This window comes from Microchirus variegatus, assembly GCF_963457635.1.
Source record: "Microchirus variegatus genome assembly, chromosome: 13".
Taxonomy (NCBI): domain Eukaryota; kingdom Metazoa; phylum Chordata; class Actinopteri; order Pleuronectiformes; family Soleidae; genus Microchirus; species Microchirus variegatus.
The window spans coordinates 11,729,025-11,873,203 of record NC_139814.1 but is presented as its reverse complement, the minus strand read 5'-3'; the positions used below and the strand labels follow the sequence as shown (position 1 = coordinate 11,873,203).

The 144,179-nt window shown below is 38.9% G+C and overlaps 8 protein-coding genes across 10 annotated transcripts in view; 4 read left to right on the top strand and 4 right to left on the bottom strand.

Moving 5' to 3' along the window:
- The window catches only part of ash1l (ash1 (absent, small, or homeotic)-like), a 26,947-nt gene extending 10,485 nt beyond the window's left edge, over nucleotides 1-16,462 (top strand). The window contains exons 5-27 of one of the 2 annotated variants that reach the window (XM_083900106.1): nucleotides 1,818-2,490; nucleotides 2,642-2,815; nucleotides 2,937-3,031; nucleotides 3,341-3,414; nucleotides 3,562-3,607; nucleotides 4,406-4,514; nucleotides 4,688-4,894; nucleotides 5,022-5,168; nucleotides 7,042-7,150; nucleotides 7,257-7,406; nucleotides 7,892-7,959; nucleotides 8,379-8,545; nucleotides 9,242-9,394; nucleotides 9,498-9,552; nucleotides 9,873-10,005; nucleotides 11,198-11,464; nucleotides 11,863-11,949; nucleotides 12,048-12,138; nucleotides 12,388-12,526; nucleotides 12,833-13,005; nucleotides 13,799-13,965; nucleotides 14,578-15,043; nucleotides 15,843-16,462. In XM_083900106.1, coding sequence (XP_083756232.1) covers nucleotides 1,818-2,490; nucleotides 2,642-2,815; nucleotides 2,937-3,031; nucleotides 3,341-3,414; nucleotides 3,562-3,607; nucleotides 4,406-4,514; nucleotides 4,688-4,894; nucleotides 5,022-5,168; nucleotides 7,042-7,150; nucleotides 7,257-7,406; nucleotides 7,892-7,959; nucleotides 8,379-8,545; nucleotides 9,242-9,394; nucleotides 9,498-9,552; nucleotides 9,873-10,005; nucleotides 11,198-11,464; nucleotides 11,863-11,949; nucleotides 12,048-12,138; nucleotides 12,388-12,526; nucleotides 12,833-13,005; nucleotides 13,799-13,965; nucleotides 14,578-15,043; nucleotides 15,843-15,934 — 3,842 coding nt within the window. In that variant the 3' untranslated portion in view covers nucleotides 15,935-16,462. Of the gene's footprint in view, nucleotides 1-1,817; nucleotides 2,491-2,641; nucleotides 2,816-2,936; nucleotides 3,032-3,340; nucleotides 3,415-3,561; nucleotides 3,608-4,405; nucleotides 4,515-4,687; nucleotides 4,895-5,021; nucleotides 5,169-7,041; nucleotides 7,151-7,256; nucleotides 7,407-7,891; nucleotides 7,960-8,378; nucleotides 8,546-9,241; nucleotides 9,395-9,497; nucleotides 9,553-9,872; nucleotides 10,006-11,197; nucleotides 11,465-11,862; nucleotides 11,950-12,047; nucleotides 12,139-12,387; nucleotides 12,527-12,832; nucleotides 13,006-13,798; nucleotides 13,966-14,577; nucleotides 15,071-15,842 lie in introns of both variants that reach the window. The other variant, XM_083900105.1, reaches the window with a different exon arrangement.
- An 11,358-nt stretch (nucleotides 16,463-27,820) lies between these two features.
- rps27.1 (ribosomal protein S27 isoform 1) lies at nucleotides 27,821-30,283 on the top strand. The gene is made up of 4 exons (XM_083900121.1): nucleotides 27,821-27,860; nucleotides 28,482-28,590; nucleotides 28,701-28,811; nucleotides 30,053-30,283. The coding sequence occupies exons 1-4, from the start codon at nucleotides 27,855-27,857 to the stop codon at nucleotides 30,079-30,081; spliced, it is 255 nt and encodes an 84-aa protein (XP_083756247.1). The 5' UTR covers nucleotides 27,821-27,854; the 3' UTR covers nucleotides 30,082-30,283.
- A 31,160-nt stretch (nucleotides 30,284-61,443) lies between these two features.
- LOC310935438 (small conductance calcium-activated potassium channel protein 2-like) lies at nucleotides 61,444-68,720 on the bottom strand (the record flags this gene model as incomplete). Its single annotated transcript, XM_083899336.1, has 9 exons — nucleotides 61,444-61,674; nucleotides 61,804-61,882; nucleotides 62,537-62,664; nucleotides 62,965-63,075; nucleotides 63,163-63,304; nucleotides 64,987-65,108; nucleotides 66,055-66,348; nucleotides 67,343-67,438; nucleotides 67,893-68,720. The coding sequence occupies 9 exons, from the start codon at nucleotides 68,718-68,720 to the stop codon at nucleotides 61,444-61,446; spliced, it is 2,031 nt and encodes a 676-aa protein (XP_083755462.1).
- A 5,320-nt stretch (nucleotides 68,721-74,040) lies between these two features.
- On the top strand, nucleotides 74,041-89,984 carry chrna11 (cholinergic receptor, nicotinic, alpha 11; the record flags this gene model as incomplete). Its single annotated transcript, XM_083899724.1, has 10 exons — nucleotides 74,041-74,184; nucleotides 76,945-77,084; nucleotides 77,180-77,224; nucleotides 77,326-77,435; nucleotides 77,879-77,958; nucleotides 80,540-80,707; nucleotides 80,800-80,994; nucleotides 83,977-84,063; nucleotides 86,316-86,425; nucleotides 89,247-89,984. The coding sequence occupies exons 1-10, from the start codon at nucleotides 74,133-74,135 to the stop codon at nucleotides 89,982-89,984; spliced, it is 1,725 nt and encodes a 574-aa protein (XP_083755850.1). The 5' UTR covers nucleotides 74,041-74,132.
- Nucleotides 89,985-97,174: 7,190 nt separating this feature from the next.
- On the bottom strand, nucleotides 97,175-110,655 carry snx27a (sorting nexin 27a). Of its 2 annotated transcripts, XM_083899347.1 has the most exons (13): nucleotides 110,295-110,655; nucleotides 107,593-107,818; nucleotides 107,195-107,387; nucleotides 106,713-106,777; nucleotides 106,463-106,567; nucleotides 106,164-106,242; nucleotides 105,737-105,900; nucleotides 104,280-104,369; nucleotides 102,986-103,135; nucleotides 102,324-102,452; nucleotides 102,035-102,094; nucleotides 101,861-101,909; nucleotides 97,175-101,051 (listed from the first exon to the last, which is right to left on the bottom strand). In XM_083899347.1, exons 1-13 carry the CDS (start codon nucleotides 110,603-110,605, stop codon nucleotides 100,981-100,983), a joined length of 1,692 nt encoding a protein of 563 aa, XP_083755473.1. In that variant the 5' UTR covers nucleotides 110,606-110,655; the 3' UTR covers nucleotides 97,175-100,980. The 2 variants fall into 2 exon arrangements, with proteins under 2 accessions (XP_083755473.1, XP_083755474.1); XM_083899348.1 differs by lacking the exons at nucleotides 97,175-101,051; nucleotides 101,861-101,909; nucleotides 102,035-102,094; nucleotides 102,324-102,452 and adding an exon at nucleotides 102,565-102,656.
- A 1,302-nt stretch (nucleotides 110,656-111,957) lies between these two features.
- On the bottom strand, nucleotides 111,958-113,823 carry LOC310935405 (ictacalcin-like). Its single transcript, XM_083899295.1, has 3 exons — nucleotides 113,794-113,823; nucleotides 112,456-112,601; nucleotides 111,958-112,253 (listed from the first exon to the last, which is right to left on the bottom strand). The coding sequence occupies exons 2-3, from the start codon at nucleotides 112,591-112,593 to the stop codon at nucleotides 112,110-112,112; spliced, it is 282 nt and encodes a 93-aa protein (XP_083755421.1). The 5' UTR covers nucleotides 112,594-112,601; nucleotides 113,794-113,823; the 3' UTR covers nucleotides 111,958-112,109.
- A 3,724-nt stretch (nucleotides 113,824-117,547) lies between these two features.
- On the bottom strand, nucleotides 117,548-118,994 carry s100a10a (S100 calcium binding protein A10a). The gene is made up of 3 exons (XM_083900044.1): nucleotides 118,945-118,994; nucleotides 117,909-118,072; nucleotides 117,548-117,795 (listed from the first exon to the last, which is right to left on the bottom strand). Exons 2-3 carry the CDS (start codon nucleotides 118,047-118,049, stop codon nucleotides 117,631-117,633), a joined length of 306 nt encoding a protein of 101 aa, XP_083756170.1. The 5' UTR covers nucleotides 118,050-118,072; nucleotides 118,945-118,994; the 3' UTR covers nucleotides 117,548-117,630.
- Nucleotides 118,995-122,863: 3,869 nt separating this feature from the next.
- trim46b (tripartite motif containing 46b) lies at nucleotides 122,864-136,463 on the top strand (the record flags this gene model as incomplete). The annotated part of the gene is made up of 12 exons (XM_083899427.1): nucleotides 122,864-122,887; nucleotides 124,984-125,245; nucleotides 125,366-125,555; nucleotides 126,603-126,801; nucleotides 127,206-127,352; nucleotides 127,685-127,780; nucleotides 128,068-128,321; nucleotides 129,780-129,901; nucleotides 130,180-130,518; nucleotides 133,901-134,130; nucleotides 135,665-135,732; nucleotides 136,001-136,463. 12 exons carry the CDS (start codon nucleotides 122,864-122,866, stop codon nucleotides 136,461-136,463), a joined length of 2,394 nt encoding a protein of 797 aa, XP_083755553.1.
- Nucleotides 136,464-144,179: the final 7,716 nt, after the last annotated feature.

Here is a 144,179-nt window from a genome sequence, read left to right as displayed (position 1 = left end):
GGACGGGGGGCTTTGATTTGACACACTTGTTTAGACTCGTGAAACAAAACTCTGTTTCACATTTTTTGTGAAAATAGTATGTCTTTGACCTCTTGCTTGTATGAGCAGTTGTTGTTGTCATTGTAGTTGCCTAGCTCACAGCACCACTCACTCATCGAGCTAAACTAATTGGCAAATAATCATTTAGCATTAAAAGGGGGTGGAACACCTCTGAGTTTTATGGCATAAAATTGTAAGCATGTTTGTTTGATTATTGAAACCTTTGGTGAACTAAATGGACAGGGACTGAGAGCTACTGTTGACTTGCGAGCTACACGTTGGAAACCCCCTGACTTAAATCCACCCCTGATTCAAGGAATATGCATTAGAGCAAAAACGCTTGCCCATCAGATGACACAATAGCACAACAGAAATAGTGTAGAGGTAACCACTGAAACCATCCATACCTCAGTTGTGGTTGGAACAACACTGGAAAATTATCAGATCTGCCTCTGTAGTCGTTGTGGCTTTTTTAACCATTTGAACATAGAAAGTAGTAAGTGGTATTTTAGTGAAAAGTAGTCTCTTTGAACAACACTGTGGCATCCCATGCACACACTATTTGACATTTGGTAGCTCTTACTAGTGGTAACAGGCCTTGCAAGAAAAAGGAAAAGAAAGAAAAACATGCATAGTGACTAAGGAAGGCCACAGCAGGCCACAGCTGATATAGCATTTCTGCCAGAGCTCATCTCATCTTACTGCATGTGTTTTGTTAACATGCTATATTTAGTAGACATTTACCTAAAAGGTCCACAATGTGAGGGCTCGCTCTAACCTCAAGTATAACCAGCACCTAAGTTGAGCTGTTGTCGCTGTACCTCAATGGTTTTGCCATCAGCTACACATGAGCACTAAAACTTGAATGTTTGTGTGTCTATATGTATGAGCATTTTCAAGAGTGTCACTTTATATTTATGTGCATCCCATTAAGGGAGATGGGAAGTAGTAAGATGCCATATGAGGCAGTTTAAAGGAAGACCGTGTAATCCTGGATTAGAGTTCAGAACCTGTGGTCAGCCAGCAGTCACATGCATAAAAATGGAGTTGGCTAAATGTGGGATGGGATACAGGGCATGTGGGTAATATTGGAGGTAAATGAGTGCATATTAAAGCAGAGGAAGAACAGCGAGGGATATAGGGTAAATGGACTATCAGGGAGGTCAAGGATAACATTTAGCATAAAGAGATGGTTTAAATAGGTAATTTCTAAGTCAACAAAAGAAAACGCAATGTGTTTCTGTCAGTGGCTGATACATTGGTCATGTGAAACCATGAACTGTGTGAATAGAATAGTGTAGTCATGTAAGATAACCAGTGCGGAAGAATAGGTAGCTGATATTGTTACAGCACAGAATTAGATGTGGTGTACTTGCAGAAATAAAACAAATCATAGTTTTCAAAGGCTAGACGGGGGAGGATGCAGGAGAACTATTTTAATGATGGAAAGATTAAGAGCAACGACAACCATAATAGATAGAAAATGGAAAGGGAACAATGGAAGGCAATAATTAATTATGAGTTTATGTTTATGAGAATAATGTAAATGAGGGAAAAATAGATATCTGAGATGTTTGAGAATTAAATGGTATGAGGGAAGTTAAATAGATAATCCAAGTACGGATATAATGGTATTTTGTTGATTGTGATGAAAATATATCTTACTGTTGACTCCAGGTGGCTTGATTGAGAAATAGTCAAGGGACCGAATTACAGTTTTCTGAGTGTCTCGGCTGTTGCTATGTAGCTATGTATTAATTTGTTGTGTCTTTGTCCAGGGTCATCAAGTATTAAGTCAAGAGGTGTTGCCCTCCCGACCCCTGAAACATCTGAAGGATCCTTGCACCACCGGCAGCAGCACCATCACCAGCCTTCTCTCTTTCACTCCCATGGCTCTGCCTCCTCGTCCTGCCTCTCTCCCTCTCAGGACTGTTGCCTGGATGCCTCCCTGCCTCACCACTCCCATCGGGCACAGCCATCCAAACACAGCCTGCACCACGTCAACAAAATCTTACGTGCCAAGAAACTGCAGAGACAGGCCCGTACAGGAAACAATGTGGTGAAGAAGAGGGGCCCCGGGCGTCCCAGGAAACACCCCTTACCCTCCCCACCGCCATCACCACCTCCTGTCGTTGAGTTGAATCCGACCTGGCACAAGGACAGAGGGGTGGATCGGCCTGCAGGGGTCACGGGGTGGGAGGGAGATACTGTGACAGATGCTATTGAGTCAGTTGTCCAGGGACAGCATAGAAAAGACCAGAAGAGGAAGGACTGGGAGAGAGATGGGGATGAGGAAGAGGAAGAAGGAGAAGGAGAAGAGGACAGGGATGTAGAGCAGCCTGTGGAGCAACTGCCAGAAAGAGAGGAGAACCTGGGCAACCTGGTGGCAAGGTCCAGAACCGGTACAGGGAGAAGCTGGCTTACTCAGGAGGAGCTCCAGCACTTTCGCGGGTAAGCAAATCATCACTGTTGCATGATAATCTTTATAGCCCAAAAGTCTCAGCTGTGGGGTAGAGCTAATGCTAGGATTCAGTGCTGTATACCTAGGAACTTTTATTAAATCCAAACATCACTAGAAACCAAGTCATGTTTCTATTTTTAGCTCACTGGAAAGCAAGCCAGATGGCCACTGCTCCCCAGAACGCCCAAGCACTGTCTCCAGGGAACAAGCTCCACCCATTCCCATAACCAGCCAACGGGAGAAAAGAGCAGCCAGGCCCCCAAAAAAGAAGTTCCAGAAGGCGGGGCTATACTCAGATGTGTACAAGACTGAAGAGTAAGTCCCAAAAAATATTTGAAAACAGCAATCTGTGATTCTTGTTTTGATTAAGATACAAACGCATCATGTACATTTTGTCACAAAAGCTCACAATTTACTCTTTCTCCTCACCATGTAGTCCCAGGAGTCAGCTTCTGCAGCTAAAGAAAGAGAAGCTAGAATACATACCTGGGGAACACGACTATGGGTTGTTTCCAGCTCCTATACATGTTGGTGAGTGTCTACTGTATAACCATTATTTGCACTACATGTAATGACTATCATTTATACACCAGCCTTTTTTTTCAGTCAGCTGAATAAACTTTTGAGTGAGTAAAACCAGGAAATATCTTTTTTACTAGTTGATTAGATTAGATTTGATTAGATTAGACTTTATTGATCCCATACTGGGGAAATGCACTGGCAATGGCAGTGAGGAGCCAACATTTTTTGTCATAAGACCACACTTCTTATTTACATACACACTGTGAATATAGAAGTCAAATATAAGAGTCAAAAATAACTTTTTTCTTTATTTTACAGGGAAGTACCTGAGAATGAAGCGCATTGATTTCCAGTTGCCTTACGACATCTTATGGCTGTGGAAACATGATCAGGTGAATAATTGCAATGAGCAATAAATGGTTTGAGGGTTTTTGCATTATCACAAAAGACTGATGGGTAGTTTAAATAGTTACAACCTACATTCAGTATTTTTTCTGTCATCAAGCCATTTTGTATTCACTCTTCTGTTATTGTTTCAGCTTCACAAGAGGCCTGATGTCCCCCTTTATAAAAAGATCAGATCAAGTGAGTATCTGGTGTTGGTCTAATAGTCTTGCCAATATGTAACTGGTAGTCTGATTATTTAAATTAGCAACTAAAATGTGAGTATGTTAATATATGAGACCCAGGTATATTTGCTTCACTGGTTGCCATGGTTACTTTTACTGTTGTTTGTATAATTAATTACTAGGGCTGTCACCTTTGATTCAAAATTCAATATTACTTGAAACCTGGGGTGTAAGGTTCACGGTTGAGCTGTAAAGACCTATTTGAAATTCACGCTGCAATATTGTCGATCATTTGAAGTAGTACCTTTTGGATCCAGCAGTGGGCACTCCTGAAGGTTTCCGGTCATAAGACAGTGTCTGTGCACAAGAGGCACCTGTTCAAACCAAGTGACTTTGGCAAAGGTAGCTTCAGCAGCGATAGCATCTTGGACATGCAAGCCTACATGAAGGAGATTTCTCTCTCTGTGGACAGAAGCTGAGTCTGGTGTGCAGCAAGTAACTACAGCTCTCTGTAAGCTGGCTCATAAATATCTGTGTGTGCCAGGGACATCTGTGCACACTGGGTGCATGTTCTCCTTTGTGGATAAGATTGTAAATACAAAGAAAGCCAAACTCAAACCTGATCAGGTTGTCTTGTATTGAGTCAGGTCATGACTGTCAATTCTAGAACCAATGTAACATTTTTTAGTTTTAAAAAAAGCTGTTGGAGCTTTCTCCTGTTGTCATTGATGTCCTTTTCAGGTAGTGTTTATTCCATCCTACTCTGTCACTGGGTCTTAAAATGTGGCACAACAATCCGCTATTTGTGTCGCAGATGTCTATGTGGATGTGAAGCCTCTCTCTGGTTATGAAACGACGACATGCAGCTGCAGACCTTCTGAGGGCTCACCTGAAAAGGGCTGTCTTGATGATTGCCTAAACAGGTAAGGGCACATTATTGCCCATTGTTTCAGAAAACTGGCACTCGGATTCAATCTTATTTATTATGATATAATGATGCTGTAAAGTTGTTTAGTCATCAAAAAAGCACAAGGATTTGTAGGGGTTTAAAATAGTGTCACAAAAATTTTGACTAAAAGCGTCCCTTTTTTCCCAGGATGAGCTATGCCGAGTGCTCTCCCAGCACCTGTCCATGTACTGATAAGTGTGACAACCAACATATCCAGAGACATGAGTGGGTGCAGTGCCTGGAGCGATTCCGTACTGAGGGTAAAGGCTGGGGAATCCGCACCAAGGAAACTCTCCGCTCTGGACAGTTTATCATCGAATACCTGGGAGAGGTTGTAAGCGAGCAGGAGTTCAGGTGAGATATGTCAGAAAGATTCTTGTTGAATGGTAGACATGCCCTTAAAAAGTATGAGGATTTCAACATATCATCACACTCAAACCTGTTTTTAATCTTCCAATACTTTGTTCCTACTTCGATTTAGGAGCCGTATGATGGAGCAGTACTTCTCCCACAGTGGCCAGTATTGTCTGAACTTGGATAGTGGCATGGTGATTGACAGCTATCGAATGGGCAATGAAGCACGCTTCATAAACCACAGCTGTGAACCCAACTGTGAAATGCAGAAGTGGTGGGTGTTATTTCAGCAAATGTGCTTGTTGTTACTTATGGATAATTGTCTAACTTTGATCACAAATAAAAACATGCTGCATTCACTTACAATATGTACTGTAAATAAAAAAATGGTAACTTCAATTAAAAGTTCTCTTAGAATAGGGTTTACCACAGGACTGACAGGTACATCAGTGCTCAAAGACACAGAAACCTGAGATTATTGCTGGATTGTTGTGAGATGAGAGAGGGAGAAGCTTCACTGGAAAAAGATCCAGCTTGATTATTCTCTATTTCGTTTTTTAAAGCTTCTGTCGCTTAAGGTTAACGGAGTGGAAAATAAACTCGCCAATTACGCAAATAGTTTCACTTAATTGCTTTCTGTTTGTGCTTGATGATTTGGATGAGATGGGTAATTTCTGTCTCCTTGCGTATGAGGTAGTTGAAAATACCACAACATACCAGAAGGATATTCACCATTGGAATAATATGTTTGCTGTGGAATGGTCCATATTAAACCCAAATAGGCCATCCATGATTTTCTCATTGTAATGTGAAGAAAGATTTTCCTTTTATCACGGCTAAACCACTTTATCCTAGGATACAGTTAAGTAGTCACAGTGGATGCTAGAAAATATTTCGTCCTAGTTTTGGTGTCTTACACACACAATAAGGGACACATGCAGCAGGTGCACTTCATTGTAAATGAAAGAGCATTGGCAGGAAACCCTAACTTTATTAATAAGGTTTTGTGGCGGTAATCTGATGAGATCACATAAGTCACAATGCCCTTGCTCAGAAACCTAAATGGCCTTGCACCATGCCAATTCACTGGTTTCCTGGTGGATTGCTCTCACAGCATGGCTTAATCCATGGCAATCAGAGACTTTGCCAAAGACTAGGCTTCTCTGAGCCGGAATTAACCATGTGAAAACTGCTTGGTTTCTCGTGTGTGTGTGGGGGGATCTGCACCTTGTTTCTCTATAGCGGATTTGATTATGGACTGCTGAAGGCTAACCTTGAGCGAGTTAGCTATCAAACTGTATGCTCTGCCCTCTAGCATAGACCAGCGCATAATCTAGGGCACTAGTCTGTGCATGTGTCTGGGTGTTTATAATGTACAGTGGCTGGGCTGAAATAAAAAACACTCCACAAGGACGGAGGAGATTTTCAGCACAAAGCTTGACGAGTCATCCATCTTGCCACAGAAGAGAGATTACATGCAGCCGGGTCTTAGATACAGCTGTAGTGCCTGAAGACAATGCGCTGAACCAGCTTTCTATCCCTATAGAAAGAATAAATTATGAAGTGGCTGACAGAGAGTGGTGCACTTTATTCCTAGAAGAATACCCAGAGCACTACTTTGTTTAGGAAGGAGAAACAGAGATTACAACATGTTGATTGCCAATTCGAGCAAACAAAATCAGGACAGTCCATTCCTCCTTAAGTTAAATTGTCTTTCTAACGGCAATATTTCAACATTAAGTTTGACTTAATGAAATGTATGTCACTAACATGCTCCTTTTATGCAAGGCTCTTCAGTCTGTTTTAAGATACAGGCACTGGGAGTGAATGACTTCTTATCCCAAGCTCAGGTTCAAAACCCATCAGTGTAAAGTTGAAATATAATCTTTACAGAAGCTTTTGAGACCTCAGTTGATCATTGTCAACATCTTTCACTGCTGACCTGAAATGGACACTCTCAGCTGAGTGTAAGAAATCATATCTCGCCAAACATTAGAGGTTGTATCAATATTGTCCAACTTAAGGTTGCCTATGATCTGCCCTTTGCCTTCTGCTGTAAGCGTCGGTCTCTAGAATACTAAGAGAGTCAACGACTACTGTTTGTATACAAGCATTCACTCATTCTGTTGTTCTTTAACTCCTCTTAGGTCGGTTAATGGGGTGTACAGAATTGGTCTCTTTGCTCTCAAGGACATCAACAGCAGCATTGAGCTCACCTATGACTACAACTTCCATTCCTTCAACACAGAGGAGCAGGTGATGCATGTCATTTTAACGTCTTTTGTTGAATAACAGTTTGTTCAAAGCCATTTTCTCGCTACAACTCATCACTTTCCATTGTATTTTTTTTTCTACCTTTTAGCAAGTGTGCAAGTGTGGCTCAGAGAGCTGCCGGGGCATCATCGGAGGTAAAAGCCAGCGTATTAACGGCATGCCTCCAAAGACGGGAGGGACTCGGCGACTGGGTCGACTTAAGGAGAAGAGGAAGTCCAAACACCAGCTCAAAAAAAGAGTGAGTAATGAATGTTCACATTAAACTGAGAACCTGTGTTTTGTAATTAAGATTGTGTAGACTTGTGTAAAAGAAAAACAGTCCCTCTGGAGAAAATACACTTGAGAAAAAGAGAGGTTAATCATTTGATGTAAACGTGTTTAGATACTGTTACATAAAAATAATACAACACAGCTCCTTTTTTTTATTAATCTGGTGTGTCCAAGCCTGGCAATCCAGTGCAGTGTCTATGTAGGCCATGAATATGTCTGTGTCTCAGAGGTACTTCAGAGGGCCCATGGCACCTAAAAATGTAACTCAGACACCTAAGGGTTTACTTTTGAAATAGGGCTGAATTTCATGACCTAAAATGTATATCATGCTCTATTTTAAATACAGGCACTCAGTATGGTTGCAGTAGGAAGGAAGTTGTAAAAGAAAACAGGAGTAACATGTTTTTGAATTGATAAGCAAAGATATTTCAGTAAAACCATTTTCATTTTCAGGAGGAAGAGTCGAGTGACACCAACAAGTTTTACCCTCATCTCATGAAGCCCATGTCCAACAGAGAAAGGTAAACACACACACTGACACAAAAGAGAGATGAACATTCATGATTATAATATTATGATGGTAATAAGATTTCATGACTTTTGGAAGTTTTTAAATTTAAAAAAATAACTTTTCACTGAAGGTAGTGAGTTTGATTTCATATCTTTGCATTTCTAATCAGAAAACATACTTTGACTTGTTTGTGGTATATTTCAGTTTAAAACGGCAATTGATTAAATATCTAAAATTATAGTGGGTAAAACTTCATGAATGGAGTTTTTGTTTTCAGTGTCAGTATTTCCTTTAATAAAATGGTTGAATGTAGCAAGCACCCTAAAGCAAGCTGATTTGCTAAATTAAGTAGGAAACATGAACAGATGTTGACACACTTTTACTCGCAGTCTTTCGTCACGCTCCTGTCTTCTCTCCTTCAATCGGCAGGAACTTTGTGCTGAAGCACCGAGTGTTTCTCCTGAGGAACTGGGAGAAAATGAGGGAAAAACAGGAGCTCCTGAAGAGAGAGGGTGAACGAGAGCGGGACACGAATAACCTGTCCATATACACACGCTGGGGAGGAGTCATCCGTGACGATGGCAACATTAAGTCAGGTGAGTGTCCAAGTTCAAAGAGTGTGTGAGCAGTATGTGACAGGGATTTGAGAAAGCAAGAAAACTTGACAGCATGTGAAAAAAACATTTTAGTGGCTGACTAAAAAAAAATGAGAGAAGACAAAAAAAAACAGATGCATGTATTATTATTGTGGTTTCATTTTGGCCATTCAATCTAAGCAGGCATTACACTGATGCTGCTCTCAGTGGGGGTCGGTCTTGCCAACACTGGACCCGTGCAACTGCAGTGGCTTGTGTAGCTAATTACAAATACAAAGTCAAGCCTTACAAAGAGTATAGATTTTTTTTGAAAAGATTGAAAGCACTGGAATTATATCAGAACAAACTGACAATACAGAAACAGTTCAAAATCACCCTCTTCTTTTAAAATGTTATGGGTCTTGAGCATTTAAATAGTGTAGATTTAAGTCTTCTTACTACTTTAATGCTGTATTAGAGAACAGAAGGTCTGTTGGGCTAAGTGCATGTACACACATAAACTTTTGGGAAGCAACTGCACAGCAGTAAAATGGGGCCTCTCTTAAATTGTGGTTTGGCACATAGATGTCTAGTGAATATAATTTGACCTGAAACAAAATGTCTTGTTTTTTTTTTTTGCTTTAATCCCTGATAATATCTGAATTGACATAAAATGATGTAGAAAGCTGATGTGCAACAATCATCCCTGTTTTCCAGATGTGTTCCTGACGCAGTACTCGGCCCTGCAGACGTCACGGTCAGTGCGTACGCGGAGACTTGCCGCCGCAGAGGAAAACACAGAGGTCACACGTACCGCTCGCCTTGCACACATCTTCAAAGAGATCTGTGACATGATCACCAGCTACAAGGGTTAGTTTCTTTGTGGAGAAATGCCCATTGTCGACATACTATACATTGGACTTAACAATTGAAAAACTGAAAACATAAATGTTATTGATTTGCTTTACCTCAGATTCAGCTGGTCAGACTCTTGCTGCTCCGCTGGTGAACCTTCCCTCTCGGAAGAGGTAAGAAAGCAAACCAGCATGACGATGGTTCATTCATAATGTTTTACTGTTTTCCAGGCCAGGTGTGCAGCACCCACATAGTGTAACACTTTATCAGTTGGCCACACGTTTTGATCCATGACAGGCTGTGCTTTGATTCTTCTCCAGTGTTGATGTTATCACTCCTGTGTCAAAACAATAACAGCACTAACACAGTCATGGTTGGAAAATAGATTTTTGTTTCACTGGGCTGCTCTTAGCATAAGTGGAAATGATTACTAGTTTCTGTATTGAAATGTCAGATTTTCAGGGACTTTCCTTGTTTTTTCATGTGTCATCAGGAACAGCCAGTACTATGAGAAGGTGTCCGACCCTCTGGACCTGAGCACCATTGAGAAGCAAATCCTCACAGGCCACTACAAGACCGTTGAAGCGTTTGACACAGACATGCTCAAAGTTTTCCGCAATGCTGAGGTAGGCAGATGTTTTTACCATTACCAGTCTCATGCACTTTACAGTAAGCACTACAAAAAGCATTTGTCTCTGCATGCTTACATAATTTAATAGTAATTTTATTTCTCCTACTTAGTTGTCTCATTTGCAATTTGGTTTTGCTGCAGCATGTGTATTTGACCAGTGACATTAAGCATCGCAAGCATCATTTTGATAGTTTGTAAATATCACAATAGAACAACACAGGTTCAGAGATGGGCCACAGGGGTTAGCACTCTCGCCTTTTCAGCAAGAACGCCTTTCTGCATGGAGTTTGTATGTTTTCCCTATGTGTGCGTGGGTTTTCTCTAGATTCTCTGCCTTTCTCCCACAGTCCAAAAACATGCAATATGGGGATTAGGTCAATTGGACACTCTAAATTGACAGTGAGAGTGAATGGTTGTTTGTCTCTATGTGGCCCTGCGATGGTCTGGCGAACTGTCCTGGGTGTTGCCTATGTCAACTGAGATTAACACAGCACCCCAGCGACCCTCCTGTGGAGGATAAAGTGGTAGGAAATGGATGGATGGAGGTTCAGACACCAGTTCTTCTATCAGACATTAAAACCTCCCTCCCTAAATGGATATAACCACACAACTCCCGATCTGCTGTGGAAGTGTTGTAGATCATTTTGATTTGCATCTGTATAGCATAGCACTTGAAACAAGTGCCACTTGAAACCTCTCAGGGACACTTACTTTCCCAGTCAGAGAAGTTTGAAGTGCATGTCTGAATTAGATTGACCCCTTGGTCCCAAGGCCCTTTTTTGGCAGGCTGAAAAAACGTATGAGTGGAATGTAGTTTATTGTTGAATTGAGAGCTGTGGGGTGTTGCCTTGTCGGTGAAATTTTGGCAGCAGCAGCAAGGTAATGCATCATTTTGAGTCAACGACCTTTGTGCTGCAGCAAATTGTCCCTAGCTTTGCAGACGGATCACCTTAAAGTCTTGTTTGAGTGGTTGAATAATGAGGGTGTAATACTTGTGGTCAAATGTGCATTCGTCTGCCTCCTTACATGATTTATATCATGTCTTTATGCTGTCTGTGAGGTCCTGTTGTCCTTGTGCCATGTTTCAGAAAATGCTGTCAGTAACACATTTATAAAGATGATTTCCTGAAAATGTATTGTATTTGGCAAATGCAGCTGCCTTTATGACTGTCTTGTTTTCCCACCAGAAATATTACGGCAGGAAGTCCTCAGTCGGCAGGGACGTGTGTCGGTTGCGGAAAGCTTACTACAGCGCTCGCCATGAAGCAGCCGTCCAGATTGATGAGATTGTGGGTGAGACTGCCAGCGAGGCCGACAGCTCGGATTCACTGGAGCGGGATCATGGCCACCACGCAGGAGGGCTGGGGTCTCACGACAAGGACGATGACATCATACGTTGCATCTGTGGAATGTACAAGGACGAAGGCCTCATGATCCAGTGTGAGAAGTGCATGGTAAGGCCGGGTGTCCAAAGAAATCAGTGAAAAATAGGTATTTCACTTGAATTTACCATCATAGAGGATGTGTTAAAGAATGTGCTGCTCTTGAGACTTTACCCAACTACTTACTACATACTTTGTCAACTTTGTCAAGGACATTTTCCGCAGGCGTGTGCAGTCAGTCGATGGTTACAAATAGTGTATATATTCAAATGTGTTTTACAGGATTTGTGACGGTTGCCGTTCTATTCTGTTATACAGGTTGTTCAGGATAGATGGGTATAGGATACCTACCCTGTTATAAAGGATAGATACAGATGTTTACACTTATAAGAATGATAATAACAGTTGGGGAGTAATCAAGTCAACCACAATGTCATGTTTTATAACACAATCAATTTTGGTCGTTGTAGGTCTGGCAGCACTTTGACTGTATGCGGTTGGAGTCTGAGGTGGAGCACTACCTGTGCGAGCTGTGTGACCCTCGGGGTATAGACAGAGTACGTTTATCCTGCCAAAAACAGCCGTGAGGCTCAAATGTATCTTTACCATTTCTGGATGTGTCAAAAACCCTAATCTCACTCAAATGTCACTATAGGAAGTTCCCATGGTACCCCAGCCCAGCTATGCCCAGACTGGCTCTATTTACTACATCTGCCTCCTGAGAGACGATCTGCTGCTACATCAAGGTACAGAGCAAACAGAAATCAACAGTAATGAGCTTACTAATGTTTAGAAAAACTTGCTTGTTATAGCAGTGATAAAGTCATTAAAACAGTGTATTTGACTCCCAGTGGTTTAAAATATCATCACATCTCGCCAAATCTGTGACCAACAGAGTCTCTCAAGTGACTTTGGTGTAGAGCAGTCAGTTTCATGTGAATTTTATTATTGTAGACATTCCGCAAATCAGTGTGTGTGTTGTGTGTTGTGTGCAGGTGATTGTGTGTACCTGATGAGAGACAGCAGACGCTCACCTGAGGGCCAGCCTGTCAGACAGTCCTACCGTCTCCTGTCCCATGTCAACCGAGACAAACTTGACATCTTCCGGATAGAGAAACTCTGGAAAAATGAAAAGTAAGTAATTATTTGCTGAACATTTTAGGCAGTAAGTAAAGTTGTCAAAAAATGTTGATCAGTGTTTCCCAAGACTTGAAATGTTGATGTTCTCCTCAAACCCAAATGATTAATTGTTGTTAATTGTTGTTGTATTGTTGTTATGGATTTAAAAACAAAACAATTATTCAGTTATCACAACAATTTTGTTATCGGTTGTTAATCGATGAATCGTTGCAGCTCCTATTCTAGTTGCAGTTGTTATTGTCTGCTGATTGTTGTGTCACAGTGTGTAATACGCTGTTCCTATCCACTCTAACTCTAAAGGGGTGAGAGGTTTGCCTTTGGCCACCACTACTTCCGTCCTCACGAGACACATCATTCTCCATCACGCCGCTTCTACCAGAATGAGTTGTTCCGCATGCCGCTCTATGAGATCATCCCACTGGAGGCAGTGGTGGGAAACTGCTGTGTCCTTGATCTCTACACTTACTGCAAGGGTGAGGAAAAACACACATACCCACATATGGTACTTTTCCATGATACAGTTCCAGCACTACTTGGCTCTATTCTACTTGGTTTGGTATCAGGTACGTCGTATTCCATTGCTTCATAGTACCTCCTGGGCGGGGTCATCATAGCACGGAAACTGATGTGCCGTCTATACATGACATACAAACACAAAGTAATTATTTTCAGTGATGATCATCAGCTTTCAGCAGTGCTGTCGCTAAATACACCAGACTCCTCTGTTGAATATCGCAATTTTTGTTTCTTTACTAAATGTTAGAGTTTGACGCATTTCGGGTCTATTTAACTGATCTATAGTTCAGCATTGTTCGGTTTTATCCTTGTGCTGGACGTGCTTGGAACCTCGCCAGAGCAGGTACCACCAAAAAGCACCAGGTACTATCACTAATGGAAAAGCAAAAAAAAAACGAGTCAAGCCAAGTCGAGGTGAATAGTGCTAGAACTGCACATCAGACTAGACTGAATCTCATCTTGGATTTTTTTCCCTCCTTTTCAATTGAGTAATTCTTTCAATAACTACTCCTGAGGTTGATTGGGGATGCTTGATTAAAGCTTGTTACTGGCTTACTGTGAGACTGTGTAATAATTAATAAGAAACTGTGCGGATAAATGAAGATTAACAACCCCCTAATGGTTTAGCTCTCAGCCTCGACAGGCTTTAAACAACACACAGCAGAAAGAAAATCACACTGGCGTTTGCTCCCTATTTTATGACTATATAAACTGTTGTGTAGCTAACACAAAACGCTTGTCTTCATACAGGACGGCCAAAGGGTGTAAAAGAACAGGACGTGTACATCTGTGATTACCGCTTGGACAAGTCGGCTCACCTTTTCTACAAGATCCATCGTAACCGATACCCAGTCTGCACCAAGCCATATGCCTTTAACCATTTCCCCAAGCGGCTTGCACCCAAAAGAGACTTCTCGGTGAGAGTAATGGGGGGTCCTGACAGGGTGGGGACTGCTGTGCTGCCACCTGCTTAAATATTTGAAGTGTAAACTGATGATAGAACAGCACCACAGTCGGTATGTTTCTATGGTGTGAGAAAATTTTTATTTATTGTTGTAGTCCCACTAAAACTGGACTTTTAAATTCATGTAAATACTTGTACATGTAGGTAGATAGTTAAGTTAGTTAGTTACACTGAGATAATGCTGTTGAGAACCGCCTAACTGCATACTTTCAATTGGACCCAACCCATAAGCTGGTACACAGAAGACAACAAATCCAGTCTGGTGCTACTTAGCTTAGAGAAGTCAGACACTTTTCATTCAATGAGTCCATTCCCTGCTAGAGCTTGTACACTGGGACAAGGACAATAGTCTATTTAAATGGCATAATCCAAGTTACTGTGCATGGAAACATTCCTGAGAGTTGAGTGTTGAAGCTGCCTGCAGCAAAATCATAGGTGAAGAAGAGGGTAAAACACATGGATTGATTTATTTCTTCTTTCTCAAACCACATCTCTAATCTGAAATTTAGCTATCCAAAACCCAGAAAAGTAATATAACCCAGATATGATTTTGACATTTTTGCAGCCTCATTACGTTCCCGACAATTACAAGAGGAACGGAGGCCGCTCAGCCTGGAAGAGCGAACGACCAAAGGGAGCCGGGGGCTGCGAGGACGACGGCTCTTCCTGCGACAGAGGTGACGACTTCCCACCTGAAGCGGAAGAAGGCAGAGGAGTGGAGGACGACATGGACGTGGCTCCACCGGATCCTGAACTTCTTTCAGTGAAGCCCAAAACAGCAGAGCGGGAAGGGAACGGAGACGAGGATGATGATGATGAAGAGGAGGAGGAGGAGGAAGAAGGACAAGATGTGGAGCAACGCAAGGAGCTGGAAGACATTTCCACTGAGAGGATTGGGGAGATGCTTGAACTCCCATCGTCCTCGGCGTCCTCGCCGTCACACCACCCAGCGCTGGGCAGGAGGGAGGCCCAGAGGGAACGTCTTAACAAAATTCTGCTCGATCTGCTGCACAGAACTCCCAACAAGAATGGTGAGGGATCGGGAACAAAGCAGGGGGGTAGGTCAACAAATAAATGAGGGTTTAAGTTTCAGATTCCTGTGACACATCATATTTTATTTTACATTTTGTACTGATTTTGTACAATTGATGTTGGTGTAAGGAACAGTTTGTCAAAATCTACAGCTTAGATTTGACCCTGCTGTTTGCTGTGATGCATTGTTTTAGTCTGTTTTCATCTGTATCATCCAAAAACCTTTCAACATCAACTCTAATCTCAGCGTTGACAGAAAAAGTCCAGCGATGTGCTGTTTAAATATAGAACTCCTCAATTAATTGATGTCACTAAGGCACTGAGGACTGTTTCCCCTCATTATGAGAACAGGATCTCTTTTTCAAGGTGTCATATCAGTAGTAATTAATTTGGTATCTTGTCAGCAGTGCCTATGTGCATGAAGCAAGCGCACTGTTTTCTTTATTTTTTTATTTGGAAAAATTGAAAGAGGAAGAAAAAAGAATAAAACTTGGAATCGTGTGTCTTAAGAAAGAAAAGAAGAGAATTTGCTGATCAGCCTGTGCAGAGTGACACCTCAGCAATTCTGTTTAAAGTTAGAAAGGTGGTTTTAAAGAGTCGAAATATTCTCAGAGACAGTTGTCTTGGCTTCGTGTTAGGAAGCAGGTTACTGACATTTTTTAAGCTCTTAAAAGCCTAAAGCATATGTAGCAGTAGAGATACCTTTGCTGTTGCTTTGATATAACATGCTGTGTCAGCTGTTATTACTGAAACCCTAATCCCCCTCTCTCTCTCCCTCTCTCTCTGTTTTTCCAACAGCCATAGATGCCACTTATCTCCTGGAGGTGGGCGCAGGGCGGCGGCTACGGCGACGGACTCTCGGTTTCGGTGATTTTGTGGGGAGGAAATAACATTGCTATGTGCCTGTCAAGCACACTGTTTTTCACTTTGTGAGCAAGTGTGGAAATAGGAGAGGGGGGGAAAAGAGCATTGTTGGTTGTCTGACCATTAAGGACCACAGTGCGTCCCCCGAGGGCCTCTTCCCATTTACCTCTTCCAAGACTGTCATCTCAACTCTGAGACGGTGGAGGGGTTTAGGAATCGCTGACTCTGAGGCAATTTCAGCTTTCCAAAAGTTCTCAAGGAGCACGAAGAGAGAGGGGACCCAGACTTATTGCTTATTTAAGAAGTTTGATGCAAAGCCTTTTTTTTTGTTTTTTGATTTTTTTTTCCTCATAAACATAGGAGAAATAACCCATGCACTTAAATGCATTGAACATGACAAACATGGGTATATGAATTCCACTAGCAAGCATCAGAAACGACACAAGTGGTACTGAACAGGAGTGGATAGAACGAAGGATGGGTTAGTCCTTTTAATTCAGTGAGGGTGCGCATGCTGGATAATGAGGTTTCCTTGTGGGATCTTGCTGCAATGACAAAATGTAAGAGCAGATCAGCATCAGGACTGTTGGGGGGGAGGGGGGGCATAGTAGAAGTTAGTAAGTTGAGCAGTGTGCTCAGATGCTGCTCATGAGAAAGAGAACAAGGGTGGTGAACTGCACTTTTGGTACCATGGATATTGTGAAGCTCCGTGTAATGTATCTATAATGAAAACACACTAACACTCACAGTATTGGATGATGCAGTCTGAAAAAAAGCGAGTTAAAAAGTCTATTATCTTTACCCTGTTATACTGTAATTACTCATTTAGGAACAGAAGAGGCTGGGGGTGCATTTATTAACGGGAGGGGGAGGTAAGGTTGAGTGTACGCTTTTAGTCGGTCAAAGTGTCTTGTCGAGGTTTCGATTTTTTTATTTTCTCGTGAGGCAGTCAGCTTCGCCCCTCTTTTTTTGTTTTGAAGTAACATGATTCACCAGCTCAACTAAAAAAGGCGCGCGCGGGGGGACACTGGCTTTAACAGTAACGCCTTACACAGCTGTGCTCCCTGCCCGCCTTGTGTGCAAATGTGTGCGTGCACACTTATCGTGTGTCTGTACTCTGCCAGATTTCTTGAAAATATACCTTTTTAAGAAAAACGAAAAAAAAAATAGAAAAAAAAAATTTAAGGGCTCGATGGCAATTAACAGTTTTAAGAAAACTATGGAAAACAATACTTAACATGAAATGTATCGTGATGGTCATATTTTCTTATATCCTGTGAGATGGGTGGGGCAGTGTATACTGGATATTGGGAGGGGACGGGATGGGACTAAGGATCCTTTTTTGTCTTTAAACTATGTTCCTGGTTGCCATGGAGAATGTTTAAAAGGAAATTGTGATATTTGATGAGATTTCTTCTTCTTCTTCCCCCCAAATGCCTCTGCTAAAAAGGGACATCCTGCGATATCCCTGTGCGGTAAACTGACAGAGACGTGACAAGACTGAGACACTGACAGAGGGAGGGAAAGAGGGGAACGGGAAGCTGTACAGTGCCAAGTTATGTAAATATATACACTTTACATTGAGGAGTGTCTCCAAAAGCAATATCTTGAAAAAGGATTTTGTTTATTATTGTACTGTACAGGACTCAGCCCTAAATGTATTATGATTATTATAATAATGATAATATTATAATTTCTTCCGTTTGTATTACTATAATGAAGACACTTAAGCTTGGAGGAAAATGATTTTTCTTTTTTTGATTATTATTTTTTAATGTCCAGAAAATCTCACAGTAACTGTCCTGACGACATAAAAACTAAAAACGGTTTTTAGTTGCCTATAAATTAAATTCATCTATGTACTGCATGAACGAGAAGAATGTCAAACGGACACAGAAGGCATCGGGACATAACAGTGACTCAGCGATGACACTTTTGTCATTGAATATTGTTAATAATATTACTTTTAAGGAGAAATGTACTCCTTGTTTTTTGCTGCAAAGTGTTGAACACTAAAAAAACAAATCAACATAAAAATGTTAATGATATTTTTAAACAGTGACGGACACAAAAGTACAGCTGTCGGCTCAATATCATATTGTTTTTTGTTTTCTCCTTTCAAATAGGAAACGGCTCCGTTTTGTGATAGCGGTCATTGTATGATGCTTGTACTTGTATTTGTGTGTTTTGTGTGATTTGTTTAGTCCTTTTTAGACAATCACAAAATAAGATGCAAGCATTGTAAATGGCAGACTGGCGGACATTTTGTGATGTGTACAGTTTGTCAAAAAAAAATTCTTCCACTCGTTAAAAGTTTGTAATTATGATTCTTAAGTCATGAAAATGCTGTTGGTTTTTACTTTTTGTTTTATATTTGTTTTTTTTTGTTTGTTTTGTTTTGTTTGTTTTTTAATAAAAAGCACTACATTATTGTGAATATACTCCATGTTGTTGTGCTTTGAATACTTGAATCTCACATAGTTTTGGCATGTACCAATCATTGCAGTCAGTAGAGTCTCAGCTACCGAGCAACCACGGGTTGCCAGTTACATCGGAAAACGAAACCTAAAAGACCTCGGTATTTTGAATTTGAATGTAGTAACCGTTTTTGGCCACATTCTTCCATATGGCGCCTTTAACTCCACAGACAATCCATATTATCCCTTAGGGATGGTTGGGTGCATTTTAGGTGCTGTGTTCATGCATATGGCATGGGTTTTGGCAAGATATTGTATTTTTATTTGATCTTGTTATTTCCAGCTCAGCTCAACACATACTTTAAAGAGCAAAAAATGTGCGGTTGAAATGAAACGAATGATGATAGCTTTGAAACTGGACCTGGATCCTGCAGCCTGCAAGATGAGGACGAAGGAAAGACAAACTATGGAGAGAAAGAACAAGGTATATATATCTGGAGTGTCATTCTGGGCTTTTTGCCCTGTAAGTGTACACATACTATTTCCACTAGATGGCACTGTCACAACCCCCCCACACCTCTCATTGCCATATCCCAGGCTGTAATAATTAGCACAAACAGTTACTTTGCAGGTAGTATAATAAAAGTTATAAATTTTTTCCGTTTTCGAAAAACATGGTGGCATCATGACAAAAACCTGCCATTTAAAGTGTTAAAATCGTTATAAAAAATTAATTAGTATTTGATATCAATAATTAGGCCAGCTGTAGATGAAAAGAAATGGGCTCAAGTAAAGTAGAATTTATAATAATGTTTAATCTTTTTTATATCTTGCTGTTAAAAAACACATTTATTTTACTCAGTGATAAATCTTTTTATTTTGCCATCTTAGATATTCCCGCTACTATTTCCCATTAATTTGTTTTTGTTGCTATTTTTCACCTAAATTCACCAGATCAAAGACATCTCTGGTGGCTCGTGCACGCCTCAAAGGCAATGTCATGCATTTGGAGATTTTATTTTTATTTTCATTTTTTAAGGACAACGACTGAGGGGAAAACGTAGCTGTTCCAAGTCTCGCGTTGAACTCTGGGGCTCTTCGTTGCCATGGTGACGCCACAACGACGCTCACAGCGGGTCGATCCTCTCAGCGCTCGACACAACGGGCGAACTCTGACCTGACGAGCAAACGCCTCACAGTGGAGTCGCAGCGATGTCGCGAAAGAGACAAGTGAAGGAGAAAGTGGAGAAGACTCTGAGTGCAGACGAAGACAAACACGCAGGTTAGACTCACTGGAGCTCGGTTAGCGACACGTTCACGAGGGAAGCTCGTGGTGAGGTGTTGGACGTGTCCTGTGTTGTTGAATTCCCGTTCGAATGTAACAAGAGAACATTATTATTCAACCCACTGCTAACGCATAATAATAAGTTAATAACACATGAAGTATAATTTAGAAACATGTCATTTCAACAGCTTCTGTGTCAGAGTCACAGAGACTGTGTGGAACCACAGAGAGGTCAGTGACGTCATATGAGGTTTTTTTAAGGTCACCAAATATATATTTATATTTATTTATTTGCAATAAATTAGCTTAAACTTTTTCATCCTTGTACCTATTATTATTATCATCCTTATTATTATTGATTACATTTATGTGTTTATGTTTTAAATAACTTAAAGGTGCCATATGTAAGAATGTGGCCAAAAACGGTTACTATATTCAAAATACCGGTTTCGTCTTAGGTTTTCTAACCTGGCAACCCTTAGTTGCTCGGCAGCTGAGACTCTACTGACTGCAATGATTGGTAGACGGCGGTAGGTGGCGCCACATGCCAAAACATTATTTCAAAACATAAACATGATTTGCAGTCTGCAAAATATTTTTTTTAATGCAAATATTTTGTCTGTACTGTTGTTGTTGGTGAGTTCAGTTTGTTATATGAACATTATTCCTGAGTCTCTGTGACATATTAGGAGGATTTTATGGCCAGTTGCTTTAGATTTATTACATAATGCACCTTTAAATATCACTGCTATTCATATACGAAACTTGCATCTCTTGAAAATGGCTGGTTTATCTATTCATGGTGATATCATATGTCACATAAATGCCAGTAAAACAGACACATTCAATTCAATTTGTATAGCGCCGAATCACAGCAGACATTATCTCAAGGTCACTGTACATAGACAACATCATCGAGAGCAGAGAAACCCAACAATTCACACAATGAGCACTTTTAACAGAAGAAGAAATCTCTGACAGAACCAGACTCAGAGATATGTGGCCATCTGCCTCGGCCGGTTGGGGTGAAAGGAAAAATGGGGGACAGAGGAGAGGTGGGGGACAGAAAGGACAGAGGGGAGGTGAGGTAGAGACAGAAGAAAGAGACCAGGAGCAGAAATACAGCAATTGTATCAAGTTATAAGTTTAGACAAAACGTTCATGAGTCAGTGACTACAGTGTCATTTATACACACAGCAGCAGAGATTGTTGATAAAGAATATATATACTGATATCAACATTAAAGGTGCATTATGTAATAAATCTAAAGCAACTGGCCCTAAAATCCTCCTAATATGTCACAGAGACTCATGAATAATGTTCATATAACAAACTGAACTCACCAACAAAAACAGTACAGACAAAATATTTGCATTAAAAAAAAAATATATATATATTTTGCAGACTGCAAATCATGTTTATGTTTTGAAATCATGTTTTGGCATGTGGCGCCACCTACCGCCGTCTACCAATCATTGCAGTCAGTAGAGTCTCAGCTGCCGAGCAACCACGGGTTGCCAGTTACGTCAGAAAACGAAACCTAAAAGACCTTGGTGTTTTGAATTTGAATGTAGTAACTGTTTTTGGCCACATTCTTACATATGGCACCTTTAATTATATAGCATAATAATAATGATGATAATATGATATGGATGGTAATAATACTAGCTTTGGATCTGGATCCTGCAGCCTGCAAGATGAGGACACAGAGAGAGATATTTGTCCTTAATTGTCATGACTATGTTGTGAATTTGGGAGTTTGTCATCTTTAAAACGTAGCTCCTCATATGAAGGTTGGGTAAATGGAACGTATCGTGTGTATTTCTGGATCTGATGGCTTCTTATATTTTTAAATGGAAGTGAATATTACTTATTTGAGAATTGACACTGGATACTAGGCCAGCTTTGTTTTATTCCTTATATTTGTATTTCTTAATTTAAATTCAAACATGGCAAGTTAAAAACAGATTTATATTTGCAATACTGTCATGGCGGCCCACACTTTGGGAATAGAGAACATAGAGAATGTGTCCTGTTTGTCCTTATTCCATATCTGTGATTTAATTTAGAGGAAGCTGTTTGAATATTAATATTCCCTGAGTGAATGCCCTGCGTGGTTTCTGTCAAATAGTCAGGTAACTTTCCTGAGGTTATGTCAGTGCAGGAGTTTATTCTAGTCTAGTTCCTTGCAGCTGTTTTTTCTGCCCAAGTGAGATGAATTATCAACAGGTATATAAATGTGAGCTTTTATGTGTTTTTCAGACGAGACTACAAGTCAAAAGGCCGAGACGATAGGTAAGTAACATAATCACGCTGTCTTTGAGGATGTTGAGCCGTAGCTTAATGCCATAAACCCATCGTCCCACAGATGGATATCACTGTACAGACAATGTGGAGATAGACTTTCCTGGACTTTGTGCTCTTCATAACACAAAGCAGGTCCCTCGGTTTATGCACCAGGCAACCAACACACAGTACATTTGCACCAGAGGATGTTAGAAAACCAGGATTTGGTGAACATATAATTCATGAAGTTAGTTTTTTTAAGAGGTGAATGAACAATATTGATATTCTGAGTCATCATAATTGTACCTGGAGAAGACAAACAGTTTTGGCTTAATTGCAGCGTCTTTCTTGTCCATGCGGTGGCTCAAATTGGAGCGGGAGTACAACGACCCCTTCAGTGTCAGGAGCATAAAGATATATGGTGAGACGCAAACACCAGAGAATTTTCACAACAACAATTCAAGTTATTTTTTTATAACGTCTCTTTCAAACATGCACAGGTCGGAGAGTAAACGAGCAGGCGGCCAGTGTGCTGCAGAAGACACTTCCCTTGTTGCACCAGCTGCAGAGGCTGCAGTGAGTGTCCTTATATCGCATTAAGCAGGGTGACAGTGTTTTGTTTACACTCTTATTCTTGTTTATTTGTGTAAATCACTGTGTTGCAGGTTTTGGCATGCAGGGCTGACGGACGGCATGGTAATCTCCCTCATGAGCCCAGTATCACTGAGCAACAGCCTCAGGTGTGTGGACACGCTGAGAGTCTTTGTGTTTGTGGCTCGCTGCATCACAGTGGGCATAAATGAATTGGGACTGAAGAATTTAAAACAAAGCGGTATTGAACATGGACGCCATAGTGGTCCAGGTGCTTCACAGCAAGAAGGTTTTCGGTTTTAATCCCACTGTGACCGAGGCCTATTTGTGTGGACTTTGAATGTTTTCGCTATCTTAACTGTACTAAGATTTTCAGTTCTCTCCTCAATCAGATCAGTCACTCAAGTTCTCACACTTTTTATACCAAGTATCACCTGGGAAAATATTGAGCTCTCAAAGTAACACCATTAGTCATTGAAAAGTGCTTGAATCTGATGTCAACCAAGGTGGTAGATTTGCAAACTTGCAAAAAAAAATCTTTCAATTAATATTTGGCAAAATCAGCAACTCCCCCTACTGGCGACACAGAGAATCAATACATAAAACCAAACGGTTTATAAATAAAATATTAAGATAATAAGGTCTGAAAATCTAAAAATGTGAACAATCTTTGGGGATTCAAAATACGCTCCTGTAATACAAAGATTTGACTTTTATATGTAAAAAACACAGCATTAAATAAAATCAATGAAAACTATGTTAAAACTGTGAAAAAGCTTTGGTAAAAACGGGGAGAAAAATTCTAAATAAACTACAGCAATCCATACATTTATTCTTTATTTTTTGCCTTTGGGGGCCCTCTAGTGGTCACGGGGCCCTAAGCAGCGGCTTAGTTCGCTTATGCCTTGGGCCGGCCCTGTTGTTGTCAATAAATGTTGAACCAAGTCAGGACATAATGTGTTTATCTGTGTCATTGTTTCCGAACCAAGTCACAATTTTATATTAAGTGAATATTTAAATATTGCTCTCATTTTTTAAAACTGTAAGTGTGTGATTGTGAGCATAGATTACTGTTAATCTGGGCCCTGGAAAGAACAGAAATGACAGACCTGTTCTCCTGACAGCCCTCCAGGATAAAGAGTATATAGATAATGGATGGATGTACTGAACATTGTCATTCAGATACTGAGCTTTACTGATCCATCTCCTTCTTTCTTGGTCTCTACCAGGGTTGTGATATTAGAGGGAAACCCTCTTCCAGAGGAGAGCTTCCACTGTATTCTGTCCGAAGGCAACACGTGAGTCACCATATCTCACATACAGTCGTCGTAGAGACCTGCACCAAATTCACTCGTGTGCGTCTCTTTGTTCAAGCCTCACTCACTTGTCCCTGAGAAACAATCGAATAGGAGATGACTGCGCTCGCCTGATTGGGTCTGCTCTCTCAACAACCAAATCTGCTAACAAGGTTCTCACGTCACTCTGCCTGTCATTCAACCACATTGGTGATGCAGGCGCTGCTCATATAGCACAGGTATGACTTTAAATAAACTGGCTCCATATTCCACCTGTTCTGATCGTGATCACTGAGTGTTCTTCTCCTCTCTTTTTCCCTCTAAGGGCCTACGCTTGAATCACGCTTTGCTCTTTCTCTCACTGGCCAACAATTGGATTGGAGACTCAGGAGCTGCTAGTCTGGCTGAGGTGTGATTTTGATTTTTTTTTTAAAGTTACGTTAACACACCTAGACCATCAATATGTGCTCATAAAATTTCAAGCTATAGAAAATTGTATATATTAGACTACATCATATATTATTAATAACATACATATAACATTTTTTAGCCCTTAAATTGCCATGTTTTTGCTTCAATAGCAAAAACACATTTTTGTGCGTAAGTGTGTTAGTGTGAGTATTTTAGTTCACAATGGACTGAAAATGAAAAATGCATGAAAACAAATTTAGAACACTCAAAAATGCACAACCGTGCATACATTTTTAACAATACACATGGAAAAAGGATAAAATATTCTAGAAATTAAAAGCCCAGAACACAAACATGTGTCTTTAATGGTTTTAACATCATGAATTAAGTTGTTAAATTATATTCTGCTTTTTTGTATTAATAAAATGCATCTCAATTTTCTTTTCTTTTTTTTCCAGAATTTGTGCAACTTTGCTCTAACTCATGAAGAAATTGTGGAGAGGAGGAAGTTGCTTCTGGAGAGACTAGAGTCAGGAAGTATGGTAATGTTTTACATTCATAACAAATTCACCTACAAATGAATCCTTCATGGCAAAAATGTCCAATATTGAGAGCCTCAAACTGATTCTACTCATGAAGTCTGTAGTTTAAACCAAAACAGTTGTAAATCACTTTACCTCCTATGTACAGTACTAGGAGACACTTCAAAGACCTTTGTTTGTGCATTAAATGCTGATAATGGGTGAGAAATCACTGAAGTCACTGTTTTTTTGTATTTTCTCCAGACCACTTGCAGTTCTCTTTAACGCTTCCTATTTGCAGAACTCTCTCGGAACTGATTCTGCCCTAACAAATGCGGATGAACTTCTCAAAACACCCAGCAGCACCTCACTGAACGCCAGCAAAGGGGAGAAAAAAGGCTCCAAAAAAAGGGTAACGTGCAAACACTGGTTTCATTCCAACCTGTTTGGTTCGCTATGTTCTGAATATCATGCGCTGTGGATTCTTGTGCACGCGCCCTTAAACTACAGGCATCACGAAAAGATGAAAAATCTGCAGCCAAAGAGAAGCTGAGGTCGGGCAGGAAAGGTAATGGCTTCTGTCACAGGTAAATATTTGCAGCGTTATTCTCTGACAGCAGAGAGTTTTTATCCGTTCATGTTCGTCTCTTTGAATCTCTCTCCCAGCCTCAGGTGTAAAGGCACAGAGTAAAAGCAGGAAGACAGTGGATAAAGAAAAGCAACAAACTGTATCGGAGGTATTAGACGTGTGCTTTTCATGAGCATATCATACAAATATGAAGTGCAGCTTTTAGTAATTCCATTTATTTCCTGCAGGTTCAATCGTGTATATCCCTGGCTGAGGTTTGTCTGATGAAATCCTGTTTTGAACTTCAAATGTGTCTGATTTGAATCAACTTATAAAATGTTGTCATTCACTCCTTTCCTCCAGCGCCACCAAGGAGAGTCGGTGGAGTCAGAGAACCCTCTGCTGGATCCAGCACTACAGTACAGGGGTGCACAGCTCTTTCTGCCCGGAAACACGACTCTGATGTCTCTCAACCTGGCGGGTAAGTAAGTGACCGCGATGAGTAACTCAACTCAGCTTCAAACCAAGTCATTAGTCAGTGTTTAATCATAGGAGTATTTTCATCTGTGATAATTAATGAGTTGCAGTGAATTCCTCTCAATCAAGTTGTTTCCTATTTCTTTATAGGGATTTTTTAGGGCTCTGCAGAAAATCCATAATGAACATTCACACAGGCCTTTTTATGACTGAAATAAAGAGCTTAATGCTTTGTGTTTGTGTAGGAAACAGAATCACAGAGAAGGCACTGCCAGTGTTCCACACTTCACTGAAGATGCAAAAGGAGGCAGGACTTCTGCGTCTCTGTCTGCAGGTGTGTTCACCCTGACTCACATTAACACTGTCCTTACAGTAACATTATTACCTTAAAAGTGTAAATTTATGCCAGGATTATTTTATTCAGAAAATATCATCTGTAGCTGTCCAATGTGCTTCTGTCATAATTTATCAGCTTTTTGATGCAGTCTGTACAGGTGGTAGCTGTGGAGAAGTATAAATAAAATGTTGTCATGATTTCTCCTTCTCTCTTAGAGAAACAGCTTCTCAGAAAAGTGTGAGTCCTACGTGAAGATACAGCAAATGTTGACAAAGAGACTTGAGAGAAAGCCACACGAGTGAGAGGGTGCAAATTGACACTGCTGTCACTGTATATCTTCATTTTTTAAAAATATATTAACACGTATTGTCTCGGAAACACGGTGAGGTTTTAACTGAAACAGTCTCGTGACACATAAAAGGGCAGACGATGTGGCTCATTAAGATCCAGATGCCTGTGTACAGATCTGGTTTACTGCTTTGTTTTGCTCACAGTCCTGATTTACACCAAGGACAAATACTGACTGAGCAAAGTGCTGGAAATAAGCCAACAATAAAAACTTTTGTTATGACTCAGTCTGTATTTGTTTCTTCAAGTATCTATCTATCTATCTATCTATCTATCTATCTATCTATCTATCTATCTATCTATCTATCTATCTATCTATCTATCTATCTATCTATCTATCTATCTATCTATCTATCTATCTATCTATCTATCTATCTATCTATCTATCTATCTATCTATCTACACATAATGTTTAAATATTATATTTTTTATCACAATTTTCTCATGAAATGATGTAACTGAGAGTGTATTTCCTGTTGCCAGTAGGTGGCACAATGACAGGCTTGGCATGTTATCATATCAGTGTGGACAGACTGACCCTAAAAATATGATGAAAAACAATAGAGACGGGCCAGAAGCCTGCTGCGTGCTATTCTGGCAAACATACTTTTGGTTGCCACGGTCACCACAGCGGATCATATGCCTCCATCTTGTCCTCTCCCTTGTGTCCTATTCTGTCACGCCTACTGTCCTCACGTCCTCCATCACAACATCCATGAACCTTCTCTGTTGTCTTCCTCTTTTCCTCCTGCCTTTTCATTCTGTGTCCAGTATCATCACTATCTCTCCTCTGCACGTGTCCACACCATCTCAACCTTGCCTCTTACTTTATTTCCAAACCAATCAACCTGAGCTGTCCCAGGAATATGTTCAATGTGAAAAAGTGTGTTTTTAGTTATAACTTGTGCAGTACCTGCATCTTGGGCTTCAGCATCACATGCATGGGCTGTAACCATTTGTAGATTTATTCTGAATGACATCATCTATTACTTTGAACTCTTTTGTATTGCTTTTATTTCATAAAGACCAATACAAAACACAAAAAGGAGTGTTTGTAATCAACCATATTCACTTATCCAAATTTATGAAGGCACTATTTTCAGTTGAAATCCAAAATGCTGTAATAACTAGATTTGTACTCCCATTTCAATATTTTATTATTATTATTTTTTTTAATACATTTGAGTCCCAGTGTAAACTGTGTATTGCGTTTATCTGCCTACTTATGATTCTGTTAATGTGTCAATCTTTAATTTTAAAAAATAAAATAAAACTACTTGACCTCACAAATATGGCAGCCGTGTGTTGTAACAGTCGTCACATCCGGCCTGTGCTCAAAGGAACAAACCGATATGAAGCCCTCGCTTCCGGTTAAGCCTCCTTTTCGGCAACGGCAATTTCCTCGCCAACATGCCAGTGAGTATTCTCAGGCTGCTGAACCATACAAATTTGACCGTTTAATTGTGTGTTGCGAGGCTACCGCACGACTTATTGTTCACGTAAAACACTAGCGACCAATTCGAAGTCATTTTTAGTGGCTTTGGTTGGGTTTTAGTCGTAGTTTTTTAGAGAATTGTCGTCCACATTGTGAGCGCATTGTGACACAAGATGGCCGCGCGCACATCGCAAACATGGAGCCAGTCTAGCGGAGGATATGGACGGTGTGGTAAACTTCACGTTAACAGTTAGCGTTAGCGGTTAATTTAATGTTGTCAGGTTATGTCTCAATTATTTTACTTTACAACAACTCCATTTTTGAAGAGTCGACCTCGTGGTGTGAAAATGCGCGGCCTGCGTTATCTAACCCAAGTGTAGGCCATGCGAGAAGCCTTCACGTTTCGTATTACAAGACGGTATTAACAGAACACTTAACTTGCGTGTTTTACAGCTACCGTATACACTTAAACCACCACTTTTCAGTCTTTTATTTATAATTTCCTTTAGCATAACTAGTATGTGATTTCTGACCAGAGAAGCCCAGTCTAATCAGATTTATATACGTTTCGATTAATTTCGTTCATTTGTTGTCTTGTTTAGCTCGCAAAAGACTTGTTGCACCCATCCCCTGAGGAGGAGAAGAGGAGGCACAAGAAGAAGCGTCTTGTCCAGAGTCCTAACTCTTACTTTATGGATGTGAAATGTCCAGGTATAAAACTTATCCCTCTTCACACAAATGCATAAATTATTATTATTTTTTAAAGATTCCTTTGCTTCCATGGAAGATGCAAACCACCTCTGTTTTTTTCTCTTTACCAGGATGCTACAAGATCACGACGGTGTTCAGTCACGCTCAGACAGTTGTGCTGTGTGTTGGTTGTTCCACAGTCCTGTGTCAGCCCACTGGAGGCAAAGCACGTCTCACAGAGGGTCAGTATTGTCCTACAGTAATACATGTTGTTAGGGGTTGCTTGTGTACTTGACGTTAGGTCATTTTCTCATTTCTGACCTAATCACACAACTATTTATGTGAATCTCAGTTTATCAGTATGTGTGATGTCTGCATTTGAGCATACCATCTTAAATCACCACAGCCTCAAATTGTTCTCACAAAATTCCACCAATTAGTAACGGATGTCTTCGCATCTTCACTCAGTATTTACCGTCAAAGGGCTGGAATGGTTTGAATAAGCAAAAGCCTGATAGTGACCCAGTCATTTGATTCTGGTGTGTTGGAGCAGGGCCACATGCAGGACAGCTATTGGAAAAACCCTAGTGTAGAAACTTTGTTGGTTATTCCAGAGCCTCACACTTGAGATAAAGTGGATAAAAAGGGTCAGGGGGAAACATAGGACATTAAATCCAGACACTAACATGGTGAATGAAAGCCAGTGGATGAAATAGTTTTATTTTTGCTGGTTTGACAGACATTTCAAACAGTTGGTGTGTATGTTGTGTCATTGGCCGCACTGCTAAGTGACTGGACTTCCTCTGCCGTGGTCTTCCAATCTCATTCCAGTGCCAGATTAACCTCAGTTTGCAGAAGGGTTGAGCTACATAATGGCTTCCCCCTTTCGAAGACTGAGAACATTTTCTGCATCATAACTGTGTTCAGGTCTCATAAGGGCTAAGTGATTTCGGTAAAATATCTAATTGTGACTTTCTACTAGATGTTTCAATATGATTTGTGATATCATTTCACTGTGGTAGTAGATTTAAGAGGTTAAGCATTACTACATGTCCATATACTCTGTATTTTATTACAAGGATGAGAACATTGATACAAATGCACATTCCTCAATTTGCACAAAATAATCCAAAAGAAAAAAAAGAAAACGCAGCATTTGCAATGTACTATTACATAGTTTCAAGTTATGATTTTGATTTGAAAATAATTCATTGTTCATGTATAGGTTTGATGCTGCTGGAGAAATGAGCACCAACACTTTTTAAATCTCCTTAGTGGTGTTGTGTAATTTTGTTGTTGCATTAGCAACTCTTCTTTCCACGCTTAGTAACCATGAAATTTGTCATGCATCGGAAGCGATGTTTACTTTCTGTTTGGCTCAGCATTGAGTGACACAATAGCAGTGAGTTTAGTGTTCCTATACTGTACAGCCGCCCTTTTGTTGGCAGCTGACTGACTGTCCCGTCACTGTCTCCTCTGGTAGGGTGCTCATTCAGGAGGAAGCAGCACTAGCTGTTCTCCCAGGAGCTTTGAAGGGGAGAGGAGGGGATGGACCGGTTGATGTCAGCTTCTGGACCCATCGGTCTGCTCACAGAGAGAGACCTGAAGGCAGCAGATGAATTTCCACTGTTTATGCTGACAGATCCGTTGATGCTGTAACTCCACCCTCCAACCCTGTCTCTCTTTAATAAAAATTGTTTTGGCTAAATGTGAAGCTTGTGTGTTTACTAAACTGTTAACTGGGTAAGAGCCTGATTTGACACATGATACAAAGACTGTTCTTGGTGTCTTAACTAGAAAACACAAGTACAGAATCTGGAAACATTTTTTTTTTTTTTACGGAAGACTACAAACTAAGTAACTGCCCCTTGGTTGGTAACTAAGGGGCATGAGGAGAAAATGAAAAGTTTCTTATGAACCTCACAAATGTTTTTCTACTTCTAACTTTAAAATGTATTCTATACGGATTTCATCTTGTTTATCTGTTCACCTCTGGGGAGTATTAAATTCAGTCACTACTGCAAAGCCTCCATGTTCCTTTTACAATAGTGATCAGTATTAAATGGTACATTATCATGAATATATAAATACTGATTTATAACATGGGCAAGTACACTACCAAAAAAATTAGTCTTGTTTTTACACATTTGAGTTCAGAAATATCATTTACTAATGTTACTGTAATTGAGTAGGTTTTTTCTGTTTATAGTTCCATTTGCTATTTCATGCACCAGAAACTTTGGCAGTGGAAGATGAGAAAAGGTCCCTTCAGAGTGACATTTGTAACCTTTGAACCATTTTGACTGTTATATTATGTTTTGATTTTGATTTGCCAAGGTTTAAAAATAATCCGTTATCTGTTAAGTCAAAGCCGAGATCAACACACAGTTCAGGGTCAGTGCTCACACACTGTACTTGCTCGCTGCCAAATTGACTGATTTCATGTACGGCTGAAAGATTTATCCTCGGCTGCTTTGCGACTACTAGATGGGATAGTATGTCAGGGTGACATTTTGGGTTCAGTATTAACTGTTACTGGAGTTATTACCTAAGTCCCGAGAGTTTTGACGAGCTTGCATAGCAGCACAAGCATCTATTGTTATTGTTCTGCGTTTATTCTTCTTAGATATTCCTCTAAGACTTTTAAGCCAAATTTTGAACGACATGCAAACCTATGACTTTTTTTTGGTCAAATTTTAGACAACATACTAAACTATGACTTTTTTGTATGACAACTTTGGACAAAAAAAATTTCAACAAAAAATTTCAAAACACAAACTATATACCATGATTTTTTTTTTTTTTTGTCAAATTTTGGAACAAAATGTTTTTTTTTTTTAAATTGTCATTTTTTGGACGAGATAGTAGTATGGCTTTTTTTTGACAAATTTTGGACGACATGATGTTTTTTTCAAATTTTGTTAAATTTAATGCGACATAGTATAGTTATGACGTTTTAGTCAAATTTTAGACCAAAACTTTTTTTTTCAAATAATTGACAGATTTTGGACTAAATAGTGTAGTATGACATTGAGATTAACATACTATAGTATGACGTTTTGGTCACATTTTGGACAAAACATTTTTTTTTGCAAAAAATTGTCCAGTTTTGGACCACATAGTATAGTTTGACGTTTTTGTCGAATTTTGGACCAAATTTGTTTATTCGAAAAAATTGTCAGATTTTGGAAGAAATAGTGTAGTAAGTCATTGAGGTCGACGACATAGTATAGTATGACGTTTTAGTCACATTTTGGGCTAAAAAGAAAATTTCCAAAATGTTTCCCAATTTTGGACGACATAGTATAGTATGACGTATTTGTCAGATTTTGGAACAAATTTTTTATTTTTATTTTTTAAATTGACAGATTTTCTACTAAATAGTGTAATATGACATTGTGATCAACGACATCACGTTTTGGTCACATTTTGGGCTAAAAAAATGATTTCTAAATTTTTCCCAATTTTGGACGACATAGTATAGTATGACGTTTTTGTCAAATTTTGGACCAAATTAGTTTTTTCAAAAATATGGTCAGATTTTGGACGAAATAGTGTAGTAAGACATTGAGGTCGACGACATAGTATAGTATGATGTTTTGGTCACATTTTGGGCTTAAAAAATGATTTCCTAAATTTTTCCCAATTTTGGACGACATATGACGTTTTTGTCAAATTTTGGAGCAAATTAGTTTTTTCAAAAATATGGTCAGATTTTGGACGTAATAGTGTAGTAAGACATTGAGGTCGACGACATAGTATAGTATGATGTTTTGGTCACATTTTGGGCTAAAAAAATATTTTCGAAAATTTTGCCTAATTTCGGACGACATAGTATAGTATGACTTTTTTGTCAAATTTTGGACCAAATTAGTTTTTTCAAAAAAATGGACAGATTTTCGACTAAATAGTGTAGTGTGACATTGAGATCAACGACATAGTATAGTATGACGTTTTGGTGACATTTTGGGCTAAAAAGATGTTTTCCAAATTTTTCCCAATTTTGGACGACATAGTATAGTATGACTTTTTTGTCAAATTTTGGACCAAATTAGTTTTTTCAAAAATATGGTCAGATTTTGGACGTAATAGTGTAGTAAGACATTGAGGTCGACGGCATAGTATAGTATGATGTTTTGGTCACATTTTGGGCTAAAAAAATATTTTCGAAAATTTTGCCTAATTTTGGACGACATAGTATAGTATGACTTTTTTGTCAAATTTTGGACCAAATTAGTTTTTTCAAAAATATGGTCAGATTTTGGACGTAATAGTGTAGTAAGACATTGAGGTCGACGACATAGTATAGTGTTTGAAGTTTTGGTCACATTTTGGGCCAAAACATTTTTTTTCCAAAAAATTGTCAAATTTTGAACGACATAGTATCGTATGATGTTTTGGTCACATTTTGGGCCAAAACATTTTTTTTCCAAAAAATTGTCAAATTTTGAACGACATAGTATCGTATGATGTTTTGGTCACATTTTGGGCTAAAAAAATGTTTTCCAAAATGTTTCCCAATTTTGGACGACAGAGTATAGTATGACGTTTTTGTCAATTTTTGGACCACATTTTTTATTTCAAAAAAATGGACAGATTTTTAACTAAATAGTGTAGTATGACATTGTGATCAAAGACATAGTATAGCAAGACGTTTTGGTCACATTTTGGGCTAAAAAGATGTTTTCCAAATTTTTCCCAATTTTGGACGACATAGTATAGTATGACGTTTTTGTCAAATTTTGGAGCAAATTAGTTTTTTCAAAAATATGGTCAGATTTTGGACGTAATAGTGTAGTAAGACATTGAGGTCGACGACATAGTATAGTATGATGTTTTGGTCACATTTTGGGCTAAAAAAATGATTTCCTAAATTTTTCCCAATTTTGGACAACATAGTATAGTATGACGTTTTTGTCAAATTTTGGACCAAATTAGTTTTTTCAAAAATATGGTCAGATTTTGGATGTAATAGTGTAGTAAGACATTGAGGTCGACGACATAGTATAGTATGATGTTTTGGTCACATTTTGGGCTAAAAAAATATTTTCGAAAATGTTGCCTAATTTCGGACGACATAGTATAGTATGACTTTTTTGTCAAATTTTGGACCAAATTAGTTTTTTCAAAAAAAAGGTCAGATTTCAGACTAAATAGTCTAGTGTGACATTGAGATCAACGACATAGTATAGTATGACGTTTTGGTCACATTTTGGGCTAAAAAGATGTTTTCCAAATTTTTCCCAATTTTGGACGACATAGTATAGTATGACTTTTTTGTCAAATTTTGGACCAAATTAGTTTTTTCAAAAATATGGTCAGATTTTGGACGTAATAGTGTAGTAAGACATTGAGGTCGACGACATAGTATAGTGTTTGAAGTTTTGGTCACATTTTGGGCCAAAACATTTTTTTTCCAAAAAATTGTCAAATTTTGAACGACATAGTATCGTATGATGTTTTGGTCACATTTTGGGCCAAAACATTTTTTTTCCAAAAAATTGTCAAATTTTGAACGACATAGTATCGTATGATGTTTTGGTCACATTTTGGGCTAAAAAAATGTTTTCCAAAATGTTTCCCAATTTTGGACGACAAAGTATAGTATGACGTTTTTGTCAATTTTTGGACCACATTTTTTATTTAAAAAAAATGGACAGATTTTTAACTAAATAGTGTAGTATGACATTGTGATCAAAGACATAGTATAGCAAGACGTTTTGGTCACATTTTGGGCTAAAAAGATGTTTTCCAAATTTTTCCCAATTTTGGACGACATAGTATAGTATGACGTTTTTGTCAAATTTTGGAGCAAATTAGTTTTTTCAAAAATATGGTCAGATTTTGGACGTAATAGTGTAGTAAGACATTGAGGTCGACGACATAGTATAGTATGATGTTTTGGTCACATTTTGGGCTAAAAAAATGATTTCCTAAATTTTTCCCAATTTTGGACAACATAGTATAGTATGACGTTTTTGTCAAATTTTGGACCAAATTAGTTTTTTCAAAAATATGGTCAGATTTTGGATGTAATAGTGTAGTAAGACATTGAGGTCGACGACATAGTATAGTATGATGTTTTGGTCACATTTTGGGCTAAAAAAATATTTTCGAAAATGTTGCCTAATTTCGGACGACATAGTATAGTATGACTTTTTTGTCAAATTTTGGACCAAATTAGTTTTTTCAAAAAAAAGGTCAGATTTCAGACTAAATAGTCTAGTGTGACATTGAGATCAACGACATAGTATAGTATGACGTTTTGGTAACATTTTGGGCTAAAAAGATGTTTTCCAAATTTTTCCCAATTTTGGACGACATAGTATAGTATGACTTTTTTGTCAAATTTTGGACCAAATTAGTTTTTTCAAAAATATGGTCAGATTTTGGACGTAATAGTGTAGTAAGACATTGAGGTCGACGACATAGTATAGTATGATGTTTTGGTCACATTTTGGGCTAAAAAAATATTTTCGAAAATGTTGCCTAATTTCGGACGACATAGTATAGTATGACTTTTTTGTCAAATTTTGGACCAAATTAGTTTTTTCAAAAATATGGTCAGATTTTGGACGAAATAGTGTAGTGTGACATTGAGATCAACGACATAGTATAGTATGACGTTTTGGTCACATTTTGGGCTAAAAAGATGTTTTCCAAATTTTTCCCAATTTTGGACGACATAGTATAGTATGACGTTTTTGTCAAATTTTGGACCAAATTAGTTTTTTCAAAAATATGGTCAGATTTTGGACGAAATAGTGTAGTAAGACATTGAGGTCGACGACATAGTATAGTATGATGTTTTGGTCACATTTTGGGCTAAAAAAAGTATTTTCCAAATTTTTTCCTAATTTCGGACGACATAGTATAGTATGACTTTTTTGTCAAATTTTGGACCAAATTAGTTTTTTCAAAAATATGGTCAGATTTTGGACGTAATAGTGTAGTAAGACATTGAGGTCGACGACATCGTATAGTATGACGTTTTGGTCACATTTTGGGCTAAAAAGATGTTTTCCAAATTTTTCCCAATTTTGGACGACATAGTATAGTATGACGTTTTTGTCAAATTTTGGACCAAATTAGTTTTTTCAAAAATATGGTCAGATTTTGGACGAAATAGTGTAGTAAGACATTGAGGTCGACGACATAGTATAGTATGACGTTTTGGTCACATGTTGGGCTAAAAAAATGATTTCCAAAATTTTCCCCAATTTTGGACGACATAGTATAGTATGACGTTTTTGTCAAATTTTGGACCAAATTTGTTTTTTTCAAAAAAATTGACAGATTTTCAACTAAACAGTGTAGTATGACATTGTGATCAACGACATAGTATAGTATGATATTTTTGTCAAATTTTGGACAACATAGTATAGTATGATGTTTTTGTCACATTTTGGAGACATAGTATAGTATGACGTACTACATAGTATTGTATGACGTTTTTGTCAAGTTTTGGACCAAAAAAAACGTTTTTCAAAAAAATTGTCAGATTATGGACGACATAGTATAGTATGTCGTTTTTGTCAAATTTTGGACCAAATTTTTTTTCTCCAAAAATGGTCACATTTTGGAGACATAGTATAGTATGACGTACTACATAGTATAGTATTACGTTTTTGTCAAGTTTTGGACCAAAAAAAAGTTTTTCAAAAAAATTGTCAGATTTTGGACGACATAGTATAGTATGTCGTTTTTGTCAAATTTTGGACCAAATTTTTTTCCTCCAAAAATGGTCACATTTTGGAGACATAGTATAGTATGACGTACTACATAGTACAGTATTACGTCTTTGTCAAGTTTTGGACCAAAAAAAGTTTTTCACAAAAATTTGTCAGATTTTGGACGACATAGTATAGCATGGCGTTTTTGTCAAATTTTGGACCAAATTTTTTTTCTCCATAAATGGCCACATTTTGGAGACATAGTATAGTATGACGTACTACATAGTATAGTATTACGTTTTTGTCAAGTTTTGGACCAAAAAAAACGTTTTTCAAAAGAATTGTCAGATTTTGGACGACATAGTATAGTGTCGTTTTTGTCAAATTTTGGACCAAATTTTTTTTCTCCAAAAATGGTCACATTTTGGAGACATAGTATAGTATGACGTACTACATAGTATAGCATTACGGTTTTGTCAAGTTTTGGACCAAAAAAACGTTTTTCACAAAAATGTGTCAGATTTTGGACGACATAGTATAGCATGGCGTTTTTGTCAAATTTTGGACTAAATTTTTTTTCTCCAAAAATGGTCACATTTTGGAGACATAGTGTAGTATGACGTACTACATAGTATAGTATTACGTTTTTGTCAAGTTTTGGACCAAAAAAAACGTTTTTCAAAAAAATTGTCAGATTTTGGACAACATAGTATAGTATGTCGTTTTTGCCAATTTTTGGGCCATATTTTTTTTCTCCAAAAATTGTCACATTTTGGAGACATAGTATAGTATGACGTACTACATAGTATAGTATGACGTCTTTGTCAAGTTTTGGACCAAAAAAACGTTTTTCACAAAAATTTGTCCGATTTTGGACGACATAGTATAGTATGACGTTTTTGTCTTTTGGACCAAAATGTTTTTTTCTTCAAAAAAATTGTCAGATTTTGGACAAAATAGTGTTGTATGACATTGAGGTCGACCACATAGTATAGTATGATGTTTGGGTCACATTTTGAACAAAAAAAATATTTTCAAAAAAATAAGATTTTGACGACATAGTATAGTATGACGTACTACATAGTATTGTATGACGTTTTTGTCAAGTTTTGGACCAAAAAAACGTTTTTCAAAAAAATTGTCAGATTTTGGACGACATAGTATAGTATGTCGTTTTTGTCAAAATTTGGACCAAATTTTTTTTCTCTAAAAATGGTCACATTTTGGAGACATAGTATAGTATGACATACTCTATAGTAAAGTACGACTATTTTCTCAAGTTTTGGACCAAAAAAAGTTTTTCAAAAAATGTGTCAGATTTTGGACGACATAGTATAGTATGTCGTTTTTGTCAAATTTTGAACCAAATTTTTTTTTTCCAAAAATGGCCACATTTTGGAGACATAGTATAGTATGACGTACTCCATAGTATTGTATGACGTTTTTGTCAAGTTTTGGACCAAAAAAACGTTTTTCACAAAAATTTGTCAGATGTTGGACGGCATAGTATAGCATGGCGTTTTTGTCAAATTTTGGACCAAATTTTTTTTCTCCATAAATGGCCACATTTTGGAGACATAGTATAGTATGACGTACTACATAGTATAGTATTACGTTTTTGTCAAGTTTTGGACCAAAAAAAATGTTTTTCAAAAAAATTGTCAGATTTTGGACGACATAGTATAGTATGTCGTTTTTGTCAAATTTTGGACCAAATTTTTTTTCTCCAAAAATGGTCACATTTTGGAGACATAGTATAGTATGACGTACTACATAGTATAGTATTACGTTTTTGTCAAGTTTTGGACCAAAAAAAACGTTTTTCAAAAAAATTGTCAGATTTTGGACGACTTATTATAGTATGTCGTTTTTGTCAAATTTTGGACCAAATTTTTTTTCTCCAAAAATGGTCACATTTTGGAGACATAGTATAGTATGACGTACTACATAGTATAGTTTTACGTTTTTGTCAAGTTTTGGACCAAAAAAAACGTTTTTCAAAAAAATTGTCAGATTTTGGACGACATAGTATAGTATGTTGTTTTTGTCAAATTTTGGACCAAATTTTTTTTCTCCAAAAATGGTCACATTTTGGAGACATAGTATAGTATGACGTACTACATAGTATAGTATGACGTCTTTGTCAAGTTTTGGACCAAAAAACGTTTTTCAAAAAAATTGTCAGATTTTGGACGACAGTATAGTATGTCGTTTTTGTCAAATTTTGGACCAAATTTTTTTTCTCCAAAAATGGTCACATTTTGGAGACATAGTATAGTATGACGTACTACATAGTATAGTATGACGTCTTTGTCAAGTTTTGGACCAAAAAACGTTTTTCACAAAAATTTGTCAGATTTTGGACGACATAGGCATGGCGTTTTTGTCAAATTTTGGACCAAATTTTTTTTCTCCATAAATGGCCACATTTTGGAGACATAGTATAGTATGACGTACTACATAGTATAGTATTACGTTTTTGTCAAGTTTTGGACCAAAAAAAACGTTTTTCAAAAAAATTGTCAGATTTTGGACGACATAGTATAGTATGTCGTTTTTGTCAAATTTTGGACCAAATTTTTTTTCTCCAAAAATGGTCACATTTTGGAGACATAGTATAGTATGACGTACTGCATAGTATAGTATGACGTCTTTGTCAAGTTTTGGACCAAAAAAACGTTTTTCACAAAAATTTGTCAGATTTTGGGCGACATAGTATAGCATGGTGTTTTTGTCAAATTTTGGACCAAATTTTTTTTCTCCATAAATGGTCACATTTTGGAGACATAGTATAGTATGACGTACTACATAGTATAGTTTTACGTTTTTGTCAAGTTTTGGACCAAAAAAAACGTTTTTCAAAAAAATTGTCAGATTTTGGACGACATAGTATAGTATGTCGTTTTTGTCAAATTTTGGACCAAATTTTTTTTCTCCAAAAATGGTCACATTTTGGAGACATAGTATAGTAAGACGTACTACATAGTATAGTATGACGTCTTTGTCAAGTTTTGGACCAAAAAACGTTTTTCAAAAAAATTGTCAGATTTTGGACGACATAGTGGCATAGTAGTAAGACATTGAGGTCGACGACATAGTATAGTATGACGTTTTGGTCACATGTTGGGCTAAAAAAATGATTTCCAAAATTTTCCCCAATTTTGGACGACATAGTATAGTATGACGTTTTTGTCAAATTTTGGACCAAATTTGTTTTTTTCAAAAAAATTGACAGATTTTCAACTAAACAGTGTAGTATGACATTGTGATCAACGACATAGTATAGTATGATATTTTTGTCAAATTTTGGACAACATAGTATAGTATGATGTTTTTGTCACATTTTGGAGACATAGTATAGTATGACGTACTACATAGTATAGTATGACGTTTTTGTCAAGTTTTGGACCAAAAAAAACGTTTTTCAAAAAAATTGTCAGATTATGGACGACATAGTATAGTATGTCGTTTTTGTCAAATTTTGGACCAAATTTTTTTTCTCCAAAAATGGTCACATTTTGGAGACATAGTATAGTAAGACGTACTACATAGTATAGTATGACGTCTTTGTCAAGTTTTGGACCAAAAAACGTTTTTCAAAAAAATTGTCAGATTTTGGACGACATAGTGTAGTAAGACATTGAGGTCGACGACATAGTATAGTATGACGTTTTTGTCAAGTTTTGGACCAAAAAAAAGTTTTTCAAAAAAATTGTCAGATTTTGGACGACATAGTATAGTATGTCGTTTTTGTCAAATTTTGGACCAAATTTTTTTTCTCCAAAAATGGTCACATTTTGGAGACATAGTATAGTATGACGTACTACATAGTATAGTATTACGTTTTTGTCAAGTTTTGGACCAAAAAACGTTTTTCAAAAAAATTGTCAGATTTTGGACGACATAGTATAGTATGTCGTTTTTGTCAAATTTTGGACCAAATTTTTTTCTCTCCAAAAATGGTCACATTTTGGAGACATAGTATAGTATGACGTACTACATAGTATAGTATGACGTCTTTGTCAAGTTTTGGACCAAAAAACGTTTTTCACAAAAATTTGTCAGATTTTGGACGACATAGTATAGCATGGCGTTTTTATCAAATTTTGGACCAAATTTTTTTCTCTCCAAAAATGGTCACATTTTGGAGACATAGTATAGTATGACGTACTACATAGTATAGTATGACGTCTTTGTCAAGTTTTGGACCAAAAAACGTTTTCAACAAAAATTTGTCAGATTTTGGACGACATAGTATAGCATGGCGTTTTTGTCAAATTTTGGACCAAATTTTTTTTTCTCCATAAATGGCCACATTTTGGAGACATAGTATAGTATGACGTACTACATAGTATAGTATTACGTTTTTGTCAAGTTTTGGACCAAAAAAAACGTTTTTCAAAAAAATTGTCAGATTTTGGACGACATAGTATAGTATGTCGTTTTTGTCAAATTTTGGACCAAATTTTTTTTCTCCAAAAATGGTCACATTTTGGAGACATAGTATAGTATGACGTACTACATAGTATAGTATGACGTCTTTGTCAAGTTTTGGACCAAAAAAACGTTTTTCACAAAAATTTGTCAGATTTTGGACGACATAGTATAGCATGGTGTTTTTGTCAAATTTTGGACCAAATTTTTTTTCTCCATAAATGGCCACATTTTGGAGACATAGTATAGTATGACGTACTACATAGTATAATATTACGTTTTTGTCAAGTTTTGGACCAAAAAAAACGTTTTTCAAAAGAATTGTCAGATTTTGGACGACAGTATAGTGTCGTTTTTGTCAAATTTTGGACCAAATTTTTTTTCTCCAAAAATGGTCACATTTTGGAGACATAGTATAGTATGACGTACTACATAGTATAGCATTACGGTTTTGTCAAGTTTTGGACCAAAAAAACGTTTTTCACAAAAATGTGTCAGATTTTGGACGACATAGTATAGCATGGCGTTTTTGTCAAATTTTGGACCAAATTTTTTTTCTCCAAAAATGGTCACATTTTGGAGACATAGTATAGTATGACGTACTACATAGTATAGTATTACGTTTTTGTCAAGTTTTGGACCAAAAAAAACGTTTTTCAAAAAAATTGTCAGATTTTGGACGACATAGTATATAGTATGTCGTTTTTGTCAATTTTTGGGCCATATTTTTTTTCTCCAAAAATTGTCACATTTTGGAGACATAGTATAGTATGACGTACTACATAGTATAGTATGACGTCTTTGTCAAGTTTTGGACCAAAAAAACGTTTTTCACAAAAATTTGTCAGATTTTGGACGACATAGTATAGTATGACGTTTTTGTCTTTTGGACCAAAATGTTTTTTTCTTCAAAAAAATTGTCAGATTTTGGACAAAATAGTGTTGTATGACATTGAGGTCGACCACATAGTATAGTATGATGTTTGGGTCACATTTTGAACAAAAAAAATATTTTCAAAAAAATAAGATTTTGACGACATAGTATAGTATGACGTACTACATAGTATTGTATGACGTTTTTGTCAAGTTTTGGACCAAAAAAACGTTTTTCAAAAAAATTGTCAGATTTTGGACGACATAGTATAGTATGTCGTTTTTGTCAAATTTTGGACCAAATTTTTTTTCTCTAAAAATGGTCACATTTTGGAGACATAGTATAGTATGACATACTCTATAGTAAAGTACGACTATTTTGTCAAGTTTTGGACCAAAAAAACGTTTTTCAAAAAATGTGTCAGATTTTGGACGACATAGTATAGTATGTCGTTTTTGTCAAATTTTGAACCAAATTTTTTTTTTCCAAAAATGGCCACATTTTGGAGACATAGTATAGTATGACGTACTACATAGTATTGGATGACGTTTTTGTCAAGTTTTGGACCAAAAAAACGTTTTTCACAAATATTTGTCAGATGTTGGACGACATAGTATAGCATGGCGTTTTTGTCAAATTTTGGACCAAATTTTTTTTCTCCATAAATGGCCACATTTTGGAGACATAGTATAGTATGACGTACTACATAGTATTGGATGACGTTTTTGTCAAGTTTTGGACCAAAAAAACGTTTTTCACAAAAATTTGTCAGATGTTGGACGACATAGTATAGCATGGCGTTTTTGTCAAATTTTGGACCAAATTTTTTTTCTCCATAAATGGCCACATTTTGGAGACATAGTATAGTATGACGTACTACATAGTATAGTATTACGTTTTTGTCAAGTTTTGGACCAAAAAAAATGTTTTTCAAAAAAATTGTCAGATTTTGGACGACATAGTATAGTATGTCGTTTTTGTCAAATTTTGGACCAAATTTTTTTTCTCCAAAAATGGTCACATTTTGGAGACATAGTATAGTATGACGTACTACATAGTATAGTATTACGTTTTTGTCAAGTTTTGGACCAAAAAAAACGTTTTTCAAAAAAATTGTCAGATTTTGGACGACATAGTATAGTATGTCGTTTTTGTCAAATTTTGGACCAAATTTTTTTTCTCTAAAAATGGTCACATTTTGGAGACATAGTATAGTATGACATACTCTATAGTAAAGTACGACTATTTTGTCAAGTTTTGGACCAAAAAAACGTTTTTCAAAAAATGTGTCAGATTTTGGACGACATAGTATAGTATGTCGTTTTTGTCAAATTTTGAACCAAATTTTTTTTTTCCAAAAATGGCCACATTTTGGAGACATAGTATAGTTTGACGTACTACATAGTATTGGATGACGTTTTTGTCAAGTTTTGGACCAAAAAAACGTTTTTCACAAATATTTGTCAGATGTTGGACGACATAGTATAGCATGGCGTTTTTGTCAAATTTTGGACCAAATTTTTTTTCTCCATAAATGGCCACATTTTGGAGACATAGTATAGTATGACGTACTACATAGTATTGGATGACGTTTTTGTCAAGTTTTGGACCAAAAAAACGTTTTTCACAAAAATTTGTCAGATGTTGGACGACATAGTATAGCATGGCGTTTTTGTCAAATTTTGGACCAAATTTTTTTTCTCCATAAATGGCCACATTTTGGAGACATAGTATAGTATGACGTACTACATAGTATAGTATTACGTTTTTGTCAAGTTTTGGACCAAAAAAAATGTTTTTCAAAAAAATTGTCAGATTTTGGACGACATAGTATAGTATGTCGTTTTTGTCAAATTTTGGACCAAATTTTTTTTCTCCAAAAATGGTCACATTTTGGAGACATAGTATAGTATGACGTACTACATAGTATAGTATTACGTTTTTGTCAAGTTTTGGACCAAAAAAAACGTTTTTCAAAAAAATTGTCAGATTTTGGACGACGTATTATAGTATGTCGTTTTTGTCAAATTTTGGACCAAATTTTTTTTCATAGTATAGTATAGTATGACGTACTACATAGTATAGTTTTACGTTTTTGTCAAGTTTTGGACCAAAAAAAACGTTTTTCAAAAAAATTGTCAGATTTTGGACGACATAGTGTAGTATGTCGTTTTTGTCAAATTTTGGACCAAATTTTTTTTCTCCAAAAATGGTCACATTTTGGAGACATAGTATAGTATGACGTACTACATAGTATAGTATGACGTCTTTGTCAAGTTTTGGACCAAAAAACGTTTTTCAAAAAAATTGTCAGATTTTGGACGACATAGTATAGTATGTCGTTTTTGTCAAATTTTGGACCAAATTTTTTTCTCTCCAAAAATGGTCACATTTTGGAGACATAGTATAGTATGACGTACTACATAGTATAGTATGACGTCTTTGTCAAGTTTTGGACCAAAAAACGTTTTTCACAAAAATTTGTCAGATTTTGGACGACATAGTATAGCATGGCGTTTTTATCAAATTTTGGACCAAATTTTTTTTCTCCATAAATGGCCACATTTTGGAGACATAGTATAGTATGACGTACTACATAGTATAGTATTACGTTTTTGTCAAGTTTTGGACCAAAAAAACGTTTTTCACAAAAATTTGTCAGATTTTGGACGACATAGTATAGCATGGCGTTTTTGTCAAATTTTGGACCAAAAAAAAACGTTTTTCAAAAAAATTGTCAGATTTTGGACGACATAGTATATTATGTCGTTTTTGTCAAATTTTGGACCAAATTTTTTTTCTCCAAAAATGGTCACATTTTGGAGACATAGTATAGTATGACGTACTACATAGTATAGTATTACGTTTTTGTCAAGTTTTGGACCAAAAAAAACGTTTTTCAAAAAAATTGTCAGATTTTGGACGACATAGTATAGTATGTCGTTTTTGTCAAATTTTGGACCAAATTTTTTTTCTCCAAAAATGGTCACATTTTGGAGACATAGTATAGTATGACGTACTGCATAGTATAGTATGACGTCTTTGTCAAGTTTTGGACCAAAAAAACGTTTTTCACAAAAATTTGTCAGATTTTGGGCGACATAGTATAGCATGGTGTTTTTGTCAAATTTTGGACCAAATTTTTTTTCTCCATAAATGGCCACATTTTGGAGACATAGTATAGTATGACGTACTACATAGTATAGTATTACGTTTTTGTCAAGTTTTGGACCAAAAAAAACGTTTTTCAAAAAAATTGTCAGATTTTGGACGACGTATTATAGTATGTCGTTTTTGTCAAATTTTGGACCAAATTTTTTTCTCTCCAAAAATGGTCACATTTTGGAGACATAGTATAGTATGACGTACTACATAGTATAGTATGACGTCTTTGTCAAGTTTTGGACCAAAAAACGTTTTTCACAAAAATTTGTCAGATTTTGGACGACATAGTATAGCATGGCGTTTTTGTCAAATTTTGGACCAAATTTTTTTTCTCCATAAATGGCCACATTTTGGAGACATAGTATAGTATGACGTACTACATAGTATAGTCTTACGTTTTTGTCAAGTTTTGGACCAAAAAAAACGTTTTTCAAAAAAATTGTCAGATTTTGGACGACATAGTATAGTATGTCGTTTTTGTCAAATTTTGGACCAAATTTTTTTTCTCCAAAAATGGTCACATTTTGGAGACATAGTATAGTATGACGTACTACATAGTATAGTATTACGTTTTTGTCAAGTTTTGGACCAAAAAAAACGTTTTTCAAAAAAATTGTCAGATTTTGGACGACGTATTATAGTATGTCGTTTTTGTCAAATTTTGGACCAAATTTTTTTTCTCCAAAAATGGTCACATTTTGGAGACATAGTATAGTATGACGTACTACATAGTATAGTTTTACGTTTTTGTCAAGTTTTGGACCAAAAAAAACGTTTTTCAAAAAAATTGTCAGATTTTGGACGACATAGTATAGTATGTCGTTTTTGTCAAATTTTGGACCAAATTTTTTTTCTCCAAAAATGGTCACATTTTGGAGACATAGTATAGTAAGACGTACTACATAGTATAGTATGACGTCTTTGTCAAGTTTTGGACCAAAAAACGTTTTTCAAAAAAATTGTCAGATTTTGGACGACATAGTGTAGTAAGACATTGAGGTCGACGACATAGTATAGTATGACGTTTTGGTCACATGTTGGGCTAAAAAAATGATTTCCAAAATTTTCCCCAATTTTGGACGACATAGTATAGTATGACGTTTTTGTCAAATTTTGGACCAAATTTGTTTTTTTCAAAAAAATTGACAGATTTTCAACTAAACAGTGTAGTATGACATTGTGATCAACGACATAGTATAGTATGATATTTTTGTCAAATTTTGGACAACATAGTATAGTATGATGTTTTTGTCACATTTTGGAGACATAGTATAGTATGACGTACTACATAGTATAGTATGACGTTTTTGTCAAGTTTTGGACCAAAAAAAACGTTTTTCAAAAAAATTGTCAGATTATGGACGACATAGTATAGTATGTCGTTTTTGTCAAATTTTGGACCAAATTTTTTTTCTCCAAAAATGGTCACATTTTGGAGACATAGTATAGTAAGACGTACTACATAGTATAGTATGACGTCTTTGTCAAGTTTTGGACCAAAAAACGTTTTTCAAAAAAATTGTCAGATTTTGGACGACATAGTGTAGTAAGACATTGAGGTCGACGACATAGTATAGTATGACGTTTTTGTCAAGTTTTGGACCAAAAAAAAGTTTTTCAAAAAAATTGTCAGATTTTGGACGACATAGTATAGTATGTCGTTTTTGTCAAATTTTGGACCAAATTTTTTTTCTCCAAAAATGGTCACATTTTGGAGACATAGTATAGTATGACGTACTACATAGTATAGTATTACGTTTTTGTCAAGTTTTGGACCAAAAAACGTTTTTCAAAAAAATTGTCAGATTTTGGACGACATAGTATAGTATGTCGTTTTTGTCAAATTTTGGACCAAATTTTTTTCTCTCCAAAAATGGTCACATTTTGGAGACATAGTATAGTATGACGTACTACATAGTATAGTATGACGTCTTTGTCAAGTTTTGGACCAAAAAACGTTTTTCACAAAAATTTGTCAGATTTTGGACGACATAGTATAGCATGGCGTTTTTATCAAATTTTGGACCAAATTTTTTTCTCTCCAAAAATGGTCACATTTTGGAGACATAGTATAGTATGACGTACTACATAGTATAGTATGACGTCTTTGTCAAGTTTTGGACCAAAAAACGTTTTTCACAAAAATTTGTCAGATTTTGGACGACATAGTATAGCATGGCGTTTTTGTCAAATTTTGGACCAAATTTTTTTTCTCCATAAATGGCCACATTTTGGAGACATAGTATAGTATGACGTACTACATAGTATAGTATTACGTTTTTGTCAAGTTTTGGACCAAAAAAAACGTTTTTCAAAAAAATTGTCAGATTTTGGACGACATAGTATAGTATGTCGTTTTTGTCAAATTTTGGACCAAATTTTTTTTCTCCAAAAATGGTCACATTTTGGAGACATAGTATAGTATGACGTACTACATAGTATAGTATGACGTCTTTGTCAAGTTTTGGACCAAAAAAACGTTTTTCACAAAAATTTGTCAGATTTTGGACGACATAGTATAGCATGGTGTTTTTGTCAAATTTTGGACCAAATTTTTTTTCTCCATAAATGGCCACATTTTGGAGACATAGTATAGTATGACGTACTACATAGTATAATATTACGTTTTTGTCAAGTTTTGGACCAAAAAAAACGTTTTTCAAAAGAATTGTCAGATTTTGGACGACATAGTATAGTGTCGTTTTTGTCAAATTTTGGACCAAATTTTTTTTCTCCAAAAATGGTCACATTTTGGAGACATAGTATAGTATGACGTACTACATAGTATAGCATTACGGTTTTGTCAAGTTTTGGACCAAAAAAAGGTTTTTCACAAAAATGTGTCAGATTTTGGACGACATAGTATAGCATGGCGTTTTTGTCAAATTTTGGACCAAATTTTTTTTCTCCAAAAATGGTCACATTTTGGAGACATAGTATAGTATGACGTACTACATAGTATAGTATTACGTTTTTGTCAAGTTTTGGACCAAAAAAAACGTTTTTCAAAAAAATTGTCAGATTTTGGACGACATAGTATATAGTATGTCGTTTTTGTCAATTTTTGGGCCATATTTTTTTTCTCCAAAAATTGTCACATTTTGGAGACATAGTATAGTATGACGTACTACATAGTATAGTATGACGTCTTTGTCAAGTTTTGGACCAAAAAAACGTTTTTCACAAAAATTTGTCAGATTTTGGACGACATAGTATAGTATGACGTTTTTGTCTTTTGGACCAAAATGTTTTTTTCTTCAAAAAAATTGTCAGATTTTGGACAAAATAGTGTTGTATGACATTGAGGTCGACCACATAGTATAGTATGATGTTTGGGTCACATTTTGAACAAAAAAAATATTTTCAAAAAAATAAGATTTTGACGACATAGTATAGTATGACGTACTACATAGTATTGTATGACGTTTTTGTCAAGTTTTGGACCAAAAAAACGTTTTTCAAAAAAATTGTCAGATTTTGGACGACATAGTATAGTATGTCGTTTTTGTCAAATTTTGGACCAAATTTTTTTTCTCCAAAAATGGTCACATTTTGGAGACATAGTATAGTATGACGTACAACATAGTATAGTATGACGTCTTTGTCAAGTTTTGGACCAAAAAAACGTTTTTCAAAAAAATTGTCAGATTTTGGACGACATAGTATAGTATGTCGTTTTTGTCAAATTTTGGACCAAATTCTTTTTTCTCCAAAAATGGTCACATTTTGGAGACATAGTATAGTATGACGTACTACATAGTATAGTATTACGTTTTTGTCAAGTTTTGGACCAAAAAAAACGTTTTTCAAAAAAATTGTCAGATTTTGGACGACATAGTATAGTATGACTTTTTTGTCAAATTTTGGACCAAATGTTTTTTTCTCCAAAAATGGTCACATTTTGGAGACATAGTATAGTATGACGTACTACATAGTATAGTATGACGTCTTTGTCAAGTTTTGGACCAAAAAAACGTTTTTCACAAAAATTTGTCAGATTTTGGACGACATAGTATAGCATGGCGTTTTTGTCAAATTTTGGACCAAATTTTTTTTCTCCATAAATGGCCACATTTTGGAGACATAGTATAGTATGACGTACTACATAGTATAGTATTACGTTTTTGTCAAGTTTTGGACCAAAAAAAACGTTTTTCAAAAAAATTGTCAGATTTTGGACGACATAGTATAGTATGTCGTTTTTGTCAAATTTTGGACCAAATTTTTTTTCTCCAAAAATGGTCACATTTTGGAGACATAGTATAGTATGACGTACTACATAGTATAGTATGACGTCTTTGTCAAGTTTTGGACCAAAAAAACGTTTTTCACAAAAATTTGTCAGATTTTGGACGACATAGTATAAGATGGTGTTTTTGTCAAATTTTGGACCAAATTTTTTTTCTCCATAAATGGCCACATTTTGGAGACATAGTGTAGTATGACGTACTACATAGTATAGTATTACGTTTTTGTCAAGTTTTGGACAAAAAAAAACGTTTTTCAAAAAAATTGTCAGATTTTGGACGACGTATTATAGTATGTCGTTTTTGTCAAATTTTGGACCAAATTTTTTTCTCTCCAAAAATGGTCACATTTTGGAGACATAGTATAGTATGACGTACTACATAGTATAGTATGACGTCTTTGTCAAGTTTTGGACCAAAAAACGTTTTTCACAAAAATTTGTCAGATTTTGGACGACATAGTATAGCATGGCGTTTTTGTCAAATTTTGGACCAAATTTTTTTTCTCCAAAAATGGTCACATTTTGGAGACATAGTATAGTATGACGTACTACATAGTATAGTATGACGTCTTTGTCAAGTTTTGGACCAAAAAAACGTTTTTCACAAAAATTTGTCAGATTTTGGACGACATAGTATAAGATGGTGTTTTTGTCAAATTTTGGACCAAATTTTTTTTCTCCATAAATGGCCACATTTTGGAGACATAGTATAGTATGACGTACTACATAGTATAGTATTACGTTTTTGTCAAGTTTTGGACAAAAAAAAACGTTTTTCAAAAAAATTGTCAGATTTTGGACGACGTATTATAGTGTGTCGTTTTTGTCAAATTTTGGACCAAATCTTTTTTTCTCCAAAAATGGTCACATTTTGGAGACTAAGTATAGTATGACGTACTACATAGTATAGTATGACGTCTTTGTCAAGTTTTGGACCAAAAAACGTTTTTCACAAAAATTTGTCAGATTTTGGACGACATAGTATAGTATGACGTACTACATAGTATAGTATTACGTTTTTGTCAAGTTTTGGACCAAAAAAAACGTTTTTCAAAAAAATTTTCAGATTTTGGACGACATAGAATAGTATGTCGTTTTTGTCAAATTTTGGACCAAATTTTTTTTCTCCAAAAATGGTCACATTTTGGAGACATAGTATAGTATGACGTACTACATAGTATAGTATTACGTTTTTGTCAAGTTTTGGACCAAAAAAAACGTTTTTCAAAAAAATTGTCAGATTTTGGACGACATAGTATAGTATGTCGTTTTTGTCAAATTTTGGACCAAATTTTTTTCCTCCAAAAATGGTCACATTTTGGAGACATAGTATAGTATGACGTACTACATAGTATAGTATGACGTCTTTGTCAAGTTTTGGACCAAAAAAACGTTTTTCACAAAAATTTGTCTGATTTTGGACGACATAGTATAGTATGTCGTTTTTGTCAAATTTTGGACCAAATTTTTTTTCTCCAAAAATGGTCACATTTTGGAGACATAGTATAGTATGACGTACTACATAGTATAGTATGTCGTTTTTGTCAAATTTTGGACCAAATTTTTTTCCTCCAAAAATGGTCACATTTTGGAGACATAGTATTGTATGACGTACTACATAGTATAGTATGACGTCTTTGTCAAGTTTTGGACCAAAAAAACGTTTTTCACAAAAATTTGTCAGATTTTGGACGACATAGTATAGCATGGCGTTTTTTTCAAATTTTGGACCAAATTTTTTTTCTCCATAAATGGCCACATTTTGGAGACATAGTATAGTATGACGTACTACATAGTATAGTATTACGTTTTTGTCAAGTTTTGGACCAAAAAAAACGTTTTTCAAAAAAATTGTCAGATTTTGGACGACATAGTATAGTATGTCGTTTTTGTCAAATTTTGGACCAAATTTTTTTTCTCCAAAAATGGTCACATTTTGGAGACATAGTATAGTATGACGTACTACATAGTATAGTATGACGTCTTTGTCAAGTTTTGGACCAAAAAAACGTTTTTCACAAAAATTTGTCAGATTTTGGACGACATAGTATAGCATGGCGTTTTTGTCAAATTTTGGACCAAATTTTTTTTCTCCATAAATGGCCACATTTTGGAGACATAGTATAGTATGACGTACTACATGGTATAGTATTACGTTTTTGTCAAGTTTTGGACCAAAAAAAACGTTTTTCAAAAAAATTGTCAGATTTTGGACGACGTATTATAGTATGTCGTTTTTGTCAAATTTTGGACCAAATTATTTTCTCTCCAAAAATGGTCACATTTTGGAGACATAGTATAGTATGACGTACTACATAGTATAGTATGACGTCTTTGTCAAGTTTTGGACCAAAAAACGTTTTTCACAAAAATTTGTCAGATTTTGGACGACATAGTATAGCATGGCGTTTTTGTCAAATTTTGGACCAAATTTTTTTTCTCCATAAATGGCCACATTTTGGAGACATAGTATAGTATGACGTACTACATAGTATAGTATTACGTTTTTGTCAAGTTTTGGACCAAAAAAAACGTTTTTCAAAAAAATTGTCAGATTTTGGACGACATAGTATAGTATGTCGTTTTTGTCAAATTTTGGACCAAATATTTTTTTCTCCAAAAATGGTCACATTTTGGAGACTAAGTATAGTATGACGTACTACGTACTACGTAGTATAGTATTACGTTTTTGTCAAGTTTTGGACCAAAAAAACGTTTTTCACAAAAATTTGTCAGATTTTGGACGACATAGTATAGTATGACGTTTTTGTCAAATTTTGAACCAATTATTTTTTCTCCAAAAATGGTCACATTTTGGAGACATAGTATAGTATGACGTACTACATAGTATTGTATGTCGTTTTTGTCAAATTTTGGACCAAAAAAAACGTTTTTCAAAAAAATTGTCAGATTTTGGACAAAATAGTGTAGTATGACATTGAGGTCGACCACATAGTATAGTATGACGTTTTTGTCTTTTGGACCAAAATGTTTTTTTCTTCAAAAAAATTGTCCGATTTTGGACAAAATAGTGTAGTATGACATTGAGGTCGACCACATAGTATAGTATGATGTTTGGGTCACATTTTGAACAAAAAAAATATTTTCAAAAAAATAAGATTTTGATGACATAGTATAGTATGACGTACTACATAGTATTGTATGACGTTTTTGTCATGTTTAGGACCAAAAAAACGTTTTTCAAAAAAATTGTCCGATTTTGGACAAAATAGTGTAGTATGACATTGAGGTCGACCACATAGTATAGTATGATGTTTGGGTCACATTTTGAACAAAAAAAATATTTTCAAAAAAATAAGATTTTGATGACATAGTATAGTATGACGTACTACATAGTATTGTATGACGTTTTTGTCAAATTTTGGACCAAATTTTTTTTCTCCAAAAATGGTCACATTTTGGAGACATAGTATAGTATGACATACTCTATAGTATAGTACGACTATTTTGTCAAGTTTTGGACCAAAAAAAACGTTTTTCAAAAAAATTGTCAGATTTTGGACGACATAGTATATAGTATGTCGTTTTTGTCAAATTTTGGACCAAATTTTTTTCTCTCCAAAAATGGTCACATTTTGGAGACATAGTATAGTATGACGTACTACATAGTATAGTATGACGTCTTTGTCAAGTTTTGGACCAAAAAACGTTTTTCACAAAAATTTGTCAGATTTTGGACGACATAGTATAGCATGGCGTTTTTGTCAAATTTTGGACCAAATTTTTTTTCTCCATAAATGGCCACATTTTGGAGACATAGTATAGTATGACGTACTACATAGTATAGTATTACGTTTTTGTCAAGTTTTGGACAAAAAAAAACGTTTTTCAAAAAAATGGTCAGATTTTGGACGACATAGTATAGTATGTCGTTTTTGTCAAATTTTGGACCAAATTTTTTTTCTCCAAAAATGGTCACATTTTGGAGACATAGCATAGTATGACGTACTACATAGTATAGTATTACGTTTTTGTCAAGTTTTGGACCAAAAAAACGTTTTTCACAAAAATTTGTCAGATTTTGGACGACATAGTATAGCATGGCGTTTTTGTCAAATTTTGGACCAAATTTTTTTTCTCCAAAAATGGTCACATTTTGGAGACATAGTATAGTATGACGTACTACTAGTGTAGTATGACATTGAGGTCGACCACATAGTATAGTATGATGTTTGGGTCACATTTTGAACAAAAATTTTTTTTTCAAAAAAATAAGATTTTGACGACATAGTATAGTATGACGTACTACATAGTATTGTATGACGTTTTTGTCATGTTTAGGACCAAAAAAACGTTTTTCAAAAAAATTGTCAGATTTTGGACGACATAGTATAGCATGGCGTTTTTGTCAAATTTTGGACCAAATTTTTTTTCTCCAAAAATGGTCACATTTTGGAGACATAGTATAGTATGACATACTCTATAGTATAGTACGACTATTTTGTCAAGTTTTGGACCAAAAAAACATTTTTCAAAAAATGTGTCAGATTTTGGACGACATAGTATAGTATGACGTTTTTGTCAAATTTTGGACCAAATTGTTTTTTCTCCAAAAATGGTCACATTTTGGAGACATAGTATAGTATGACATACTACATAGTATAGTATTACGTTTTTGTCAAGTTTTGGACCAAAAAAAACGTTTTTCAAAAAAATTGTCAGATTTTGGACGACATAGTATAGTATGTCGTTTTTGTCAAATTTTGGACCACATTTTTTTTCTCCAAAAATGGTCACATTTTGGAGACATAGTATAGTATGACGTACTACATAGTATAGTATGACGTCTTTGTCAAGTTTTGGACCAAAAAAACGTTTTTCACAAAAATTTGTCAGATTTTGGACGACATAGTATAGCATGGCGTTTTTTTCAAATTTTGGACCAAATTTTTTTTCTCCAAAAATGGTCACATTTTGGAGACTAAGTATAGTATGACGTACTACATAGTATAGTATTACGTTTTTGTCAAGTTTTGGACCAAAAAAAACGTTTTTCAAAAAAATTGTCAGATTTTGGACGACATAGTATAGTATGTCGTTTTTGTCAAATTCTGGACCAAATTTTTTTTTCTCCAAAAATGGTCACATTTTGGAGACATAGTATAGTATGACGTACTACATAGTATATTATTACGTTTTTGTCAAGTTTTGGACCAAAAAAACGTTTTTCACAAAAATTTGTCCGATTTTGGACGACATAGTATAGCATGGCGTTTTTGTCAAATTTTGGACCAAATTTTTTTTCTCCAAAAATGTTCACATTTTGGAGACATAGTATAGTATGACGTACTACATAGTATAGTATGACGTCTTTGTCAAGTTTTGGACCAAAAAAACGTTTTTCACAAAAATTTGTCAGATTTTGGACGACATAGTATAGTATGACGTTTTTGTCAAATTTTGAACCAATTATTTTTTCTCCAAAAATGGTCACATTTTGGAGACATAGTATAGTATGACGTACTACATAGTATTGTATGTCGTTTTTGTCAAATTTTGGACCAAAAAAAACGTTTTTCAAAAAAATTGTCCGATTTTGGACAAAATAGTGTAGTATGACATTGAGGTCGACCACATAGTATAGTATGATGTTTGGGTCACATTTTGAACAAAAAAAATATTTTCAAAAAAATAAGATTTTGACGACATAGTATAGTATGACGTACTACATAGTATTGTATGACGTTTTTGTCATGTTTAGGACCAAAAAAAAGTTTTTCAAAAAAATTGTCAGATTTTGGACGACATAGTATAGCATGGCGTTTTTGTCAAATTTTGGACCAAATTTTTTTTCTCCAAAAATGGTCACATTTTGGAGACATAGTATAGTATGACATACTCTATAGTATAGTACGACTATTTTGTCAAGTTTTGGACCAAAAAAACATTTTTCAAAAAATGTGTCAGATTTTGGACGACATAGTATAGTATGACGTTTCTGTCAAATTTTGGACCAAATTGTTTTTTCTCCAAAAATGGTCACATTTTGGAGACTAAGTTTAGTATGACGTACTACATAGTATAGTATTACGTTTTTGTCAAGTTTTGGACCAAAAAAAACGTTTTTCAAAAAAATTGTCAGATTTTGGACGACATAGTATAGTATGTCGTTTTTGTCAAATTTTGGACCAAATTTTTTTCTCTCCAAAAATGGTCACATTTTGGAGACATAGTATAGTATGACGTACTACATAGTATAGTATGACGTCTTTGTCAAGTTTTGGACCAAAAAACGTTTTTCACAAAAATTTGTCAGATTTTGGACGACATAGTATAGCATGGCGTTTTTGTCAAATTTTGGACCAAATTTTTTTTCTCCATAAATGGCCACATTTTGGAGACATAGTATAGTATGACGTACTACATAGTATAGTATTACGTTTTTGTCAAGTTTTGGACAAAAAAAAACGTTTTTCAAAAAAATGGTCAGATTTTGGACGACATAGTATAGTATGTCGTTTTTGTCAAATTTTGGACCAAATTTTTTTTCTCCAAAAATGGTCACATTTTGGAGACATAGCATAGTATGACGTACTACATAGTATAGTATTACGTTTTTGTCAAGTTTTGGACCAAAAAAACGTTTTTCACAAAAATTTGTCAGATTTTGGACGACATAGTATAGCATGGCGTTTTTGTCAAATTTTGGACCAAATTTTTTTTTTCTCCAAAAATGGTCACATTTTGGAGACATAGTATAGTATGACGTACTACTAGTGTAGTATGACATTGAGGTCGACCACATAGTATAGTATGATGTTTGGGTCACATTTTGAACAAAAATTTTTTTTTCAAAAAAATAAGATTTTGACGACATAGTATAGTATGACGTACTACATAGTATTGTATGACGTTTTTGTCATGTTTAGGACCAAAAAAACGTTTTTCAAAAAAATTGTCAGATTTTGGACGACATAGTATAGCATGGCGTTTTTGTCAAATTTTGGACCAAATTTTTTTTCTCCAAAAATGGTCACATTTTGGAGACATAGTATAGTATGACATACTCTATAGTATAGTACGACTATTTTGTCAAGTTTTGGACCAAAAAAACATTTTTCAAAAAATGTGTCAGATTTTGGACGACATAGTATAGTATGACGTTTTTGTCAAATTTTGGACCAAATTGTTTTTTCTCCAAAAATGGTCACATTTTGGAGACATAGTATAGTATGACATACTACATAGTATAGTATTACGTTTTTGTCAAGTTTTGGACCAAAAAAAACGTTTTTCAAAAAAATTGTCAGATTTTGGACGACATAGTATAGTATGTCGTTTTTGTCAAATTTTGGACCAAATTTTTTTCTCTCCAAAAATGGTCACATTTTGGAGACATAGTATAGTATGACGTACTACATAGTATAGTATGACGTCTTTGTCAAGTTTTGGACCAAAAAACGTTTTTCACAAAAATTTGTCAGATTTTGGACGACATAGTATAGCATGGCGTTTTTGTCAAATTTTGGACCAAATTTTTTTTCTCCATAAATGGCCACATTTTGGAGACATAGTATAGTATGACGTACTACATAGTATAGTATTACGTTTTTGTCAAGTTTTGGACCAAAAAAAACGTTTTTCAAAAAAATTGTCAGATTTTGGACGACATAGTATAGTATGTCGTTTTTGTCAAATTTTGGACCAAATTTTTTTTCTCCAAAAATGGTCACATTTTGGAGACATAGCATAGTATGACGTACTACATAGTATAGTATTACGTTTTTGTCAAGTTTTGGACCAAAAAAACGTTTTTCACAAAAATTTGTCAGATTTTGGACGACATAGTATAGCATGGCGTTTTTGTCAAATTTTGGACCAAATTTTTTTTCTCCAAAAATGGTCACATTTTGGAGACAAAGTATAGTATGACGTACTACTAGTGTAGTATGACATTGAGGTCGACCACATAGTATAGTATGATGTTTGGGTCACATTTTGAACAAAAAAAATATTTTCAAAAAAATACGATTTTGACGACATAGTATATATGACGTACTACATAGTATAGTATGACGTCTTGAGGTCGACCACATAGTATAGTATGATGTTTGGGTCACATTTTGAAAAAAAAAATATTTTCAAAAAAATAAGATTTTGACGACATAGTATAGTATGACGTTTTTGTCAAATTTTGGACCAACATCTTTTTTTTCAAAAAAATTGTCAGATTTTGGACGGAGTAGTGTAGTATGACATTGCGGTCGACGACATGGTATAGTATGATGTTTTGGTCACATTTTGGGCTAAAAAACAAATTTCTAAAAAAATTTCTGATTTTGGACGACATATGTCGTTTTTGTCAAATTTTGGACCAAATTTTTTTTCTCCATAAATGGCCACATTTTGGAGACATAGTATAGTATGACGTACTACATAGTATAGTATTACGTTTTTGTCAAGTTTTGGACCAAAAAAAACGTTTTTTAAAAAAATTGTCAGATTTTGGACGACATAGTATATAGTATGTCGTTTTTGTCAAATTTTGGACCAAATTTTTTTTCTCCAAAAATGGTCACATTTTGGAGACATAGTATAGTATGACGTACTACATAGTATAGTATGACGTCTTTGTCAAGTTCTGGACCAAAAAAACGTTTTTCACAAAAATTTGTCAGATTTTGGACGACATAGTATAGCATGGCGTTTTTGTCAAATTTTGGACCAAATTTTTTTTCTCCATAAATGGCCACATTTTGGAGACATAGTATAGTATGACGTACTACATAGTATAGTATGACGTTTTTGTCAAGTTTTGGACCAAAAAAAACGTTTTTCAAAAAAATTGTCAGATTTTGGACGACGTATTATAGTATGTCGTTTTTGTCAAATTTTGGACCAAATTTTTTTCTCTCCAAAAATGGTCACATTTTGGAGACATAGTATAGTATGACATACTACATAGTATAGTATGACGTCTTTGTCAAGTTTTGGACCAAAAAACGTTTTTCACAAAAATTTGTCAGATTTTGGACGACATAGTATAGCATGGCGTTTTTGTCAAATTTTGGACCAAATTTTTTTTCTCCATAAATGGCCACATTTTGGAGACATAGTATAGTATGACGTACTACATAGTATAGTATTACGTTTTTGTCAAGTTTTGGACCAAAAAAAACGTTTTTCAAAAAAATTGTCAGATTTTGGACGACATAGTATAGTATGTCGTTTTTGTCAAATTTTGGACCAAATTTTTTTTCTCCAAAAATGGTCACATTTTGGAGACATAGTATAGTATGACGTACTACATAGTATAGTATTACGTTTTTGTCAAGTTTTGGACCAAAAAAAAACGTTTTTCAAAAAAATTGTCAGATTTTGGACGACATAGTATAGTATGTCGTTTTTGTCAAATTTTGGACCAAATTTTTTTTCTCCAAAAATGGTCACATTTTGGAGACATAGTATAGTATGACGTACTACATAGTATAGTATGACGTCTTTGTCAAGTTTTGGACCAAAAAAACGTTTTTCACAAAAATTTGTCAGATTTTGGACGACATAGTATAGTATGACGTTTTTGTCTTTTGGACCAAAATGTTTTTTTCTTCAAAAAAATTGTCCGATTTTGGACAAAATAGTGTAGTATGACATTGAGGTCGACCACATAGTATAGTATGATGTTTGGGTCACATTTTGAACAAAAAAAATATTTTCAAAAAAATAAGATTTTGACGACATAGTATAGTATGACGTACTACATAGTATTGTATGACGTTTTTGTCAAGTTTTGGACCAAAAAAACGTTTTTCAAAAAAATGGTCACATTTTGGACGACATAGTATAGTATGTCGTTTTTGTCAAATTTTGGACCAAATTTTTTTTCTCCAAAAATGGTCACATTTTGGAGACATAGTATAGTATGACGTACTACATAGTATAGTATGACGTCTTTGTCAAGTTTTGGACCAAAAAAACGTTTTTCACAAAAATTTGTCAGATTTTGGACGACATAGTATAGTATGACGTTTTTGTCTTTTGGACCAAAATGTTTTTTTCTTCAAAAAAATTGTCCGATTTTGGACAAAATAGTGTAGTATGACATTGAGGTCGACCACATAGTATAGTATGATGTTTGGGTCACATTTTGAACAAAAAAAATATTTTCAAAAAAATAAGATTTTGACGACATAGTATAGTATGACGTACTACATAGTATTGTATGACGTTTTTGTCAAGTTTTGGACCAAAAAAACGTTTTTCAAAAAAATGGTCACATTTTGGAGACATAGTATAGTATGACGTACTACATAGTATAGTATTACGTTTTTGTCAAGTTTTGGACCAAAAAAAACGTTTTTCAAAAAAAATTTCAGATTTTGGACGACATAGTATAGTATGTCTTTTTTGTCAAATTTTGGACCAAATTATTTTTTTCAAAAAAATGGACAGATTTTCGACTAAATAGTGTAGTGTGACATTGAGATCAACGACATAGTATAGTATGACGTTTTGGTCACATTTTGGGCTAAAAAAATGATTTCCTAAATTTTTCCCAATTTTGGACGACATAGTATAGTATGACTTTTTTGTCAAATTTTGGACCAAATTAGTCTTTTTCAAAAATATGGTCAGATTTTGGACGAAATAGTGTAGTAAGACATTGAGGTCGACGACATAGTATAGTATGAAGTTTTGGTCACATTTTGGGCTAAAAAAATGATTTCCTAAATTTTTCCCAATTTTGGACAACATAGTATAGTATGACGTTTTTGTCAAATTTTGGACCAAATTAGTTTTTTCAAAAATATGGTCAGATTTTGGACGTAATAGTGTAGTAAGACATTGAGGTCGACGACATAGTATAGTATGATGTTTTGGTCACATTTTGGGCTAAAAAAATATTTTCGAAAATTTTGTCTAATTTCGGACGACATAGTATAGTATGACTTTTTTGTCAAATTTTGGACCAAATTAGTTTATTCAAAAAAATGGACAGATTTTCGACTAAATAGTGTAGTGTGACATTGAGATCAACGACATAGTATAGTATGACGTTTTGGTCACATTTTGACCTAAAAAGATGTTTTCCAAATTTTTCCCAATTTTGGACGACATAGTATAGTATGACGTTTTTGTCAAATTTTGGACCAAATTAGTTTTTTCAAAAATATGGTCAGATTTTGGATGTAATAGTGTAGTAAGACATTGAGGTCGACGACATAGTATAGTATGATGTTTTGGTCACATTTTGGGCTAAAAAAAGTATTTTCCAAATTTTTTCCTAATTTCGGACGACATAGTATAGTATGACTTTTTTGTCAAATTTTGGACCAAATTAGTTTTTTCAAAAAAATGGACAGATTTTCAACTAAATAGTGTAGTGTGCCATTGAGATCAACGACATAGTATAGTATGACGTTTTGGTCACATTTTGGGCTAAAAAAATTATTTCCAAATTTTGGACGACATAGTGAAGTATGTCGTTTTTGTCAAATTTTGGACCAATTTTTTTTTTTTCAAATAATGGACAGATTTTCGACTAAATAGTGTAGTATGACATTGTGATCAACGACATAGTATAGTATGACGTTTTGTTCACATTTTAGGCTAAAACATTTTTTCCCAAAAAATTGTCCAATTTTGGAGGACATAGTATAGTATCACGTTTTTGTCAAATTTTGGGACAACATAGTATATTATGACGTTTTATGAAATGTTGGACAACATAGTATAGTATGACATATTTGTCAAATTTTGGACTACAGTGGAGTATGATGTTTTTGTCAAATTTTGTACAACATAGTATAGTATGATATTTTTGTCAAATTTTGGACAACATAGTATAGTATGACGTTATTGTCAAATTTTGGACGACATAGTATAGTATGACGTTTTTGTCAAAGAACGTCCTACTTTAGTATGTCGTCGAAATTTGATTAAAAAAAGTGATGCTTTAGTATTTCGTCCAAAATTTGTCCAACTCATTTAGTATTGTTACAGCCCGGCTCGTCAAAAATAGGGAGAGAAGACAAGGTCTCGTTCAAAAACAATGATTTATTTACAAAATTAGGAATGAACATCAGTGTCAGTAATCGGTTTGTGTAGGCAGGTATATGTGTGTGTGTGTGTGTGTGTATGGATGCATAGAACAATACTAAACTAAAACAAAGAGACAGCTGCGCCCATGCTGATGGTCTGAGCCCATAAGAGAGGCCAGCAAGAGTGTGAGCGAGCGAGAGAGAGGAAGGAAGGCCTCTTAAACCATGTGGTATCTCCAGGTGTTGCTCATCCCCGTAATGATGACCCCACCTCCAGGCCTAAAACAAAACAGAGAAGGCCAGCAAACACTCCCACAAACAAGGGGTCGTCACAGTATGCTATCCAAAATCGTGTCAAATTGTCATAGTCTAGTATGTTGTCCAAAAAGTCACCAAAATGTCATAGATTAGACAAGATGAGTTTAGCTGCATGACAAGTTTTCAGTTGTCAATCATGTCCCCATCATCGCTCTCTCTCTATCTGTCACTTCCACTCATACTGGCTGTCTCTGCTTTCCCCTCCCTCTCCCTGAGAAGGTGTCGTATGGAGGAGTTCTGCGTGGACAGAGTGCTGGACAGAAGTGGCATCAGGCTCCTGAAGCCCTCCCTCAGCTCCTCCACATGCTTCTCCAGGCTGTGGATGTGTGAGTCCAGCTCCCCTCTGCAGCCTTGCACCTCGGACAACACGTCGTACATCAGGCTCTGCATCTGCGATGGGGTTCACGTCCACGGTGGTGCGTGTAAAGAAGAGGATGAAAGGGCGTCAGGGAATGTTAGATGTGACTTTGTGGATGTTTTTTTCCACAGGAAGGGAAATCTGACGATGCATTCACTTGCCTCTCTCACCTTGCAGAGGTCAACTAATGTGTTCCCCTGGTCTGCCAGTATCCTCTTCTCCATCTTTACACGACGCAGCCTGGATGTGCCAAAGCAGATGAATGTCACATTACTCTCAGGGAACTGAAGATGAGGGCAGTCTAAAGGGTCAATTCAACCATTTTACCAAAGGAAAAAATATACGTAACAATCCAACTATTTAAAGAACTATTAAAAGTAGAACATCTTCCAATGTGGTATCTAGATTAACATGTTTTATTTCATCTTCTGTCTCCATCATCTCCTTTCGTGTGTGTGTAACTAAAAAATGACAATAGCCTGGTAACTGAAAGGCTACAATATATAACAACATGTGCACTTACATTAGGCACCATTTTCTACTGGTAAAATTAGACTAAATACATTTCTGTTGACAAATGACGTAAACGTACATATTCTCACTTTCAATTATAAAACTAATATTTGTGTGATTTGAGTAAACTGACCCTTTTAATGAATACAATTGAAACATATAGTCAATTTAAAATGTCCCTTATTTGGACTGGTCAGTCAACTATTTCTGATTATTCAAAAGATATAGAAAAGACAACAAATCACACAATCAGGTGATTTAAAAAAAAAGAAGTAAAAAATTGTATCTTCAGTTTCTTTCAAATGAAAAGACTTTCACGTACATTACAGTCACTGGACTATTAACTGACAAGCAGGTTGACATGAAGGATAAGAGTCTTACTGATGGATGGTCAGAAGCAGCTTCCTCTGGTGCATGCAGACTCTGGTGTCGTCTCTTTTCCCTGACAGCTTTGTGTATTTGTAGACGAGCCAAGTCTCCCTCAGCACATTCGCTGCGGCAATTTTTATCTGCGTGAAATGATGTAAAGAATAAAAGCACTCTGGAGAATTATTTTAATGTGTGCGCGCACATAAACTCACGCTGTTGTTTTTACTGCGCTCAGTCGTTTTAACCTCACACGCAGCTTTGTAACCTGCTCATAAATTGAGAGAATTCAGCAGTTTTTTTTTTTCCAACAGTGTCCTGTCAGGATCTATCAACACTGATGATCATAAACAAGAGGCACATTTGTTTCACTTCACCTTTAGATTTGTCTTAACAGGTAAGAACATTCACAATCTCACTGAGAGGGAGACATTAATCTTTACCCTCTTAGAGATGTGGGAGTCCATCATGAAGTTGTGGACATGTCTCTCTGCTCTGGTCAGCTCCAGCTTCCTTGCAACGACTGCCACCACCAGGACGGTGCAGCCTGCTCCCTGTGAGAGATCACAAGATCACACACACACACACACACACATTATGAGTTGTTTTCGAACTCTGAACTCACGTCTTCGTCCACTCACCATTATTCCAGTGAGGAGGCAGATGCTGCGTCCACAGTAGGTGTGAGGCACCACGTCTCCATAACCAATGGACAGGAACGTGACTGAGATCATCCACAAGGCTTCCATGTAGTTGCTGCTGAGGTCTTTGTAGTTGTGGTGTCTGAGGGAGTAAAGTAAAGGGCCGATCTATTGAATACAATATTCATGATTATCTTTTAAATGAAGTGTTATCACCTTAAAAATCACGGTTGTGTTTTTGTTGACAAATCAAACGCTCTAAAAAAAGAGGCTTTTTTATGGTTTAATACTCTCTAAAGCAGAGGTTCTCAAAGTTTTGATACCTGAGTTTAGGAATTTAGGAACATTGGACTGAGGGCCGCCACAGAAAGAAATCCCATTTGTAATAATTGTAATGACCAGATTGCAGTTGTACAGTTTACACTTATTGGTCTGTATCCAGTAATGTCCAATAAACACTTAACAAGCTTAGTAGCTCCTGGATTAAAACTATCAACTGTAATTCATTGTGGGCCGCCAGAAATGTTTCTGCGGGCTGCCATTGGCCTGCGGGCCGCACTTTGAGAACCATTGATCTAAAACCATGGTTCACAAACTGTATTACATGTACCACTAGTGAAGAGGTGGAAAGAGTAGTGAAGTATTCTACTCAAGTAAACGTGCCACTATTTTGATAAGATTTTACTTAAGTACAAGTAGTAAGTACTGGTGTAAAAATGTACTCAAGTTAAAGTAAAAAAAAGTAGCTTGTTTAAAATGCACTCAGAGTAAAAGTTAGTTAGTAATTTTTTTTATATACAAGGTTGTGTTTCTTTCTTGTGTTGTGCAAACAGGACAAGGGGACACAAATCTCAAATTGTTTGTAATTTAAGGCAAACCTTTACAAAATAAAGTGCTGACAAAACAAGTATGTAAAATAATGTATCAGTCAAAGTGGGTCAAAGGTCACAAACGTCACTCACTCAGGGTAATTAACGCCAATTCACCTGTCCTCATCATTCACCGCCAAAGTTTCCAGTGTGTGATTTCTGTTTATTTATTTATTTTATTTCAGGTCAACATGTTTTTCCTTCTCAATAATGGATGATGATCCATGATTTAAAATGTACAAAAAAATAATTACACATTTTAGTACACAAAAACCTACACAATTAAGTAGGTTTTCAAAGTCAATCAAAGTACTTTCCACATGAGGGAAATTAGAAATACTGTTCTATTGTATTGCATATACGAGGGTATGTGATCGGAGTGGAACTGAGGAGTGTGTCGAAAATGAAACGAATAACAAAAACAACATAAAGTCACCTAATCTGTTTCCCCATCTTAATCTAATTTAACTATACCAGTGTGTGAAGTATACATGAGGAAGAGGAGGATGATGAGAGAGCAAATGATCTTATTGTGAATAAATCTTCCTCCTGTTAAAAGGCCGTAGCTACAGTATTTACACCACTGTATTTTAACGTTGGAGTAACACTGGTGTTACTGAGGTCAGTATTTTCTCAGATCGCACTTGGCATAAAAAGTTTGAGAACCACTGCGTGAAGACCCCAGTTTATCATGAGGAATGTGAGAATGAAGGTATTCCATTGGTTACATAAAACATTTTAATTCATTTATCAAACACAGCTGTTGGAAACAGTTGGTTTATCTATTCAAAACAAACTTAACTGTTACACAAATGAGAGTGAGAATAACCAGAAACATTATGTTTTGCACATTTATTGTGGATTAGTCTCGTCCAATAAGAATTTTGGAAAACACTGCTTGATCGGAAAACCTCAACTTCTCCTGGTGTGCATTGCATTGTGGGTAACGTCATACCTCTCACACACATGTAAACCCCATGCTGCCACGATCCACAGAGAAACACTGAAGATCATGAGCACGGTGCCGGGGTAAGTCGTCATCAGTGTTTTCCCCACAAACCTGGTGTTGAAGTGAATCTGAAGATCACAAAGAGGACGCGTTACATTACATCATAACCTGAGGCAGATTATTCAACATGGTACCTGTCAGATTAGGATTATATAATACAGAGGAGATATGGGCTTGATACATATGAAATGTAAGTTTTGGAATTGCTAAAGCTCATTTTCGTCACTGTTAAATAGCAGCATTAAGGGAAGGGATTAGCCGGCTGGATTATTATCAGCTGTGGGAAAAAAACTGCAGACAAGCAGAGGAGAGTTATAGTGAGGGACATGTTCAGAATGTGGAGACATGTGACGGGAATCATGGGAGCAAAACTGTGAGGTCACATGTCTACAGACCTCTGAATCCCAGCTGACTCTATGGTCAATTAACGGTCAATACAGAGTTTCAAATTGACTTAATCCCCAAATCTGCACGTTATTGCACTGTGGGAGGAAACTGGAGAACCTGGAAAAAAATAAATGTTACATCTAAATCTAAATGTTAAATCTAACTATAATTTAGATTAGACTGAATATTTATATGTAGAATTTCCATTTATTAACCAACTATGTGCACTGATCACGGTCGTAGATAACATGTTTTCACATGAATTTCTGTCTCAGATTATAGAAAAATAAGCTCAATGTGAGCAAAGTGAGCTAAATTGTAAAAAAGAAATGATAAAACTGTAACCACATTTCTTACATTTGGCACTTTTATTCGCTCTCTCTTGCGACAGACTTAATTAGGAGATGAAGACACCTTAATCTCTAATCTTATTTCCTTGTTACTGTGTTTGTTACGCACCAAAACACCAAAGTAAATTCCTTGCATGTTCAAAACTACTTTGGAGTAAATCTGATTCTGAATCTGATTACGTATCCCATTTTTTCTAGCAGGTTCCTTCACAGTGCAGCAGCTCTTTCTCTGTGCTATGTCCCCTATCATAGCCAGGTTCCCACGTGACCCCCTGACCTTGTTGAGGGCCCCGATGCTGCGTGATGCCGTGTCAGTGAAGAGGCGGCTGTGCAGCATCATGACTCGTCCCAGCAGGTAGAGTCTGAGCAGCATGGGCAGAGTCAGAGCGATCTCCAGCTCCGTCTCCGACGACGACGACGAGCGAGCCGCCGAGCTCTGCTGAAAGTACGCCAGCAGGCCCACGGGGTAGGGGTGAATGGACGCGACGAGCAGCTCCAGGGCCATCAGAGCCAAGCGGTCTGTTGTCATGGCGATCCGCCAATCCTCTGCGCCAATGTCATTGACATAAAGCTAGCACAGGGAGACAGAGTGTTATCGTGAGGCTGAGCACGACAGAGGGCTGTGCGCATCCATCTGTGAGGTCAGAGGATGATTTAAGCTCAGAACTCATGTCTGCGCTAAAGCCATGAACCGTGATGAGGAAGTCACAAATAGACTTAAATCCACAGGACAAAAAGATTTGAAACAGAGCTTCTTTAAACTTCACATATTCACAGAAAGTCTAAATAAATTGAATTAAATTCATTTAAACATCGAAGTAATCAGATAACATTAAAATCAAAATAATGTGTCCTATTCACCAACGACTAACCATCATTTAGATGATTAAAATAATTGTGATTATGGGGTTGGTCATTTACAAATAAACACACATCATTAAAACCTGAAAAACAAAGACATTATGACATTATGTTTTTAAATAGTACAGTAACCATAGCAACACTGTGGTTGTCATCTTATCATAGGAAAGTAACATGCTCAAAGCATCTCATTTCTAATGCTATATCAGTGGTAATGGTTTTGTAATAATAATTATAATAATGTGCTACCATAAGGGGAATAATTTCATATTAAAAAAATAAATATGTACCATATTATAATATGATTCATATTAAAGCTATTGCTTAGCTATTTTAATAGAAATAAGATGATATTACCATTATAATACTGCAGTATTACATAATTATTACCATGTTGTTACTGTACTGCATTTTTTTTATGGCCCAGTCTGGGGCCCAACTGCAATACCGCCACAGCCCAGCAGAGGCCCCCGGCCCACACTTTGTGCAGCACTGCTTTAGGAAAAGAAAACTGACCTTTTCAAACAAAAAGGCCATTTTAAGTATGTTAAGTTATTTTTAAGTAACTCCAGCAAACAGAAGTGTGATTTTCAAAAAGGTCATTGTTCCTGTTCTCTCATCGCGGCTATAATATTGTTCATAAAGTGACACATTCTCACCTGAACTTTTACTGCGTTTGGCTTAAAAAAACACAGATCAGATACCTGCACTTCACAGCAGTGATACGCTATGATGAGGCCGAGCAGGAAGAGCGTCGACAAACTGATGACGGACTTGAGAGCGAGGGAGTAGATGGAGCTCTGTGGGAGTCACACACACACACACACACATGGTTACATGCACATAAACATGACATCACTGTCAGCTGATGACTGTTTGTAAAGCTCAAACGACAAAATGGCATCAGTGATCCCTTGTAATCTCCTAATCTTACATACTGTACATCTAGATAATCCACTTGTTTCTCATAATGAACATTATCTATGAACCTACTGCGCATTTTACTGCAGTTTTATCAGTTTATCTCTTACCGACCTGACAAATTTTCCCAAACAGCATTAAAATCACGATTAGATCTTCTTCTCGCTGATGTGTAATGAAGGATGTAATGATGTTATTTTCTCTGTCCGTAAGAATTTGAGGAAGAAAATGTGATGGCTTCTTCAAAATAATATTTTTCTTTGCCAAGAAAATCTTGAAAATGTTTTACACCCCAACTCAACATTCACAGGTCTCATCGCGTCCCTCTCTGACCTTGCTGTAGACGCTCCAGGACAGTTCTGTCTCCATCACCATCAGCACCACGCCGAATATCCCCACAGCCAGAGTGCAGTCGCTGAGCCGCTGCCTCCTCAGAAACAGAGCCCTCCTGCGGACAAGGCGCCAGCCGATACCGTGGGTCTTCCAGTAGTGGTCGTCCTTGTCGTCTGCCTTGAGCCTTGGACTGGTACGAGGACTGGGACTGGGGCTTGGACTGGGACACTCGGCTCCTGGCAGCAGGCCTTTGCTCTTCCTCGGGTCCTGGTGATACTGCGATGTCTCGTTCTGATGCTGGCGGTCGTCATCTTTGCTGGTGATGATGATCTCTGGAAGACGGCCGTGCATCTCCAAAGAGACTCCACTGCTCTCAGATTCCTTGGTGTCTACATGTGACCTGCTAGGGCGCTTACAGGGTGAGTCACAGGGAGACATGGGGATGTCAGTGAAAGAGGTGACTCTCTCCTGGAGTCTGTGGGCTCCTTTGCACTGGTGATTTCGCTCCTTGTGTCCTGGGTTTTGTCTGATGCCCCCTGACTTGTTCTCGCCCTTCTTCTCCTTGCATTTCACTTTGTCTGCCCTCCTTTTAGAGCGAGGAGAAGGCGCGACATAAAGATGGCCGTTGTACAAAAGCGTGGTGGTCACGGCTTGAGTCCGGTCCAGCCACACGGTGTGGTCCGCCGACGTCTGGACTGTGTGGTGTATCCCACACTGTGGAGAACAGAGCTGAGGTAGAGGAACTATCCTTGTTGGGAGGAGAGGTCGCTGGTCCTCCACCTCATCTCCATCCACCACAGTCAAGTTCATAGAGGCGGAATGTTCCATTGTGAGAAGATTGAAAGGGTAATGAGCCACTGCAGCTTTTACTTTAAAGGGTTTGAGAGAGGGTGAGAGATAGACAGATGTTAGATATTAAACATGGTTCAGTCACAAATGTCTCAGACATGAAGAACTTGCCACAAACTTAATGTTGTCTTCCTGTCATGAAAAGATTGTAAAAACATACCTTTTCAGTCTGTGATCTGTGATAGATGAACACCTCGTTTTATGTGGCAATTCCTCCAAATATCTGCATCTTCTCTTCCATCACAAGAAGGTTCTCCAAGCAAAATGGTTCAAACTCATCTCTTTCAATAAGGATGACTTTAAAAAAAAAACACAACATTAAAACATAAAAACGTGTCAAGCAGCACCAAAGAACTCCACTGTGATCAGGAACAAATATCCCATTGCATGATGTATGAACCTGACAACAATCCATTAGCAGCCTCAGCACCGCCCAGCTCCTCCCAGTGACTCAAGCAGAGGTTACGAACCTGTATATGACAACAAACGCCCGAGGATATCCATGACGTTTCTCCAGGTTCATTTCAGGTTCATTTATTCCCTTTGTTTTATGACGAGTTAACCATCAGGACCTCTTCCTTAAAGCTGCAGCGGCTTAATGACAGCAAAGACTCTGTGTTGCAGATGTTGCAAAGGAAAAGAGGGAGTCATCTGTCAGTTTTGAATTGGCAGATCCCCCCTCCCTGTGTGTGTGTGTGTGTGTGTGCATGTTAACTTGTCTTTTTTGAGGACATTTTGACCCTGTAAGGACATTGGCTGGTCCTCACAACTTTAAAGGGCTTTTATAAAGGGTTAAGCCATGGTGAAGCGTCAGGGTTTGTGTGTGTGTGTTTGTGTGTGTGTGTGTGTGTGTGTGTGTGTGTGTGTGTGTGTGTGTGTGTGTGTTAGGGATGCACATGTGCATTGGTGTCAATAATTAGCCTGAAGGTCTGATAAGTTATACATGATAAATTATAATATAATCACTTTTCATTTGTAGTTTCATCGCTGATGCCATTACTATGTCTAGAATTTCCAATAGGTTATACAAAAAAAAAGAGAAAGAACCCTTAATCTTCTAAAGAGAATAATGGCATTCACTATCAATTCGTCGGATTTGGAACCGGGATTAATCAAGTGAGACAGAGAGCTGATACTTGTGAGCTTATGAAATATCAAATATGTCACTTCTTAACTGAACAATATGCAGAGATCGCAGAAGGGTATTAGGCAGCAAAGACAACACAACAAATCCAGGGCGACAGATGGGCGCACAGATAATATCCATCTAAATGGAAAGATCCAAGGAGCAGAGAGTGGGTGGAGAGCGTCCACACAGTGGCAGGATAAAGAAGGGCAGCATTTAATCTGAAGACAGCGTGTATTTAAAGACAAATAGAGAAAAGAGTGATGGTGACGGTGATAGTGATGGTGACTGTGCACAGGTGGGAGAGTAAAAAACGTGGCAGCAGTCAGATCACACCGTGTGCTTCCAACCCTCCAGATGTAGAATACATTAATGATGCTTAATCAACTCTGAGACTGAGCCAGATGCTGTTGTCTGGAGTTGTTTTGTTTTGATATTCTGCAGCAGAGGAAGCTCTCAACTGTCTACGCATCGGAGCGTGTCTGACAAAACCAAAGCCTTGTGGAGCTGCTAAACACACAACCACACCCCCCCCCCCCCCCCACACACACACACACGCACAAACAAAGACTGCAAATGTTCTTGTTATGCTGTCCCTGTAACGAGAAGATGCTGAAAGGATATATGTGCATCAGGAAGACTTGAAATTAATTCATGCTTGCGGCCAAGTGCTTGTAAATCCAGGCTGTTTTAGCTGGTAGCTAAGTATGTCAATTCTTCTGGCCTGCGTGGCTGCCGGCCAGGTACATCTTCAATTAGTCTCCTCCATAGCAAATCATCCTATAGCCGCTCAGAGAGCAAGATTAAATATTTGCAGTCCACTAATTGCGGTTACTGCTAAATGGCACAGCTGCTTCCTGAATCTTAAATTAGGATCAGTTAATCCTCTGGTCAGGGAATTAATTCCTTTAGTCAAATCCGGAGGAAAGTGTTGGTCAAAAGATAAAGTTTCTGGTATGATACCAATGGTGGAAACTTTAAGGTCATAGTTAGGGTTAAAGGGCAGATATGTTCAGTTCCTTTCTTAGCTATGGATTTTTCATTAGTTTTAGTTTTTATTTAGTGTTGACTCAGGCTCAGCGGCCACATACAACTCAATTTGATCTCAAGTGGGCTGTATACCAGTCAAATAATAGCATAATAACCTATTAACAACAAGCACTCAAAACGTTTCCCTTAATTTTACATTAAATGAAGAAAAAACAAGTGCAATTTCAGCAATGTCATGTCTAAGTTAACCATTTACAGGTATTGGTAACTGAACAATATAATATTTCACAATACCATTAGATTGGAATCTTAATTGAAAATTCATCCTGGGGGCCGGATTGGACCCACTGGTGGGCCGGTTCTGGCTCGTGAACTTTACGTTTGACACCCCTGATTTAGATGAATAAACTCAACCCCAATTAACTCCATGAGAAATGTTATGTTTAGCTCGTATAGCCTTAAACAAAAACAACAAAAACAGTGCTTATGAATGAAAATAAAACCTTTCAAAGTTCACACTTCATATGAACCCAAAAGGATAATGTATGAAATTAATTCACAGACGCACATTTTCGCTTAGTTGTTTTGTAAACAAACTGTAGTTTATTTTAATTTCAGTAGTAATATACATGATCTAAAGACATTTAACATAATATCTAAAAGTCCAACCAGAGTAAATAAAAATAAAATAAGAAGGTGCCGATGCTAAATTGCTGGTGCACACCTTTAACAATTCACACCGTAAACTTTTATTGGAGGACACTGAGCAGCATATATTTGTCCACCAGTGGAGAACTCCATGTGCTAAATTCAATTCAAGACTTAAAAAAAAAAAAAAAAAAAAGAGGGCCACTCTGACAAATCAGACGTCACAGGCAGAGTGGATGTATGTGCTGGGTCTGTCGATAACGGCCAATTAGGCGGAGGGGACACGTCAGCGCAGGAGAGGGCCCAATCTAATCAGCAGAGTAATTAAAAACACACAGCACAGCAGACCCCATGGCTGCATTGTCAGGGGCGGTGTTCAGCATTTAGCACAGACAGGGATGACAGAGCGATGGCCCTCACTGCTGCTGCTGTGTCATTAGACTCCAGAAAAGTATTAAAACAACGCAGCAAATGTGCACAGAACAAGGTGTTAGCACTGTTAGCAGCCAATGATTGTCCACTTATCATCATCAATGATGCAACTTAAATTAAATGAAAACTTCTCCGTGTTTTCATTAATTTGCCTGCATTGTTTTCCGATTAATCTCCTTCATGGCACTGGCTCGTTTCATTGAGCCCTCGTTTCTCCCTTTTTAATTAACACATCACCTCAATCCACCTCTAAAATTAAAAAAAAAAAAAAAAAGCTTGTGATGCTGAGCTCTTAAAAGCAGCATATGTAGTTAAAAAAACACACCACCAGATGTCACCCACACCTCAGTGGTTCTAATCTGCCTTTTTATGAAGTGTAATGAATTCTGCCTCTGGCACTGGCTGTGTGATGCATAACAACACAAGGAGCTTTTTATGTGTAAAGTCATTTTTTTCTTTTTGCATATATAAGTGGCATTAATGCATTAATGCAGGGATGCAGCAGCAGCAGCAGCAGCAACGAGACGCTTCACCTGTGATGATGCATTACTGGCTCTTATAGTGTGTCCTCGCTCCATAGTGTGTCCTCTTCCCAGCCATCCTTCTTCTCTCCTCTGAGGGCCACTTCCCATCCCCTGTGTGCAGCCGAGCATGAATGTTTGGCTCCCGAGCACCGTGGATGTGTGACAGGCCGCCTCTGAGAAGGGGGTGATTCCAAAGTGCAGTAGAAGTAATAGGGTAATCTATTATACAGTCCAACTCTTTCTTCCTCCTCCTCCTCGTCCTCTTCCTCAGTCTCTCTGTCTCTTGCTGCCTCTGTCCTTGCATCAGCATTTCAGGAGGACAGATGAGAAGAAGAGTTTATCTGTGCATGTTCTCGTTGCCCTCCTGCAGAGTCCAGCACTTTCTCAATTAAACGGGGGTCCATCTGCCCTGCTGATTCAAGGCTTGTAGTGTGTGTGTGTGTGTGTGTGTGTGTGTGTGTGTGTGTGTGTGTGTGTGTGTGTGTGTGTGTGTGTGTGTGTGTGTGTGTGTGCAGGCACATACAGGTTCCAGTCCAACAGTCCGTGACCACAACCACAGTGGTATGTTATCATATGAGTAACCAGCAGCCATATATTTTTGACACATGTCGTGCTCAGCCAGCCATAACACACACTCTCTCACACACACACACACACTGACAGACACACACACACTCACAGACAAACGCACTCTCACACACACACTCTCACACACACAGTCAGACACACACACTCTCACACACACAGTCAGACACACACACACTCTCACAGACACACACACTCACAAACACACACAAACTCTCACAGACGCACACATGCACACAAACTCTAATAGACACACACTCGCACACACACACTCTCTCGCACACTCGCACGCACACGCACGCACACACGCACACACATGCGCACACACACACACACAGTTAAGAAAAAGGAATGGAATACAAGGATAAGTGAGAAATGTGAGTCATGTCTAAAAGTAATTCAGCTCTCAATTTCTGAGATTACGTCCATATAGAGGTGAATCATTTTAATTTATTAAAGGAGCCTTAACTTGCAGATTAAGTCCACATTTACAGATTAAACACTAAAGTGTTTAATGGTTAGAGATGGATTCTTGCCATCATTTCCACACTTTATCCACAGCCTTATCAATCAATCCTCCCTCAGAGCGAAGCTCCTTTAAAAACTGTGTGCATCACCTTCTCTTCTGTGTAAATAAGGTGAAAAAAAAGAAAGAGAAGAAAGCAGGGCAATTAAAACCTCCACGTTTCCTGCCTCCTGCTCAGTCTTCAACCCCTTCACCCTCATCACTGACATCTTTCCCTTTTGTGTGCTCCATTTTTAGTCGCACCTCCCACAGAGACGTGGAAGCAGGGAGGCAGAGAGGGAGAGAGAGGGAGAGAGAGAGAGAGAGAGAGAGAGAGCATCTCCTCCTTCTCCTCCTCCTCCTCTAGCGCTGCCTCTGTTCCAGCACACGCTCTCACTTCTTCCCTGTGATGCCAACTGGATGCAGACCGAGGGATTTCCAGCAGTTTCCTGAGTGTGTCCTCCCTCTCCTCTCCTCCCAACCCTTCCTCCTCCTCCTCCTCCTCCTCCTCCTCTTCCTCCAGCAGCCTGAGCGTTTCTCCCTCCTCTGGCTTGTCTTCCCCTCTGCTCCTCAGCACCAGGATGTGGCTCTCGGTGGCTTTGCTCCTCTCTGGATTCTCTGCTTTGATCCACGGTGAGCCTGCCTCTCTCTTTCACTCTCTCAGGAATCAGATTGCAGCAGCAGCAGCTTCCGCCGCCGCCGTCACCGCTGCACTTTGAAATCTCAGAAATGTTGGAAGGAATGAATTGAGGAGTGTCTGTCTGTCATCTTGACGTTTGATGTGTGAAGCAGACGGTGGAATAAGACGGTAAAGTAGGAGCAGAATCGACTCCAGACAGAAAGAAAAGTGAGAATGTGACTCACCTGTTTGCTGTACAGATTTGTCACAAGTGTGCTTCATTTTTCTGGGACACAGATGCTTGTGTTGACCTGAGAGTTGGATGTCTTTGCATGAGATGGTTTCCCACTTGGCTTTAAGTCTGTAAACCCTGCAAAAAAAACAAAAACAGAACAGGTCAGAGATCAATTGAGTACATTTAAATTGTCTCCCCGTCGTGTCTCTGCAGCCCAAACTAGAGACGAGGCCCTGATGTGCTGAATGTAAAAGCAGGCGGAGGATGACAAAGCTCAGGAGAGAGTCTCTGAACTTTGCCTCCAGGCAGAAGCAGATTTACCTGATAGTTTGTTTGTTTGTTTGTTTGTTTGTGCTGCTTTCAAAAATAAAAGAGAGGATCTAGTGCGGTGAAAGTAGTGTGGACAAAAGATAAGAGAGCACAGGGGGCTACATTTTTTTTTAGATACATATTTCTGCAGGCTGACTCTTAAAGAAGAAAAGAGATGTGTTTTTATCACTTTAACATTTTCTACTGAAAACACCTCACACGTGTTTAACGTTCACTTAAAAAGCTCCAAAACAGGAAACTAAGAAGTGCTTAAACAATACTAACGAGCACCTGCTTTTGACACCAAAAACGTGACCAAACACACTTGATCTTTTATTACTGTTGCACACACAATACTTCATGTTTTGCATATATTGACCGGTACAATATGCATGAATAAAGTTTTGGAAATACTCTTCAGGATAAGATGGACCCCAGAGTCTCGGCTCAAATCTTAAGTCGACTGTTATCTGTTCGTCTCCAGTGGTATCAACTGAAACTCTGCTGTTTGCACTGCAACGTTCTTTGTCTGTTTCCATGTAAAATGCATGAGGAATCGTCTCTGTAAACACATCTGCGTTGTAATAAATTCATATATTCAGGTGAGGACAAGCGAGGCTTATCGAGCTAATTCTTTTCCCCCGTGAATCACGAGAGGAGCGCTTTATCGGCGCGTTCTTTATCGCTTCAGATAGAAATAGAAAACAGAATTACAGTTATTATATTGTTTTATGAGTTTGAATAAAACTTGCTGTGAGGCTGTAAAAAAAGAAAAAAGAGTAGCTTCACTGCGTCGTTTACAGCCTTGTGTTTGTTGTGATTCACAGCACAGTTGACACTTCAGTTCATTATTTGTCTGGGGACTGTGTCAACATCTTTGTGTGTTACCTAACCGATGTTAATTGGACTGTCATTATAGCCAGTTAGGCTCTGATAATGTTTATCCCCGTTATTAAATAGATCCTGTGGCGTCAAAGTCACTTTAGTTCAGGGGCCACAAACGGCACAGTTTGATCTCATGTGGGCCGAACCAGTAAAACTATAGCATAAAAACCTATAAACAACAAGAATTCAACATTGTTTTACATTTAATGAAGTATCTTATTTTGAGATTTCTCCATTTCTCTCCACTGATGGCTAGAGTGTTTATTCACTGTGTGGGTTTTCTCTTCTCCCTATAATATTGTAAAGATTTCCGTCTTACTATCTACGGAGACTAATTAGGGCTCGAGCCACGAGTGGGATAACCATTTGTTATCCTTCAGATTATTAATATATCCGTGGCTTTCTGAGGGGGTTTACGTGCATAAAAACTCCTGAAACTTGGCATGGAGGTCAGGTCTGGTGAATATACGATATTGGCATAGGTCCCGAAGCCGTGCATCGCTCAAGGGCTCCGTAGCGCCCCCTAAGGTGAAAACATAGGCAAAATTGAGTTTCACCAAATTTCCCAAGACTTGGTGGGAAGATATTATAGACCAAGACAAAATTTGGGATTTTTGGAAGAATGTTGGCACATTTGCACCCTACAAAAATGAGCGAACTTGTCCGAGCACGTTTGTCGTACCGACATAAAACATCGAAGACGGAATGTTGTTGAAAGGTTTGCCGGACTCTAAACGTTGTGGCCACGGCAATCCTTGTGCAGTCCTAGTTTATGTTTTGATTTGGTGCCATACGAATAGAATCTTTTTTACAAATCTTAATCCTGAAAAACCTCAATTGTCTTGAGAAAAATAGTTTACCATTTACACATTTAGTCATAGATATCTGGATCTGAAAAATATAGTATTTTAATTTTAACAAATTCATCCTAGTGGCCAGATTGGACTCCCTGGTGGGCCAGAACCATACAACTCTACATAAGTGTGATAAATGATAAAAGTGTTTTATTATTTCTGCTGATTTCATCATGAAAGGATCAGTGCAGAGTTAAGAAGTGTTCCTCTTTTCCTCAGACTCTGTTTTGTATTTATAGATAAGGACGTTGAGCTCCTGAGGGATGCATTCTCTGATATTCTGATTTGATCTGCAATATATATTTTTTTTAAATACAGTATATATAATACCATTCCCTCCCTGACTGTCCTCCTGTTTTGGTTTCTATGTAGGTTTCATTGAGGTCTTTACAGATGTGCATAAGCTTTGTTGTGACGTGTGCCTCACTTTCTCAGCTTAAGACTTTGTCAGATTTTATTTAATACTCTAATGTGTCTGTCTTAATCTCAAGTGTCGGTGCAGGGTCCTCACCAGAGGACTTTGCTGAAGAACCTCCTGAAAGACTACAACCGGATGGAGCGGCCGGTGGGAAACGACTCCCACTCTCTGACCGTTTACTTCTCCCTCAGTTTGATACAGATCATGGACGTGGTAAGAGAGAATATATGTTTTATATATATAGCCATAATTGTTATAGAGATTAGCCTGAACAAAGAAATGTGCTGAAATGATCTCATGTCTTCTAGGACGAGAAGAACCAAGTGTTGACCACAAATATATGGCTGCAGATGGTAAGAACTCCTGAGAGACTTAAAGAAAATGATGGATTTGCTGCTGTTATGGCTGCAGGTGTCAGATACAAACAGTTATCATGTGTTTTTGTGCTTCGTAGAATTGGTTCGACCATTACCTCCAGTGGAACGAGAGCGAACACCCCGGGGTCAAAAACCTCCGCTTCACCACAGATCAGGTGTGGACGCCGGACATCCTGCTCTACAACAGGTAAAACGTGTGCAAGTGACTAAAAACACTCACATCTCACACACACACACACACACACACACACACACACACACACACACACACACACACACACACACACACACACACACACACACACACACACACACACACACACACACACACACACACACACACACACACACACACACACGTGAGGTTTCCATTGACGCACATTCATTTCTTACTCTAACCTGAACCTTAATTACTGCTGGCTTAATCCTAACCTTACCCTCAATCTAACCTTATCTAAGTTTATCTACATTATGGGGACTTGCTTTTTGTCCCCACAAGGAAGACAAGTCCCCATAATGTGACTGTGTAAACAGATTTAGGTCCCCACAACATTAGTAATAACTGGACACACACACACTCACGTCACGTTCCAACAAACAGTGTCACTCCCTCTCCTTGTCCTTCCTCAGTGCAGATGATGACTTTGACTCCACCTTTAAGACCAACGTTCTGGTGAACTCCAGTGGTTATGCCAAATATCTGCCTCCAGGTGAGTTTCCTCTCATTATTCTGATTCATGCTGTCATCAGTTTTCATCACATCGTGTATCTGCGCTGGAGCATCATCAGCCTCTGCCTCGCCGGGTTTATGCACTTATTAACATTTTACTGGTTTAAATACCCTCACTGTTTATCTATTGGTTACAGATTCCCAGCATTGTAAGACACAGCTCAGTCTTTCTTTCGTCTCTCGACAACAGGCTGACATTAAATGTGGATATGGCTCAGAAATCCTGTTCAGTCATCCATGTTTATTAATAGGCTGCTGCTGAATGTAAATACAGCTCCCTAAAGCTGTATTTGTGGATGAAAGCCAATTAGTGGATGAATAGGAAAAGCTTGCGCCCTGGTTTTGGTACAAGAGGGGAAATTTTACCACGAAACAGGGAGAGTGACGGCAGGGGAGTCAATTGGAAAGGGGGGAAATAATATGCAGCAAAAGTGCTTTTTTGTGACTTGGTTGACATTTTCTGTGGTCTTTTTGGGCTCATTAGAAGGACCACGTCCAGTGTTCTCTTAGTGCCAGTCCCAAGGCCGGATTAATGGCAGGGTTGTGTAAAATATGTGGACAAATGGTGACCCCTAAAAGAGAGCAGCCCAAAGAAGAGGAAGAGGAATTCTTAGTAACTAAAAGGCATCGAGTCTGTGGGTGGCAGACGCTGTTTCACACAAATTAGGACAATTTAAAGGTGAAGTCTCTCTGGTGTCGACTCCATACTGTCATAACTCGCCGCCGCCGCTGCAGAGATTCGGTTCTGCTCTTAGGTTTGGATTTAATGGTTTTTAAAAAAGTTTTAACCCTTCAACACCGAGTGTATCGCGACACGTTTGACACAAAACACTTTTTATTACTGTAATTATGCGGCAAATTGTGCTATCCGAAGAATTCCGGCTGTTTCTGAAAGCTGAGAAGGTGCAAGTCACAGCCGATGTGTGGTTATTACGGTAATTTCACTCACGCTGTTGCAGGAAGCTGGAGAATCATGTCTTTGTCATCAGAGAGGAGAGAGTTGGGAAAAACACCTGTTTTTGGATTGAGACAACAAACAAATGTTATTTTAAATATGTTTTATACTGTTAAAATTTCAAATGTTAATTTCAAAACTACAGTTCTACATTTTTAAAACACTATTTTAACATACAATAAATTGTAAATAACTGCCAGATATTGAAAATTATTCTGTAAAAAAAGGCAAAAGCACTAAGTTACAGGACATTTTCTGGCCCATTTATGGTTAAAAATAAGCAAAAAAAAAAAGTCCAGACAGACATTTTGAGGCTCAGGTGTTTAAGGGTTAACTCACATCTATGTCAGGTGAAATGTTCCTTTGCCTGAAGGCCTCGCAATTTCTCTTTTCAGAGCTAAATGTGAAAGTACGGTGGCCTGGAAGTGCAAATCATTATGACTTAAGAATGTGAAACACTTTTACAAATCCCGAAACAAATGAACGAAAGACACAAAAAGGGAAAAAGACGCAATTCTTACAGAAAGTACATTTGTTAAAATGTTGTTTTGGGATTTGTAAAACGGTTTGTACTATGAAAGAGAAAACCCTGGGTGTCTCGTTTGAGGGAGTTGCTTCAAATACAATTTAGAGGTCACTGTCTCCGGAGCTCATGATTCTCGAGCTGCTACTTCATTTGGTGTCATATTGTGATGAACCATTGTTTTTAAACCCCGCATTCATTCTTTCATCCTGCCAACCTCCTCCTTCATCTGCAATCGCTGCTTCCATTCCAGTCTGGGGGCTGATTTGCATGTTTGGCAGCCGCATAATGAACGCGTTGGAGATATGTAGTGTAAGGATTCACTGGAAACGTGCTCGTGTGCATGCCTCTGAACGTCTAAACAAGCTTGATTCACTTATTTCTGTAATTACTTTAAGAGCCGGGGGGTTTGCCAACAGCAGCAGCAGCAGCCAGCAGCAGCGAGGATCCTTGTGATGCTTGCACACTGGCCTGCAAGTGATGATTTTACTACATATACATCTGTGCGTGCATAATAAAAGTAATAATCTGATTAGGGCACAATGCACAACCTCGTTTGTTAGTGTCACTGTCGGTCGATGTTTCCGTCTAAGAGGCTTAGCTAACAGCTGTGTGTGCAGGCCGAGCACGGAGGCACGAGAGAGAAAACCTCGAACCCATCAGTGACAACGCTGTTGCCAATTTTAATTTTTTTTAAAGGTATTACTTTGATGGGAGGAGTTTCTAATCTAATTTTTTTGCTTTCACTCTTCCAGTCTCTAAATTAGATTTTACAATAAATTCTCCTGCACAACGTTGATAAAAAACTCCTGCATTTTCCCCCTCACTGTCTCCAACATGTGAGGTAGCTGAGAAGTGGGTCGGTCTGATTATGAAGTGAATGAACAGATCTTTCAGATGATACAGAAACATTGATATTCAGAACAGGCTTCTTGCTCAACACAAGTGATTTTCCAACACATCTTTCCCTCGCCGCCGCCGCCGCCTCTAGAGAGAAAACTGCAGGGGAGTCAATATTGTCATTTCGACAACTGAGCGATGAGCTCTGCCTTCAGTGCTTTCGTGTTTCATCCCTCTCTCAAGGAATCTTTATGAGCACGTGCAGCGTGGATGTTCGCTGGTTCCCTTTCGACATCCAGAAATGCGAGATGAAGTTTGGCTCTTGGACGTACGACGGTTGGCTGCTGAACCTTCAAATGATCGATGCGGACATTTCAAGCTTCATGCCCAATGGAGAGTGGGACCTCATCGGTTAGTAGAGTGAAGTGGATTTATATACTCGAGGAGAACAGCAGGTCACTGAGCTAAAGAGACACCGTCTGTCTGTCCCCGTTTATGTCCAGGTGTCCCCGGCACCAGAAACGAGGCCTTCTACGACTGCTGTAAAGAGCCTTACCCGGACGTGACGTTTGTTATAACAATACGACGCCGGACACTCTACTACGCCCTGAACCTGCTCATCCCATGTGTGCTGCTTTCTTCGATGACTCTGCTCATCTTTGTGCTGCCAGCTGACTCCGGGGAGAAGATCTCACTGGGTGAGTGGATCAAGCAAAGCTATCAATTCAGTTTTATTTGTAAAGTGCTGAATCACAACATACATCATCTCAAGGCACTGTACATTTTCAGCATTATCGAGAGCAGAGAAATCCAACAATTCACACAATGAGCAAGCACTTGGCATCTTTGGAGAGAGAAAAAACTCCCTTTTATCAGCTGTCATTGGGGGAAAAGAGCAGTGGTATTAAGAAAGGATTATTATTTGAACACTTTATTAACACCTCTTAACTTTTCTTACTTTGAGATCGTGCATAAAAGTACTATTTTCCTGAAATGCCATATTTAGTTTTAACCTTGAGAACACAGAGCATTTGGGCTTTGATTTTTTTCTCCATTACTAAGCACAACCTTGGAAATCTGATGAAAAAACAACCATCAACTATGTAAAAACACCTGAGCAGAAAGAACTCAAAATGTGTAAAATTGGGAATGAATTTGTGAAATTTGTAGTTTTATGAACAAAAAGAAAAGATAATCAATTAACTAATTTGTGACTTCTGCACAATTGTTGCTACTTTAAATCACTACTAAAATGTATATAAAATGAATCTTAGACTCAACAACACTTAAGAAGATGGAAAAAAAAACATTACTGTATACGTGACCTCCACACACCCCAGGATGTCCATATAAGGAGTTGTGTATTATTCCAACGGCAATTTACATTTAAAGGGTGCTCACACGGCACAGCACTAAGGGTTATAGATTCAGTGTGAAATAATTAGGAACACATCTCTCTCAGAAAGGATGTAAACACTCAATTCTCTCTGCTGTTTCTTGTTGGGTTATACATTGACTTTATGTGGACGTAGCCACTGTTTCAGAGTGTAAAATGTACATTTATTCCTGCACAAACATGACAGCACCTCTGTAAAACAAGGCTCTTGCTTAAAATGCTTATTTAATTTTTTTTTACCAAAAGTGAACATTTTTGGTTAGTATAAGTTTTTTTTGAAAAAAAAGCCTCAAAAGCAAAACAGTTTGTTGCAGCTTTCATGGACACAGAGCGTGTGCACATGCACGCATCTCCAGTTTGAATAAACACTGGGTGCTGGCCAGAACTTAGAATATGACAAGCTGCAAAAAAAAAAAGAAAGAAGTCTGTTTTTGCTCACAGAAAAAAACAACCTCTTTATTGCCGACTATGTGGTGTGTTAAGCCCTAGATGGTCAGCAGCAACTGGTGCCATCATCATTTACAGTGTGTATTTAGTGTTTATCCTATCCATACATTTATGTACACAAGGCTTTCTAGAACAAAGGCAGCAGTGGCACTGATGACTCTGTGGAGGCATGAAAGAAGCGGTGAGGGAGGGAAGGTGTGGAGCTCTTAAGGAACGAGGGATTACAGGATAAAACAGAAAGATTTAGACGTTTTAGGAGGAAGAAGAGGAACAGAGATGGACGGATGTGAGACGGTAACGGAAAGGTGAAGAATGGAGAACAGAGGCCATTTTGTTTTCTGACAATTTGTCGACTAAAATGACTTCATTCATTAAGAAAATGTCCAGTAAATGAACTGTTAATGAAGCGAATGAGTTTTTTTTTTCTGAATTGACATTAACTTTGCACCAGTCTGCTCATTTCCCAAATAAAAACGATCCTCTTTTGCTAATATGAACTGACTCATGTCTGAGAAAGAGGCAGTGGATGCATTATCAAATTATCCTTAACGTCAATACAAATGCATTACACAGCATTTCTCCACTTAAAAAAAAATGCCAACCCTTTCACACACAGCCAGTTAACCTATTGATGTAATTAAGGCCAGTGAATTGATTAGAGGCAGAGAGAGCTTACACATCGCCTTCCAGGGAAATACTCTGTCACTCTGCCTGATAGAAGACACACTGAGATTCAGGGGACTGTGACTTTAAGGTGAAAGGAGCAGGCTTTTAAGGGGAAGTTGTTTTCTGTGAAGAAAGTGCATCCATGTGGCCTTTTTAATCTTCTTAACATCTTTAAAGGTCATTCATATTTTATCTCTTGGCCTAAGAGTTTAATTGAGTTATTGTGAATGGGGACAGTTTTGCCAGCAAAGCACTCCTTAAATTCTGTCTGTTGGTGAAGTGAGACAGATCATTTAGAGGTGGATTAATGAAGACAGAGATGGGCTTCAGTGTTTGTGTGTGTGTGTGTGTGTGTTTTCAGATTTTAAAGGTTATTTGCAGCGATGGAAGAGCTTTTATCTGTACAGGGTGTCAAAAAATAAATTACTGTGCGAACATTAGCTGGTCATTTTCATAAATCGAAACCTGACCTCCAGAGCTGAGTGTGATCATTTATCAAAATTACAAAACAACTGATTTAGATTCTCATCAGAAAGGAATGTCACTCTAGGAAGAAGAGTATATCACAGCACTGTATTCTTAACAAAATGTCTACCTACCAAAACCTGCCTAGTAACCTATTACCTATCTATTCATCCATCGACCTACCTACCTACCAAACTATTATCTATCTACTCATCCATCGTCCATCCTTACCACGATGTTACCTACCTACCTACCTACCTACCTACCTACCTACCTACCTACCTACCTACCTACCTACCTACCTACCTACCTACCTACCTACCTACCTACCTACCTACCTACCTACACTCTTGGAAATAAAAGTGCAAAGTAGAACCATATACGGTTCTTCGGCTTGGACCTGGAACACTTTTGGAAGATTACAGCAAGAACCTTTTTAAAACCCTTTATTCAGGAAAGGGGTTTTAAAGGGTTCTCTGGATCAAACTGGTTCTTACTGGAACCATTAGTTCCCTTTCTTCGGGAAAGGGTTTTTCATAAGCAAATGGTTCCTGGGTAGAACCTCAGCCCTTGTAGAAGGACCATTTTGGAACCCTTATTTCTAAGAGTGTACCTACCTACCTACCCAACTATTATCTATCTACAAATCCATCTTCATCCTTACTCTAATCTATGTTACCTACCTACTATACCTCTTTCTATGCAGGTATCACCGTGTTGCTGTCTCTGACTGTTTTCATGTTGCTGGTGGCAGAGATCATGCCGGCCACATCCGACTCCGTCCCTCTCATAGGTATGTAATGAAAAAGCCTTTTTCACGAGTGAGTCACATAATCCAGAGGACTTGATCGCTCAACTGTGTTACTGAGACCCAATTAAAACAGACCGATACACACGCAACACAGACGTATAACGATCGTCTCTGTGGACTAAAGACGTTTCACTCATTAAGAACTCAGCATGAAGTCTCCATCTGACAGTGGAGATCAATATGCAGTCTCTCGTGTTTGTGACAGCAGGAGAAACAAACTTCCAACTGGGTCTAATTGGGGGGAAAAGGGCGTCTTGACTCGATCAAGTTGTGCATTAATGAACTGACGCCTTGAGCTAAATGCTAATAAGAGTGTTCCGCATTATAATCTATATTTAACATATTAGAATGATCCATTTATTCATCTTCTACCGCTTAATCATAGATTTTCTTACACTACCCACGTGCATTGGTTTCCTGCATGTTCTTCAGATTTGGGAATTAGGTAAATTGGACACTCTAAATTGACCATAGGTGTGAGAGTGAATGGTTGTTTGTCTCTATGTGTCCTATGTGATGAACTGGCGATCAATCCAGGGTATACCCCGCCTATCACCCTTTGTCAGGTGGGATTGGCACCAGCGACTTCCATGACCCTCATGTGAAGAATAAAGTGGTAGAAGATGAGAGAGTGAGCGAGCGAGAGTTTTTCATACCGAGCAGTTGCCAGTGATTATCCTCTGGTGGAGGCGATTTCACAGGAACTCAGTCCAAACAACAGGGATTTCACTTAGCGGCCACCAATTCACTCGTTTGAATAGAAGAAGCCCTTTTAGATCCAGCAAAAGGTTTATATACAATAGAGTCAAATTCAGACATTAAATGTGGGTACCCCATTCTGCATAGACTCTTGCTTGAGTGTTGGTTTTCCAGTTGGCGTGACAAACAAGTCTACTTGCTTGGAACATCAGGACCCCAAAACAAAGCCTGGCTAGTGTCCTTCTCATTGCCTGACTAGAAAGTGTTAACATGGAACATTCCCGTTATTACAGTATCTTTAACTATACTTAATATGAGTGTGTCTCGTTTGATTAGGTCTGTAATCCAATCAGGCATTTGTTTGGTGTCACATGACATGTGACATCCATAAGTACCAACTGAAGTGAACTGGTAGATTTATTGTGGATCTTCACAGGGTTTTCCCACCAACTATCAAATCAACAGAATGATGATGGTTAAATATCTTCATGAACTCTACAAACAATTTTATGACCTTTGGAGAATTAAGACCTGGATGAATGAGAATCTTCACAGACATGCTGAAAGCAACATTTACTCTATCTCCAAAATAACCCAAAATCCGATAAGCAGTAGTAGCATCATTAAAAACGTAATATCATTATCCCTAATCTCCAATCTAAATGAGAATTTACTGAAGGTCTCTATGTGGGAAAAAAAAAAAAGGCCTGTCATCCATCATGAAAAGTATGTGTCTAAATGTAACCACGATCTCTGGAGAACACAGATGTTCAGTCCAGTGGTTATGGACCGAGTGACGTTCTAAACAAAAACACTGTGATACAAGTGACAGAGCCGCAGAGTAACAACAGTGATCGTATTCTCTAAATATCACTTCATATGCTTCAATTACAAAATAGTAGTTGTGGTTGAGCTGAATGAAATTATGAATGAATGTCTAGGGTGTACCCATCAGCTGGGATTGGCACCGGCGCACCCCCGCGAAACCTCATGTGCTGGATAAAGCGGTAGAAGTTGGATGGATAAATAAGATAAATAAGCTAAAAACATCCTCCCAAATCCAAACAACTAAATTTATTAACTCAATCTGTTCTTTTTCCGCTTTAATTGGCTGAGTTGATTGTGGGCACATTAGTGGAGATTATATATTAAGTGAGCTAAGATGATAGCCAGAGACTGATGCAAGGCCACATCTGCCCAAAGACACAAATCCTGCTCATTAAAAACATATTCAGCATATTTTCCTTTATTAAGAATAAGTATGCTCCAGCGCAGTCAGGGTTTGTTTGATGAATTTGCAAAAACAATGTGACAACTAGCAGACAGCGGTGCTGGACTCAGGATCGGCAGATATTTAAAGTATGTGTTGGATGAAACGGACTGAGAGGAATCAAACAAACTCTTCAGACTCTTGTGAATTATCTGACACGCTTGGCACACAAGTGAAGGACGATATCAACCACCTTTGAAAGAGTCTGCGTGGGTGTCAATAAGCATGTAGGAAGTCACAGTGTCTGTTCTCTCCTTTTCACCAGGTCAGTACTTTGCCAGTATAATGATCATTGTTGGGATGTCAGTTATTGCTACAGTGGTGGTTCTGCAGTATCATCACCACGACCCAAATGGAGGAAACATGCCGAAATGGGTGAGCTGATATTCCTCATGATCAGTCACACACATCCTGCCATGCGGCCACATCAGTCTCGTGATTGGCTCGTCTCCCCGTTCCACATATGATACATTCCTGCAGTTGATCTCTCCGTGGCATTAGCTCTCCATCCTCGGCTCTATTTCCAATAACATTCCAGTCATCTGTTAGTGCTGCTCTGCCCCTCTGCCTGTGTCTTTTCTCTTTTTTATTCACTGACTTCCTGAGCTGTGACTCATCCAGCAACATCAGTCTGCCGGAATGTGTTCATCAAATGCCTCGCTACAGACTCCAGCTACACGGAGTGTGTTTCAAAGCACCCTGGATATGTGGGTGGATTCAATTTAGCTCCAGTTTCTTCCTTTTCTTGCCTTGTGTTTAATGCTATAACTCCATCAAGAGTTTTGTTTCCCCCCCAAAAGTTTAGTTTTAATGGGTTGAAAAAAGGCCTGAAATAAAGAACTGCAGTAAAAGAGTCACTGACTTTCTACAGTCGAGTAGATTGGTAGATATTTTAATTTACTACCAATCATATGTATGTATGAGTGTATAACTGCTTATTTACTCTTTGTTGCCTTTTACATCTACTTTATACAAAGGTCATGCTTTGTGGAAAATGCTATTTTGTGCTGACTGGTTTCTATCGCAACCCGAAATACGACAGAGTTTTAGGGCCATGCGTGAAGAAAAAATATTTTTCGCCAACTTTTGAGAATAAAGTTGGAATATCATGTTGAGATTTAAGTTGGAATATCATGTTGAGATTTAAATCAACATGTTGAGATTTAAATTAGATCACCATGTTGAGATTTAAGTTGGAATATGTTGAGATTTGAGTTGACATGTCGAGATTTAAGTTGGATTATCAAATTGAGGATTAAGTTGGAATATCATGTTGAGAATTAAAGGTGCCATATGTAAGAATGTGGCCAAAAACTGTTACTACATTCAAATTCAAAATACAGAGGTCTTTTAGGTTTCGTTTTCTGACGTAACTGGCAACCCGTGGTTGCTCGGCAGCTGAGACTCTACTGACTGCAGTGATTGGTAGACGGCGGTAGGTGGCGCCACATGCCAAAACATGATTTCAAAACATAAACATGATCTGCAAAATATATTTTTTAATGCAAATATTTTGTCTGTACTGTTGTTGTTGGTGAGTTCAGTTTGTTATATGAACATTATTCCTGAGTCTCTGTGACATATTAGGAGGATTTTATGACCAGTTGCTTTATATTTATTACATAATGCACCTTTAAGTTGCAATATCATGTTGAGATTTGAGTCGACATGTTGAGATTAAACTTGAAATTCCCAGAATAAAGCTGGAATATCACCTTGAGATTAAAATCTCGACATGTCCACCAGAGAGAACGACCGCTCCACAGAAGCCGACACTGAATCAGGACAGTCGCTAAAGAGAGAGACTTTATGTGATTTGATATTTTGCTGCTTCTAGTCAAGAAAAGAGTTTCTTCATGGTCACTTTCACATTCCAACCACGTCTGAGACTGACTGAGCTTCTGTGGAGCAGTCGCTCTCTACGATGAAATGTCGAGATTTAAGACGACATGTCAATTTTAAATCTCATGACATTCCAAATTTATCCTCAAAATTTCAAGTATAATCTCGACATGTGGTCATTGAAGTCGTCTTTGTGTGTGGCCCTAACACTCTGTCGTACTGTACAGACAAACAGAGTACTGAGAGTGCATTTTTTCCCATTTTGTATTGAAAACCTAAGACATAAAGGTGTGAAAGAGGCTAACATAGTTTCTTGACAAACGTGGGAAAAGGAGGGTTCAACAAAGGAGTCCTTTTACAATCTGCAGCCTCCACATTAGACGTCACTAATTCTTACCCACTCGACTTTTAATAACAACATAAGATAGAATTATTGACTATATTTTAAGATGTATGTTAAAAAGAAAAAAAATGACAAGTGATTAACAACAGCTTGGTTGTGCGTTACTGTGTATTGACACATTATATGGACGTTCTGATGATGAATGGCTCATTCAAACGGTCCAAGGGCCAATTAACAAGCAAACTGATGTGGTTCAGATGAGCGCATTGAAACAGCACAGGTCATAATTAAAGCCCACAGAAAAACAGCATCAACAGCATCAACAACGTGGACAGTTAGTTAATTAAGCAGTCATCTGGACATTATCTTCTCAACAGATGCCAGACATCCATCTGGATGCTGTAGGGACAATATGCTGTTTCAGGGGACATACAGTTTGTGTCCAAGTGAGTTTGTGCTCAAGGAAGGAGAAGGAGAGGTGAAAAGGAGAGGTAGAGTGGAGAGGGGGTGGAAAAAGGACACACAAGGAGGGAAGAGGAAACAAAGATGGGAGAAGAAAGGAGACAAATAGAGGGATGGAGGAAAGGACAGAGTAGAGGGCAAAGGAAAAAGCAAATCCAGGTACAATAGGAGGGAAGAGGAAACGAGTAATGAGAGGGAGAAGGAGAGGAGACAAAAGCAGGAGAGCAAAGTAAGAAGAGAAGACCCTTGAAGAGAATCAATCAATCCTTTTCAGCCTGATGTTGAGTTTTTAAAGCCGTCTGTAAGAACTCAGTCTGAATGAATCCAGTTGAAACAAAAGGATCTTCTTTGCCACAGGCTCTTTCACTGAGTGTCACTGTGGAGAATCTCTACTGCTTAAAGAAGTGCGGCTGCATTTCCAAAGAAAACATCAACATCTTTCTCCATCAAAGGAAGCCATTCACTTATCTTAATTATTTTCACGTTTAGTTCAATAAACCAAGGTTTTTTCAGTGTGTTACAGCATTTCTTTTCTTCACACCTCTCCAGGTGCAGCTTGTTTTGCTGCAGTGGATCGCGTGGTTCCTGCGTATGAAGCGTCCAGGAGAGAACAACGACCCGGCGCGGCCCCCGTGTGCACCCCACCTGCGGCGTTGCTCCTCCGGCTCCCAGAGCGGCAGCATCACCAACCCTATAGACCCCACCCTTCATCCGCTTCACCCACAGAACCTGGCTCCTCTTCAGGCAGGGCCCCTTCACGCAGGACACCCTCACCTCCAGGTGCAGTCCAGCACTAACAACAATGGGAACCTTCTCTACATGGGCTTCCAGAGCATGGAGGAGCCTTCAGTGCTCTCAGAGCCTATCCAGAGGAATACCATCTCAATGGGGCCTTCTCGGGGTACAGGAAGTCCTCCTCCACACCTGCCGTCTCAGTTCTGCAGCTCTCCACCACCTCCTACCCCTAATATGGACACTGTAGGTTGCCCCAGCACTGTCTCCAGTGGCGGGGGCTTTGGAGGTGGTCCAGGAGGACTGGGAGGGTGTTCAACTGCAGGGATAGGAGACATGCAGCTACAGGCAATTCTGGAAGAGGTGCGTTACATGGCAGACCGCTTCCGAGAGCAGGATGAGGCCGAGCGCGTGGCCGACCAGTGGAAGTTTGCAGGAGCTGTAATCGATCGTCTTTGTCTGGTAGCATTCAGCGTTTTCAACATCATCTGCACCATTTCCATCCTCATGTCTGCCCCTAATTTTGCGGACGCCGTTTCAAAGGACTTTGTTTGATGGCAAAGAGGAAAAGGAAAAAAGAAGAGGAGAAGTGAGCAGAAGTGGATGAGTGGTATTAAAGATAAGATGATGGATGAAGTGGGCTTGGAAACACGATTTCCAGCAAACTGTGGGCTTTGTGATTTGTGATAGCGAGGAACCGGGAAATGGAAAAACAAAAACAGGAGGGTTTTTTTTTTGCAATGCATTCTGTTTGGTGAGAGGAATATAAGAGGAAAACAGATGAGGAAGGGGGATACAGAGCGATGTTAAAATGAGTTCTGGGTGAGCAGGTTGCTTTATCATATTCTTGTCAAGGTGAAATGGATTATGGTGAATTCAAAGACTGTCCCCTAAAAATTAGGGGAAAGATTAGTCGGAGAGGGGAAAGGAGAGAGAGAAGATATCAGCAGTGCAATCTCACGTAAGGCAGCTCTTAAAGCAAGGCTAGGATTGCAAGAGAAGGAGCAGGCAGGGGCAGATAAATAAGACAGTCATTTGGCTGTTTCATTTTCTCAATGAGGGAAGCCAACCTTTCACTCCCACATGATGAGAGAGGACTGCATCGTTTAAAATGATGCGAGGGGGAGAGCGTGTCGGGGGGAGAGAGAGAGAGAGAGAGAGAGAAAAAGAGACATTTACAAGGACAGACAACAAAGAGTGGTCCATGAAGGAATGAGACTTCATCCCTCGTGTCGTTGGCAGAGTTGGGCACAGTAAGCAGCACGGATGTACAAAAGTGGACCAAAGATCAAGATCAAAAAACGCTGCAGCGGAGACGAACGCAAGAGGATCTCATCTATTATTCAATCACATCCATCTAATGACCGTCAAATTGAAAGACCACGGATAATCCTTAAGACTAAAATGCTTTTGATGTCTCCTCTCCCTTCGCAGCTGCTTTGAATTGCCAAGGCCTTATCTCCGACGAGACGACTGCCAATCTGCCAACAATCAAGTGGAGATAAAAAGCTCCTCAGCCACAGTTTGCAGTGCTCATTGTGACTGAGAAACTGAATTCACTCGTTGTGGCTGCACCAGAGTGGAGGCTTGAACCGATAATTACACTTATTGTGTGGCTGACTCGATCTTAGCAGATCAACAGATCTTTGTGTTTTATATGAAAGGTTTGAAAGCTCAGGTTCAGGTGTTTAAAAAGACGACGAGAGGCACAAATGAGTGATGATCTAAGATGAATGTGGAGAGAGATAACAGATTACGTTCTTTTACAGCTTCAATACATCGCCACACTGTGCGTCCATGGCCATTAGTATATGAAAAAAAGGGATAGTTCTTAAAAAATGGGCTGTAATTACATTTTATTCTTATTCCTGAAACAGGAACAAATGAAGATGATGATGAGTTTACACAGGACTGTTTTAATCTGTGGGTTAATTCACGTAAACAGCCTAATCTGTAATGTTTCCGTGAACATTTGTGTTTACAAGGAGCTACAGCTGGACTATGTTTACTACACTCCTGACTCACAGACTTGTCTGTGGTGGCTAAACTGTGTACAATTCATTCTGCCACTGTGAACCTTTGAATCAAGGCTCCCAGCAGGTGCAACGTAAACTTCCTGTCACGGGTTGTTTGCTGAACGATGTTCTTCTCTCCTCCCACTGTACAGAACATTTCTCATCTTGAAAATAAAGGATACTCCCTTCTTTTTTTTTTTCCTACCACCTTGTGGTCTGCTCCTGCGCCCCATCTCTCTCTCTGTTGACGGAGGCTGGCACGACATCCAAGAAAGAGGAGAAAAATGACAGAGCGAAGGCACAGGAGGAGGAGAGAAAGTGCTGATGCACAGTGAGAGCTGGACAGGGCCTTAATTGATCACTCGTTCAGGAAGAAGAGAAGGGGGATGGGAGGAAGAAGAGGGGAGGGTTAATGGGGGAAAGAGGGGGCATACTGGGTAATTCATCGGATTTATGAGGGACAAAGGCAGGGGAGATGGGCGCTCAGACAAGCATAACTCAGTCACAGACATCAAATGAAAGGCCACTGCCATATATCACATCACAAGAGAATATCCACCAGAGAAATAAACAGAATTAGAGAAATATTTTCACGCTGCCATTTGTGCATAAAGTGTGTGTGTGTGGGGGGGGGGGGGGTCCTGTGATGGTGTGTGGCCTTCACTGTGTCACTCAGTCTGTGTGTGCCAGACAGAGTAACGCGTCAGGAGTGTATTTATAGCAGTGAGCCGGTCCTTATTCAAACCCGGCACGACGTCCCGTTTGATGGGCTAACTCTGTGTCTGTCCGAGGTAGAGAAATGTGCAGAGCTAGCAATCTAGCAGCGCTTAGATTTATCGTGTTCACTCACATGGAATAAAAGGACGTGTGTAAAAACTGTAGTGTGTGTGTGCATGTGTGTGTGCGTAGATAGCTTCAGGGTTTGCGTATGTCCAGAATCAATCAGTGGTTGTTGTTTTTCTCTCCCCGTTCTATTCTCATTCAATAATAAAGCCTCTTTAATTTGACCAGATGGGTTATTATACAGAACCTCACTGGAGGCACGTTAGTGCCCCCCCCCCCACACACACACACACACTCACACACACAGCTCCATGACCAAGTAAATGGGTTGTTGATATGTAAGCTAAAAAGGATTCAGTCATTGAGAAGCATACAAATGAAGCAGAGGGGAAACTACAGGCCGACACAATAATGAAAACATATGAATGAATGAATGATGTTAAATACATTTAGATGTGTGTGTGTGTGTGTGTGCGTACGTGCGTGCGTGTGTGTGTGTGCACGTGGACACCTGCTCTCTCTCGCTGGGTTCCCAGTGTGCTGTGCTGCATGATCAAATCCCAACATCTTGCGGTTGAGGCCGATCAATGCCTTTTAATTACCAAGGGCCCAGAGCACTGGTCGATACAGCTGACGAGAAGCAGGGAGGGAGGGAGAGAGAGAGAGAGGGTGAATGGGGGAAAGGGAGAAAGAGAAGGGGACAGAGATGCTCCGGACGGTGATTGATGCTCACTCCTCCCTGTGAGACCTTCCCACAGATGCGTTGTTAGGCTTGATTAATCCTGCCGAGCCACATTGGCTCACTTTACACAGCACCGTTTAACCGGCCCAGGCCGCCGCGGTCACAAGGTTAAGTGGACACGAGGTATCGGCTCCGAGGAACACAGGCCTCTTATCCAATGAGTCAAGGATGAATGGTTAGTCTCTATAGAACTGAGTAAGGATTTATTTTTCAGAATTTTTTTTTTTTTTTCCCCTTGACTGGAGGGGAATATTAAAATGAAATGCATTCAGCAGTGCGAGCTAATCTACATACAGCTGCAGTGATAACTTTCCCTTCAACAATTGCTCGGCATAAAGTCATAAATGGATTTAATAAGGAATTTTACTCAATATAACAGCAAAGGAGATTGATTGAGTTTTATGAATGCCACTTGCGCCGTGAATCACGAACGGCGACTCGTCTGTTCCTTCATTCTTGTGTCATTAAACAGTGCCAAAAGACCCATGGAGGAGGCAGAGGGAATTCAAAAGGCTCGTCAGTGGAGCTGTTATGTGCTTCAATGTCGCTAATCAATCTAAACGATAAGATTCAGTGAGGGTGGAGTCATAATTCAGCCTGTTCAGGCAGAATCCTGCTATTGTCCTGACTTTATACAAACGGACATCTGTGTCCAAGATGTTTAGAACATTAGGAGAAGATGGGCTGACGTAGGGCAAAAGGCAGAGTAAGTACTGGACAGGTCACATCACAGGGTCACATAGAGACAAACAACCATCCACCATACAGTTAGCCTAATCCTCAAATCTGCATCTTTTTGGACTTGGAAACCAGAGAAGTCAGAGAAAACCCCACACACACACACACACATGTGCAAACTCCATGCAGAAAGACCAACTGTTCCAACTGGCTGCCGAATATTGAATACATTTAATTTGAATATCATGAAACACAACTGCTGATTATGCAACGTTTTAATAACTCAGCCGCTCGTCTCTCTCTCTCTCTCTCTCTGGAGAATGTTGCAACACTGTGCAACTCAATGTGTTCATTAAATGATGTTGACAAACAAACAGGGATCATCTCGAGCAGGACGATTCACAATTACAGATTCAGTTGGGCCGCATTTTCAAACCAAGAGATATTATCTTTGCATGTGCAAGTGCATGAACTCAAAAAGGTGCACGATGTAAGCATTTGTTTCTCTTTAACATAAGCTAAACATGTGTCATATATAACCCTATAGATGTCTCACAGTGCCTTTAACAGAATACAAAAACTATTAAACAGAAAACCTGTCAGACTACTGTAGGATAGTATGTAGGAATCTTTGAGCGACAGTGAAAAGTGTTTATTTAGTTTTCTCAAGCAATCAAGAACAGGCACATTAAAAGCTCTTTGCTTGTTTTGTGTGTTTGGAAACGACTGTATGAGTGTGTACAACTGAGAGAAACACACACACACACACACGGTTTTCACTGAAGTCTCAACACAAGGTCATTTTTCTCTCAGGTGTGACCACATGTTGAGAAACTAATTTGAGTCCGGGGACATTAATTCCAGCCGACAGCTATAATCAGTCCAGTGCTCAGATGACAAGAGGTCCCCGTCCTCCCTACATGTCATGCAATGAGCAGCTTTAGATCAAAACCCCCCATAAAAAGCTCAATTTATAAAAAATAAACTTAGATTACAGATTACAGAGTGGCATTTAAATGTTGTAGCAGGTTTGAGAGGAACACATTTTACCTTATTTGCAGGATGGATTATTATACAACGATGCATCACAAGTAATAATAAATCATTATCATCTTATATATTACATTATATACAGTCAGGTCCATAAATATTGGGACATTGACACAATTCTCTTTATTTTGGCTCTATACACCACTACAATGGATTTGAAATGAACAATATGTGCTTTAACTGCACACTTTCAGCTTTAATTTGATGGTATTTACATCCAAATCAGGTGAACAGTGTAGGAATTACAACACTTTCTATATGTAGCTTCCACTTATTAGGGGACCAAAAGTAATGGGACAGTGACTGAAAAGTTATTTCATGGCCAGGTGTGGGCTATTCCCTAGTTATGTCATCTTCAATGAAGCAGGTAAAAGCTCTGGAGTTGATTCCAGGAGTGACATTTGGAATCTGTTGCTGCTAACTATGAGATCCAGGGAGATGTCACTGTCAGTGAAGAAAGCCATCATTAGGCTGAAAAATTCTTAAAAAGAAAGAATGCACCGGTTTGATTTATGATTGTTTAGTTTGTCCCATTACTTTTGGTGGGAGGCTAAAAAGTGGGAGGCACATATAGAAAGTATTGTAATCCCTACACTGTTCAAATAATTTGGATGTAAATACCCTCAAATTAAAGCTGAAAGTGTGCAGATAAAGCACATCTTGTTTGTTTCATTTAAAATCCATTGTAGTGGTGTATAGAGCCAAAAAGAAGAGAATTGTGTCGACGTCCCAGTATTTATGGAGCTGACTGTAGATGTAGAACTAGATTTTATGCTAGAGACGGTATGTTTTTTGGAGTTAGATGAGGCAGTGCTGTGGTTATGATGACTAAATGACTACAGGCAGCATGCGTGTGCATACAGGGGCTTTGTGTTGGCAAGAAACTGTTTTTTAAAAATAACAAAACACTCATATGCATAAACAATATTCTGTTTTCTTTCTCTCGAGGAGAGAAAAGTAGTGGGGAAAGTCAAATGGCCAGAATTCTGCTCTCAGCTCACGGTTGGAGGCCTTAAATACAGCATAAACCACTGCTTTTGATATAAATACGGCGCCCCCGAGAATCAAGGCAGTATAATGCCATGAAATATAGTCTTATTTTAGTGCATCTATATTCCCTTACACCCTTAGTACATACCATATAGCAGTACATTTATCAGGTTTAAGAGGTGCAGTATAACTCACCTGGTAGAGCAGGTGGCCAGCAGGCCAAGGAGTCTCCAGTGACCAAAGGTTGAGTCTTTGCCAGGTCTTTTGCCATCTTCACTCTCTGCCTTCTCCCACTTGCTGTCCTGTTAATAATAAAGGCTTAAGATACCCCCAAAAATAACACTTGAGAGCAATAATACAAGACAGGATCTACCTTTTCAGCAGGAAACATGTCAGGCGTCTATCAGGACAGTATAGAGACCGTGTGAGGGAGCTCGAAAGAAACATCAGCAGAGCCAGGGCTTGATTGAGCTGAGTTGCATCATTTGAAAATAACGCTTTGTCTCACCACTTCTCCTCCAGCAGCTCCTGTTCATCACAGCGAACGACATAAAAGAAAAGATATTTGCGACCATCAAAATGTCACCGTGCCTCTTCTCCTGTGAGGATACTGCACCCGTGGACCTTTTATTCACGACTGTGCTCCCCGCTGAGGAACAGGTGCAGCATTATACTCTTTTTCCTAAAGAGCGGAGACCGTTTACAGGCAGAAAATGTGAAATAGCGTGGATATTGGATAATAAAGTATGGGGGGGGGGACAATCACTGAAGCAAAGTACCTCTACTCATAAATTACATTTCCACTTATCAACATGAAAGCAATCTCCTTTGCTCTATCACTTGTTGGGCTTCAAGTGAGTTGTGACGGCACTTTTCTCTTCATCTTAAACGTCTTATTGAGATGCTATTGAAATGTTTCTGGGCAGCAAACTGTCAAATCCAGGACTCCTTCACTTCTCATCCAGCAGGTTGTGGTTTAGAAGAAAAACTGTGTGAAACATTTTTGCTCTTAAAGATCCAGCAGCAGTAACTCAGCTTAACGTGCATTTCCATAAACGTCTCCCATGCACAAATAACAGCCGTCTCTCCAAAAGGGAAAGTGGCTAACGTGCCGTAAAACCTTGTGAATGGAGACGGGGAGCATGAATGAGACGCCGTGGCAGTTCACAAAACAGATGCTTCATTGAAGAAAAGGCGATGGAGAAAACAGCCGTGCTGTTTTGACCAATTCACATTTAAGGACATTAAAGCCTTATTAGCAGTTCTTGTTGTTTTCCTCCTCACAAGTTAATTGGTCCCAGATGAGCACGTCTGTGACTCTATCACTGTAAGTCTTTACAGTCTTGACGTTGGTCCCGGTCTCACTGGAGGAGGAAGAAAATCCATACATCGACAAACACGGCGTGAATAAACAACAGAAAAACCCAAACAGCATTTTCCCCAATATATAACTTTATTTAAAATATTGTTACAATTTATTACTCTACACATTTTCAAATCTTTTTGTCCTTTTTTTCTTCTTCTTATATTGGTTAGTAAACCTTTTGTGTGTTTTTAAAGATATAAAACTCTCCGTTTAGTAGCCTATAAGCATCAGGTGTTACGTGACGTCTTAGTAAATGCAACACTGCTTCTCTTTTCAACAGCTTGTTGAATCGTGTGTGTGTGTTAACACAGAAATCAAATGATTGACGGTGGCTCTAGCATTGTACACTATAATTCCCCCATTATTTATAATTTCTGTTTAAATAAATAAAAATTTAGAGTTGGAGAAACAGGAGTGCATTTCAAGATATTATCTTTTTCTTTCTTTTTTTCTTTTTTTTAAACAGCTATTTACAGGTTAAAAGACAAGACAAACGAGCCGTAGCTTTTTTTAATTAATGTCACTGCCTACTTGACGTGGGAAAACCCTGTGTTTTAAAGCAATGGACAAAAAAAACAAAAAAATAATTACATAAAAAGGTTAACACTTTTCAAACAGCACTTTTCAACCCTTCACGTTAGTCATAGGAAGGACACATCAGTTGAAATGAAAACGCAGTCGATGGCGTCCCAAACGTCAGATCGACACCGACGCCAACGTGGGATCAGACTGAACCAACAGCGTGAAAACAAAGGTGAACACACGGCCTCATAAACACTTCAGACGCAAAACAGAAGAGCCCTGTGAAATGCTGCAGAATTTTAACTATCAGAACACAAAAACACGTCATTCATTGAACGTTGTTGACTTGACACACAAGACTCAGGAAACTGATGTGTTTCTATAGCAACAGCAGATGATGGGAATTTTCTTTAAGCGAACACAAACTTTTTGAATTTCATGTGCGATTCACACACATACACACACGGATAAATTCTTTTTTTCAACTATCATACATTCTTCTCATCTGTAAGGTTCTCTGTGAAATTCAAACCTCTTCTCATAAATAAATCGCTCTCACATGCCCGGCCTGTTCTGCGTGTCACACGCAAACACAGCACAGCGCACACCGACGCACTAAACCTATCAAAACACAGGCTAACCCATACAAAGACGTGCTTCTCGACATTCCCGTCTCCTCTCTGCTTTCACCTAATCATAGTTACTATGGCGTTTATCTCACGAATGGCAGGAACGGACGACGGCACTTCCAGGGACTGACAATACGCGTAAGATGGCACCTGCAGCAGACGAGACAAACCGAAAAACACAAATATATCTTTAGGAAGAAAAGGAAAAACAAAACAAAAACACATCAGCCTTCTAAAAGCTTATTCACAGCAGCACGAGCCACGGGGACACACAACAAATATCAAAAGGTAAAAAACACTGTTTTGAATACATTATTGTGAGGAGTGAGTCTGTCGGTTGATAGGATTGAAAGGAAAAATAAGCGTGTTGAGCCAATGTGGTGCTGCCACGGCAACCACATCTCCCAGTGATGATGGGAGACCAACCTGAAGAGAGTAGGAGCAGAGGACAGGACAGGCCAACACACACACACACAATCACACAACCTCTAGCTCACTCTGCCTCTACAGCTTATAGGGGAAAAAAACAACATGGTTGAACAGCTTTAATTCTTGCCATCCATCTTTAAATTGGTTATTACTTTGGCTGTCAAAATGACCGTCCAGCTATTTGCACATCGCAGTTGCTTATCTAAGGCCATCTATCTGTAGTGTGTGAGTGAAACATACATCATGACTCTGTACACTGCTGTACACTGTTGTACAACTGATGCCTGTCAGGAAACGGGGAATCAAAAAATAGCTTGCAATGCTCTGCTAAATAATTTTGTCAAACTGAAACAGAGTGGAAGGAAGATGAGGATATGTGTGTGTGTGTGTGTGTGTGTGTGTATGTGTGGGGCTGTGTACGTCAGGCAGACAATAGAAAACGCCTCCTATTTGTCTCCATCTGTCTGGCATCTCCACTGTCATAAAGACACAAATCCCCATCTTCATTTACTAACCCACACAATGACAACTCATCAATCACGTCCAATCAGAGCTTAAAAAGCTTATCACTGATAGACACAGAGGACACACACACACACACACGTCTGCGCCGAGACAACCACGATCTAATTATGACTAAACCTGGGTGTGAAATACGTATATTTTACAGAACGGACAGCTAAACTGCACTGCATAAAAAATTTAAAACATTCAAACACGTCAAAACTGCTCAACAATTTGGAGTGGATTTAAAAAAATCCCTCCGTTTCAGGTTTTTTGGTTCGCAGTCAGAAGGTGAGTGAAAGACAAGACTGAGTCAGTAATGCATAGGTCAAGGTAAACAACAATCCCTTGATGGATAAACAGAATTCTCTGATTCATGTGTAATCATTTATACTCAAAGGAGCAGCACAAAAGAAAAGCACAACTGCACCTTATCTTTGTGAGGAAATGGAATAAAATGCCTCTAAAAAAACAAACAACTAAATTCTAATTCATATTATTTTCATGTCATGTACATATACACACAGCTAATACTGAATGACTTTCTAAGACGCAGACAGCTGTCTGCACTGCTCTTTCCACTGACGACTGTGAACGCAGTCGCACAACTTCATGCATCACACACTCAAACACACACATGCACACACACCATCTGTCCTCCTGATATGGTTAATGGACAAACTGCAGAGGAGGAATACTTTCAGGTGAGTTACAGAGCCCATGGGTGCACTCTTCAGGAAGATTTCAATTTCTTCAAAACCCAAGACGACATCTGTCTAACACTCTGCTGCCCCCTGCTGTCTGTTCACAAAACAGCAGGTCAACACACACTCAGAGCCACTCCTGTCCTGTCCTTGTATTCAAAGCCTCTGGGTCAGATTCCTTGCGTACAAGTGTCATTTTTTTTTTTTTTTTAATTGTCAAAGGCTTTGAACCATCAACTCTTTGTTGACATCAGGCATCTCTCTCCAGTAGTATAGCTTTGACCACAAGACATGGTAAATGGACATTAGTAGGAGCAGCTAGAACATAAGCCATTAGTGTTTCACTGTGTTAGATCGACAAACCAATTATTATCGGCCATAAAAGTATCTATTTTATCAGAAGAGTGTTAAACGCACATATAATTAGACGTCCCCTCACGTCGGTTAGTTATATTTGTGTCCCCTACGTTTGCTGACAAAGACAAAAAAACGTTTGACCTCACAGATAGAAAACATTATTTTTGTGTTAGAATCCAGCATCAGTGTAAAGCATTATTTTGCCTTCTTCTTCTTCTTCTTCATCGCTAACCGACAGGAGTTTGTTTTTCTGTCCCGTCTTGTTCTCAATCTCCATCGTCGGAGCTCGGTTCTGCAGACGACGGCTCCGGTTCTGGCCTCGGCTTGGGTGGATCGTGTTGAGTCGGGATCCCACCCCAGACGTCAGCTCCCTCGTCAAGTTCCTTAGAGCAAATGTTGCTGCCTTGCTGTGGTCACGCTGACCGGTCACACGCTGCAGATATGCGTTACATCTCAACCAGTGGCGGAAAATTGGCTCGTGTCCAGCCACATCACAGGGTAATTGTATGGAGGAGAACAGACACACTATGGAGATCAAGTGAATGAAATGAAAGCTGGCTTTTGTTTATCTTCCTTCATTGCTCTTCTTGTTGTGTGTTTGTATCCCTGGGTTTGGTTAAGTGTCACTTTTCCAATTTCCCAAATTTGGTCATTTCCAGTTTTCGGGGCATGGACTGTGTCAGTTCTGTCGCTCGGTTCTTTTGTTTGTTGATGGGCGCTCTCTGGGGTGGCTGTAATGATGCAAGTGGACCAGTTGTACTTTCGAGTGGTGACCCATGGTTTTAGGACGTTGCAATCTCCCCCCCTAGGTGGCGCCATCCTTTCTGCTGTGTCTCCAAAGGAGGCAGAAACTCTGGAACAGAGAGTGATTTCAGGCAAACAAGGCTCAATGATGTGCCCTTCTCAAACATCAATCCTCTCAGCTGTCCCTCTGTAGTTTGCCATCACCCTTATCTGGTATCTGAATATTTCTGACTTTCTTCCTGTTCGTGATCTCGATATGCTACCCTACCCTAATACGTTGTAGCTGTTTATCCACAAACCTGTTTTGTTCTCCTTGTTCCGTCTCTCATGGGGCAAATAGTTTAAACTCTTTCCTCAGTGACACTGACCGTGAGTCATATTATGTCTCGACGTGCATTTCATATGAATATTTTTTTTCAGCCCATGACGATGGGTCTTCTCTCAGCAACTCAATACCACTGCGGGAGACTTTACTCTATCAAGTTAAGTACCCTGTGAAGCTGCAGTTAAATATCTATAAAATCTCTCCGCTCTTTGTTCAGTTCCTATTACAGTTCCAGTTGCGATTCAATAGTGGTGACAGAAATGCACGTCGCTGCTCGGCTTGCTATAATTTAGTGTCAATGAATGGAAGTTACCAACTACTAAAGCATTCATATATAGTGTGGCCTTTAACAAAGGAATCAAGGGAGTTAGGACCCCGTCTCGGAAATCCTCTGCTTGCCCTTTCATTTTTTGCCAGTCAGGAAATGTGTACATAATTAATAAAGCTTTATAAACGCTGTCATTTGAAATGCTCTTTAATATCACATCTGAACACATATTTCTTCATGGTTTTTCCTACATAAGAAATCTCCCTTAAGGTTTGGTGCTTATAGTTTGTATTGGAGTTAAAAAAAGAAAAAACTTGTTGCTTACCATTGTTACTGCAGTTTTTGTTGTCTTTGTCAGACGCCTCTTCCTCAACCTAATCACAAAAAAACGGTCATTGGCTTACAGTGTCTAAAGAAAAATGTCACCAGAGGCTTTCAAACTTGGCATGGAGTCATGGGCTTCCCAGAATGACAGGAAAGGGAGAGGAGTGGTCCTTACCTGTTTCCTCCACTTCAGCTCACAAAAGACCCTCTCAAAACACTCGTGCATGTAGTTAAACTGGGAGGGAGAAAAAAAAGCAGAATTGTTCTTCAGCCATACAATACACTAGTCAGCCTGCGACATATCCATTTATAAGCTCTTAAAGATTATAGGATCAGATAAACTAAAGTGTGCCAAGTATTCCTTATACCCACTACTTCTCCGTCCCCATTGTTAGTTATATTTTTGTCTCGTTTCGGCCATGTGGATTTAAATAAATATGAAATGACAATGCATGTACACTCACATATGGAGTGAAGATTTTGACCCAGCGAGGTTTCTTCTCTCCTCTAGCGTACTCAAAGCAGAAAGCCATGCCCTCCTCGTCAGTGTCCCAGCGCTGCATCTCTCCCCACTCAAAAGCGATCACCTGATTCTGAGGCAGAGACAGAGTTGACAGTGGGGTGACCTCCACGCATACACGATACACTGGAAATGTTTAAGTTTGAGTCACAGTTCAGATTTTTAGGATTCTTTAGTTGCTCATGAAACAGTAACGACACTGAGGCTCCAGTTCTGCCTCTGTTTGGTCTTTGTGAACAGGAACAATGTTTCTTTACTTGTTTGCTGTGTCTTTCATCTGAAAACAGGTGCTGTCAAGCAATACTATCAGACCTGGCTGAGGGAGCATTTATGTGTAAACGCAAGCAGTGCAGGGGCACGTGGGAGCAAGAAACATTTATCCCATCCAACTATTAGACAACCAGAGCAGTAGAATTCACTTCTGAAACTTTCCCTTTTGTCATTAAACTGTTGCTAGGGAATGTCAGTGGGTAACGCAAGATCTAAACACTGCTATAACCCTAACCACAAAATAAAGTTGTGTGGAGCAGACCTAATGAGCTTTGCGACAACTCATTTGACAGTGGTGTGAATCTTCCAAGTTGCCTCAAACTAACGCGGACAAACCTCCAGCGTGCCGTCCTCCGTGCAAGCATGCAGCTTGAAGTGATTGATGCTGATAGCTGTGATGACGTGTCCCTTCCTTCTGGAGTCACATGAGCAGTGAGGAAACGCCACCTCATTGTAGCCTTCACATGTCCGCAAGAGGCTCAGGTACTAAAAGACAAGCATTACAGAGCACAAATTTGAACATTTGAACTGCGAGCAGCAGAAGATTAAGGTCCAATGACTATAAACTCAGGTACATGCCTCACCAAGGTTGTCACCTACCCCACTAACTACACTGTTGCACTACTTATAGCAGATTTATCGAGGCCCCTAAAGACAAGGCAAATACTAGAGGAAAAAACACAAACATTAAGGGTAATGTGCTTCAAATCCTAATTGGCAGTTGCTGTCATAAAATGTAGTGGTTATCTGTGATGTAAATTTACGAAAAGTAAATTTAATTTAATATAGGTCACACCGCCTTTGAACATTTTAATGTGTATACATCATATATGTGCATGATAAAACAACCAAGTCCACATGGGAAGCAATAGTGTAGCAAAAACATTGTACATGTATTTCCTTAAGATTAGTGGCAGCAACTATTACATTCCAACACTGAGATAAAAAAAGGAACTGTAAACAGATTTCAAAATGAAAATTTCACACCAATGAAGAAACTGTGCAGTCCCACCTGGTGTGTGGGAAATATAGTATGTAACTCAAAAATGAAAATTTCAGATTTTGAACATGTGGTGACTAAGTGGCTCCTTGTTCAAACATTACAATAACTAAGGGTCATGCAGGCAAACAGACTGTGTGTGTGTGTGTGTACAACTGCTGTCAGCGCTGAACCCTTCACCCCTATGTGCTTTTGCTTAGATAATCACAAAAGGATAACATTGCATTGTATCATAGAACACAAAAAAGGAAACAATATTGTTTTGTATTGTGTCTGAATTAAAAAAGTTAAAATTGATACCAGATGCACAGCATTGCGTGGTAATCTTTCTTTTTATCCCAAAGGATTCACTGTGTTGCATCTTTTTCATACAAATGTAGACTTTGTTGATAATCAACTCACTGAAACACATGTACAGGAGTTTAGTTCAAGTTCTACAAAGACCAATATGAACCCACAGCTTTACTCTTGTCTATAACATCCAGACAAGTATTCTGAAATGTGAAAGGATATCCGACCTTTCCGTCTATGTTTATTTGGTAATGTTTTGGTGATGGCACTGGTCAGGGAGTAAAAAAGAGTAGTCATCCCAATTCCCCTCCCAAACAAAGGCTGGTTTGTGGGACTGACCGTGGCCATCTTGCGTTGCTCTGCCAGTTTCTGCAGCTGGTAGGATTTGTCCTCTGTTTTTATGAATCCCTTCTTCACATCATCCAGTGCCTAGACAAACAGGGGGTGGGGTAGAAGGGCAGGTGAGTGCGGCATCAAGAGACACAACACTATTCATCACATGGGAACAAACAACACAAACGATTCTGCATTTAAACTTCTACCAAGAAGATATTTGTAGAGCTGAGTTCAACTATTTATAGCTGTATTTCCAGTAGCTATAACTGATATACTCATTACGAAACGTTTCAAATGACAATATGAAAACAATGTGACCAGTGTTTACCAGTAATTGCCAAGACCAGACTTTGTGACAGTTTCATAATGAACCAACAATAATCCCATTAAGTGTGTCTCACGACATGTTTTACACCCAACTATTTAGTCGTCTGGTCCACAAACCTAGCAGCTGAAGAGCCAGATATTTCTGTGTGACCATAACCACAGTTTTTATTGCAGATTTTAGTATTCTGGACAAGTTTGTTCTCATGTTTGTCAGGAACATTAGTGCAGACAGGTGTTGACGATACTAACAAAAATTGCTTTAATGCATCACTGCTGAACCTTACATGCCTAAAAGGCTTAAGGTAGTGACCTTCATTGGTCGGCTTGCAGCCTGGAGGCTGCTGTCCATGTTACGGCTATTTTTAGTGCATTTGCATAAGAAGATTCTTTTCCTCTTTTTTACTCCACTTATACTATATTTCAAAAGAAAGAATTTCCACTGGCTTGTAGAATATCATGTTTCCTTGGTTTCCTGACTTAGTACACTAGTGATGGCCTTTCAAACACAAGGCTATTTGCCTCACATTCACCAGGTAATTTGCTTCATGTTTTGTTTAGGATAAGACTTATATAAGCGGATACGAGGGTTTCAGTTGACTCAGTAGTATCAGTTGCAGGTACACACAGACAGCTGTGTCTATAACCACCATAAAAACAGATGGATTGCATAGTTACCAGCAGGTAAGAATTAATGTACCTCTGAGTCAGGATTGTTTTTGTAATGACAAAATATGTTGGAAAATTAGACTTACTAAAGAATATTTTTGAAATGATTGAATGTGTGGCTTAATAACATTTGGAGACAATGCTAATAATGATGCCCACAGAAACAGTTGCTCTTATTCTTAAATAATGACATTGTGCTGTACAGTAATACAACATGTATCCATTCGTGTGCAATTCTTTTCAAGGCCACTGTAACTAGACAGAGATCTGCAAGACTGTGCGACTGACCAGCATGAGCCGTTAGATGTACACACAATATACAGTTGATTTCCTTGATTATTGATCCATGCTACAATGTGCAACACTACATTTGAACTCAGTACTACACAAACTTTTTGGAGAGAAAACCCACAGAAGATCAGATTCCCTTGAGTGCATGTAAGACAGGATTCGATTATTGTTATTACCTGGTGAAAGCAGTAATGCAGCGCCAGCGGATTGTCTCTGAGTAACTCCTCCTCCTGGAAGCTAAACAACCATTTGCGCAGCGCCAAGCAAGTCCCCGGCACTGCTGACGTGTAGTTCTGCACATAAAGCTTGTGGGGAAACTCATTAGGCGCCAGCTTTCGTACTGAAACAAAAGGAGGATAACAATGTGTTCAAAGAGTGGAGACGTGGCATTTTATCATTAACAGAGTTTTCATAATAACCTGTACAAAAAATACCCTTGCTGTCCAAAACTGACAGACAAACCACCAGGCACATTTGGTTAAACAAATGTGAGGCCATAGGTCTTTATTTAGATCATCTCCTCTTTATTTACTGGTCAGAGAAGATTCTTGGTTCGAGTTCCCTCTCGAGCTTTCATAAACATGAAATATACACAATTCTTACCAAAGGAATGGTTGATGACTTCAAAAAGTGCAAAGTAGCTCGCCATAATACTGTCCATCCCAACCTTCATCACTAATGCCTAAAGGAAGAACAATACAAAGCATGTATGAAATATTTTACAACAACGAGGTACACTTATTGCACAGCAAGATGTGAGAACATTAATTCATTTAAATGTCACACTTATAGCTAATTGAACGTAAAGCCCAGTTCACATGTCCAAACAAAAGGGCAATAACCTGTAAGATAGACTGCAGCTGTGTGACAGCACCATTCCAGCAGACGTCACATGGTCTTACCTGATACACCTGGTCTGTGGTGCTATTCTTGCGGACTCTGACAGAGATGGTGGTCTTATCGGGCAGGGCTATTCGCAGCTCTACGTCTGTCACTCCATTGTAATTCTGCACAAACCAAAAATATTACAAGAAAAACTCTACAGCTACACAAACTGCCAACGAGCAACAGTTAAATAAAGAAACCTGCCAAACTGAAATAGAAGAGAGGAGTAAATATGAGAAGAGTAAAAGAGTAAAAAAAGGAACTTACTTCATCTGATTCAGAGAGAAACTCCTGCATGATGTCACTCTCCCCAATCACCCGCACAGAGCAAACTAGAGCCAGACAATACATGTCAAGGATGGAGGAAAAGAGAGATGGGGTGGGGTGGTTAAAATAAATTAAATGAACAAAGGATGGCTAAGTGTCACTTTGCCTGTGTTTTGTGTTGAGATTTGTTGTATTTTCTATGCAAAGTGGAAAAGGTGACAAGAGAACAATTCTCTGTTTTTTTTTTTTTCTATTCTAACAAAATGCATACATACACTTCAATATTCTGTCTTTAATATGGTATGACTACTGTAGACTTTGGTGGCTTTACACTCAATTTTGTACTTGAACCTCAGCCTTTGACAATGAAGTTGTAATTCTTCTTTACTGACATATGGATTGGTGACAGAAAGGCATTTTGCATTGGTCCAAGCTGAAGATCAACACAGGCAGTTTTTTTACACGAGTGACATTCAGCCTACCTCTCTCAAGATATTCCTCCAGGCCTCTACGACGAGCGTCCAGTTGCTGTTCAGAGAGAGAGAAGGGCCATTTCCCAGGAAGCTTTGGAAAATTGAAGTTGGAATACTCCCTCTTTAGGTTCTGGTGCAGGATGGCAAACTCTCTGTAGCGCTTAGAGCAAAGCTGTCTACCCGACATGTACACATTGTACACCTACAATTAGAAAGGCAATTAGAAAGTACGGAAAGGGTGAAATGCTGCCATCATATAACAGTTACAATTACATGAGAAAAACATGTTTTATTACAACATAAACAACAAATGTTCTACATATATGGGAGAAACTTCCAGGTTAGCCAGAGGTGTCTAGTTCAAGAATGAAAAAAAAGAAGAAGAAAAGTATCAAATGAGCACTCACCACAAATCTCTCCGTGTGCTGTTCTACATGTTTGTATGTGGGAATTGAAATGGGCACAGCCTGCTTGTCACTGTAGTCATAGTTGGGTTGGACATCCTCTCCTCCTTCCAATCCATCAGCCTCCTGAGCTGGGACTGAAAGCACAGCCAGAACCAGCTCCTTCTCTCCAGCACGGATCAGGTCTACAACCTGCTTATGGGTGGCGCCTTCCACACTCACCCCATTTCTAAAAGAAAGTGAGAGCAACAGAAATATGCAGTAAGTGACTATGGTGAGATCTCACTGTTTTCACATGATCAGTTTAAGTATCAACATGGAGATTCCTGAAATACCAAGAAAAACAGATCAACCATTCAGCACTGACTGAACACATTAGCGCTTGACAGGACCTAAATCATACTAGCATGGTATGTAATCTATGAAGCATACATACTTATGAATACCCCCCCCCCTCGTTTAAATACAGAGTGCATTCACTTTAATGCGAGATAACCTGAGTTCAAACTGTGTCACCTATTGTTGACCTGTTGTGGCTGAATGAATGCAAGTGACAGCAGATTGAGCTGCTTGAGAAATTGCATTTAGGTCACAACGGTAATGTCAAAGTCAATAACAAATTCACTAGATATTGGCAATGATGGAATCTTGTGCATCCCCAGGCACTTTAGTCACTTACATACTATACATGACAATACTGTATTAATGTCACAAATGACATCAACTTGTTATTCGTCTCATCATCATGATGTAACGTTCTATAATTTATCTTATATTGATAGACACAATGTCAGGAGTGCTACATATTGGTCAGCCCTAATGTCTTCCTTTCCTTTGGTTCCGAGCGAGACACCTCCCTTCTTGGCTTCGCTGTGGCCAGATGGCACCAACATCAGGTGTCTCAGTTAATCTTCAAATGAGAAACTGCGGGACGGACACAAATGCAACCAGGGAGCAAGCAAGAGCACATGCATAGATCTAGTGTTCACTATATGCCACCCTTTCATTACTGTTGATGAATTTGTCTGTGTAGTGTCAATGATAATCAAAAAGGTAGAGTGTCCAGTGAAAAAACGAAACAAACAGGAGATGAGAGCAGAGCATTGTGAGAAAGTAGATCGATGTGACAGCATTGACTTCTAAAGAAGCATAATCAAAGGTTGGCGATAACCACAAAGATGAAGATAAAGGGAGTGATTTTGCCCTCAACACCACTATGACCCAATCATTATACTAAATAGAAACATGGCTATACCTAACAGAAAGGTGTCTCGGTTACTGATAAGAAGCAACAAAGAGGGGTTGGTGAATTAGGCCAAAAAAGTGTTGTGAGGACCAAACAGTCAATGAGTTAGAGATGAGGTGGTCTGCTCCAGATTTTTTTTTCTTAGCCAGATCACTTTTCATGATCTATTACACAGCAGAGCACAACAAGACCAATATGTTCAATGTGATTTTTTTTTGACTAAGAATGTGTGTATTTCTTCTATCCAAATTATACTCAGGGAGAGTCGACTCAGTCAAGGAATACTATAAACTAAGGTCATCAAGTCAACCGTTGCTCTTGTTCATAAAATTAAAATGCTGACATCACCTGCTTCACCAGATGATTGGTTTGCATTTTTGTGAAACTGTCAAGCTGGTTAATAAGTTGCATGACAAGAAAATGGCCTGTCATATGACCAGAGAGCACTTGAGAGTTAAAACTGAGAATAGGCAAGATGAGCAAGTTAAAGTTGAGTTATTGTTCCTTGTTTTACGTTTCACTTCTCCATTGTTTTTTTTTATCTTGCATCTGGTCAAAGTTTTCACTGATCAAATCAGCACGTACTTCAGCCAGAAACTCAAACTGATCTCAGAAACACTGAGACTTCCCAGCACTATTGGCAATAAAGGCTACATCAGTGATAGTTTGCATTAGTCCTGTAGTATTAGACATTTACTTGTATAATATGAATTTATGGAAGCTCAGCTGGGACATTTCTCTTAACTCTGACTATTTCACATCTTTCCATGGATAGAAAACAACCTTGAGCTGAACTCAAAACTCTGAGAGGCTGACAGATGTGACCAGAAGTGTTTGACGAGTCAAAATGAATTACATTACATGGAGTACCAGTCAAGGACAGGTAGCGGTAATAATAAACAATGGTCAGCACTCAGAACTGTCCCATGTAAACAGTGAGGCTATTCAGACTAGCCTGTCAAGCACTCGCGCCATATGATGCTACATGTGACGGACAACACTGTGTCCAGGCAGGGTCAAAATACACAACTGAGTACATACCAATACAAAGTCAACAATACTGTCATTTAACTTCGCCCTCACAACTATGCTGAAGCAGTGCGTTGCGCAAAAGGGTGACTGAACAAGGCGTTAGCAACCTGTGTGATAGCTAGCTACAGCTAATCAACATGCACAGCCCGTAGTCTTACTTATGTAAGCTAGTTAGCCTTCTAAGTAAACCACTAGCATTAGCCTTGTAAAGTTAAACCCCCAAACAGGTCAGGTAAACATTCTAAGCACGGCACGTATCACTAGTTAGCCATGTGAACGGCTAAGGTTTGTTGTGACACGAAACATTGCGTTATATCCTGAGCTAGAAAGCTACCGTTAATAGATGCCTCAATCTGGATCCACAAGAGCTATAGCTAGCCTACGTGCTACCCCCTCGGCTTTATTGAACGAATAGAAATAAACTTACACTTCGAGAATTCGGTCACCCTTTGCGATTCCAGCTCGGTCCGCGGCGCCTCCGGGCAACACAGCGCTGACATGCTGAAGAGGAGCGTACAGTTCCCCGTTTATGCTCCGTAGCTGTCCACCTTCACTCACTTGACCGCGAACATTGAACCCGTATCCAGACTCCGACTTAACGATCCTCACCATCCGTGGACCCGACGTGACTATAGCTACGTTTTGGCCCGCGATGCTTGTCGACGAACCGACGGCCGGACCATTACGGGATGTCGAAGGGACAGCCGGCCGAGTTTCATCGTCTCCTACATCCGCCATCTTATCCACAGACCCTGACCCCCCTCCTGCAGTCGGTGTCTCCTGGCGAATTCAAAACAACACTCACAGGCTCTGTCCCTCGACAACGTTAGCTCCACAGACCGACTCTGTTGTTGATAACCCGCCCACAAAAAGCGTCACGAGACGGCGGCCACACAACGTGACTTCCCGGAGGCGTCACCCAGAGCCGTCACATTAAATGGCTCTGGCGTCACCAATAAATGTTTGTTTATTTGTTTTTGTCTTTACACTACCTAACCTATTTACAACTTTATACATCATTAATTTTATCTACCTATGTCAGTGAATGCTGTAGGAGAAAAAAACTCTCAAATTAACACCATTATCACCTACTTTACAGTGGTGAGGCATGAGGCAGATTTATTCCCAATAAGATAATTCGCTCTCTCATCATCATCCTCTTCATCACATATACGGTACTTCAAACACTGGTATAGTGAAATTAGATTAAGATGGGTGATAAGGTGAACCTAATTATTATTATGGTTTTATTTATTTATTTTTTGTTATTTGTTTCATTTTCTACACACTTCTACATACTGTAGAACAGTATTTCTGATGTTCAGAAAAGTACCACCAGAGGAAGCTTGCGTACCACTGGTGGTACATGTACCACAGTTTGAGAACCAAGGATCTATTCTTTTTTTCTCTTAATTAAATAACTGCTTACCTCATATTGAAGCGAGCCATCCAATCATTACAATTGTACATTTGCCCGATATTCCATTTACATTTGCGGCCTCATTAGAAAGTAAATCAAATTGGTTTAAAAGGTTTTTAGCCTCCCTTTGTCTCTGTCGCCCTCTGACAGACTGATTTACCCTGTGACATATGATTGTGATTGTATTATGTCGCGAAACCCTTTCAAGCAGAAATGAACAATCATGCAAAAGAGGTGCTGATTAACACTATAACTGAGAGAGTATAGGGCTGTACTTGTTTGGAATGACAGCTTGCATGTGATCTGTCCTTTGAGACTTAGGAACACTCCTTTTTGCCTAAATGCATTATAGTCAGGTGATATGAAAGGTAACGCTATTCAGTTGTCAACACACCACAGACACAAAAGCATGTAGAAGAAGCAGCAGTGTATAAGAAATGTCATATTCAAGCTACTTGGAAGATTTATTTGTTATCCTTTATTTTAAAAGTGGTAGATTGCCAAATGTGCTCTATTACATGCTTACCCTTATGAGCTAAACAATCCCTCCTGCAAAAGCCTGCATTAATGTCCCTTATGGGAAGAATTATGTGGATGTTTTGGGAAATATAGTAATATCATAATTTCATAATCATGCGTGTGCAATTGTACAATAACAACAACGTTTCAAACAAGAAAGACAGCGTTTATTTGATTTTGCAAAGTACTACATGTATTTTAGTGCATTAAAGTAGTAGATATGTATGCCTTCATCAGAACAGCTGAAAAGAGAGAAACTGTTGTGTTGTTCCTCTGGGTGCTGACCACTGGATGGCGCTTGGATCACTTCTTCTTCAAAAAGTAGTCATGGCACATTTGAGTGAGGCAGCACACCAATTTGACAAATTCGCCGAAGTCCACAGTGTTGTCATTGTTTATGTCCAGCTCACTGAAGAGGCGGTCTATTGCTGCCTTGTCACTGGCTTTCTGCAGACATAAGAACATTTTTGTTTTGCAAACACACGGCCCGACTGACATGAACAATATTGCAGCGTCACCATTAAACTGTCACTTGATCCGTGCACAAACCACACTGTAACATGAATGCATTTATCACTTGAAACATGTAAACCAGTGTATTGATGTCTTATTTTGAGTGTGCAGAGCTGAAAGGCCAGAAAACACTCACCCCCAGCAAGCCTCCAAATTCATTCTCAAGCAGCTCTTTCAGCTCTGTCTTATTCAGACTTTTATTGTCCCCATCCTTTATTGAATATTTGTCAAAGGTCTTGATGAGAAGACCCATGGCCTGCTGGATGTCAGACATGTTGATAGCTGGTGTAGACAGAAAAAGAAGAAGAGTTAAAATGAGGAGTCATTTCTCCTAACATCCCTGTCTCGTGTGCGCTGTCATCAGAATGTTGATTATGGATAATTCAAGTTTAACTCAAGCTAAAACTCTATATTTTCTTATCAGACACTCAGATGAATTAAGCGAGGAAGTTGCTACAGGATGATGTCCTGTTTGAAGCTGCTGTTGCTTCCATCCAGAGGCAAAATATATGTTATGCATGCAACTTAAAGGGTGATTAGTAAAATGACATGTAATTAGTGAATAATGTTTTTTTTTTTTTTTTTTTTTTTTTCTAATCTGTTCATAAAATACTGGAATAGTTTTTTTCTCTCTTGTTTAAGTGGCTATATTAGCAAATGAATATTATGTATTTATAAAAACAGAGTTTAAAGTATAGGTAGAGGAATACATATTAATGAAGCACCAAGGAGGAGCTGACATCATCGCCTTTGTCCCTGTCCATGTTTTTCCTCTGAGTTTTCCATGAGGCTGGATAAAAATAAACACTGGCTTTCCACCGGGGCACAACCATTAACATTTCCCCATGTCACTGGTCTCTAACACTGCAGCGCCTTTACAGAGTGACATAGAATATTGCTATGGCAACATGTGACTCTCATCCAGGTAACTAAGCTGAACCAGGTAAAGAAGCAGGTCGAGGCTTGATTTAAGTCCCAGCAGTGATGTCAGATATCTGTTTTGTTAATGCCATATGTCTGAAAAGTGTTTTTTTCCACATGAACCCAAGAGACCTGTGGTTGCCTTTTGACTCACACACGGTGCTGCTCTCTCCCTGCGGTGTGGTAAGCTGAGGATCTTGTGGCATCAGAGGGTTTTGAAGGGGAAATCGTAAAAGGATAAGAGCACAAAAGGAAAAGCCCTTTCACTGATACTGATACTGTTATGTAGTTGCAAAGTAAGAAAAAAAGGTCAGTGCCCACTTTCAAATATGCACTGGACCAGTTAAAGTCCTGTTATGGTTAGTCAATTCGCTGCCAAGGTTGCATAATGTGCCGTGTCTGTTTCCACTTTGCACAGTTTGAGATGAAAATATCAGCCTAAAAATATTTACAGAGCCGGTAGTTAATGAACATATGTAACACGTTTTTTGAATTCCACACAGTTAACCAACAGAACAACAAACAAAATTGTTTGGATTTTTTTTTTACTCACCACAGACGATTAGCGAGTGAAAGTCAGTCTTGGAGGAGATGGAGTGACGAGGAAATGGATGCAGAGGATGCTTTATATGTCACCACTCCCACTCTTCCTCCGCCTTAAGTCTTTGATATCATTCCACGCCTGCCCAGATTTTAGATCTTCCGTTAGCTGCTTGTTTTTTCCCTCGACAAAACAGACTGTTTGCAGTAATTAAAATAGTCAAAAGTTATTTTATTTCAGGAAAGGGGCGTTATACTTTTAAAGACTCAATGGCACAATGGTACCTTTCTCAGTTAGCGGTAACAAATTAGTTTAAAAGAATAAAATGTGTTTAAGTCGACATTTTAAACCAGAAATCTCTCAGAATTATCTTTTATCTCAAAGTTATGAGATAAAAGCTGAAGCTTCCACTTTTTATTTTTCTCACTTTTAACGTTAACCCTTTTCAAATGTTCCATTTGATTTTATTTTTGGTTTCTTTGGTTGAAAACGGATTTAGATTGTTTTTCCTGACTTTTCCAACAACAAATAGGTTTGTAATGCAGTGCACTTCCAGACCGACCAAAGAAACATGCTCTAACAGTATGTGTGCTTTTTTTCTTAGTCCATGCTTGTATCTCTGAGAATATTTCAAGTCATGTTTGTTTTTGTGTGTTGTTTTTGTCACTTGTTGGTGAAGCTCATGATCCTAAAAAGAAAATGTCAGGCAAGGAGACACAGCAAGGGTCTCATTGTTATGGTCATGAATGAGTCTTCTCCTCATTGCAATTTTGTGGTCGAGGCTGTGACTCACAGTCATGTCCCTGAAGCTCATGAGTCACACTGCAGACCCAAAAAAAACATAGACAAAAACTCCCAAAAAAAGGGCATGGTGGCAAACTCTTCGTGTATGCTCATTTCTACGTGTGTGTGTGTGTGTGTGGTCTTTTGAGTGACTTTGAGTTAGTTATTAAACGTCTCCTCTTCATGCCCAGGGGTACAATTACTTTGGTCTCTAATTAACAACTTTAATTAGAGTAAAATTACATACAGGTGGATGAGAAGTTAAGTCACTCTCACCACCACTGTCTTCTGCAGAGGATTTTGTGTGTGTGTGTTTTTTTGTTCTATCATTGAACTTGGTGGAACACTTGAGTCAAACCACTTACTTCTCCATCTTAGTGACTCAAGTTAGGGAGGCAGCATCCATGGAAACCATATTCCATTACATTTCTAACTGTGATTCATACGCAGCTATTTGTAGAACAGCTGGATCCGACTGATTACCTGATCAAACTTTTCTTGCAGGCAAATTATGATTGCAGTTACACTCACATGCCATCTAGTGGTGCAGCAGGCTCACACTGAATTATTGTAATATTCTCAATGCTTTCTTTTTGGTGCTATTAATTCTTGGTTTTAATATTGTGTTTCATGTTTGAAACATACATTTAACTCAACTTGAGCAAAACCAGTTGCATACAGGTTACCCCTGAAGACCATGACCTTGATGACGTTCCCATAAGAGACAAAAGTGATTGAAAATGAAGGCAGTAAATAATTAAAAGGGATAAAGTGTTCCCTAAACTAAATAGAACAACATCATTTTGCAGATCTTTGCAGCTGTAATTCATTTCCATTAGCAACAGCTACTTCCTGAACACAATAAACATCTTGTTATTATATAACAGTTATAATATAACTGTTATATTATTATTAAAGTTGACCAGTGAGCGGTGCTGTTCTGTCAGACGTAGGTGTGGCATGTTTAATCATATATCAAATCACACCAATGCGCGTCTCCACAAATAATATATAGAAAAACAAGTATAACCATTTAACCAGCTGATAAGGTTGCATCAAAGGTCATGATCTCAGTGTTGGGAAGTATCCTCGTCTCGCTCATGGAGTAAGATTTCATTGACAGCACCAATCAATGTTTTTGCTACTTCATGCTCCACGTGAGCGATCTTATCGAATAATGACTGCATTGTTTGTAGGCTGCGTGATAAAAATAGAGCATGTATATACTGTTTATGTAGCTACTGTATGTGCACCGTGTCTTTGGCTGCTGTGGTGTCTTTGTACAGCTACAAATAAGGAATATTCTGAGAAAACAAGTCTGTAAAAGTAAGAATTCCAGACTCTGAGGACAAGAACCACGCACCACGCCCACGTCATATCCAAAGCAGTTTGGGTCACATGGGCGTAGTGCTTGTGTAAACTGAAGGACTGACTGTAGACCCACACGCAAACACACACACACACGCAAACACACACACACACACACAGACAGATTTGCACTATTCTTTTTAGGACACTACATTGACTTCCATTCATTTGGACAGACTAAACAATGCAGGTGCCCCTAAACTTAACCATAACTTATTAATGCCTAACCCTAACGTTTTGACCTAACCACCATTCAAAGCTTAGCCCTAAACTTAAACAGGTCATTAGCACCAAGTTTTACATTTATTTTATTTTTTTTATCTCAATGAGGACTGTCAATGAAGGTCCTAAAAAGGTTAGTATTTCTGTCAGAAAAGGTCCTAAAGGGGTAGGTTTTGTATTATTTGTCACTCATAGACATAATGCATCCCTTAGCCCCTTACCATGACCTTAACCATCACAACTAAATGCCGAACCCTAACCGCGACCCCAACCCTAATCCGAACCCTAACCCTAAAAACCATGTCTTAGTCCTCAAAAAGCCCATTAAAGTTGTGTGGACCAGCCAAAATGTCCTCACAAGGTGAATATGTCCTCACAAAGATAGGTTTGCTTGACAATTGGGCCACACAGACTACTAAAGACGCACACAAACACACACACAGAAGTGTATCCTAGCAACTTGACTGTTTTCCCTGTGGATCATTATTGGTAGGCCACAGAGTTAGGCCCTGCCCATGGAGGTGTGTGCAATGCTCAAGAGATTCAAGATTTTATTTTTTTATTGCCCTGGGTTTTGACTTCTCGGCAAACCTTCCCCAGGCAGAACAAATCCTGCCAACTTTACTGGGATTAAAAGACAATCATTCGTGGCCTAAACTTGAACCCAAACATCCCCATCCGTTACATTCAAGATTAAAATATTGATCGCCAGTTTCATCACATGGGCCTGAGAAGAAATGCTGCCTGAGAGACTTGATTTCAGAGCAAATGAGGTTGAAATGAAAGAGTCCTTTTTTATGCTGAGAGAGAAGCAGGAGGCGGGGTTTTCCTGTTCCTCTCACCACTCTGGTATTTTCCAACTTTCATCAGCCACGAAACACAATGAAAAGAATTTGCTAGAAAAACAGATCTCTGCTGCGCACCATGACTCAGAGCCTCCACATTTCCTCAGCCTCAAAAGCTTAAACAACTACAACTAACAAGCATGCAGCAAACGTTTTAATAATCCCCGTCGCCTCATGTATTCTTTTCATGTATGTGCCATAATATGGGGAATTGCGACATTGGCTTCACAGAGAGGTGTGTTCACAAATGGAGCATTCTGCAGATTCCTCAGAGCAGTGATAAGAAGAACCTTATCAAATATAAAGAGAGAGGCTTCTCTAACCTTCCATGCTGGGTGAAACATTTAGTATTTCTGTTTTTGTTTTGTTTTTAAAAGAGAAAGTAGAGAATGATCTCTGGAATGAGCTGAACGAGGGAGTGAAATGACGTGATTCAGTGGCTGAGGACCAGCTATGATGTGGAGAACTGAGATGGGGGTTGAAAATGTATGATACACACACACACACACACACACACACACACACAGATTACACACAACAGGTTTGAAATTCTTCAGTGTTTTTAATGGACATTAGTTATTTTTACAAAAAAAAAAAAGAAATGCTTGTTGGCTTTTCTTGCCGTCATTCTTCACTTTCTGTACGACTGCTGCCTCAGATGCATCTGATAGCACTGCTCACAGGCAACTGACAGTCCAACAACCAGGGAAACAAACTCTTCAAAGTCCACCTGGCCGTCGCCATTGGTGTCCAGGTCCTTCATGATCTTGTCGATAGCAGCAGGATCCTTCTGAGACTGCATCAACAACAAGACAGTAATGTTGGTTTTAGTGCACGTGTGTTTACAAGAATAACAACTCTGCCCACTTGTCAATCGTGCATTTTGCATGAACAGCGCTCGCTTCTCACCCCTAGGAAGTTGGAAAGCTCATTCGCCATCAAATCCTTGAGCTCCTTCTTTGAGAGCGTGGCTGTATTCCCCTGTTTAGAGGTGTAACGGTGGAACACCTTGATAAGGGACTCCATGGCAATTTCCAGTTCTGAAGGCATGATTGCGGGAGTTGGAGTTGACGCTGAAAAAAAACACAAATCAGACAGTGGAGAGATTGTTGAACGATACACCATTTCTGCTGCAATCATAGATATAGAAATCATTATCTAAAGCGTTTTATTTCAGCAGTCTTGTCTTCTCAGAGGCAACATGAGGACATGTTTGTGTGTATATCTGATTATTTGTTGATGCCATCAAAAAGACAGAGTGTATCATTGCTTGGTACCAGTTAGTAGCATGATAACACACTGAGAAGAGAAGTGTACTCTGATCTTTGCTCCAGAGCCCTACCCACTGGTGAGTAATCCTTGGTAGACGTGAGATAAGGCCTGTTATTAAGTCACTGCAGTATTGACAAGCAATCACAAGAGAGTTTCAACCAAATGGAACAGAAAGTTCATAAAGTTCACTAATTTGTTTATGAAAGAATGGAAACTTCATTATGGGGTTAAAAAAAAAATCTACCAACATCAGAAGTTAAGCATTTTTTACTCCTTAAAAGGAGAGAGGGGGAGTTTGCATAGTCCAATCATCTCTCAACACATAACACTCATTACAGAGTTTCAATGGAGTTTTACTCATGTAAAAGTGGGGAATGGAAGATTTATATCTAGATTAAAGCACTAAAAGTCCAGAAAAGATTGTTGAATAGAGTTAGTCCTGAGGGTCAAACAGTAAAAGTGTGAATCTTTAGCCATTAAAGAAAAAAGGGGAAAAAATCATAACTTAACAGCAAGCAGTGGAAAAAGTAAGCAGACAGGAGATGTTCCATTTAAAACTATGAAACAAAAAGTAAACACTCTAGCACATTCCTTCCCCAATTGACTGATTGACATCATGCGGTTTATGAAAACTTTTGACAAAGAGCCAGCAGAGCGTTATTCTTAGCCTTACCGTGCCGAGAGCAGGAGAGACGGGGACAGAGAGCAGGAGTTGTGGAAGAGAGCAGCAGAGACTTTATAGAGAGGCAACGCCCTGGATCCTCTGTGAGCGGTGAGTCAGGCTCAGGCAATGGATGTGGATCACAGTATTAAGGGGGCGGGAAAGGCAAACACAGAATTGTTATGCATACATCGGCTTTAAAGAAGTTATACGACTTTCATCGCATTCTTCAATGGTGAGAGTACAACTACACGAAGGTCATATAGGACTTTAATATCTGCAGTTAGAAATGAAGGAGTTTTGCTGACAGGCCAATCTTTGTATATATACATATATATATATATATATATATATATATATAAAACAGTTGGAAATGCTCTATGAGTTCAAACAGAAAAAGCAGCATCTTGTGTGTTTTTATGTGGCAATTTCTCTCTCAAACTCTTCTTCTCCTTTGGCTTTGAACCTTATGTTGCTACTGAAGACAAAAACTACATGGTATATATTTTCTCAATAATAGGCCAGTCCTATAGCAACAGTATACAGACAGGCGTGCTTAGACTTGCCCTTTGGCAAAATACCCCCCCTTTCTTTGCTCCTACTACGCCTGCGGTAGTTTAATCATTCCCCCAGGCTAAGAGAAACTAAAGAGATAATGTGCTCTTCTACAATAATGACCTCAGCCTGTGTGTGACATTACGTTTATAGAGCATCAGACACAGACAAAACATTTTAATATGTTAGTGTATACTTCACTTTGGGAATGCATTTATTTTATTTTATTTATTTGGGTTGTAGACAATAGTAGACATTTAGTTCACTGGACAATAATTGATAATTGCATGCTAATAGTACTGATTTGATGAAACACGTGTGTGTTTAAGAAATTAGCTTCTTCAGTATTCAATAGAGAGAATATGACACAATCAAATTAACCAAGAAAGAAAGAATAATGGACCCATTAAACAACTTGCATTGTTCCCACTGTGTGTTTAACAGAAGGATTTAATCAAGTGCTTGTTTTCACACTAAACTGGAACTAATGACCTTTTTAAATAAATGTCTATGAGACAAATTGACAGCTTCTAACACTGCTTTAGTAATGTTATAATAGCACATCGATCATTTGCCAGTTATGGCCTGTTATGATGCAGTTTAGACGAAACAAACAAAGAAAATTACAACACACTCTCCTCCATTGACATAGTGGATACTCTCTGGTGCAGTGGTCACCAATAAGCTCACCCTCGGGCAAACACTAAAGGTGTCCACAGCATGCAGCTGTATATACATTGAGCCACAGTCAGATGAGATGATTTTCTTAAAATAAAAAGCTGCTCTGAGGACATAGACCGTGGCTTGTTGACATATGAATATTCTGCTCAAACAGTGAACATATCAGTAGTTTGGTCTCAGTTGCACCAGAATAAAGGCTTGTTCTTTGCAGACCATAAAACGACTGCCTGCTTGTAGGGTGTGGTCTGTCTGTGGAGGTTCGCACCACAGTGAGTATAAAAGAATGAGGATGAAGATGAACTTTGAACTGTGATAAAGAACTTTGTCCTGTAAAGAGCAGCATTACACCTCACATTGTACAGCCGGCTGGAAAGTATTATTATTATTTTATCATTATTAGAATAAGAAGAAGAATATGAATTTTTCCCAAGAGAACAACAGGACACTGTGAAACAAATGAACCATTCTCTTGAGACAAAAATGTCCACTTCCAAAAACTGTTATGAAAACATTACAGATTAAGATTTTGACAGCTTTGTTCTGCATAATCTCTTAAACAACCGCAGCCCTGTTAACAAACATTCTATCATCAGATCACGTTTTCATTATGTGTTTTCATATCACTGATTAAGTAAGCGCTTAACTTAATTAAAATACTCCAAAGGTGTATGCTCTTCAATGCATAAAAAATGTTGAATTGTAAAAATAAGCATATATATATATATGTGTGTATGTATATATATATATATATATATTACTTTGAGACTATACATCACCATGGTAACCATCCACATTACCCTTCAGCTCTCAGTCTCAAAGAGGTTGGTAAACTCCTGCTCTGGTGAAATGTGCATGGCGACATCTTGTGGTGAATTTGTAGAGTTACACACTGTGTGTCAGCCTCAGAAACAACAACTCAGTGTTTAGAATGTATGGAATTTAAGATGTTCTAATTAATTAATAAATAAGTTTTCATTCATAAACACCTGAAACTAAGAATCTTTGTTCTCCTATATGTTTGTTTGTTTTCTTTTTTTAATTGCACATTGTTCGCAATTTGTATACAGTGCTCAACAAAACTTAGACCTATCGCTCCTTTTTTAATATTTAAAAAAACTTGTTTAAAACTAATCCATTATTTATTTGGCAAATAACAAAATGAAGTCACCCTTTTTATACCCAAATGTAAATCAACATTCAATCATTAAATCCAAGTAGATAACTATAATTTGTCATAATCAATAAATAATAACGTGCTTTGATATTTTGTTCAATAAAACAGTACATTTGAAAATTCATGGATAACAATAATAATGATATTGTATTATTAAAAATATAATTTGGGTTAAAGATTCACCATTACAGAAACATTATTTTGATAATTACCAATGTTAATTTAGGTCAACTGTGTCCAGAGAGTGGGCAAAATGTTCTCTTCCAAGATCACCTGACTTATAAATCCCTGCGAACCAAACAGGTGAGGATGTGGTTTTTACATCCTGGAGGAAACGTTTGCTGACAGAGACGCTCCAGTTTGTCTTTCCCTCTCAGTGACGTCACCTCACACCCTGCTGTGCGCCACCTCATTTAAAGGCATCCGCTGCGGGATGAGGTGTCTGGGTGAGAAATGCAGCCACAGGCTTCTGTCCACGGATCTTCACTGACTCTCCATTTTCCTCTTTTTTTTTGACTCAGATTTACCAGACGATGTTTTTATTTCTTTGCTTTTTAACATTCGCTACATAAAACGTGTCTAGTGTCTATTGACATATCGCCAAACGGAGAATTCACCATATGGTAAACAGAGAGGATTGTGTCACCACAGAGATCAGGTTGTAGATTTTTTTTTTTTATTTGTTGTATTTTAATATGTTCCACGTGACCTTTGGCCTGGACACACCGCGGTTTATCTCGAGATGATGGACGCGATGAGGCAAAGGTCCTTAAAATGGCAGAGATGGATGTGAAATCATCAACGATGGAGTCTTCGTTCCGCACCAGTGTAAGTATCTGTCCACTTCGACGCACGCACACATTAGTATCAGTGAGCCTTTTGCTGCTGTTCTTATACAAACTGCAACCTGTAAAAAAAATACTCGAGCGTAAAAAAGAGGAGGAGGATGGCGCGTGTGCGTGGTTTCACCGTGTAAATGGGCCTGTACACATCCGTGTAGTATTATTCTCTTATAATACTCGCATTTGGATACAAGGTGACGATATAGGTGTAGTTGTGTAACCGATGGAATCACATTTGCTGCTGTATATTCTTGAAAAATCACTCTTTAGATAAGGGGGTGTTTTCATAAAATATAAAATATACAGATTCAGACTGAACTGAATATATTTTTTTGAGCGGAGCTCAGAGGATGATCGTTTCCATGGAGACGGGATGCAGGGCAGTCCTTCCTTAGGCTGCTGCGGATGCAGGAGATGGAAAGTGAGCGGATGCTGTTTGTAGCATCAGCCCGTCAGATGTTGACAAGGTGGAGACGAAATGGCAGAAACGTTCACATTTAGTGGATGTGAAGGTTTGGACTGACAGCCATATTAGCGCTCCTGTACAGTAGTAAAGGGATGCAAGAGGAGGGGGGGATGGAGGATGTGATGCCTGAAACCCCTCCCCTTCTTTCACGCGACATCCCTCTCCCCTCTCGATGCTGTGGACGATGATGCGCACGTAGCCTGCCCTGCTGCCATGGCGCCCAGATTCCAGGTGAAGGTAAGGATGCGCTGTCGCAGCGGGCTGTTTTCACGCCGCCTACAGCGCGCCGGGGCCTCACGCGCGCAGACATGATATGTGCGGCACGCGGCGTGGCACAGATTGCCGGAACAGCGATGTTGCGTGAAATTGCGACAGAGTTAAAATGCATGAGGTTGGAGGGAAAAGACAGGCCGGAGTTGACGAACGTGACATTGGAGAATGACATAGTGAGGCTGAGAGAGAAATGATGATGTCTTAATCCATTATGGGTCTTTTGTTTGGTTCTTCTGGAATCCACATCCAATTTTTGGAAAATGTGCATGTAGATGTATTGATTTTTATACAACAGGCCAGTAAAACCAGGGAGACATTGCTTACTTGCGTGCATAATTTATCCCAGGGTTGTGACCAGGCTCCATCTTACTGTTTGAGAGCTTCTTGTTTTTTTAAAACTAATGTGGAGATTCAGAGATTTGTGTGTTTTATCTCTGCTGGTTGTGCACCACCATGCATAAACAGTGGTTTTACATGTGCTGCTGATGCTGCATCATGTGTGCAATTCACACTCCGCCTGTCTGTGCGGCACACTTGCTGAGTTTGACTTGTCCTGATTTCTGAAGTGAACTCACAGTGTGAGTGGTGTGGACGTGCCGCTGACTGAGTTTGACAGTTTCGCTTCAGGTTGTGAGTCAAGGACGTCCATGAAGCAAAAATAAAGCAGGGCATCCTAATTTTGCATCAACAACAAAAAAAAATAATAATCCCCAATCAAACTTGGCATTGGAAGTCATTTGTGAAGCTGCAGTTATTTAGTGTCTGTGGATGTGAAACAACACCTGTGTCCTTCACTGTCAAATCCATGTCCTTGGGTTTAACAGGGACACACCATCAGCTCCAGAGGTGTGGCCTTTCACTTGGCCATTATAGCAGCAGCAGCAGCACAGACTAGTTTACATGGCGACATCGAACTGAAGATGCTGGTTCAGCAGTGAGGTTTACAGAGACATAAACCCATCAACACACTGTGCACCATGTGTTGAAACAAAGCGATTAAAATGCACACGCTCCGTGTTTGCACAGCACTGCACTGCACATAAAGTCCTGTTCCCCCTAGTGTGCCATGTGACAGTATGTGCCAACATGGACGCCACCAGACGTTATACAGATGCTGCATTAATAAAGTGGAGTATGAAAAGGAGCAATCATAAAGCTGTGGGGCTTGTGCAGTACAACTTTACATCCCCAAGATACTGCGGAGTAAAGCAAATATGTAATAAATACAGAGAAATACAGTGAGCATCCCATAGAGTCATTAACATACAGTACATGTGGTGACTGGTTGAGTAGCGCATGCTCATAAGCAAGGCTGCACTGTACAATAGCTGAATAATGAATGCCTGGCCTTTATCTATATTTTAAAAGAGTGATGTCCAGTGCACACTGTCAGGATATGTGTTATTTTTGCCCTTTTTATGTCTGGCCATAGACATTAATGTTAGACATATTCGGTCAGTTTGCATGCTCTGATCTCGTCATTCTGTTGCACAGTTTCATTTGTATGATGACGATGAAGATGCTTTCCTTTCTAGATTCATGAAATAATTTGTGTTTTCTAAACTTTGGAACACACTACCCTTAGATATCAGTGAAGCCAGCTCACTATATTATTAAAAGAAAACATATCTTTTTACTTTAGCCTTCAACTAGTTCCTTTTTATTCCACCCTGTGTTGTGTTTTATTTGTATTTACTTTTTAAATTGTGTTTTCCTTTTATTGTGAAGCAATTTGAGCTACAATGCTTGTATGAAAGGTGCTATACAAATAAGGTTGAAATGATGGGATTGCACTGAAAAGCTTGAAAATCTGTTTACTTCCCTTAGTCTTTTTTTAGACTTTTCATAGTCTATTTTTTAATCTAATAGTGTATTTGTTATTATTGTATTTAACTAATATGCACTTAAAATGTGAGCTGATCAGTACGGTTTGTGGGTATTTAACATGGCAACTGTATTGATCAATAGTCCGTTGTCCTTGAAACATATAAATGGTTAATCTAAATGGTTTTAACTGGATGTGCATTTCATTTTTTTTTTTACATTTTCACCTCCCACAGTCAAACATGAGGAGCCTGGAGCATGAGCTGCACTGTCCGGTGTGTAAGGACATTGTCAAACAGCCTGTGGTCCTGCCGTGTCAGCACAGCGTCTGCCTCTTGTGCGCCTCTGAGGTCTTAGTGGCAAATGGCTACCCGCCTCCGGAGCTTCCTCCAGAGCCCAACTCCCCGGCCTCCACACCCAACACCCGCTCACCCCGCCAGGCCCGCAGACCTGCACCCAAAGCTGAACAGCGACCCATTGATCGTGTGCTGCGATCGGGTAATCCTAACTCTGTATTTAACATGTGGGGAGGAAATTAATAAAATATGTTTGTTTTTTTTAAAGATTGGACAACTCTCTCTGCCTCTGCTCATAACTTGATGTCCCTCTTGATTTTAGGTCCCCACCCGCCTTCACCATCCATGCCCCGGTCACCGGGATATGGGACGCACCCTGGGCGACGCCGCAAGGAGGGACCACCTCTGGTGATGATGTTCCCCTGTGTCACCTGTGGCCGCGATGTGGAGCTGGGAGAGAAGGGCCTCACTGACTGCCTGCGCAACCTGACTTTGGAACGTATAGTGGAGAGGTAGGTACCACGCACACACCTGCACACACACCTACACACACCTACACACACACTCTTCTGTGCAAGCACAACAATACAACGACAGGCTCAGTTAACTTCACAGTGTACCGGTCTTCAGTATCGATGATGAATGGGACCAGATGCAAATGAATAGATGACTCAGGCCTGAATAGCAGACCGTGAAGAAGGATGATATAACAGTTCTGCTTGTAGTTATTCAGCAGTTTCGGAGGTGCTCAGGAATCCTGCAGAGCATGCACTGCAACGCACTGTAGATAATGTGGCTGACTGTGTGTTTAGGTCTGTGTTCACTGTATCACCTGTTCACACTGTTTCTCTCTGTCACTTTACACACTTTTATAGCTTTACATTTGTCTTTGTTGGCAATTTTACCCATGTCCACTTTTGATTTAGGCTTTAGACTGCAGTTTTTTAATTATTGTACTGTTGTTCAGTACCTTTATGGCTTAAGATTTGTTTTTAGATAATTTAGATATACAGAAATGCAAGGTGGGTGTAGTGGTTAGCACTCTTGCCTTTGCAGCAAGAAGGCCCAGGTTCACGACCCGGTCGGAAAACAAGGGCCTTTCTGCATGGAGTTAGCATGTAGAGCTGAAACAATTAATTTATTACTAAATTAATCGTCAACTATTTTGTTTCTTTGCTCCACATAACAAAGAAATCATTAAAACTGAATCATTTTGATTTGTGGACAAAACTAGACATTCGATAAGATCATCATTTCAAGGTTTGACAAACACTGATCAACGTTTTTTTTTTTAACGTTTTCTGACATTTTATGGACCAAATGATTCATCGAGAAAATTATCAACAGATGAGCTTGTATGTTCTTGCATGTGTACCCGCCTTTCGCCCTATGTCAGCTGAGATTGGCACAGCGACCCTCATGTGGAGGATAAAGCGGTAGAAGACGAATGAATGGATGTTGCAGATTATCTCTTTAATATAAATAACTTTTTTTACTAATACTACTATTCTTCTTCCCTTTGCTTTTCCTTTCCACACCTCCTCCTCCTCCTCCTCCAGGTACAGACACACGGTCAGTCTGGGCAGTGTGGCTGTGATGTGCCAGTTTTGTAAGCCTCCTCATGCTCTGGAGGCGACCAAGGGCTGCGGCGACTGCAGGTCTAACTTTTGTAACGAGTGTTTCAAGCTCTATCATCCATGGGGGACGCCGCGGGCACAACACGAGCACATTCTACCTACTCTCAACTTCAGACCAAAGGTAAGACATTGAGGCTTAGGTTAATTGTAACTAATGACTTAACTATTAGAATTGAATATACTTTTATTTTAAAGATGCATATTTATAGTAGTTAAGAACACAGATTAGAAATACAATCTCTTTATAATCCCCTTTGCCAAAGGCAGGATATACAAATACACACATCCTTATAATTCACTGTTGCACTGCTCTGTTTAAGTAGTATCACCTAGAATCCAGCAGGGGGCAGATGTAAGGTTTCCTAACATCATATCATTGGTGACAGCATCTTAGAGATGCAAGCTTAGAGTCTCCTCTCTCTGCAAATATAGTGTTCTTATCCAAAGATAATAACAATTGGTTAAAATGATGGTGAGCTGTTAAATACTTTAGTCCACATTGATGAATCTCTTCACCCCCGTCAGGTTCTGACTTGTCCGGAGCACGACCAGGAGAAACTGCAGTTCTACTGTAGGTCCTGTCAGCGGCTGCTCTGTCCACTCTGCAAACTGCGCCGCATCCACACAGGACACAAAATACTCCCAGTGGCCCAGGCATACCAAGCTCTGAAGGTACGACTCTGAATCTGACCTGAGAATAATTCTCATCCGATTTAGTCACAACGTTTAAAATTGGACACACAGAATCCTCCCGTGTGAATAATAACATGAATGGTATCAGGGGTCAGTTAAGGCCATAGATTTATGCATTTCTTCTTTGCTATGATAAGTTAATTGAGTAAATGAAAATGGACGTTTCTGCAAAAATGCAGTGCTGAGAAGAAACAGCTTTCAAATATCATGTATTGTACAGTAAAATAAAACATACAGTAAATGGATGAATGCTTGTGTAAGGATGTGTGTTTAACAATTAAGCCGACTTGTGTGTTTTTGTGGTTTGACAGGAGAAGATTACAAAAGAGATGAACTACATTCTGTCCAACCAGGACACAGTTCTGGCTCAGATTACCCAGCTGGAGAGTTCCATCACACAGATCGAGGTGCTTAATACTTAAAGCTGTCATGTTTACACCAGTCATCAGCAGAAGAACACAGAACTACAAAGAGCCCACACTGAAATCCATTCTTAATTTACACTATAAATACCCTAATGTGACACACTTAATCCTGATGTAACTGATTTAATGATTTAATTAGTTGTTGTATGGTTTAATAGTGTATTTTCTGTTAAGCCCTCGCATTGAAAACTCAAAACTAAGTAAATAAGTCTCGTCATTTAGCACTGGATCGACGTCTGAACTCGTCCTAATGTGTTGTTCATCACCAGGTAAACAGTGTGTCTGCCAGAGAGCAGCTGGCTCAGAGCATCAGGGATCTGACGGCAGCTCTGGCCGAGCGCCACTCTTCCCTCACGCAGACTCTGGAGATGGCGCGGCAGAAAAGAGGAGAGGCATTGGCTGCTCAAGTGGCGGAGAGACGGGGCCTGATGGAACACGCCGGGCTGATGTCGTTTACCCAGGAACTACTGAAGGAAACAGACCAGCCTTGTTTTGTGCAGGCAGCTCGCCAGACGCATAACAGGTTTTCCAAAATGTTTATCTTTGGCATTGCTATTTGTGATGATGGAACAGGTGTTAGATTAGATTTGTAAAAAACATTTTCCCCCCCAAGAAGAAAGTGGAAAGAGGATTAGAACGTTAGTGTCATGCAACAAACAGAAGTGAATTGTCTTTTTTAAAAATATAATTTTGTAAAATCAAAAACAACGTTTGCTTTTGATGCGTCTCGTACAAATTGTCATGTTTTTTTTGTTTATGTACGACATAAATGTATGTACTCGGTCAAATCGGTTAAAATCTGCAAAATGGACGCCAAAATTCAAAATGGCCGACTTCCAGTTGAGTTGAGGCCATGGTTTCCAATCAACTTTTTTGTTCATCATGGGCTAAAACAGGGGTGTCAAACTCATTTTCACCGATGGCCACATCAGCATAATGGTTACCCTCAAAGATGTAACTGTCATACAGAATAAATGTAACTAAATGTTACCAAATATAATGTAAACTAAAGGTAACTACTGTAACATATTGCTAAATAACTTTCTGTATTTATTACTTTTTTTATTTATTATTCAAGCTACAGATATAATGAATTATAGATGTAACCTGGTCCACGATGGTGTTTCTTGACAAACTAAGTTTGTCAAGAAGTTTTAAAAGTCTGTATCTGGGACAGGATGCCGTCACTTTGCGGGTAACCCAATCGCCATGCATTATGGGAAATGTAGTTTATGGTCAACGCATGCCTTAAAGCAGCATAGACCTATTTTAAAACAGATATTTAAGACTAATTAATCATTCCCGGGCCACATAAAATGAGGTCGCGGGCCACATCTGGTCCCCGGGCCTTAAGTTTGACACATGTGGGCTAAAACATCTTCCCACTCAATTTTGGCTCTCAGCTTAGGGGGGCGCTATAGAGCCCTCGAGCAACACACCGGTCCGGGCACTATAATATCGCATTTTCGCCAGACCTGACCTCCGTGCAAAGTTCCCCCTCAAAAATTAACACAAAGCCACATAATAATAATAATCTGAAGGGGAAACAATACGTTTCTTGCACAAATTTGTGGCAGGAGCGGTGCTCTGGCTCTAATTATAGTGATATATATTTATCTTAACTTAAGCAAACTAAAGCACGCCAGGCTGTTTTAGTGAATTATTGCACAGATAAAATAATGTTTGTGAGCTTATTTTCAGAAGAGTGGATTGATTCTGTGACACCCCAGAAAATAAGATAGATAAGATCATACTGAGACAGACTTTATTTATTTCAGAAGGATTTCTAGACAAAATATAGACTGATGCCAACCTTATCCCTTAAAAAAAAAAAAAAAAAAAAAGAATCACGCACCCACTCCATCACTCCCTGTATATCAGTGCATGCCATCCTCCCACACAGCCTGATGGAAGCCTCATGTAAACACTCATCCTCCTTTATGCCTTTAACACCGCGTTCCCCTGTTTTCCTCTGCACCAGGTTAAGCAAAGCAATCGAGAACCTCGGGCATTTCACGCTATCGGCCGATCCGTCCTTCCGACACTTCCAGCTGGACGTCTCCAAAGAACTCAAGCTGCTGACAGAATTGAACTTCATCCAGGGTGAGTAAGTGAATGGAGGGAGGGAGAGTGAGGAATTAGGCAGGGGATGGAGATAGTGGAAGGAAACAAGATAAGGTACAGAAGTGAAGAAGCAGACAAGGAGAGAAAGACGGGGCCTTATAATGACTGTCCTATCTCACATATTCTGTGGGACAAATGTGCAATTTCAATGAAATATGGACAGTGAATGTGAGCCAGAGATAAAGGTGAAGGTGTTAGATCAACTATGACACGTTAAAACCTTTCACTAATAGAAAAAAAAACACGTTTTATCACAGCTCCCTTGGCTCCAGTGATCGACACTCAGCGTACTCTGGCCTACGACCAGCTCTTTCTCTGCTGGCGACTTCCACAAGACTCTGCGCCCGCTTGGCACTTCTCTGTGGAGTACCGGCGCCGGGGCGTGGTACCAGGAGGAGCGTCCCGGGGCGGGTTCAGGGGAGGGCTGGCGGCGGCGCGGTGGGGCTGGCAGCGGCTGGACGAAGTGAACGGGACCAGCGCGGTGATCGACAGGTTGGAGATGGACAGCGTGTACGTGCTGCGAGTGCGAGGCTGCAACAAGGCCGGCTACGGGGAGTACAGCGAGGAGGTGTATCTGCACACTCCACCTGCACCAGGTGAGAGAGAAGACACCGCTTTAACAAGATCTTGACTTTGTTGGAGGGTGTTAAAAAAAGGTCAAACTCTGTTAGTTTTCGAAGTTGAAGAGAAGATAATTATATTTTCTATAAAGGGAACTGTGTTATCAAAACAGTTGACATTTAAGTTTCAGCATTGTGGGATTTGGTGGCTCTTTAACAAGTGAGTCGTTCTGTATTTTAGCAGGAGGGAGACGTTTTAAAGGGGACATATTATACCCAATGTCTCCAAGTTAACCTAGTTCCCTGGTGTCCTAATGAACATGTCTGTAACATGCTTTGGTCAAAATACCTTAAGGATGAAGCACCACAGCAGTTCAATCACTCTGCCAAAACAGCCCTGTTCAGAACGCTCTGTTTAGTAGTATCTCTTTAGATCCACCTTAAAAAAAGTAAAACGAAACTTAAGGGACAGGAAATGACATCACCCACAAAGGCTACTGGGAGCTAACAGCAGTTAGCATTTAGAAAAGTGATCATTTGCAGGCTCTATCAGGCACATTGCTGTCATATATAACATGTATCCACTGGACAGATAAATCCTCTGAGGCTGGAAATGTGTGTAGGACTCTGTGCTGCACTGTGGAGCCAAGAATAGAACTTTTCGCGGACTTCCGGTTTTCGGATACTGTTGCCCTCGCCAACACTCTCACGTGTTTTACGGATAAAGCGGAGCTTCGCGGGACAACAATTCCAGGAATTTAGCGCATTGCTACAACCCAATGAGTGCAAGTCAACATTGCATGTCTCATTTCCTGTACTTAGACTGAGGAGGACCACAAAAACACTCTTTTTTCACACGTTGGCGCCTGATAGGGCCTCCAGAGTCCCAAATATAAGGATTTGAATGATTAAAAAGTTGATTTTGCATAATATGTCCCCTTTAATGTCACATCAGGGAAAGTCGCAATTAACACAATTAACTGTGGCTGAATGTCGTAGAGCTACTTAGTCTCAGGAGTGACATTTGAATAAAACTGAGCCAGTAACACTTGCGTGAAAATGGCCTATTGGAATCACAAAGCACCACATTGTCTTCAAGAATTGGGATTTGACATTTTATGGTAAAATGCGTTCATTGTGGATCTACACAACATGCACACAACTTCAGGCACCCAAACAACAACAAGCACATTTTTTAAGCACTGTTATGTCTGAAGATCCTTCGATGAGTCATTTTAGGCTGTTGCTGATTTGAACTGTTTCATTCTCTTCTGCATGAAAACAAGCCTACAGTATTCTGTAAAACAACTATGTGTTACTTTAATAGTTTATCATCTCCAGTCTGCAGCACAGCTCTGTTATACATGTTTCTATGGCCTTCAGTATCTTTCATTAAGATTTAACCAGGAAGTAACCACAGTAACCACTGTGGGGCGCTCTAATGCAGAAAACCACTGGTGAATTCAGTTCTAGTAGATGACTCAGTGTTAAACATAACATTAACATATATATTTATTTATTTTATTTGTCAGGACTGAAGATGGTGCAAACAAGGGTTTCTACTCTGGTTCTTATTATGTTATCGTATTATTCTAATATCCTTGTTTTTAAAATGCCTAGGACAACTACTATGACGCTATATTCACGGCAATAATGGCTGATGAGGCAAAAAACAGATAAACATTTAAGCCAAATCATGTAAATGCAGAGTTAGATAAATCAATCTAATCTAGTAAACTATGCGTTGATTCACATAAATTAAGTATTTGATAATCATTAAAGCAAAGCAAAACGTATGTTTCTAGTTTTTAAAATGTGAGATGTAGTCTCATGGTGAAGTTTGGTTGGGCTCTGTCATATTTTAAGGACCAAATTATTTATCTGCTAATTATTTATCCCATAATAATAATACTAAAAATAAAACAGCCCAATATGAATCACTTTATCTGCAGTCACACTTGAGTATGAGCCAAAAGGTTTGGTTTCAATTCTACATTGTCACAGAAAATATGTGTTTGACATATCTGTGGTAATCTGTGGTAAATTTGATAAATTATACTTGATATGATGTTAAACGTTCTGGATGATTACATTGTGTAGTTTGCTTATCTGTTGTATTCTCCCTTTGTTTGGCTCACTGGCGTTATTGTTTCAAATCCATAATTGTCTAATTACACCAGTTTATTCTCTCCCTCTCTCTTTTTTTTAAGCGGTGTTTATGTAATCATCTCAAACTATTTAAATCACTATAATCCTGTTATTATCTGTATAAAATAAGGCTGGGATTATCCTCTGCCTTGTTTCTTTAAAAAAAAAAAAAACATTTCTATAGTTCTTTTTACCCAAATAGGAAGGGAACTCAATGAAAAAATAATTAATTTCATATCTCATCTATTCAACGCTTCACATCCGTAATTATTTACCACATTGTCACAATAAAAAACATACGTTACTGTGATGACACACGCAATAATTCATGTTCTTTCTTTTCTGCCAATTCCCATCTGCTTTTCAACCGTTTCTCCAGCAGTGCCCACTTTTCAGGTCACCCACACTTCTTCTTATTTTTTTTTCCCCCATTCATTCTTTGTGACTTCATCCATCTCTCGTGTTTTATTTCCATTCCACAGCTTTGTTCTTGTCATCCTCCTCTGTGCCACTTCCACGCTGCCAACCTTCATGCCTCCCGTGGAACGTAAGAAGTGCATTCATATCTCTTGACCATGCTGCCTCCTCTCTCCTTCCTCTCCTTGTGGTCATCCTGTGTGTCCTCTGTTCTTCCACCCCCCCCCCCCGCCCATTTATCGACCTGTTATTCACCCTTGCATCTCCCACTCTATTTCCTATAACAAGATCTGGCTGAGGACTGATGATGAGGTTTGCAGTTTGTTAAGACCTGAGGCTTAACAACATGGATTGGATTCAGATCCAAGGCTAATGGTGGAGTTGAGTGACTGGTGAATTCCTTGTGCCCTTGTGTACTGAAGGCCGTTTTTTTTTTTTTTACTTCCTGCTGTTGTGTATGTTCCCTCTGTAAAATGTACTTCCTCTTCAGGGGGAGCTCCTTTTGTAAAAACCTTTTTTGTATTTAAATCCCTGAGTCATCAATATAGATCCGTGTGCATTTCTCTTCCAGTGTTGGTGGGAGGAAGTGCATGCCTGCGCTCTGTTCCCCTCCTCTTTATCCCTCTATTGATATTTATTCTTCTCATTTCTCTTCTCCTTGCTGCTGCCTGACTATAAATCTGTATCACTGTCCCTATGCTGCCTCCCAAACTCCTCCTAATGCTTCCAGAACCCCTCTATGTCATTTTCGAATAGACCGGTCTTTTTGTCTTCTCTTTAACCTCTTTCGTCGCTTCTCTTTCCATATTTTCACCCTTGCCCTTTCCTCTGCTGTTCTCTGCCTCTCTTCCAGTTCTTAACTTCTATTTGGATTCTCGTTGGGGTCTCCATGCCGACCGGTTGGTGGTCAGTAAAGAGCAGCGCTGCGCTCGCAGCGTCCCTGGTCTCTCTCTGCTGCAAGCCGCTGACCATGCCCTCACTTCCTGTCACCTGACTTCTGACCTCTTGGTCGGAGATGTAGCCATCACACAGGGACGTCACTACTGGGCATGCTCAGTGGAGCCTGGGTCTTACTTAGTGAAGGCAAGTACATTCCACATACACTACTGTTCAAAAGTGTGGGGTCACTTAGAAATGTCCTTATTTTTGAAGCAAGAATATAACATTTAACGAATCAAAAATACACTCTATACATTGTTAATGTGGTAAACGACTATTCTAGCTGCAAACGTCTGGTTTTTAATGGAATATGTACATAGGTGTATAGAGGCCCATTTCCAGCAACCATCTCTCCAGTGTTCTAATGGTACATTGTGTTTGCTAATAGTGTAAGAAGGCTATTGATGATTAGAAAACCCTTGAAAACCCTTGTGCTAATTGCTAATTATGTTAGCACAGCTGAAAACAGCTTTGCTGGTTCTTTCACAAAAGCAAAAAAAAAGTTTATTATTTTTGAATAAAAATCATTATTTCTAATCTTGTCAATGTCTTGACTATATTTTCTATTCATTTTGCAACTTTTTTGAGTGTGACTTTTAATGGAAAACACCAAAGAATTGTATAGGTGACCCCAAACTTTTGAACGGTAGCGTACAATATGTTAGATATGACCATCATGATATTCAGGCCTCCTGGATTTATTCTGATTTTATGGCTGTAGTATTGTCCAAAAATTGTCCAATGAGTTTTCAAAGTTATTTAACCATTTTGGAATTACGTTACTGAGAAGCTGACGTCACAAACGTATGGCGTGCTGGTGATTCTTGTCTGTGATTGTACAGTCATTCTGGAGGAAGTCCTGATATCCCATTGACAAAGCACTATTTCTATGCTTTCTGCTATCCATTCATCTGTCTTCTACACTCTTTGAAATAAAAGTGCTAAGTAGAACCATATAAGGTTCTTCGACTCGTCCACATAGGAGAACCCTTTTGGAGGGTTACACCAAGAACCCTTTTAAAACCCTTTTATTCAGAAAAGGGGCTATAAAGGGTTCTCTGGATCAAAATGGTTCTTACTGGAACTATTAGTATTTTTCAGAAGCAAATGGTTCCAGGTAGAACCTCAGCCCTTGTAGAAGGACACTTTTGGAACCCCTATTTCTAAGAGTGTACCGCTTTATCCTCCAATGAGGGTCGCCAATATCAACTGACGTAGGGCGAAAGGCGGGGTCACATCCTGGACAGATCTCCAGTCCATAGTTCTTGAATTTTCGAGATATCACAAACGATCGAGGAGTTGCGGTAAAGAGAAGTATGCATGCAGAATCCTGTTGGTGCCTCTTCTGAGGCTAACTCTGCTCAATGTCTGATTTTGAAAAATGCCAAGAAATGGGATGAGAGCTGAGTGAGGGAGAGAAAAGAAGTTGAGCGTGTACCGGGACGGTGGTCTGGTAGAGAACTCTGACATCATGAGACAAGCCTCTCAGTGTCACGCACAGTGAAAAGAGGCAAAGTGACAGTTCCGGCGTTTATAAAAGGGGGAGGAGTCAGTGACACAGAGCCTAGCGCTGATTAGGATTGGTGGTTGATATTGAAACTTAGTTTCAAATCACTCAACTGTCTGAGATCTGCTAATAATTCATTACAGACTGATAAAGTTTTTCTGTTTTGAATAGGTGGGAGTTGGATTGGAGTCTAAACTGCAGGAGTGGTTTCATCTGCCACAAGACATGGCCAGTCCACGGTGAGGAACAGTAATGTGATGAACACAGAGAACGTGGTTTGTTATGTCCATGTAAACATGGTCACTACTTCTCTTGCACATGTAAATACTGTACATCAGGTTATTATTGAATACATGAGACAATAACTAATTAGCTACCTGCTGTGAAATATCAGCCTGCAGGGAAATTAGTCCAAAATGAGCTAAAGACATTAAAATACATAAATAAAAGATCATAGAAATCACTCCGTTAATCAATGTAAATTTGACCAAACTGTTTTCTCTGCAGCTACGACCCAGACAGTGGCCATGACAGTGGAGCAGAGGACGCCTTGGACTCCGCTCCTCCCTTCTGCTTCCTCACGATGGGCATGGGCAAAATTTACCTGCCCCAGCCCAGCAACCACCACCACCACCAACACCACCACAGTAACCATGGGAACGGTGGTCGAGACTCCATCATTAACGGCAACACCGCCTCCTCCCCCACAGGCCTCACCTACCCGCTGCCTCCGCGGCTGGGTGTGTGTCTCGACTTTGAGAAGGGCCGCGTCACCTTCTACGACGCCCATTCTTTGCGACCTCTGTGGGAGGGGCATGTAGATTGCTCTGGCCCGGTGTGTCCGGCGTTCTGCTTCATTGGTGGAGGAGCTCTGCAGCTGCAGGAGCTGGTGGCCAATCGCAACGCAGATCAGACTCCGGTCCGGAGGGTGACCATCCAAACCCGCGTGTCTAATTCAAATAACAACTGATGCCTTGATCTGAGGTCATGTGGTCATGTGGAATGTACTTGGTAATTGTAAAAGTATTTACTCAGCTAGAGCGAAAAGTTAAAAACATCTCAGCGATTTTGTTTCCTATTTCATTTCTTATTGAAAGAAAGTGTTTCTATAGCAACAAATATGCAATGTAATTAAGTTTCTTACATTTTTGTTACACGCAGTTTTGCAAGCAGTACAGCTTAAGTAGTGTCTGGTCCATCCGGGCACTTACTTTGTAATTATAACTTTGATGCTTGCACTTAGCGGCTACATTGCATACATTTATAAAGCTTATGTAGACACAGCAGCACCACATAGACTTGTTTTATTTACCCCTAAAGAAGCTTTTATTTCACGTCATGTCCTTAATGCTTCAAGCTTGACTTATCTTGTGATTTAGATCATTTTGTTGAGTTTAAAAAAAAAAAAAAAAGGTCTTGAATATGTTATTAAATCTATAACTTAAATCACATCTCTTTGCTGTCGGTGAAAACTTTATAGTCACTCACACTTTTACGATCCCACTCCCAACCAAAGTTGTATTGTCTTTTTTCCCGGGATGTAAATGTGGTAAATTAGAGGTGGAGAGAAACAATGAGACAATACTGTAATTAGAAGCAATTAAACCTCTGCTGCACAGCTAATCACTAGTTTGCTCCGTTGTGCTGGTGCATCGCTATTTTCAAATACACAAGCCTACACATGTTTGTGTGTGTGTGTGTGTGTGTGTGCGTGCGTGCGTGCGTGCGTGCGTGTGTGTGTGTGTGTGTGTGTGTGGACGGTTCAACTGAACAGCACTGTTTCCTCAGTTGTTTTTTAAAACTTGTCTGATTACAAGTAAATGAGTAGCATCTCTTAAAAAAAATATTAACAGAACAAATCCGTGTAAACTTCACCTGCTGGCAGAATGTTTGCAAAAGAAATTTAAAAAAAATGGATCGAGGAAATACTTAACACTGAATAAATTGTTTAAATCAAAAACAATTTCAACTGTTGTTTTTTGTTCAGTCGGGATTCAGACTTCACAGTCAGGACGAGACATCGCTGGCGTTTCACCACTAGGGAGCAGCAAGACACAGCAGAGGCTGTCCAACCTCATCTGGACAAACTGCATCCACTGTAATGTTCATGTTCATTTGGGAAGATAAATATATTTTTGCACATTTCTTTAAAAAAAAGAGAATAAGCAGATTTTGAAACATGCAAACACAAATCAGAAGCTGGGAAAATGCCATTAACGACCAGATTGCCTCTTGAAACTTGCAGAATTGCTTTTATGGATTTTTTTTCTCCCCCTTAATCCTTTTTTCACGCTGTGTTTTATCACCTGCCTAACAGTGTATTTTCCACATGTTTACACTGAGACTTAGAGAAAATAAAATACAAGTAAATCTATTTCAAACACACACACACACACACACACACACACACACACACACATGCATGTCTGAATTTTCTGAATTTTGCCTGAAAACATTCATTTGGTTACAGTTAATACTATAAATCTTGGCCCTAAACATAACCAGTTCCTCAGAAATGTGGTTCTGCCTCATAAGAACCAGGTTTTGGTCTACATACGGACTACTGGTCCTGACAAGGTAAGTGTTTATGCCACAAAATGTACTATAAAGAGGTATCAAATACAGACACACTGGCCCGTCAGTATCTGTATGAGGCCCAGCAGATGATTGACCAAATCTGACCTTAAATTATTTTGCTTCACAAAAAAGAGCTTTTATTCTGAAAAAATATGAACTTATTCAAATAGATTCTGTTGCTACAATTGACAGTTAACCTAAACTAAATGTTTGCACTGCTGTTGTCATGGAGACAGCCAGGTCTGAGGAGTAAATGTCCGTAAAACACCTGCTTGCATATGTTAGGCTCAAGAAGAAGCAGTAATTGTTAAAAAATTGTAATGACACACAATAAATATTAAAAGTATGAGTACATATCTCACAACATAACAACCTGGTGGTTAAAGACAACATTACCGTTAGCTTACGTGGCTAACGTGGGTTTTTGTTTCTGACTGAAGACGTTTTAATGCACTTTGCCTGATGAAAAAATCATGTTTTGGCTCCAAATTCCACTGCTTATAAAAAAAATTGGCCCTCGGCCACATTGACTTGCTGATCCCTGCCTGAGCCTCTTACCCCGACCTTAACCATCACAACTGAATGCATAACTCTAACCCTAAAGCCAGGTCTTAACCCTCAGAAAGCCTGTCAAAGTTGTGTGGACCAGCCAAAATGTCTTCACTCACTCATCTTCTACCACTTTATCCTCCACACAAGGGGTGCTCGTGCCAATCCCAGCTGACATAGGGTGAAAGTACACCTTGGACAGTTCATCACTGGGCCCAAAATGATGTCCTCACAAGGTCAATATGTCCTCACAAAGATAGGTTAGTCCACACAAACTATAGACACGCACACACATGCATTAGTCAAATAATAACAGACATAAAACACTTTCATTTTCTTCTATATGGCCTGATAAAGTGCCAAGGACTCCACCTATAGGCTGAGTACAATATAACTTATAGAATACAGACCCTTCAAATGTTGAACTTCTTTGGCCTTTCCTGATGGGACATTATACACTCAGGGATTTTAAAACATGATGAAACACCTTGGATTAGAGTGATAGACGATAATGACCATGTGCTTTTGATCAGGACACTCGCACCTCACACACACGTGCAGTTACCCAGCATTCCTCGTGTAAATGTAATGTAAATGTCTGGGAGTTCACCTTTTATGAGCATCAATATGAAAAATCCACATATGTGTTTAATTGGACCCACATTCGCGGAGAAGCTGTATGGAGATTTGCGTTCGCCTCCTCGACCACAGAGGGAAAATAAAAATGCAGGAGAAAAATTATAATAAAGCACACAGCCTTGACACAGGCCAAGGTTCTTTTTTTTTTTAATATACTAATACAGAGATAAAAAAAAAAAAATACAGCGTCCAAGGGGAGGTTTAGCTCTGATCCTTCATGATATAGAGCAAGAAGAATGTAGTGTACAGCATGAACGCACAGCACTCCCTTTATGCTCGCTGCACCTCGCTTCTTTAGTCCAAATCTGTAACAGATTGGGTTTAGTCTGACTGGAGGTATGCAGCCACAACACCACATGTAGGGGTCTGCATAATCCCTCGGCCGAGTCTTAAGCGCACAGCATGGGCACTCTTTTAAAGACCTGGCGGGAATTACCAACACGTAATCTCCGCGATCATCATTTAGTATAGTTCACAGGGAGAGGATTGGTGACAGGAATCATCTGAACTCGTGAAGGATCTGAAGTATATTTTTATATATATATATATATATATATATATATATGTATACAATCTGTGAGACGCAGTGTGTGGTGCCATCTGGCGAACACATAGGACAGAATCTTTTGGGAGACGCTAACCCGACTGTCTTAAACAACATGGAGCTAAACCACATGTTCAGAAGAGCATGATTTGTTTGATAAATGTGTCATTTGGCCTCTGTGGCCTAAAGGTGGATTGTACTGTTTATAAGAAACCTGCTTAATACTAGTGTTTTATGACGTCTGGAGACCAGCGGAGACAACAAATGCTGTAAGATCAGCTGCTACATATATGCTTCATAGCTGTGTTTATTTGACTGGATAGGTAAATGTATTATTAATATTAAAAGATACAATGACAAGATATGACAGGTCTAAATTCGCTGTAATATGTAGCAGGTTATCTGCTGGGAGGATCGAATCAGCGTCACATCAATCGCAGATTTGGCTCACGCTGCTCTTTAAATTCAATAAAACGTCACTGGTATCGTTCTCCCCAATGCAACGTCCGCTGAAACATTTATGCTTTATCTATCTCATCAGTCCATTGAATAACATTAATAATACACAACTTCCTGCTTTTATCGCGCTGATAATCTGAATCGAGGTAGAAGGGGAAGAAAAAGAAAAAAAAAAATCAATCAGCTAAATGTTGGCTAAGAGGATTTAAGGGGCATAGGAAGGCCATCTCCTCTCACTGTAATAAATGAGGGGTGACAGTAATGCGAGACTGAGCCCATATGGCCGCATACAGTAGCCGAGTACATTACTGTTGTGAGAGAAGACACAGGGCTAGTTCAGTTTCCACCCGCATTTCCTATTCTACACTTGGTTCTTCTCTGCCTAATGATGCAGTGACCATTATGCATCGATTGGGTGGTTCACTGCATTAATCACACTGCACACAGTTCACAACTATGATATATTGTCCCCCGTGACAACAAACAGTGCAGTTTGACATTTTTGGAAAATGTGCTTATTTGCTTTGCTTTGCGGCCCGGTCATTAAGTAAAACACTGCAGCCTGCTGCCAAGTATAGATTAGCGCAGCGTAAAAGTCTTAAGACACGGAGAAAAACAGCTGGCCTACATTCTACATTCTCATTTGTATCCAATCTTTATAAAAACCAAAGTGTAAAAAAACGACAGGATGTAATCTTTTGGCGGTTGTGTCTTGGATTATTTACGGTGCTGCTTGTGTAATATTTAGTCAAAAGATAGGAAGGCTGGGACACATGGTGGTGCAGTGGCTAGCCTCTTCCTCCCACAGTCCAAAAGCATGCAGATTAGATCAATTTGACAATCAATTTCACGGCCCACCACTTAATATCAAGTTATAATGAGTTATTTATGTGTGTTCTTTTAATTAATAGATTCATTTTGCATCATACATACGTTGGACGTCACTAAACCGGCCCCCTACTGACCAAATTAGACACTTATAGGGCATTCACACAGGCAGTGGTCCGTGCCGGTTCTGGTTCGTGAACCCAATTTGAACCGGCCGGCGCATTCAGACTGGAAAAAACAACAGGTTCGGAACCGGAAAAGTTGGTTCTCGAGGGAACCGAGAAATACCTGGTTCTTCCCTGTGAAACCGTGACATCACCAGTGGGCGTGTCATATTCTGGGTGAAGACATAAAGGTGCATTATGTAATAAATCTAAAGCAACTGGCCATAAAATCCTCCTAATATGTCACAGAGACTCAGGAATAATGTTCATATAACAAACTGAACTCACCAACAACAACAACAGCCAAAATATTTGCATTGTTTTGAAATCATGTTTTGGCATGTGTCTACCAATCTTTGCAGTCAGTAGAGTCTCAGCAAACACGGGTTGCCAGTTACGTCAGAAAACGAAACCTAAAAGACCTCGATATTTTGAATTTGAATGTAGTAACTGTCTTTGGCCACATTCTTACATATGGCACCTTTAAGTATTAAGATTTTGCCAGTGTTGTGTTTACTTCCGCCTGAGTAACGCGGATTAACGTCCTCCCACTTTGGTTCCTCTTAAACTGGTGTGAACACACAGGGTGGTTCGGCCAGAAAGCACCAAGGATCTGAGGCTCCAGAACGGCACCAGAGCCAGAACCAGAACCTGGTTAAAAGCACAGTGCCACATCAGTGGCCTCCAGGTCTTTTGAGGTTCTGCTCTAAACTGACCGTCACCATAATTGAACGGTTGTTCGTCCGTACACTGGACCTGTCCAGGATGTCCCTTGTCTTTTGCCCTCTGTTATAGCTCCAGCCTTTCCCCTCGCAACACTCATGTGGAAGATAAAGTGGTGGAGAAAAGAATAAGAAGTGTTATAAACTTTGTCAAGGAAAGCAATTAAGCATGAGCCATAACTTACGATTTGGAAAGTAATTAAGTACCATGAGTAGGTTTCACAGCGAGTAAGAGTATGTGCTGCAGCAGGCAGCTGTTGTCAGTGTAAAGCTTTTAGATCCCACTATACACAACCTGCTCAGCACTTAATGGTTAACAAAGTTAGTGACTCGAGCGGATATAGTAAAGCTTTCAGCAGAGAGAGAACAAAAGCAGAGCTGAAAGAGAGAGCACACAGAGGAGGCAGGAAAAACAACTTCAAACTAACTATAATTTTGCCTTTAACTGATGGATGTGTATATGGAACTGTTTAATGAAAAGTTCCCCATGTCACATTAAAAAGGTGTCAAAACTTTATTCTAATGCTTCTAAGTGGCAAAAAAAATTACTCTGTGAGCAACATAACTCAAGAAGTAAAGGGAAGAAAGATCTAAATGAGTTTCTGGAGATTTCAGTGATGGCTGATTCATAATTTATTCGATTTTCATGGTGATTAGGACACATACGTAAAATTCAGGAGTTTTTAAAAGACAAATAACCCTGTGAGGTAGCAGAATAGTGCATTGTTACTGTGGGAAATGTAATCTCCAAAACCAGGAATTGTACATTTCATCCTTTAGTTATGACTCCATTCATTCACTGAACTAAACCAATAAAACCCTGTATTTGGTTCCAATGTGTGAGGCGGACCGAACTGTAGCCTTTGGTCCTGAGTTGTAACTTTAAGTCTGGTATAACTTTAAGATATACTGTAAGTTTTTACACCCCGCCTGTAACTTAACAACTAGGATATTATTGTTTCCATAAAAGTGACGTGTGGAATAGCGTTTCAGCGAGACTAATGACAAAGACCTTTGAAATAAGTGCCGTGTGCAGGTGTGAGGCTGCTGCATGTGTGGTCAGAGACCATGCTTTTCTGATTGAGCTTTATGTACAATGGGACATGTCCATTCATTCAGGCGGGACGCGGCGTATTTTGAGTGGTTTTCTGCCTTGGTCGAAAAACGTGCTGAGTCAATAACCTTCTGCGCTATTAAAATTCCAGGTTTCTCTGAAAAGTGAAAGGCATGAATGTCAACAGGGGATCCGTAAACCACACATTTCCTGGACGGCTCTGTGGAGACCAGCTGTGCATACATCATAGTCTGCATGAAATGTGTGTACAGTTAAAGACAGGAATAGAAAAGACAGAGCGAGTTAAGGGAGGAAATAAAGAAAGACACAGACAGATGTCTTAGAACAGATACTAACAGATGTGCACAGAAATAAAGTGCGGGGGTTTGTATTAGATCTTTGGCGAGAGAAATTCAACTTAAACATGCCTCTGAAGTCTAACGATGCTGTCGTCTTATCTGTTACCGTGTCAATACTTCCCAACAGCCCACCCTGACCTCCTCGTCTGTCCCTCCTCACCTTCCAGATGCTCACCCAGTGAAGGGGTGAAAGGTTGGCAGGTGCCTGGGGGAGCAGCGAGGAGCCTCGGGGTCAGATTTCTGTGGGGTCAAAGCAGTCGCAGTCTTGGGAGTAGAACGGGTGAGGTGAGGGGGGGGGCACAATATGGCCTATGTGTCTATAGCAGGAGATAGACAGGACCACAGAGCAGCAGTCTCACCTAATCAACTTCATTTGGTAGCATTGACAGACAGGCGCGGCCGTCTGAGGTGGTCACAATCAGCTTTCAGCGCATTACCTCACTGCCCACTGCAAATCCATAATCCTTGAATCCGTGACCTTTTGCATTTTCAGTGTAAAGTCACCACCGGTCACGTGGAATCCATGCTGCATAAACTAAACTGATCCATAATGAAATTAGATAGACGGCGCAATAACATGATTGTGTAGCTTGTAATCAATTTTAGTGATGTCTGTTGTTGTTGATGTTGATTATTCTGGCTCTGTTATGGGTAACATTATTTGTATGCTGTGTCCTTCATGTGAAAACAGGCTCTGTCAAGCAATACTATCAGATCTGACTGAAAGGGCCAGGTGGACCCAATGCGCATCGCGCCCATGGCGTGATTTACGTCACCAAAGAGCGCATTGC

What these genes read in the sequence shown, in the direction of transcription:
- rps27.1 (XM_083900121.1), top strand. An exon ending in TATGGATGTGAAATGTCCAG is followed by an intron (nt 28,591 to 28,700) that starts GTATAAAACTTA and finishes TCTCTTTACCAG; the next exon opens with GATGCTACAAGATCACGACG. An exon ending in CAAAGCACGTCTCACAGAGG is followed by an intron (nt 28,812 to 30,052) that starts GTCAGTATTGTC and finishes CTCCTCTGGTAG; the next exon opens with GGTGCTCATTCAGGAGGAAG.
- snx27a (XM_083899347.1), bottom strand. Translation starts at nt 110,605, where the DNA reads ATGGCGGATGTAGGAGACGATGAAACTCGGCCGGCTGTCCCTTCGACA. An exon ending in AGCACACGGAGAGATTTGTG is followed by an intron (nt 107,388 to 107,592) that starts GTGAGTGCTCAT and finishes TTCTAATTGTAG; the next exon opens with GTGTACAATGTGTACATGTC. An exon ending in TGCATTACTGCTTTCACCAG is followed by an intron (nt 104,370 to 105,736) that starts GTAATAACAATA and finishes CTGTTTGTCTAG; the next exon opens with GCACTGGATGATGTGAAGAA.
- s100a10a (XM_083900044.1), bottom strand. Translation starts at nt 118,049, where the DNA reads ATGCCTTCAGAACTGGAAATTGCCATGGAGTCCCTTATCAAGGTGTTC. An exon ending in AGCTTTCCAACTTCCTAGGG is followed by an intron (nt 117,796 to 117,908) that starts GTGAGAAGCGAG and finishes TTGTTGATGCAG; the next exon opens with TCTCAGAAGGATCCTGCTGC.
- LOC310935405 (XM_083899295.1), bottom strand. Translation starts at nt 112,593, where the DNA reads ATGTCTGACATCCAGCAGGCCATGGGTCTTCTCATCAAGACCTTTGAC. An exon ending in AATTTGGAGGCTTGCTGGGG is followed by an intron (nt 112,254 to 112,455) that starts GTGAGTGTTTTC and finishes TTATGTCTGCAG; the next exon opens with AAAGCCAGTGACAAGGCAGC.